General features: G+C 33.0%; 1 long non-coding RNA gene across 1 annotated transcript; it reads right to left on the bottom strand.

The window, feature by feature from the left end:
• Positions 1-55,446: 55,446 nt before the first annotated feature.
• Positions 55,447-116,529, bottom strand: LOC143258275 (uncharacterized). The gene is made up of 3 exons (XR_013032249.1): positions 116,394-116,529; positions 73,787-73,901; positions 55,447-57,127 (listed from the first exon to the last, which is right to left on the bottom strand). It is a non-coding gene; the product is annotated as an uncharacterized LOC143258275 (long non-coding RNA).
• Between the last annotated feature and the right edge of the window lie 27,650 nt (positions 116,530-144,179).

Raw genomic sequence — 144,179 nt, 5'->3', positions numbered from 1 at the left:
TTACTCTATTTAATATTACCAAATGTACAAGAACAGCGTCCATGTTACTCTATTTAATATTACCAAATGTACAAGAACAGCGTCCATGTTATTCTATTTAATATTACCAAATGTACAAGAACAGCGTCTATGTTACTCTATTTAATATTACCAAATGTACAAGAACAGCGTCCATGTTACTCTATTTAATATTACCAAATGTACAAGAACAGCGTCCATGTTACTCTATTTAATATTACCAAATGTACAAGAACAGCGTCCATGTTATTCTATTTAATATTACCAAATGTACAAGAACAGCGTCCATGTTATTTTATTTAATATTACCAAATGTACAAGAACAGCGTCCATGTTACCCTATTTAATATTACCAAATGTACAAGAACAGCGTCTATGTTACTCTTATTTAATATTACCAAATGTACAAGAACAGCGTCCATGTTATCTTATTTAATATTACCAAATGTACAAGAACAGCGTCCATGTTATTCTATTTAATATTACCAAATGTACAAGAACAGCGTCCATGTTACTCTTATTTAATATTACCAAATGTACAAGAACAGCGTCTATGTTACTCTATTTAATATTACCAAATGTACAAGAACAGCGTCCATGTTACTCTTATTTAATATTACCAAATGTACAAGAACAGCGTCTATGTTACTCTATTTAATATTACCAAATGTACAAGAACAGCGTCCATGTTACTCTTATTTAATATTACCAAATGTACAAGAACAGCGTCCATGTTACTCTTATTTAATATTACCAAATGTACAAGAAAGCGTCCATGTTATTCTTATTCAACATTACCAAATGTACAAGAACAGCGTCTATGTTACCCTATTTAATATTACCAAATGTACAAGAACAGCGTCCATGTTACTCTATTAATTATTAACAAATGTACAAGAACAGCATCCATATTACCCTATTTAATATTACCAAATGTACAAGAACAGCGTCCATGTTACTCTATTTAATATTACCAAATGTACAAGAACAGCGTCCATGTTACTCTTATTTTATATTACCAAATGCACAAGAACAGCGTCTATGTTACTCTTATTTAATATTACCAAATGTACAAGAACAGCGTCCTTGTTACTCTATTTACTATTACCAAATGTACAAGAACAGCGTCTATGTTACTTTATTTAATATTACCAAATGTACAAGAACAGCGTCCATGTTACTCTATTTAATATTACCAAATGTACAAGAACAGCGTCCATGTTACTCTTATTTAATATTACCAAATGTACAAGAACAGCGTCTATGTTACTCTTATTTAATATTACCAAATGTACAAGAACAGCGTCTATGTTACCCTATTTAATATTACCAAATGTACAAGAACAGCGTCCATGTTAATCTATTTAATATTACCAAATGTACAAGAACAGCGTCCATGTTATTCTATTTAATATTACCAAATGTACAAGAACAGCGTCCATGTTACTCTATTTAATATTACCAAATGTACAAGAACAGCGTCCATGTTACTTTATTTAATATTACCAAATGTACAAGAACAGCGTCTATGTTACTCTTATTTAATATTACCAAATGTACAAGAACAGCGTCCATGTTACTCTTATTTAATATTACCAAATGTACAAGAACAGCGTCCATGTTACTCTATTTAATATTACCAAATGTACAAGAACAGCGTCCATGTTACTCTATTTAATATTACCAAATGTACAAGAACAGCGTCCATGTTACTCTTATTTAATATTACCAAATGTACAAGAACAGCGTCCATGTTATTCTATTTAATATTACCAAATGTACAAGAACAGCGTCCATGTTATTCTATTTAATATTACCAAATGTACAAGAACAGCGTCTATGTTACTCTTATTTAATATTACCAAATGTACAAGAACAGAGTCCATGTTACTCTTATTTAATATTACCAAATGTACAAGAACAGAGTCCATGTTATTCTATTTAATATTACCAAATGTACAAGAACAGCGTCCATGTTACTCTATTTAATATTACCAAATGTACAAGAACAGCGTCCATGTTACTCTATTTAATATTACCAAATGTACAAGAACAGCGTCTATGTTACTCTATTTAATATTACCAAATGTACAAGAAAGCGTCCATGTTATTCTTATTCAACATTACCAAATGTACAAGAACAGCGTCTATGTTACCCTATTTAATATTACCAAATGTAAAAGAACAGTGTCCATGTTACTCTATTTAATATTACCAAATGTACAAGAACAGCGTCCATGTTACTCTATTTAATATTACCAAATGTACAAGAACAGCGTCCATGTTATTCTATTTAATATTACCAAATGTACAAGAACAGCGTCCATGTTATTCTATTTAATATTACCAAATGTACAAGAACAGCGTCCATGTTACCCTATTTAATATTACCAAATGTACAAGAACAGCGTCCATGTTACTCTTATTTAATATTACCAAATGTACAAGAACAGCGTCCATGTTATCCTATTTAATATTACCAAATGTACAAGAACAGCGTCCATGTTATTCTATTTAATATTACCAAATGTACAAGAACAGCGTCCATGTTACTCTTATTTAATATTACCAAATGTACAAGAACAGCGTCCATGTTACCCTATTTAATATTACCAAATGTACAAGAACAGCGTCTATGTTACTTTTATTTAATATTACCAAATGTACAAGAACAGCGTCCATGTTACTCTATTTAATATTACCAAATGTACAAGAACAGCGTCCATGTTACTCTATTTAATATTACCAAATGTACAAGAACAGCGTCCATGTTACTCTATTTAATATTACCAAATGTACAAGAACAGCGTCCATGTTACTCTTATTTAATATTACCAAATGTACAAGAACAGCGTCCATGTTACTCTTATTTAATATTACCAAATGTACAAGAACAGCGTCCATGTTACTCTATTTAATATTACCAAATGTACAAGAACAGCGTCTATGTTACTCTTATTTAATATTACCAAATGTACAAGAACAGCGTCCATGTTACTCTATTTAATATTACCAAATGTACAAGAACAGCGTCCATGTTACTCTTATTTAATATTACCAAATGTACAAGAACAGCGTCTATGTTACTCTTATTTAATATTACCAAATGTACAAGAACAGCGTCCATGTTACTCTATTTAATATTACCAAATGTACAAGAACAGCGTCCATGTTACTCTATTTAATATTACCAAATGTACAAGAACAGCGTCCATGTTATTCTATTTAATATTACCAAATGTACAAGAACAGCGTCCATGTTACTCTATTTAATATTACCAAATGTACAAGAACAGCGTCCATGTTATTTTATTTAATATTACCAAATGTACAAGAACAGCGTCTATGTTACTCTTATTTAATATTACCAAATGTACAAGAACAGCGTCCATGTTACTCTATTTAATATTACCAAATGTACAAGAACAGCGTCCATGTTACTCTATTTAATATTACCAAATGTACAAGAACAGCGTCCATGTTACTCTATTTATTTAATATTACCAAATGTACAAGAACAGCGTCCATGTTACTCTATTTAATATTACCAAATGTACAAGAACAGCGTCCATGTTATTCTATTTAATATTACCAAATGTACAAGAACAGCGTCCATGTTACTCTATTTAATATTACCAAATGTACAAGAACAGCGTCCATGTTACTCTTATTTAATATTACCAAATGTACAAGAACAGCGTCCATGTTACTCTTATTTAATATTACCAAATGTACAAGAACAGCGTCCATGTTACTCTTATTTAATATTACCAAATGTACAAGAACAGCGTCCATGTTACTCTTATTTAATATTACCAAATGTACAAGAACAGCGTCCATGTTACTCTATTTAATATTACCAAATGTACAAGAACAGCGTCCATGTTACTCTATTTAATATTACCAAATGTACAAGAACAGCGTCCATGTTATTTTATTTAATATTACCAAATGTACAAGAACAGCGTCCATGTTACTCTATTTAATATTACCAAATGTACAAGAACAGCGTCCATGTTACTCTATTTAATATTACCAAATGTACAAGAACAGCGTCCATGTTATTCTATTTAATATTACCAAATGTACAAGAACAGCGTCCATGTTACTCTATTTAATATTACCAAATGTACAAGAACAGCGTCCATGTTACTTTATTTAATATTACCAAATGTACAAGAACAGCGTCCATGTTACTCTTATTTAATATTACCAAATGTACAAGAACAGCGTCCATGTTACCCTATTTAATATTACCAAATGTACAAGAACAGCGTCTATGTTACTCTATTTAATATTACCAAATGTACAAGAACAGCGTCCATGTTACTCTTATTTAATATTACCAAATGTACAAGAACAGCGTCCATGTTACTCTATTTAATATTACCAAATGTACAAGAACAGCGTCCATGTTATTCTTATTTAATATTACCAAATGTACAAGAACAGCGTCCATGTTATTCTATTTAATATTACCAAATGTACAAGAACAGCGTCCATGTTATTCTATTTAATATTACCAAATGTACAAGAACAGCGTCCATGTTACTCTTATTTAATATTACCAAATGTACAAGAACAGCGTCCATGTTACTCTTATTTAATATTACCAAATGTACAAGAACAGCGTCCATGTTACTCTATTTAATATTACCAAATGTACAAGAACAGCGTCCATGTTACTTTATTTAATATTACCAAATGTACAAGAACAGCGTCTATGTTACTCTTATTTAATATTACCAAATGTACAAGAACAGCGTCCATGTTACTCTTATTTAATATTACCAAATGTACAAGAACAGCGTCCATGTTACTTCTATTTAATATTACCAAATGTACAAGAACAGCGTCCATGTTACTCTATTTAATATTACCAAATGTACAAGAACAGCGTCCATGTTACTCTATTTAATATTACCAAATGTACAAGAACAGCGTCCATGTTACTCTTATTTAATATTACCAAATGTACAAGAACAGCGTCCATGTTACTCTTATTTAATATTACCAAATGTACAAGAACAGCGTCTATGTTACTCTATTTAATATTACCAAATGTACAAGAACAGCGTCTATGTTACTCTTATTTAATATTACCAAATGTACAAGAACAGCGTCCATGTTACTCTATTTAATATTACCAAATGTACAAGAACAGCGTCCATGTTACTCTTATTTAATATTACCAAATGTACAAGAACAGCGTCCATGTTACTCTTATTTAATATTACCAAATGTACAAGAACAGCGTCTATGTTACTCTTATTTAATATTACCAAATGTACAAGAACAGCGTCTATGTTACCTTATTTAATATTACCAAATGTACAAGAACAGCGTCCATGTTACCTATTTAATATTACCAAATGTACAAGAACAGCGTCCATGTTATTCTATTTAATATTACCAAATGTACAAGAACAGCGTCCATGTTATTCTATTTAATATTACCAAATGTACAAGAACAGCGTCCATGTTATTCTATTTAATATTACCAAATGTACAAGAACAGCGTCCATGTTACTCTTATTTAATATTACCAAATGTACAAGAACAGCGTCCATGTTACTCTTATTTAATATTACCAAATGTACAAGAACAGCGTCCATGTTATTCTATTTAATATTACCAAATGTACAAGAACAGCGTCCATGTTACTCTATTTAATATTACCAAATGTACAAGAACAGCGTCTATGTTACCCTATTTAATATTACCAAATGTACAAGAACAGCGTCCATGTTACTCTATTTAATATTACCAAATGTACAAGAACAGCGTCCATGTTACTCTTATTTAATATTACCAAATGTACAAGAACAGCGTCCATGTTACTCTATTTAATATTACCAAATGTACAAGAACAGCGTCCATGTTACTCTATTTAATATTACCAAATGTACAAGAACAGCGTCCATGTTACTCTTATTTAATATTACCAAATGTACAAGAACAGCGTCCATGTTATTCTATTTAATATTACCAAATGTACAAGAACAGCGTCCATGTTACCTATTTAATATTACCAAATGTACAAGAACAGCGTCCATGTTACTCTATTTAATATTACCAAATGTACAAGAACAGCGTCCATGTTACTCTATTTAATATTACCAAATGTACAAGAACAGCGTCCATGTTACTCTTATTTAATATTACCAAATGTACAAGAACAGCGTCCATGTTATTCTTATTTAATATTACCAAATGTACAAGAACAGCGTCCATGTTACTCTTATTTAATATTACCAAATGTACAAGAACAGCGTCTATGTTACTCTTATTTAATATTACCAAATGTACAAGAACAGCGTCTATGTTACTCTTATTTAATATTACCAAATGTACAAGAACAGCGTCCATGTTACTCTATTTAATATTACCAAATGTACAAGAACAGCGTCCATGTTATTCTATTTAATATTACCAAATGTACAAGAACAGCGTCCATGTTACTCTTATTTAATATTACCAAATGTACAAGAACAGCGTCCATGTTACTCTTATTTAATATTACCAAATGTACAAGAACAGCGTCCATGTTACTCTATTTAATATTACCAAATGTACAAGAACAGCGTCCATGTTACTCTATTTAATATTACCAAATGTACAAGAACAGCGTCCATGTTACTCTATTTAATATTACCAAATGTACAAGAACAGCGTCCATGTTACTCTATTTAATATTACCAAATGTACAAGAACAGCGTCCATGTTACTTTATTTAATATTACCAAATGTACAAGAACAGCGTCTATGTTACTCTATTTAATATTACCAAATGTACAAGAACAGCGTCCATGTTACTCTTATTTAATATTACCAAATGTACAAGAACAGCGTCCATGTTACTCTATTTAATATTACCAAATGTACAAGAACAGCGTCCATGTTACTCTATTTAATATTACCAAATGTACAAGAACAGCGTCCATGTTACTCTATTTAATATTACCAAATGTACAAGAACAGCGTCCATGTTACTCTATTTAATATTACCAAATGTACAAGAACAGCGTCTATGTTACTCTTATTTAATATTACCAAATGTACAAGAACAGCGTCCATGTTACTCTATTTAATATTACCAAATGTACAAGAACAGCGTCCATGTTATTCTTATTTAATATTACCAAATGTACAAGAACAGCGTCCATGTTATTCTATTTAATATTACCAAATGTACAAGAACAGCGTCCATGTTACTCTATTTAATATTACCAAATGTACAAGAACAGCGTCCATGTTACTTTATTTAATATTACCAAATGTACAAGAACAGCGTCCATGTTACTCTTATTTAATATTACCAAATGTACAAGAACAGCGTCCATGTTACCCTATTTAATATTACCAAATGTACAAGAACAGCGTCTATGTTATTCTATTTAATATTACCAAATGTACAAGAACAGCGTCCATGTTACTCTTATTTAATATTACCAAATGTACAAGAACAGCGTCCATGTTACTCTATTTAATATTACCAAATGTACAAGAACAGCGTCCATGTTATTCTTATTTAATATTACCAAATGTACAAGAACAGCGTCCATGTTATTCTATTTAATATTACCAAATGTACAAGAACAGCGTCCATGTTATTCTATTTAATATTACCAAATGTACAAGAACAGCGTCCATGTTACTCTTATTTAATATTACCAAATGTACAAGAACAGCGTCCATGTTATTCTATTTAATATTACCAAATGTACAAGAACAGCGTCCATGTTATTCTTATTTAATACAACCAATTGTACAAGAACAGAGTCCTTGTTACTCTATTTAATATTACCAAATGTACAAGAACAGCGTCTATGTTACCCTATTTAATATTACCAAATACAGAAGATTAGCGTCCTTTTTACTCTATTTAATATTACCAAATGTACAAGAACAGCGTCCATGTTACTCTTATTTAATATTACCAAATGTACAAGAACAGCGTCCATGTTACTCTATTTAATATTACCAAATGTACAAGAACAGCGTCCATGTTACTCTATTTAATATTACCAAATGTACAAGAACAGCGTCCATGTTACTCTTATTTAATATTACCAAATGTACAAGAACAGCGTCCATGTTATTCTATTTAATATTACCAAATGTACAAGAACAGCGTCCATGTTACTCTATTTAATATTACCAAATGTACAAGAACAGCGTCCATGTTATTCTATTTAATATTACCAAATGTACAAGAACAGCGTCCATGTTACCTATTTAATATTACCAAATGTACAAGAACAGCGTCCATGTTACTCTTATTTAATATTACCAAATGTACAAGAACAGCGTCTATGTTACTCTTATTTAATATTACCAAATGTACAAGAACAGCGTCCATGTTACTCTTATTTAATATTACCAAATGTACAAGAACAGCGTCCATGTTACTCTATTTAATATTACCAAATGTACAAGAACAGCGTCTATGTTACCCTATTTAATATTACCAAATGTACAAGAACAGCGTCTATGTTACTCTATTTTAATATTACCAAATGTACAAGAACAGCGTCCATGTTACTCTATTTAATATTACCAAATGTACAAGAACAGCGTCCATGTTACTCTTATTTAATATTACCAAATGTACAAGAACAGCGTCCATGTTATTCTATTTAATATTACCAAATGTACAAGAACAGCGTCCATGTTACTCTATTTAATATTACCAAATGTACAAGAACAGCGTCCATGTTACTCTTATTTAATATTACCAAATGTACAAGAACAGCGTCCATGTTATTCTATTTAATATTACCAAATGTACAAGAACAGCGTCCATGTTACTCTTATTTAATATTACCAAATGTACAAGAACAGCGTCCATGTTACTCTATTTAATATTACCAAATGTACAAGAACAGCGTCCATGTTACTCTATTTTAATATTACCAAATGTACAAGAACAGCGTCCATGTTATTTTATTTAATATTACCAAATGTACAAGAACAGCGTCTATGTTACCCTATTTAATATTACCAAATGTACAAGAACAGCATCCATGTTACCCTATTTAATATTACCAAATGTACAAGAACAGCGTCCATGTTACTCTATTTAATATTACCAAATGTACAAGAACAGCGTCCATGTTATTCTATTTAATATTACCAAATGTACAAGAACAGCGTCCATGTTATTTTATTTAATATTACCAAATGTACAAGAACAGCGTCCATGTTACCCTATTTAATATTACCAAATGTATAAGAACAGCGTCTATGTTACTCTTATTTCATATTACCAAATGTACAAGAACAGCGTGTATGTTATCCTATTTAATCTTACCAAATGTACAAGAATAGAGTCCATGTCATTCTATTTAATATTACCAAATGTACAAGAACAGCGTCCATGTTACTCTTATTTAATATTACCAAATGTACAAGAACAGCGTCTATGTTACTCTATTTAATATTAACAAATGTACAAAAACAGAGTCCATGTTACTGTTATTCAATATTACCAAATGTAGAAGAAAACGTCCATGTTACCCTATTTAATATTACCAAATGTAAAAGAACAGTGTCCATGTTACTCTATTTAATATTACCAAATGTACAAGAACAGCGTCCATGTTACTCTTATTTAATATTACCAAATGTACAAGAACAGCGTCCATGTTACTCTTATTTAATATTACCAAATGTACAAGAACAGCGTCTATGTTACCCTATTTAATATTACCAAATGTACAAGAACAGTACGTCCATGTTACTCTATTTAATATTACCAAATGTACAAGAACAGCGTCCATGTTACCCTATTTAATATTACCAAATGTACAAGAACAGCGTCCTGTTACTCTATTTAATATTACCAAATGTACAAGAACAGCGTCCATGTTACTCTTATTTAATATTACCAAATGTACAAGAACATCGTCTATTTAACTCTTATTTAATATTACCAAATGTACAAGAACAGCGTCCATGTTACCCTATTTAATATTACCAAATGTATAAGAACAGCGTCTATGTTACTTTATTTAATATTACCAAATGTACAAGAACAGCGTTCTTGCTACTCTATTTAATATTACCAAATGTACAAAAACAGCGTCCACGTTACTCTTATTTAATATTACCAAATGTACAAGAACAGCGTCCATGTTACTCTATTTAATATTACCAAATGTACAAGAACAGTGTCCATGTTATTCTATTTAATATTACCAAATGTACAAGAACAGAGTCCATGTTATTCTATTTAATATTACCAAATGTACAAGAACAGCGTCTATGCCACCCTATTTAATATTACCAAATGTACAAGAACAGTGTCTATGTTAATCTATTTAATATGACCAAATGTACAAGAACAGCGTCCATGTTACTCTTATTTAATATTACCAAATGTACAAGAACATCATCTAGTTAACTCTTATTTGATATTAGCAATTGTACAAGAACAGCGTCAATGTTACCTTATTTAATATTACCAAATGGACAAGAACAGCGTCCATGTTACTCTTATTTAATATTACCAAATGTACAAGAACAGCGTCCTTGTTACTCTATTTACTATTACGAAATGTACAAGAACAGCTTCTATGTTACCCTATTTAATATTACCAAATGTACAAGAACAGAGTCCATGTTACTCTATTTAATATTACCAAATGTACAAGAACAGCGTCCATGTTACTCTATTTAATATTACCAAATGTACAAGAACAGCGTCCATGTTATTCTATTTAATATTACCAAATGTACAAGAACAGCGTCCATGTTACTCTATTTAATATTACCAAATGTACAAGAACAGCGTCCATGTTATTTTATTTAATATTACCAAATGTACAAGAACAGCGTCCATGTTACTCTTATTTAATATTACCAAATGTACAAGAACAGCGTCCATGTTACCCTATTTAATATTACCAAATGTACAAGAACAGCGTCCATGTTATTCTATTTAATATTACCAAATGTACAAGAACAGCGTCCATGTTACTCTTATTTAATATTACCAAATGTACAAGAACAGCGTCCATGTTACTCTATTTAATATTACCAAATGTACAAGAACAGCGTCCATGTTATTCTTATTTAATATTACCAAATGTACAAGAACAGCGTCCATGTTATTCTATTTAATATTACCAAATGTACAAGAACAGCGTCCATGTTATTCTATTTAATATTACCAAATGTACAAGAACAGCGTCTATGTTACTCTTATTTAATATTACCAAATGTACAAGAACAGCGTCCATGTTACTCTTATTTAATATTACCAAATGTACAAGAACAGCGTCCATGTTATTCTATTTAATATTACCAAATGTACAAGAACAGCGTCCATGTTACTCTTATTTAATATTACCAAATGTACAAGAACAGCGTCTATGTTACTCTTATTTAATATTACCAAATGTACAAGAACAGCGTCCATGTTACTCTTATTTAATATTACCAAATGTACAAGAACAGCGTCCATGTTATTCTATTTAATATTACCAAATGTACAAGAACAGCGTCCATGTTACCCTATTTAATATTACCAAATGTACAAGAACAGCGTCCATGTTATTTTTATTTAATATTACCAAATGTACAAGAACAGCGTCTATGTTACTCTTATTTAATATTACCAAATGTACAAGAACAGCGTCCATGTTACCCTATTTAATATTACCAAATGTACAAGAACAGCGTCTATGTTACTCTATTTAATATTACCAAATGTACAAGAACAGCGTCTATGTTACTCTTATTTAATATTACCAAATGTACAAGAACAGCGTCCATGTTACTCTATTTAATATTACCAAATGTACAAGAACAGCGTCCATGTTATTCTTATTTAATATTACCAAATGTACAAGAACAGCGTCTATGTTACTCTTATTTAATATTACCAAATGTACAAGAACAGCGTCTATGTTACTCTTATTTAATATTACCAAATGTACAAGAACAGCGTCCATGTTACCTTATTTAATATTACCAAATGTACAAGAACAGCGTCCATGTTAACCTATTTAATATTACCAAATGTACAAGAACAGCGTCCATGTTATTCTATTTAATATTACCAAATGTACAAGAACAGCGTCCATGTTATTCTATTTAATATTACCAAATGTACAAGAACAGCGTCCATGTTATTCTATTTAATATTACCAAATGTACAAGAACAGCGTCCATGTTACTCTTATTTAATATTACCAAATGTACAAGAACAGCGTCCATGTTATTCTATTTAATATTACCAAATGTACAAGAACAGCGTCCATGTTATTCTATTTAATATTACCAAATGTACAAGATCAGCGTACATGTTATTCTATTTAATATTACCAAATGTACAAGAACAGCGTCTATGTTACCCTATTTAATATTACCAAATGTACAAGAATAGCGTCCTTGCTACTCTATTTAATATTACCAAATATACAAGAACAGCGTACAGGTTACTCTTCTTTAATATTACCAAATGTACAAGAACAGCGTCCATGTTACTCTATTTAATATTACCAAATGTACAAGAACAGCGTCCATGTTACTCTATTTAATATTACCAAATGTACAAGAACAGCGTCCATGTTACTCTTATTTAATATTACCAAATGTACAAGAACAGCGTCCATGTTATTCTATTTAATATTACCAAATGTACAAGAACAGCGTCCATGTTACCTTATTTAATATTACCAAATGTACAAGAACAGCGTCCATGTTATTCTATTTAATATTACCAAATGTACAAGAACAGCGTCCATGTTACCCTATTTAATATTACCAAATGTACAAGAACAGCGTCCATGTTACTCTTATTTAATATTACCAAATGTACAAGAACAGCGTCTATGTTACTCTTATTTAATATTACCAAATGTACAAGAACAGCGTCCATGTTATTCTTATTTAATATTACCAAATGTACAAGAACAGCGTCCATGTTACACTATTTAATATTACCAAATGTACAAGAACAGCGTCTATGTTACTCTATTTAATATTACCAAATGTACAAGAACAGCGTCCATGTTACTCTTATTTAATATTACCAAATGTACAAGAACAGCGTCCATGTTACTCTATTTAATATTACCAAATGTACAAGAACAGCGTCCATGTTACTCTATTTAATATTACCAAATGTACAAGAACAGCGTCCATGTTACTCTTATTTAATATTACCAAATGTACAAGAACAGCGTCCATGTTACTCTTATTTAATATTACCAAATGTACAAGAACAGCGTCCATGTTATTCTATTTAATATTACCAAATGTACAAGAACAGCGTCCATGTTACTCTTATTTAATATTACCAAATGTACAAGAACAGCGTCCTTGTTACTCTATTTAATATTACCAAATGTACAAGAACAGCGTCCATGTTACTCTATTTAATATTACCAAATGTACAAGAACAGCGTCCATGTTATTTTATTTAATATTACCAAATGTACAAGAACAGCGTCTATGTTACCTTATTTAATATTACCAAATGTACAAGAACAGCGTCCATGTTACTCTATTTAATATTACCAAATGTACAAGAACAGCGTCCATGTTACTCTATTTAATATTACCAAATGTACAAGAACAGCGTCCATGTTACTCTATTTAATATTACCAAATGTACAAGAACAGCGTCCATGTTATTCTATTTAATATTACCAAATGTACAAGAACAGCGTCCATGTTACCATATTTAATATTACCAAATGTACAAGAACAGCGTCCATGTTATTCTATTTAATATTACCAAATGTACAAGAACAGCATCCATGTTACCCTATTTAATATTACCAAATGTACAAGAACAGCGTCTATGTTACTCTTATTTAATATTACCAAATGTACAAGAACAGCGTCCTTGTTACTCTATTTAATATTACCAAATGTACAAGAACAGCGTCCATGTTATTCTTATTTAATATTACCAAATGTACAAGAACAGCGTCCATGTTATTCTATTTAATATTACCAAATGTACAAGAACAGCGTCCATGTTACTCTATTTAATATTACCAAATGTACAAGAACAGCGTCCATGTTACTTTATTTAATATTACCAAATGTACAAGAACAGCGTCCATGTTACTCTTATTTAATATTACCAAATGTACAAGAACAGCGTCCATGTTACCCTATTTAATATTACCAAATGTACAAGAACAGCGTCTATGTTATTCTATTTAATATTACCAAATGTACAAGAACAGCGTCCATGTTACTCTTATTTAATATTACCAAATGTACAAGAACAGCATCCATGTTACTCTATTTAATATTACCAAATGTACAAAAGCAGCGTCCATGTTATTCTTATTTAATATTACCAAATGTACAAGAACAGAGTCCATGTTATTCTATTAAATATTACCTATTTACAAGAACAGCATCCATTTTACTATATTTAATATTACCAAATGTACAAGAACAGCGTCCATGTTACTCTTATTTAATATTACCAAATGTACAAGAACAGAGTCCATGTTATTTAATATAACAAATGTACAAGAACAGAGTCCATGTTATTCTTTTTAATATTACCAAATGTACAAGAACAGCGTCCATGTTACTCTATTTAATATTACCAAATGTACAAGAACAGCGTCCATGTTACTCTATTTAATATTACCAAATGTACAAGAACAGCGTCTATGTTACCCTATTTAATATTACCAAATGTACAAGAACAGTGTCCCTGCTACTCTATTTAATATTACCAAATGTACAAGAACAGCGTCCAGGTTACTCTTATTTAATATTACCAAATGTACAAGAACAGCGTCCTTGTTACTCTATTTAATATTACCAAATGTACAAGAACAGCGTCCATGTTACTCTATTTAATATTACCAAATGTACAAGAACAGCGTCTATGTTACTCTTATTTAATATTACCAAATGTACAAGAACAGCGTCCATGTTATTCTATTTAATATTACCAAATGTACAAGAACAGCGTCCATGTTACTCTATTTAATATTACCAAATGTACAAGAACAGCGTCCATGTTATTCTATTTAATATTACCAAATGTACAAGAACAGCGTCCATGTTACCTATTTAATATTACCAAATGTACAAGAACAGCGTCCATGTTACTCTTATTTAATATTACCAAATGTACAAGAACAGCGTCTATGTTACTCTTATTTCATATTACCAAATGTACAAGAACAGCGTCCATGTTATTCTTATTTAATATTACCAAATGTACAAGAACAGCGTCTATGTTACCCTATTTAATATTACCAAATGTACAAGAACAGCGTCTATGTTACACTATTTAATATTACCAAATGTACAAGAACAGCGTCCATGTTACTCTATTTAATATTACCAAATGTACAAGAACAGCGTCCATGTTACTCTATTTAATATTACCAAATGTACAAGAACAGCGTCCATGTTATTCTTATTTAATATTACCAAATGTACAAGAACAGCGTCCATGTTAATCTATTTAATATTACCAAATATACAAGAACAGCGTCTAAGTTACTCTTATATAATATTACCAAATGTACAAGAACAGAGTCTATGTTACTCTTATTTAATATTACCAAATGTACAAGAACAGCGTCCATGTTATTCTATTTAATATTACCAAATGTACAAGAACAGCGTCCATGTTACTCTATTTAATATTACCAAATGTACAAGAACAGCGTCCTTGTTACTCTTATTTAATATTACCAAATGTACAAGAACAGCATCCATGTTAATCTATTTAATATTACCAAATGTACAAGAACAGAGTCCATGTTATTTTATTTAATATTACCAAATGTACAAGAACAGCGTCTATGTTACCCTATTTAATATTACCAAATGTACAAGAACAGCATCCATGTTACCCTATTTAATATTACCAAATGTACAAGAACAGCGTCCATGTTACTCTATTTAATATAACCAATTGTACAAGAACAGAGTCCATGTTATTCTATTTAATATTACCAAATGTACAAGAACAGAGTCCATGTTATTTTATTTAATATTACCATACAAGAACAGCGTCCATGTTACCCTATTTAATATTACCAAATGTACAAGAACAGCGTCTATGTTACTCTTATTTAATATTACCAAATGTACAAGAACAGCGTCCATGTTATCCTATTTAATATTACCAAATGTACAAGAACAGAGTCCATGTCATTCTATTTAATATTACCAAATGTACAAGAACAGCATCCAGGTAACTCTTATTTAATATTACCAATTGTACAAGAACAGCGTCTATGTTACCCTATTTAATATTACCAAATGTACAAGAACAGCGTCCATGTTACTCTTATTTAATATTACCAAATGTACAAGAACAGCGTCTATGTTACCCTATTTAATATTACCAAATGTACAAGAACAGCGTCCATGTTACTCTTATTTAATATTACCAAATGTACAAGAACAGAGTCCATGTTACTCTTATTTAATATTACCAAATGTACAAGAAAGCGTCCATGTTATTCTTATTCAACATTACCAAATGTACAAGAACAGCGTCTATGTTACCCTATTTAATATTACCAAATGTAAAAGAACAGTGTCCATGTTACTCTATTTAATATTACCAAATGTACAAGAACAGCGTCTATGTTACCCGATTTATTATTTCCAAATATAGAAGATTAGCGTCCTTGTTACTCTATTTAATATTACCAAATATACAAGAACAGCGTACAGGTTACTCTTCTTTAATATTACCAAATGTACAAGAACATCGTCTATTTACTCTTATTTAATATTACCAAATGTACAAGAACAGCGTCCATGTTACCCTATTTAATATTACCAAATGTATAAGAACAGCGTCTATGTTACTTTATTTAATATTACCAAATGTACAAGAACAGCGTACTTGCTACTCTATTTAATATTACCAAATGTACAAGAACAGCGTCCACGTTACTCTTATTTAATATTACCAAATGTACAAGAACAGCGTCTATTTAACTCTTATTTAATATTACCAAATGTACAAGAACAGCGTCTATGTTACCTATTTAATATTACCAAATGTACAAGAACAGCGTCCATGTTAATCTATTTAATATTACCAAATGTACAAGAACAGAGTCCATGTTATTCCATTTAATATTACCAAATGTACAAGAACAGCATCCATGTTACTCTATTTAATATTACCAAATGTACAAGAACAGTGTCCATGTTATTTTATTTAATATTACCAAATGTACAAGAACAGCGTCTATGTTACTCTTATTTAATATTACCAAATGTACAAGAACAGCGTCCATGTTACCTTATTTAATATTACCAAATGTACAAGAACAGCGTCCATGTTACTCTATTTAATATTACCAAATGTACAAGAACAGCGTCCATGTTACTTATTTAATATTACCAAATGTACAAGAACAGCGTCCATGTTACTCTATTTAATATTACCAAATGTACAAGAACAGCGTCCATGTTATTTTTTTTAATATTACCAAATGTACAAGAACAGCGTCCATGTTATTCTATTTAATATTACCAAATGTACAAGAACAGCGTCTATGTTACTCTTTTTAATATTACCAAATGTACAAGAACAGCGTCCATGTTACTCTTATTTAATATTACCAAATGTACAAGAACAGCGTCCATGTTATTCTATTTAATATTACCAAATGTACAAGAACAGCATCCATGTTACTCTTATTTAATATTACCAAATGTACAAGAACAGCGTCCTTGTTACTCTATTTAATATTACCAAATGTACAAGAACAGCATCCATGTTACTCTATTTAATATTACCAAATGTACAAGAACAGCGTCCATGTTATTTTATTTAATATTACCAAATGTACAAGAACAGCGTCTATGTTACCCTATTTAATATTACCAAATGTACAAGAACAGCGTCCATGTTACTCTATTTAATATTACCAAATGTACAAGAACAGCGTCCATGTTACTCTATTTAATATTACCAAATGTACAAGAACAGCGTCCATGTTATTCTATTTAATATTACCAAATGTACAAGAACAGCGTCCATGTTACTCTTATTTAATATTACCAAATGTACAAGAACAGCGTCCATGTTACTCTATTTAATATTACCAAATGTACAAGAACAGCGTCCATGTTATTCTATTTAATATTACCAAATGTACAAGAACAGCGTCCATGTTACTCTTTTTTAATATTACCAAATGTACAAGAACAGCGTCCATGTTACTCTTATTTAATATTACCAAATGTACAAGAACAGCGTCCATGTTATTCTATTTAATATTACCAAATGTACAAGAACAGCGTCCATGTTACTCTATTTAATATTACCAAATGTACAAGAACAGCGTCCTTGTTATGTTACTCTTTTTTAATATTACCAAATGTACAAGAACAGCATCCATGTTACTCTATTTAATATTACCAAATGTACAAGAACAGCGTCCATGTTATTTTATTTAATATTACCAAATGTACAAGAACAGCGTCTATGTTACCTTATTTAATATTACCAAATGTACAAGAACAGCGTCCATGTTACCCTATTTAATATTAACAAAGGTACAACAACAGCGTCCATGTTACTCTATTTAATATAACCAATTATACAAGAACAGCGTCTATGTTACCCTATTTAATATTAACAAATGTACAAGAGCAGCATCCATGTTATTCTATTTAATATTACCAAATGTACAAGAACAGCGTCCATGTTACCATATTTAATATTACCAAATGTACAAGAACAGCGTCCATGTTATTCTATTTAATATTACCATGTACAAGAACAGCATCCATGTTACCCTGTTACTCTATTTAATATTACCAAATGTACAACAACAGCGTCTATGTTACTCTTATTTAATATAACCAAATGTACAAGAACTGCGTCCTTGTTACTCTATTTAATATTACCAAATGTACAAAAGCAGCGTCCATGTTATTCTTATTTAATATTACCAAATTTACAAGAACAGAGTCCATGTTATTCTATTAAATATTACCTATTTACAAGAACAGCATCCATTTTACTATATTTAATATCACTAAATGTACAAGAACAGCGTCCATGTTAATTTATTTAATATTACCAAATGTACAAGAACAGCGTCCATGTTACTCTTATTTAATATACCAAATGTACAAGAACATTATCCATTTTACCCTATTTAATATTACCAAATGTACAAGAACAGCGTCCATGCTACTCTATTTAATATTACCAAATGTAAAAGAACAGCGTCAACGTTACTCTTCTTTAATATTACCAAATGGACAAAAACAGCATCCATGTTAATCTATTTAATATTACCAAATGTACAAGAACAGCGTCCATGTTATTCTTATTTAATATTACCAATTGTACAAGAACAGAGTCCATGTTATTCTATTTAATATTACTAAATGTACAAGAACAGAGTCCATGTTATTGTATTTAATATTACCAAATGTACAAGAACAGCGTCCATGTTACTCTTATTTAATATAACAAATGTACAAGAACAGAGTCCATGTTATTCAATATAACAAATGTACAAGAACAGAGTCCATGTTATTCTTTTTTAATATTAACAAAGGTACAAGAACAATATCCATGTTAATCTATTTAATATTATCAAATGTACAAGAACAGCGTCTATGTTACCCGATTTAATATTTCCAAATGTAGAAGATTAGCGTCCATGCTACACTATTTAATATTACCAAATATACAAAAACAGCGTACAGGTTACTCTTCTTTAATCTTACCAAATGTACAAGAACAGCGTCCTTACTACTCTATTTAATATTACCAAATGTACAAGAACAGTGTCCATGTTAATCTATTTAATATGACCAAATGTACAAGAACATCGTCTATTTAACTCTTATTTAATATAACCAATTGTACAAGAACAGAGTCCATGTTATTCTATTTAATATTACCAAATGTACAAGAACAGCATCCATGTTACCATATTTAATATTACCAAATGTACAAGAACAGAGTCCATGTTATTCTATTTAATATTACCAAATGTACAAGAACAGCATCCATGTTACCCTATTTAATATTACCAAATGTACAAGAACAGCGTCCATGTTACTCTTACTTAATATTACCAAATGTATAAGAACAGCGTCTATGTTACTCTTATTTCATATTACCAAATGTACAAAAGCAGCGTCCATGTTATTCTTATTTAATATTACCAAACCTACAAGAACAGCGTCTATGTTACCCTATTTAATTTTGCCAAATGTACAAGAACAGCGTCTATGTTACTCTATTTAATATTACCAAATGTACAAGAACAGCGTCTATGTTACTCATATTTAATATAACCAAATGTACAAAAACTGCGTCCTTGTTACTCTATTTAATATTACCAAATGTACAAAAGCAGCGTCCATGTTATTTTTTTTAATATTACCAAATTTACAAGAACAGAGTCCATGTTATTCTATTTAATATTACCATACAAGAACAGCATCTATGTTACTCTTTTATAATATTACCAAATGTACAAGAACAGCGTCCATTGTTACTCTTATTTAATATTACCAAATGTACAAGAACAGAGTCCATGTTATTCTATTTAATATTACCAAATGTACAAGAACAGCGTCCATGTTACTCTATTTAATATTACCAAATGTACAAGAACAGCGTCCTTGTTACTCTATTTAATATTTCCAAATGGACAAAAACAGCATCAATGTTAATCTATTTAATATTACCAAATGTACAAGAACAGAGTCCATGTTATTTTATATATTATTACTAAATGTACAAGAACAGCGTCTATGTTACCCTATTTAATATTACCAAATGTACAAGAACAGCATCCATGTTACCCTATTTAATATTACCAAATGTACAAGAACAGCGTCCATGTTACTCTATTTAATATTACCAATTGTACAAGAACAGAGTCCATGTTATTCTATTTAATATTACCAAATGTACAAGAACAGAGTCCATGTTATTTTATTTAATATTACCATACAAGAACATTATCCATGTTACCCTATTTAATATTACCAAATGTATAAGAACAGCGTCTATGTTACTCTTATTTCATATTACCAAATGTACAAGAACAGCGTGTATGTTATCCTATTTAATCTTACCAAATGTACAAGAACAGAGTCCATGTCATTCTATTTAATATTACCAAATGTACAAGAACAGCATCCAGGTAACTCTTATTTAATATTACCAATTGTTCAAGAACAGCGTCTATGTTACCCTATTTAATATTACCAAATGGACAAGAACAACATCCATGTTACTCTTATTTTATATTACCAAATGTACAAGAACAGCTTCTATGTTACCCTATTTAATATTACCAAATGTACAAGAACAGAGTCCATTTTACTGTTATTCAATATTACCAAATGTACAAGAACAGAGTCCATGTTACTGTTATTCAATATTACCAAATGTACAAGAAAGCGTCCATGTTATTCTTATTCAACATTACCAAATGTACAAGAACAGCGTCTATGTTACCCTATTTAATATTACCAAATGTAAAAGAACAGTGTCCATGTTACTCTATTTAATATTACCAAATGTACAAGAACAGCGTCTGTTACCCGATTTATTATTTCCAAATATAGAAGATTAGCGTCCTTTTTACTCTATTTAATATTACCAAATATACAAGAACAGCGTACAGGTTACTCTTCTTTAATATTACCAAATGTACAAGAACATCGTCTATTCAACTCTTATTTAATATTACCAAATGTACAAGAACAGCGTCCATGTTACCCTATTTAATATTACCAAATGTATAAGAACAGCGTCTATGTTACTTTATTTAATATTACCAAATGTACAAGAACAGCGTCCTTGCTACTCTATTTAATATTACCAAATGTACAAGAACAGCGTCCAGGTTACTCTTATTTAATATTACCAAATGTACAAGAACATCGTCTATTTAACTCTTATTTAATATTACCAAATGTACAAGAACAGCGTCTATGTTACTCTATTTAATATTACCAAATGTACAAGAACAGTGTCCATGTTAATCTATTTAATATTACCAAATATACAAGAACAGAGTCCATGTTATTCCATTTAATATTACCAAATGTACAAGAACAGCATCCATGTTACTCTATTTAATATTACCAAATGTACAAGAACAGCGTCCATGTTATTTTATTTAATATTACCAAATGTACAAGAACAGCGTCTATTTAACTCTTATTTAATATTACCAATTGTACAAGAACAGCGTCAATGTTACCTTATTTAATATTACCAAATGGACAAGAACAGCGTCCATGTTACTCTATTTAATATTACCAAATATACAAGAACAGCATCCATGTTTCTTAATTTAATATCACTAAATGGACAAAAACAGCGTCCATGTTACTCTATTTAATATTACCAAATGTACAAAAGCAGCGTCCATGTTATTTTTTTTAATATTACCAAATTTACAAGAACAGAGTCCATGTTATTCTATTTAATATTACCATACAAGAACAGCATCTATGTTACTCTTTTATAATATTACCAAATGTACAAGAACAGCGTCCTTGTTACTCTTATTTAATATAACCAAATGTACAAGAACAGAGTCCAGGTTATTCTATTTAATATTACCAAATGTACAAAAACAGCATCCATGTTACTCTTATTTAATATTACCAATTGTACAAAAACAGCGTCCTTGTTACACTATTTAATATTTCCAAATGGACAAAAACAGCATCAATGTTAATCTATTTAATATTACCAAATGTACAAGAACAGAGTCCATGTTATTTTATTTATTATTACTAAATGTACAAGAACAGCGTCTATGTTACCCTATTTAATATTAACAAATGTACAAGAACAGCATCCATGTTACCCTATTTAATATTAACAAATGTACAACAACAGCGTCCATGTTAATCTATTTAATATAACCAATTATACAAGAACAGAGTCCATGTTATTCTATTTAATATTACCAAATGTACAAGAACAGAGTCCATGTTATTTTATTTAATATTACCATACAAGAACATTATCCATGTTACCCTATTTAATATTACCAAATGTATAAGAACAGCGTCTATGTTACTCTTATTTCATATTACCAAATGTACAAGAACAGCGTGTATGTTATCCTATTTAATCTTACCAAATGTACAAGAACAGAGTCCATGTTATTCTATTTAATATTACCAAATGTACAAGAACAGCATCCAGGTAACTCTTATTTAATATTACCAAATGTACAAGAACAGCGTCTATGTTACCCTATTTAATATTACCAAATGTACAAGAACAGCGTCCATGTTATTCTTATTCAACATTACCAAATGTACAAGAACAGCGTCTATGTTACCCTATTTAATATTACCAAATGTACAAGAACAGCGTCCATGTTACTCTATTTAATATTACCAAATGTACAAGAACAGCGTCTGTTACCCGATTTATTATTTCCAAATATAGAAGATTAGCGTCCTTTTTACTCTATTTAATATTACCAAATATACAAGAACAGCGTACAGGTTACTCTTCTTTAATATTACCAAATGTACAAGAACATTGTCTATTCATCTCTTATTTAATATTACCAAATGTACAAGAACAGCGTCCATGTTACCCTATTTAATATTACCAAATGTATAAGAACAGCGTCTATGTTACTTTATTTAATATTACCAAATGTACAAGAACAGCGTCCTTGCTACTCTATTTAATATTACCAAATGTACAAGAACAGCGTCCACGTTACTCTTATTTAATATTACCAAATGTACAAGAACATCGTCTATTTAACTCTTATTTAATATTACCAAATGTACAAGAACAGCGTCTATGCCACCCTATTTTAATATTACCAAATGTACAAGAACAGTGTCCATGTTAATCTATTTAATATTACCAAATATACAAGAACAGAGTCCATGTTATTCCATTTAATATTACCAAATGTACAAGAACAGCATCCATGTTACTCTCTTTAATATCACTTTATGGACAAGAACAGCGTCCATGTGATTTTATTTAATATCACCAAATGTACAAGAACAGCGTCTATTTAACTCTTATTTGATATTAGCAATTGTACAAGAACAGCGTCAATGTTACCTTATTTAATATTACCAAATGGACAAGAACAGCGTCCATGTTACTCTATTTAATATTACCAAATATACAAGAACAGCATCCATGTTTCTTAATTTAATATCACTAAATGGACAAAAACAGCGTCCATGTTACTCTTATTTAATATTACCAAATGTACAAGAACAGAGTCCATGTTATTCTATTTAATATTCCCAAATGTACAAGAACAGCATCCATGTTACCCTATTTAATATTACCAAATGTACAAGAACATCGTCTATTTAACTCTTATTTAATATTACCAAATGTACAAGAACAGCGTCTATGTTACCCTATTTAATATTACCAAATGTACAAGAACAGCGTCCATGTTAATCTATTTAATATTACCAAATGTACAAGAACAGAGTCCATGTTATTCTATTTAATATTACCAAATGTACAAGAACAGAGTCCATGTTATTCTATTTAATATTACCAAATGTACAAGAACAGCATCCAGGTAACTCTTATTTAATATTACCAAATGTACAAGAACAGCGTCCATGTTATTTTATTTAATATTACCAAATGTGTACAAGAACAGCGTCTATGTTACTCTTATTTCATATTACCAAATGTGCAAGAACAGCATGTATGTTATCCTATTTAATTTTACCAAATGTACAAGAACAGCGTCCTTACTACTCATTTAATATTACCAAATGTACAAGAACAGTGTCTATGTTAATCTATTTAATATGACCAAATGTACAAGAACATCATCTATTTAACTCTTATTTGATATTAGCAATTGTACAAGAACAGCGTCAATGTTACCTTATTTCATATTACCAAATGTACAAGAACAGCGTCTATGTAACTCTTATTTAATATTACCAAATGTACAAGAACAGCGTCTATGTTACCCTATTTAATATTACCAAATGTACAAGAACAGTGTCCATGTTAATCTATTTAATATTACCAAATATACAAGAACAGCGTCCATGTTACTCTTATATAATATAACAAATTGTTCAAGAACAGAGTCCACGTTATTCTATTTAATATTACCAAATGTACAAGAACAGCGTCCATGTTACTCTTATTTAATATAACCAATTGTACAAGAACATAGTCCATGTTATAATATTTAATATTACCAAATGTACAAGATCAGCGTCATTGCTACTCTATTTAATATTACCAAACGTACAAGAACAGCGTCCACGTTACTCTTATTTAATATTACCAAATGTACAAGAACATCGTCTATTTTACTCTTATTTAATATTACCAAATGTACAAGAACAGCGTCTATGTTACCCTATTTAATATTACCAAATGTACAAGAACAGCGTCCTTGCTACTCTATTTATTATTACCAAATGTACAAGAACAGTGTCCATGTTAATCTATTTAATATTACCACATATACAAGAACAGACTCCATGTTAATCCATTAAATATTACCAAATGTACAAGTACAAAGTCCATATTATTCTATTTAATATTACCAAATTTAAAAGAACAGCATCCATGTTACTCTATTTAATATTACCAAATGTACAAGAACAGCGTCCATGTTATTTTATTTAATATTACCAAATGTACAAGAACAGCGTCTATGTTACTCTTATTTAATATTACCAAATGTACAAGAACAGCGTCCTTGTTACTCTATTTAATATTACCAAATGTACAAGAACAGCGTCCATGTTATTCTATTTAATATTACCAAATGTACAAGAACATCGTCTGTTTAACTCTTATTTAATATTACCAAATGAACAAAAACAGCGTCCATGTTACTCTTATTTAATATAACAAAATGTAGAAGAAAAGAGTCCATGTTATTCTATTTAATATTACCAAATGTACAACAACAGCATCCATGTTACCCTATTTAATATTACCAGATGTACAAGAACAGTGTCCATGTTATTCTATTTAATATTACCATACAAAAACAGCATCCATGTTACTTTATTTGATATTACCAAGTGTACAAGAACAGCGTCCATGTTACTTTTATTTAATATTACCAAATGTACAAGAACAGCGTCTATGTTACCCTTATTTAATATTACCAAATGTACAAGAACAGCGTCTATGTTACCCTATTTAATATTACCAAATGTACAAAAACAGCGTCTATGTTACTCTTATTTAATATAACCAAATGTACAAGAACTGCGTCCTTGTTACTCTATTTAATATTACCAAATGTACAAGAGCAGCGTCCATGTTATTCTTATTTAATATTACCAAATGTACAAGAACAGCGTCTATGTTACTCTTATTTAATATTACCAAATGTACAAGAACAGCGTCTATGTTACTCTTATTTAATATTACCAAATGTACAAGAACAGCGTCTATGTTACCTTATTTAATATTACCAAATGTACAAGAAAAGCGTCCTTGTTACCCTATATAATATTACCAAATGTACAAGAACAGCGTCTATGTTACCCTATTTAATATTACCAAATGTACAAGAACAGCGTCTATGTTACCCTATTTAATATTACCAAATGGACAAGAACAGCGTTCATGTTACTCTGTTTAATATTACCAAATATACAAGAACAGCATCCATGTTACTCAACTTAATATCACAAAATGGACAAAAACAATATCCATGTTACTCTTATTTAATATAATCAAATGTACAAGAACAGCATCCATGTTACCCTATTTAATATTACCAAATGTAAAGGAACAGAGTCTATGTTATTGTTTGAATATTACCAAATGTACAAGAACAGCTCCGATGTTACTTTTTATTTAATATAAACAATTGTACAAGAACAGAGTCCATGTTATTTTATTTAATATTATCAAATGTACACGAACAGCGTCCACGTTACTCTTATTTAATATTACCAAATGTGCAAGAATATCGTCTATTTAACTCTTATTTAATGATACCAAATGTACAAGAACAGCGTCTATGTTACTCTTATTTAATATAACCAATTGTACAAGAACAAATTTCATGTTATTTTATTTAATATTACCATACAAGAACATTATCCATGTTATTCTCTTTAATATTACCAAATGTACAAGAACAGAGTCCATGTCATTCTATTTAATATTACCAAATGTACAAGAACAGCGTTTATGTTACCCTATTTAATATTACCAATTGTACAAGAACAGAGTCCATGTTATTCTATTTAATATTACCAAATGTACAAGAACAGCGTCCATGTTACTCTTATTTAATATAACCAATTGTACAAGAACAGAGTCCATGTTATTCTATTTAATATTACCAAATGTACAAGAACAGCATCCATGTTACTCTTATTTAATATTACCAAATGTACAAGAACAGCGTCAATGTTACCGTATTTAATATTACCAAATGCACAAGAACAGCGTCTATGTTACTTTATTTAATATTACCAAATGTACAAGAACAGTGTCCTTGCTACTCTATTTAATATTACCAAACGTACAAGAACATCGTCTATTTAACTCTTATTTAATATTACCAAATGTACAAGAACAGCTTCTATGCTACCCTATTTAATATTACCAAATGTACAAGAACAACGTCCTTGCTACTCTATTTATTATTACCAAATGTACAAGAACAGTGTCCATGTTAATCTATTTAATATTACCAAATATACAAGAACAGAGTCCATGTTATTATATTTAATATTACCAAATGTACAAAAACAGCATCCATGTTAATCTATTTAATATTACCAAATGTACAAGAACAGCGTCCATGTTATTTTATTTAATATTACCAAATGTACAAGAACAGCGTCTATGTTACTCTTATTTAATATTACCAAATGTACAAGAACAGCGTCCTTGCTACTCTATTTAATATTACCAAATGTACAAGAACAGAGTCCATGTTATTCTATTTAATATTACCAAATGTACAAGAACATCGTCTATTTAACTCTTATTTAATATCACTAAATGAAGAAAAACGGCGTCCTTATTACTCTTATTTAATATAACCAATTGTACAAGAACAGAGTCCATGTTATTCTATTTAATATTACCAAATGTACAAGAACAGCGTCCATGTTACTCTTATTTAATATTACCAAATGTACAAGAACATCGTCTATTTAACTCTTATTTAATATTACCAAATGTACAAAAACAGCATCCATGTTACTCTTATTTAATATAACCAAATGTACAAGAACAGAGTCCATGTTATTCTATTTAATATTACCAAATGTACAAGAACAGCATCCATGTTACCCTATTTAATATTACCAAATGTACAAGAACAGAGTCCATGTTATTCTATTTAATATTACCATACAAAAACAGCATCCATGTTACATTTTTTGCTATTACCAAATGTACAAGAACAGCGTCCATGTTACTTTTATTTAATATTACCAAATGTACAAGAACATCATATATGTTACCTTATTTAATATTACCAAATGTACAAGAAAAGCGTCCTTGTTAACCTATTTAATATTACCAAATGTACAAGAACAGAGTCCATGTTATTATATTTAATATTACCAAATGTACAAGAACAGAGTCCATGTTATTCTATTTAATATTACCAAATGTACAAGAACAGCATCCATGTTACTCTTATTTAATATTACCAAATGTACAAAAACAGCGTCTATGTTACCCTATTTAATATTACCAAATGGACAAGAACAGCGTCCATGTTACTCTATTTAATATAACCAAATGTACAAGAACAGCATCCATGTTACTCAATTTAATATCACTAAATGGACAAAAACAAAGTCCATGTTACTCTTATTTAATATAATCAATTGTACAAGAACAGCATCCATGTTACCCTATTTAATATTACCAAATGTACAAGAACAGCGTCCATGTTATTCTATTTAATATTACCAAATGTACAAGAACAGCGTCCACGTTACTCTTATTTAATATTACCAAATGTACAAAAACATCGTCTATTTAACTCTTATTTAATATCACTAAATGAACAAAAACAGCGTCCATGTTACTCTTATTTAATATAACCAATTGTACAAGAACAGAGTCGACGTTATTCTATTTTATATTACCAAATGTACAAGAACAGCGTATATGTTACTCTTATTTCATATTACCAGATCTAAAAGAACAGCGTCTATGTTACCCTATTTAACATTACCAAATGTACAAGAACAACGTCCACGTTACTCTTATTTAATATTACCAAATGTACAAGAACAGCGTCTATGCTACCCTATTTAATATTACCAAATGTACAAGAACAGCGTTTTTGCTGCTCTATTTAATATTACCAAATGTACAAGAACAGAGTCCATGTTATTCTTTTTAATATTACCAAATTTACAAGAACACCATCTATGTTACTCTATTTAATATCACTTTAAGGACAAGAACAGCGTCTATGTGATTTTATTTAATATTACCTAAATGTGTACAAGAACAGCGTCCATGTTACTCTTATTTAATATAACCAATTGTACAAGAACAAAGTCCATGTTATTTTATTTAATATTACCATGCAAGAACATTATCCATTTTACCCTATTTAATATTACCAAATGTACAAGAACAGAGTCTATGTTACTCCTATTTCATATTACCAAATGTACAAGAACAGCGTCTATGTTACTCTTATTTCATATTACCAAATGTACAAGAACAGCGTGTATGTTATCCCATTTAATCTTACCAAATGTACAAGAACAGCGTCCTTGCTACTCTATTTAATATTACCAAATGTACAAGAACAATGTCCGTGTTAATCTATTTAATATGACCAAATATACAAAAACAAAGTCCATATTATTCTATTTAATATTACCAAATTTAAAAGAACAGCATCCATATTAATCTATTTAATATCACTTTATGGACAAGAACAGCGTCCATGTGATTTTATTTAATATTACCAAATGTGTACAAGAACAGCGTCTATGTTACTCTTATTTCATATTACCAAATGTGCAAGAGCAGCGTCCTTACTACTCTATTTAATATTACCAAATATACAAGAACAGAGTCCATGTTATTCTATTTAATATTACCAAATGTACAAGAACATCGTCTATTTAACTCTTATTTAATGTCACTAAATGAAGAAAAACGGCGTCCTTATTACTCTTATTTAATATACCCAATTGTACAAGAACAGAGCCCATATTATTCTATTTAATATTACCAAACGAAGAAAAACTGCGTCCACGTTACTCTTATTTAATATTTTCAAATGTGCAAGAATATCGTCTATTTAACTCTTATTTAGTATTACCAAATGTACAAAAACAGCATCCATGTTACTCTTATTTAATATAACAAAATGTAGAAGAAAGAGTCCATGTTATTCTATTTAATATTACCATACAAAAACAGCATCCATGTTACATTTTTTGATATTACCAAATGTACAAGAACAGCGTCCATGTTACTTTTATTTAATATTACCAAATGTATAAGAACAGCGTCTATGTTACCCTTATTTCATATTACCAAATCTGCAAGAACAGCGTTTATGTTACCCTATTTAATTTTACCAAATGTACAAGAATAGCGTCTATGTTACCCTATTTAATATTACCAAATGTACAAAAACAGCGTCTATGTTACTCTTATTTAATATAACCAAATGTACAAGAACTGCGTCCTTGTACCTCTATTTAATATTACCAAATGTACAAGAGCAGCGTCCATGTTATTCTTATTTAATATTACCTAATATAAAAGAACAGCGTCTATGTTACTCTTATCTAATATTATGAAATGTACAAGAACAGCATCTATGTTACTCTTATATAATATTAACAAATGTACAAGAACATCATATATGTTACCTTATTTAATATTACCAAATGTACAAGAAAAGCGTCCTTGTTACCCTATTTAATATTACCAAATGTACAAGAACAGCGTCTATGTTACCCTATTTAATATTACCAAATGTACAAGAACAGCGTCCTTGTTACTCTTATTTAATATAACCAAATGTACAAGAACAGAGTCCATGTTATTCTATTCAATATTAACAAATGTACAAGAACAGCATCCATGTTACTCTTATTTAATATTATCAATTCTACAAAAACAGCGTCTATGTTACCCTATTTAATATTACCAAATGGACAAGAACAGCGTTCATGTTACTCTGTTTAATATTATCAAATATACAAGAACAGCATCCATGTTACTCAACTTAATATCACTAAATGGACAAAAACAAAGTCCATGTTACTCTTATTTAATATAATCAATTGTACAAGAACAGCATCCATGTTACCCTATTTAATATTACCAAATGTACAAGAACAGCGTCCACGTTACTCTTATTTAATATTACCAAATGTACAAGAACAGCGTCTATGCTACCCTATTTAATATTACCAAATGTACAAGAACAGCGTCCTTGCTACTCTATTTAATATTACCAAATGTACAAGAACAGAGTCCATGTTATTCTTTTTAATATTACCAAATTTACAAGAACACCATCCATGTTACTCTATTTAATATCACTTTATGGACAAGAACAGCGTCTATGTGATTTTATTTAATATTACCTAAATGTGTACAAGAACAGCGTCCATGTTACTCTTATTTAATATAACCAATTGTACAAGAACAAAGTCCATGTTATTTTATTTAATATTACCATGCAAGAACATTATCCATTTTACCCTATTTAATATTACCAAATATACAAGAACAGAGTCCATGTTATTCCATTTATCATTACCAAATGTGTACAAGAACGGCGTCTATGTTACTCTTATTTCATATTACCAAATGTACAAGAACAGCGTGTATGTTATCCCATTTAATCTTACCAAATGTACAAAAACAGCATCCATGTTACCCTATTTAATATTACCAAGTGTACTAGAACAGTGTCCATGTTATTCTATTTAATATTACCAAATGTACAAGAACAGCGTCCATGTTACTGTTATTTAAAATAACCAATTGTACAAGAACAGTGTCCATGTTAATCTATTTAATATTACCAAATATACAAGAACATTATCCATGTTACTGTTATTCAATATTACCAAATGTACAAGAACAGCGTCTATGTTATCCTATTTAATATTACCAAATGTACAAGAACAGCGTCAATGTTACCCTGCTTAATATTACCAAATGTACAAGAACAGCGTCTATGTTACTTTATTTAATATTACCAAATCTAAAAGAACAGCGTCCTTGCTACTCTATTTAATATTACCAAATGTACAAGAACAGCGTCCACGTTACTCTTATTTAATATTACCAAATGTACAAGAACAGCGTCTATGCTACCCTATTTAATATTACCAAATGTACAAGAACAGTGTCCATGTCATTCTATTTAATATTACCAAATTTACAAGAACAGCATCCATGTTACTCTATTTAATATCACTTTATGGACAAGAACAGCATCCATGTGATTTTATTTAATATCACTTTATGGACAAGAACAGCATCCATGTGATTTTATTTAATATCACTTTATGGACAAGAACAGCACCCATGTGATTTTATTTAATATTACCAAATGTGTACAAGGACAGCGTCAATGTTACCCTATTTAATATTACCAAATGTACAAGAACAGTGTCCATGTTAATCTATTTAATATTACCAAATATACAAGAACAGAGTCCATGTTATTCCATTTAATATTATCAAATGTACAAAAACAGCATCCATGTTACCCTATTTAATATTACCAAATGTACAAGAACAGCGTCCATGTTAATCTATTTAATATTACCAAATATACAAGAACAGAGTCCATGTTATTCCATTTAATATTACCAAATGTACAAGAACATTATCCATGTTACCCTATTTAATATTACCAAATATACAAGAACAGAGTCCATGTTATTCCATTTATCATTACCAAATGTACAAGAACAGCGTCCTTGCTACTCTATTTAATATTACTAAATGTACAAGAACATTGTCCATGTTACTCTTATTTAATATCACCAAATGGACAAGAACAGCATCCATGTTACTTTTAGTTAATATCACCCATTGTGCAAAAACAGCGTCCCTGTTACTCTCTTTAATATTACCGAATGTACAAGAACAGTGTCCATGTTACTATTATTTAATATCACGAAATGGACAAGAACAGCGTCCATGTGATTTTATTTAATATTATCAAATACACGATAATAGTGTACGCATTATTCCATTTGGCATTATCAAATACACAATGACACTGTGCATGTTATTCTATTCGACATTATCAAATACACAATAACAGTGTACAAGTTTTTCTGTTCAATATTGTTAATTATAGAGTAATACTGAACATATTACTCTATTCGCGTCTCGGCATGGCCTAGCGCGTTAAGACGTGCGCTTCGTAATCTGAGGGTCGCGGGTTCGCGCCCGAGTCGCGCCAAACATGCTCGCCCTCCCAGCGGTGGGGGCGTTATAAAGTGAAGGTCAATCCCACTATTCTTTGGTAAAAGGGTAGCCCAAGAGTTGGCGGTGGGTGGTGATGACTAACTGCCTTCCCTCTAGTCTTACACTACTATATTAGGGACGGCTAGCACAGATTGCTCTCGAGTAGCTTTGTGCGGAATTTAAAAAATCAAACAAACAACAAACAAAGTCTATTCAACCTTACAAAGTACACAATAACGGTTTACATATTATTATATTCGGTATTATCAAACAGTAAATGGTGTACTACTGAAGCTATGTGTATTTTTCATCTTAAGATATAAACTTACCACCAATTGGTAGCAAAGATCGCCAAGGTTTTATCTTTCAAAAGAAACGAAAGAAAGCAGAATAATTGGCAATCTACCTCAAGCGACAAACGTGACTTTACTTAAACCAATAACAAAAGATCAGGCAATGTTTCACATTTTTACCACACGGTGAAACATTCAGCGGTCAAAGAACAAACAAATGATTGGGTGATGTCGAACACTTTCAAATAACAAAAATAACAGAGCTAATGAATAATATTTATTGAAATTATTCAAGTGTCATCGCTGTAAGTGAAACAAACCATAGTAATAAAAGATATAGAAGTCGCTCCGTTCAGGAAACAACTGCAAAAAGGGACACATTTTCAATACTCAAACATTTCAAGTAACATTGAAACAGAGAAGAGCAATGTTCAATTTACCATAAACTACAAACTTTGTACCACTTACAGAAAAACAACACAAAAAATTGCACTATTTTATTGCGATCAACAGTATAGAAAAGATGCACCAATCAGGTATTGAAAAAATATTGTAAATGTTTATAACAAGCTTCGCACAGTTTACGCAACAACAACATGAAGTTAAAGTTTTACATAGAGATAGGAAAACTGTGCAAGTACCAAATATTATATAATTAAATCAACATGGGAAAAAATCCATACATTTTCCTCACAAACCATCACTGTTTCGCCACGTAGCAGAATAAGCAATGGTAAGACATTCACACTTTCTCAGCTTTATGTTTTTCTTTTACTTAATTGATGTAACGTTCAAGAAATATGTTACACTCGATACTGCTTTCTGTTTGTATTTTCGTTCAACAAAGCCACATCGGGCTATCTGCTGAGCCCACGGAGGGGAACCAAACCCATGATTTTAACGTTGTATATCTGTAGACTTACCGCTGTACTAGTGGGGGGATTACACTGTTCTATTCCATCTTATTACTCTCATGTGTATTTAACCAAACGCTTTCAATATTGTGCCTGAAAACTAAGTAAATTTTTCGCAAGCAAAAAATGATGCAACAATAAGTCTACTAGAAAAAAAGAATGAAAAGAAAGCTTTATTGTGTGCTTTCCAAAAAGATTTAGATGTAGCTTTTGTTTCTGAATTTCGCCCAGAGCTAAACGGAAACTATCTGTGCTAGCTGTCCCTAATTTAGCAATGTAAGACCAGAGGAAAGGCAGCTAATCATCACCACCCACCACCAACCCTTGGGCTACTCTTTTACCAACGAATAATTGAATTGACCGTAACATTAGAACGTCTCCACGGCTAAAAGGGCGAGCATGTTTGGTGTTGAAAGGATTCGAAACCGCGACCCACAAATTTGGAGACGAGTATCCTAACCACCTGGTCATGTTGGGCCTAATTTAGGCGTAGCAACGTTTACGTACATCATAAAACGCTATGTAGTTTAACACTATTGAACTGTACAAGTTGAAAGAAAAATAGCTAAATATACATTGTATTTCAGTTCCCCAGTGGCACAGCGGTATGTCTGCCGACTCACACAACAAAAAATCGGGTTTCGATACCCGTGGTAAGTACAGCACAGACAGCCTTTTGTGTAGCTTTGTGTATACTTCCAAACAAGCAATCATTTTATTTCATATTACATACATTTTTACGATGGTGTCCTATGCAGTACTACAGTGTATATTATTACTGCATGTTACAAACAAGGCATTGCTCACACAACAGTGAAGGATGAGAAATAAATGTATATTTTTACCATAACACACATACATCTCATTTCTTCAGCAACAGGAAAATAATTTATAAAACGATATTTATATTTTCTGAAAGTTGTAAAAATTTGCACTTTTCAAGCACAAACAAGGATGTCGGTGCGTCGCACATGCAACACAAAAACAAAGAAAAGTGTGATTTTTAACACTAAGCTACCAACTTCCTTCAATTCGAATAACACATTTAACAATTCGCAATGATGTAGAACATTATCCAAATGTTGCAGAATTCAAACTATAATAACACTGCATCATCACCGTCATTTGAACTACAGCAAAAGAAACTAGAAAACATTTATCATCAGCTTTTGGGCGCTAAACAACTAATGTAGGACGCACAGAAAACATTCATCATCAGCTCTTGGGCGCTAAACAACTAATGTAGGAAACACAGAAAACATTTATCATCAGCTCTTGGGCGCTAAACAACTAATGTAGGAAACACAGAAAACACTTATCATCAGCTCTTGGGCGCTAAACAACTAATATAGGAAGCACAGAAAGCATTTATCATCAGCTCTTGGGCGCTAAAAAATTAATGTAAGCAGCACAGAAAACATTTATCATCAGCTCTTGGACGCTAAACAACTAATATAGGAAGCACAGAAAGCATTTACAGAGATGCCAACTATTTCAAATGACTGCGCGTAATGATTGCAGACAGAGCCCTTTATCATTTGCGGCTACTAGGCCTGACCAATGTCTCTAAGCTGTTTATTATTATATTATTATTATAACTATTATTATTTATTACTGCTATAAATTGCTCATTTATGACTGTGTTTTGTGTATTTAATAAATAAATTTTAAAAAATTCTTATGAAATTATGTCTTTTATTTAGTTCAGAGTAACAAACATACTGGTAAAACAACATTGAACATGCACAAACAGTAAGCAGAAAAAGCCTTTGTGTAAGGACTAGTTTATATCATGTTTATGTCACTTATTGTAATAGTTTTGCAGCTGTTGCAGCCTTTGCTTTCATGAGAATATCTCTGGATGGTTGGGAGTTATAACAAGATTGTCCTTTTGACTGCATACACATCTTGTGTGTTATAATACTGCTCAAAACTGAGATGACCAAGTTTGGTCTGAACTTGCTTTTGGTCACTAAACTAAATATCCTTTCACTGTCAGCATTAGAATGGAAGATTGTAAGAATTCCAAACATAACCATACACAAAATGTCATACTTCTGGTTGCCATTTCCATCCTTAATGTAGACAGCTAAACCCAAAACTTGTCAACATTCAACTGAAGGACAGTTTCTGAGAAAATATCAATTTGATAGTTCAAATATTGCCCTTCCAACTTGTCAATAGTGTCGTACTCATGTGTATTGACAAGGATAGGATACCTGTCTGTGAAGAAGCGTAGAGAAGAGAAATATTTGCTGACTTTCAATTTCGGATCAGCAACCTTTGCGTGAATCAGAAGTTCATCATTTAGAGGAAAATGTTTAATCATCTAATTTGTAGCTGCAATATAGTATTTCTTGACATTGGTGTAGAAGCTGATCAGGTCCAGGTCCTTTTCATATTTAACAATGTATTCCTTGGCAGCATTTCCAATAGAAACTGCCTCATTAGATTAGTAGAAGGATTTATTGTTGTAGTCAAGTTCAGTGATGTTGCCTTCAAGATATTCTGGCTTGATGTATCTGACAAGTATATTTTTAACTTGTGTGATCAGAGTTCTATGCATAATGTGTATGCAAGGTTATTCTCTTTGCAATATCAAATTGGCTTGCTCAAATAGAAAAACTGCAGACTGAAGAAAAAACAAAATAAAAGTTCATTTTGTTGTCCAAGAAAACTGTTAACTTATCTAACTTGCTCTGCGCATAACTTTTCTTGGTTATTTCCTTGCTAGCTTTCGTTTTCTTCTCTTTTTTCATTGAATGTCTCTTCTTTGTTCAAGGTCAGACTGCCTAAACATATATTGAGTTGTATCAAATGTTTCTTTGTCTGATTTTGGAGACTGTTGTCTTGTGTCCCTGTGTGGCTGAGAGAATGTCTGACTGTGTCCCTGTGTGGCTGAGAGGATATCCTGATTGTTAAAGTCTTGCTGCCTGACTGAGCTGCACGTTTAGATTCTTTTGAATCTAGTTTTTCCTTTTCACAGTGAAAATACTTCTTCAATGGCTTCTACATGTCCAATATTCTGTTGAGGCACAACCCAAGTGATAGCCATCTTGTGTTAACAAATTGTAGAATTTTTCTTGTTTCTTTGTCATACAATCCTTGAAACTCTTTGAAATGTTGTTTTCTTCTAGCACTTTTGTTCAGAAAATAGTAAATATCTATCACTATATCAGAAACTGGGCACGGCAGTTCTCTGGAAGCTTTCTGGGCAGCAATATTCATGAGGTGACAGGCACAGCCCATGAAGTAAATGCTAGGCTGTCGTCTTGAGATGTGTCCCATCACATCTTTACCTATCCCAGACATAACAGATGCATTGTCTGAAGAAAAACTGAGACAGTTTTCCCATGGAATTTTCCTCTTTGTTAATTCATAGTCCAAAAGTTTAAAAATATTCTCTCCCGTTGAAGCTTCTTTCCATTCCACCATTGTCAAAAGAGAACAAACAATTTTTCCAAACAAAGGATCAAGATATCGTACAACCACTGGATACAGTTTTGAGTCGTTCATGTCTGTGGATCCATCTGTGGCTAAACTGTAAACACTGTTAGTAAGTATGCTTGAAATCATTTTGTCATCTTCTAAATCCAACATTTGCAAAATGGCTGTAGTTTTGGTTCTAGCACAGCCATATTTTTCGCTATATCAGAGTCTGGGAACATTTTTCTGAATAGATGTCCTGCATAATCGGCTACAGCTAGGGGTAAATTATGAGCAATGACAAATTGCGTGAACATCACTTCTGCATTTATGGTTTCATATTCTGAATTCTTACTCATAAATGTCGGTATCTGCATCGTTTTTGTCTTCGCCTCAACCTTTTGTTGGTGAAATGCTGATTTTGTATGTCTGGAACAATCGTTTATCCCGCCATGCGCCACAGAAAAACAAATGTGACAAACTGTACAAAACGCATGACTGTCACTGACTTTTGATGCAATGACCAGATATTTTGCACTATACTCTTTCCTAAATTTTTGATTCACAGTTTTAGTCCTTTTAGATTTGCCAGAAACAAGACAATCTGGTGAACGAGGCCTCTTTTTTTCCATCTTGTGAACGATCGCATTGGTGTTTCTATGTCGCTTAGAAAACGAGAAATACCCATCTACGCGAGTGCTGATTGGCTGAAAAGCACTGACGACGTAACTGTGGATTCCCCCACGTACCCAGTATGGAGAAGCACCTCACTCAAACTATTGATAGACGTCGGAGATACAAATATTTTTTTATTATTTCAAGTACAAACATGATTATCGCAAGTATCCATTTGGACTGTCTTTTATTTATTATGAAAATTTAGTCGGTCTCATAGAAATTTTCTTTTCACCCCTTTCAAGCCCTGGGGGAACAATTTATTACTTTACTGTATAGGCCTATATAATATATAATAATTTGGGAGTTGCAACAAGTCGTAATATTTGTCTCTATGAGCGTATAGTCGTAATGTATACACCAAAATCGTAATGATTACGCTCAAATCTTAATGGTTGGCATCTCTGCATTTATCATCAGCCTTTGGGCGCTAAACAACTAATGTAGGAAACACAGAAAACATTTATCATCAGCTCTTGGGCGCTAAACAACTAATGTAGGAAGCAGAGAAAACAAAATGGTATACTTCATTTTTCTTTAAAAAAAGTTTAAACTTTGCATAATTCAACCAACAACAAAAAATGGAGGAGGGTATACGTGTAACGGTATTGTATACTTTTACCATAATCTGTAAACGCCACTCGGAAAAAGGAAGTGAAAGCTGCAAAATATAGGAAACTAGCAAGGAAATCGGAAGTTGTATATCCTTGTCATTAAATAGCAACGGTATGCATTACACCAGCAGTAGCAAAATAAAAGAAAGCAAAGTACGATTTACTGTGAGTTATAAATTTTTGCCTTACTTAACCAACAACAAAGGAACAGTATGTTATAGAAAAAAACATAATTATTTAACCTTTTTTTATAAAATAAACACCTGTATGCTCACAGAAAAACCTGTAACACTTGTATCTTTCAACCTGAGTAATTTAAACAAATTATTGTTTACTTTTATAAATAACGCAACTCACTATCAAAGACGTCTACAACATATGCACATAATTCTTTAAGGTTATTATCTAGTAGCTGGAGTAGAAAAAAAATCTAGTTCAAGGACCTTTAAACACCCTTCTTATCCTCTGACTAGGATTTTAGAAAGAAACATAAACTACGATATTAATAAAGAACAAGTAATAAGATGACGTTAATATGGGTGTTGTTCTCTCAAACCATCGTCGATACTAACGAACTACACAAAATATTTAAATAATAATGGGAATCTGTGATGAAAAGCTTTCTTACAAGATGTTCGAGTAAAGCTACACAAAAACTATTTAATATTTATTGGGGTTTTTTTTGACGTCCTCGCGAAGCTACACGAGGACTATCTGCGCTAGCCATCCCTAATTTAGAAGTGTGAGACTAGAGGGAAAGTAACTAGTCATCACCACCCACCGCCAAATCTTGAGCCACTCTTTCACTAATAAATAGTGGGATTGACAATCACATTATGACGCACCCATGACTGAAAGGGCAAACATGTTTGGTGTGATGGGGATTCGAACCCGCGACCTTCAATCTGTGAGTCGAGCGTCCTCACCACCTGGCCACTATTTAATTATAACCATCCCTTATTATGAACCGATAGATTACAGAAAAGGCAGATAATCAATAGAATACTCACCCTCTCACAGACCCCTCTCGTCTGATTGAATTGTAGAATTTTGCTGCCGTTCATATAGCTATTCCACGACCTCAAATAGGTTCTGTTGTTGTTGTTTTTTTCCACAAAGGAACGCGAAAAATAAGCGCTAGGATTTATAATGCAGACGTTATGACAAGGTTAAGACACTGTTATAAAATAATGTTATTTTCCCGTCAATTCAGATACAAACATTTATACGATGATCAGCCAAATGATCTGAAATGTAAATGACAGGTCATTAGGCTTACTCTAGACATCTGGGATGAGAAATTCTTGTTTCAGTTATCATTTTCAAATGAATCATGGACTTTGAATAACTGCACCTTTTCCTCAAACCATTATTGGATATTATATTATAACGTACGAAGAAGATCGACTTCAAACAAGAACTTCGTGTCAATGGATAAATGGAAGCCAGTCAGTCAAAGCAGTCTGTTGGAAAATGTCCCAAAGTATCATTAGTTGGTTGTGAAATTATTTACAGCTGTTAGGATACTTAAATGAAGCCAAATACCATGCGCAACACGAAAAACGAACGATACTTGTCGATTCTGGCTCCATGCAATTTTATATTTCATGCTCTAAGACTTTTCGAATCAGATTTTTATAGGTGCACGGACTTGACAGATCCCGTGAATCAGATACTCCACAGCAAGGATCAAAATAGATCGCCTACGACTGTGTAAAGGATAATTTCAATGGAATAATTTTCGTTTTATAAATGAGGCAAATTTTCCTGCTGCTACTTAATAGAACTTTACGTTCCTGTGTAGAATGTGATACATAGAAACGTGATGAATGTTACTGTACGGGAAGAATGGTCACAATAGACATTAGAAATGTTCAATCGGAAAAAAAAAAGAGACAAGTTTTGCTATAGAAACCTGTTAAATGTTAATTCTGTCTCTGTTTTTATTTTTTATGCACAATGTTTTCTGGAAATGTTTTTCACACCATAATGATAAATTAATTTTCATATCTTGCTAGAAATTGATTAAATGCAGTGAATAATCGGTAAAGGCATTTCAATTTTTAATATCACTAAAACTAAAAAAATAGAAATAATTTAGAAATAAAGAATGAAAGACAAATACAAATTACTGTTTCACATAATGGAAAGGAACCGTGTGCTCGACTGATTATCCTAAAATCAGGGGTTCGATTCCCCTCGGTGGGCTGAGCAGATAGCCCGATGTGGTTTTGCTATAAGAAAAACAAACAAACAAACAATCGACTGATTATCATGAAAAAACACTAGATAGCTTTACTTCAACATTGAAAAACTGAAAGTCATACTAGCTTAAGCAGGCGGAGAGATGGGCGACTTGTTGCTTCATATACAGTCTCCTGCACCAGGCTAGACCAGTCTCAGCGTAGGAAATTCCGCGCCACTAAGGTAAGGAAATACGTTCTTTATTCTCTCTTGTTTTGTTTATAACGGTAGTACGAAATATCCTCCGTACCTGCTATACTTCAACAGCTTGGGCAGGTTAAATAAATGTATATATATATATACACTGTACGTTTTGCAAGCGTGTTGTATCAAATCGTAACAAAGAATGCCAAAGGTCTTGAAGAACGTAAATTAAATCCTTAAAATAAAGACAGTGAAATAACATGATAAAACTGTCCTCTTTGAATTTCAGTTTTACCTTGATTTGTAAACGTAGTTTGATCAATGTAGTTATACTTGCAAACTTGTTTACACATATTTTAGTTTTAATACTTCGTATATAATCCAATTTTCTACTTTCAATAAATTATTATTAACACAATTATAAATTAATAAAACAAAAACAAAAGCTACTTGTAAAGCATAATTTAATACCAATGTATAAAAAATGAATAAATATTTAAAAATTGGTGAAAAACAAAATTAGGCTAACCTAAAAACTGAACAAAGTAAGTTAACCTGACAAACAGTAAACCAACAGACTGTAAGAAAACAGAAGTAAAAATTAATATCATTTCGTCCAGAATATAAAATAACCACAAATAAAATACAAAAATATTTCCAATATTTTCCGAAGAGTTCACCCTTATTTTATTTAATTTCATATCATATGTTGACCCAAAAGGCTTGGGTGCTCATTTAGTCTCAGATGATAGTAACATATATTATATGAAACTAGGCTCTTATTGGAGCAACTACCGTGCTATGAACCATTCATGTTGGCCATCCAAAATTATTCATGTACATTTGTATCACCAGTGAGCATATGAATGGTACCACAAACATATCAACTTAAGAATTGTTAAGGATTGAAGACTCCAGCCTGACTTGCCTTACAACACTTTATATATATTGGTAGGAAAGTTTAACGACAGATATCTCACGTAGGATATGATATAGATGGACAAAATAATAGCAAAGGTTAACATTCTGCATTCAAACGTGCATCCAACAGTCTTATATTACTAGATTAGTATCAATAGCAATAACAAAAATACAAAAAAAAAACACTTGGTATCGAGAATGCAGAGACCCTTATGTAAATTTTGCTTTTTGCAAAACCCACCACAAGTATCTTTCTGCATAGTAGAGAGAAGATTATGTCAACAACGATCACCTTGGGTTTGGAGTTCACATAAATACTGGAAGATAGTGATTCAAAATTATCTAGAAGCCCATATGGAGATGCTATCCTTTCTGGTAGTGCTCTTACCCACAAGCATCTTTTCAACATCAAGTGAAGCCAAAATAACGGCTTCTGGAAAACAATCGTTTTATACTGGTGAAGCAATGACACTGATAAAATCTGAATAAAAACAATCGATTTCACGTGGATAAGGAATGACGCACCGTGTACCAAGTATGCAATGATTTCATATTACACAGTAAGAGATTTTCTGCTTTATACAAAAGACCAGCTTCCAAAGCAAGACACATGAGCAGTGAAGCAAGGCCAATACCGTAGGTATTTCACTTTAGCATTCCAACAAAGCCAGTAATTTATGATAAAATAGTACCTTCATAAGGATGAAGATCAAGGAAATTCCTTGATGCAAATATGTATTAATTAACTCATCTGCCATGTGCAAGATTCCCTATCCAAGCTACAGCTATGTGTGGACATGGAAACTATTTTTATCTGACAAAATACACAGGGCTACGCATACTTCTGAAGATGGAGCTCAAGGTCGGATGGTTTAAGAATGTCACAAACGTTAATCTTTTGAAGATAGTGTCAGGATATTAATACAGTTGAAAATGGGACACCATTATTGAAATATAGATTGATGTCTTTATTAAATTCTTACTAAAACCCATGAAGTATCACTGTTGTTTCAAAGGCTATCGAATCAACATCCCACAGAACAGCACTGACCAGACCCTAGAGAAGGCTATAGCTGGAAGACTTGCCTATCAGATTGAAATATTGTTAGCTATTATAATGATTAAAGGACTTTTGGAGTATAAAATCTGGAGCTTTAAATCTGTAAGACACTTAACTACAAACCAGCTGCAAATTGTTGGTAACAAAATGCTTAGAATAGACATTAGCGTAATACATATAAAACGGATCACAGTTGTACTAAGTAGCAGAAGATGCAACAGGAAACATGTAAGTTGAAAATTAGGCAGGATAACCATTAATATTTGTTAGTCTCAAAGATGAGCACTCAGCTCGTCATCTTTTACATCTTCACTACGAAACTAACCTAATTTGTTATGTCTGTAACAGAGACTCTCTACTAAAACTAAAATACAAAGAAAGATACCATCATTTGTTAACAGTGGGAAGAAATGATGCATTGAAAGAGGAATGGTCATCAATCTTTCTGAAACAAAAGCCTTGTTCTGCATATTCCAGAACTAATATGTTCATAAATAAAAATCATCATCATGTTTTGGGCGACATTGTTATCCTTATCAAAAAATAGGCGTTCCCGGAGATGACATTTGACAGACAATTCAATTGTACTAGTCACGTGAACTTGCTGGTAATCAGAGGTAAAAAAAGGTATCCATGGAATTAAAGTTACATCAGGAAACAGCTGAAGAACATCGTGAACTTATGCTCTACGAGATTATTAACTCTTCCATACTTGACTGTCAATACCAATCACTCGTTTGAATGTTAAACAGTTAGACCAGATTGAAAATATATGAAACAGCTTTCTACATCATGGATGCATTTCAGCTTCTCTCATTTGTGCCTTATTACCCTTCAGAAGCTTCAGAAGTATCAAAAAGCAAAAAAGCACTTACAAACAAAATTCCTTTTGTAGAGTCTTGAAGTATAAAAACTGTGGTTTTCATCATTAACCAGTCATTTTCAAATGAAAATTCCAGATCCATAAGGATACCAACTAAGCAGAGAATTGCCTAATAGGATCTCCAGGAGAATGTCACAGATAGGTAGATGCCAAAGAGCCTGCATTGAGATAAATGTTCACCACCATTTCTCAGGTGGCCACCATGTGGAATAAACATTTGTGGGTGCTGTGTAGAGGTTGAATAGAAGGTTAAGCAGAGAAAGCCTGTCAGCACATATTTAAATATCATGATGGGTTGCTACCTGTCACCACTCTCATTGATGTTTCTTAAATAACACATCAAAATAGCTGATTGGCCATTGGTCTTGTGAAGCAACGTTCTGTATAAAGATGAAAACAGAAGTAAAAAAGCGATGAATTATGTTAGTAATATAATATTTGCGAATGACTCGTGGGTAGTACCAGATAAAATCCATAGTAGTTTGTCCTCTAATGGATAGAAGAAAGTAAAGTAATTATACGGTAAGACTATCACCTGATTGTATTCATCAGACCGTGCAGGGTGAAGTTAAATGAGGAAGATGACAAATTCGCGAAAGAAACGTCTATATTAAATGTGATATAACACTACTCACTGAAATCACGTCTGCATTAGCAAAGCGAAAGCAGCAAGAGGGTAATGCCTGCCTTCATCGACATTAAGAAAGAACGAGACTACTATAAAGCAAAGAGCAATACGATATACTTAGGAAAAGAAAAATATGAGGAATCAGTAAGACAGTATGCAGCCAGAATGCCAATGGTACCATTAGTAAATGAATTCCAATATGAATAACTGATGTGATTATTATCTTGACTCAAATCAATTAAACTCTAATTATTTAGTCTAACGTTCGAGCACTATATTAAAACGTTTATTGTCAGGAATGTATACATAAGTATTTATGAAACCCAAATCGCTCTCACAGAATAACAGGAAAAGAAACTACAATTATTTCCAAATCTGTGACGAATAAACAATTTATAATAAACCAAGGATATGGTATTTTGAGGATGCAAATACTCCATCTGCTCCTACTGAAACAAACACTGCAATGTCTAAATAAACTAGTTCACGAGTGAATTAATTCATCGATGGAAAACCTTGGAACATGTTGACTAACACCTGTCTTACAGTTAGTAATGTTTAACCTGATCTAGTAACGAAAACAGTGGTACTGTCTCCAGAGATGAAACAAGAATGTGAAGCAATACAAATAACAAATTTTCATATAATTCCAGCAAAATGAAAGGTTACCCTGGCAGTGAAATTTACGCACACAACATATTGTTTAGGTAACTGATATTAAAGAACGGCGTGTTTTGCGAACACATTTCACGTGGAGACTCACTTCAAACAGTTTCAAACTTAACGGAATTGAAAAAAATAAAATCCCTGTATACTGCAAGACAATTACAACTTCTAGAAATAAAAAAGGAAGGCAATTAATTACACTGCAAAGAACATAAATAATTATACCTTAGCCTCCTGGGAACAGCTTTAGGTCTCGTGACAAATGTGTGGTAGAAGTAAGTACAACATCCTGAAAGATTATTGATTGGAAGAACTCTCGCAATTTGAAGAATACGGATATCGTTATTAAAGCCATGAACACTACATCACAAATGTGAGTTGTATAAGTAGTACTTTCACACCAAATAACATTAACAGTAGCCATCTTACACAAAAAAGTCAGAAGTCTGATATTAAAACTTCATACGAAGAATTTGTTTGTTTGTTTGAAGTTAAGAACAAAGCTGCACAATGGCCTATTTGTGCTCTGCCCATCATGGATATCGAAACCAGGTTTCTTGGGTTGTAAGTATACAGACATATTGTTGTGCCACTAGAAAGCTCATACAAAGAGAGCTTACTATCATACACGAGTTTTATAAACGAACGCTCCATGCCACAGAATTAATGACTTATTCATTGAGTATACTACATCTTTTCCAGTTGGTATCGCGAATTAGACTAGATAAATAAAATTTTTCACAAGAACACTACTGAAAATGCAAACCCAATGCAACAAATTACCAGACAACTATCAGCTTCAAGTCTGTCTGAGGGGTTTCAGAGAAATAGAAGCTACGAGAGAGCAAGAATAATAGAATCAAATACTTATTCATAACCATCCTCTCTTGTTTATGACGAAAAGGATGCATCTCAAGATTTTTTTTCTATTTTATGGGACAGGAAAATGAATGCAGTCGCAAGGAATGCCTATCAATGCCTGATGATACTTTCAATGCTTTATCTAGATCAAAACAGTTTTCAACATTGTATTTGAAGAGTAAATATTGGCAGGTACAAATAGTGAAAAGACAGCCTTTACCCATGAAGATAAATTAAGTGCTATTTTCATTGAATTATATAACCGCTTCTGTTATATTTGAATGATGAATCGAGTGTGATCTCAATAATCATTTTATGATATATTCATCTACATTTATGACATAGTCACATATAGGAATACCTTCACCGTTGTCTGTAATGGTTTAAAAAAATTACTGATCAGTTATTCAAATGAACATTATTAAGATGAATCCCAAAAAGTGTGAATTGTTTGGTTGACAAATGAATTCCATAGACATAAGTAGTTAGTAAAGAAGAAGTGTCTGAGATCCAAAACCATTAAATCTGTCTGGAATTGAACCAAGATTAAATAACTTCTGTAAGGTAAGATGAGTTCTTGAACTGTACTCTCACTGTTGTCATTTTGTAAAGACACTTTATGACATGGCTTATCGTTTACATAAAATATTAGAAAAATAAACAAGGAAATATTGCGCAACATGGAAAGAACTAAAAATGTAATGGCTGGAACTCCTAAGATTTTCATTACTAACTTACTTTATTAAGAAAGGCTTATATCTCAATAAAGATGAAAGAGATGGTTCATACAGAACACAGTGTGGTTCTTCATAGCTACATAAAAGACTTGTCAGATTTCAAATGAGATTATACAACTGGAGAGAAATTTTAGTTTTTAGTTTGTACTTCCACAAAAGGATTTACTGCATCACCACTGAAGTATTACGTTGGAACACTGCCTGAGAAACATGCTGTCATCATGCTGCCATCATGTTTGGTCGCTTATTAGAAAGTCATAACGAGAATCTTGGTGGGTAATGTCACAGATGTCAAAAACTTTTTTCTAGCCAAGAAGCAGAAACATTAACAAGAGACCTTGAAAATGTTTATAATATATATATTAAGTAACTATGAATGTGACTAAAATCAGAAATGAACTAGTAACTAGCAATACATAACCCACAGGTAATACAGCAGCATCTCTGATACTTGGAATGTGGACTTTTTCTACTGTAGAACGTTACAAAGTAAAATGCATACATATTATATAGTAAGACTGAGAAACACTACTGATATTATACATAATTTTGCTTGAGAAAAACTTATATCAGCTAAAGAAAAGTTGAAAATTCGCTTGGATGTAAATAATGATAATACTGGATTTCATTACAGTGACATGGTATGGTTGTACAATCCACACTACAAGAGAAGGCTTTTACAAGGTTCGGTAAATGTTGGAAAGGATACTACACCGTGGACAAACAAAAAATAAAATACTTTATAGGATCCAAAAAGGCAGGCATTTACAGCCAAGAATCATCCACTCAGATCATATTTGGAACTGAATTAGTGAAATAATGGTTAGCTTTGGGGAATATATCTCAAAGATAAATCAATCTTCTCAAAGACCTGAGGTTCTTGTCAGCATCATTTCAAATATATTACGAATGATATAACCATCAATGAACTCCCTTAATAACCTACCTGATGACAACTTCTTCAGTGATAAGATAGCGTTACATAAAAACTTACAAGTGAAAGTAAAGAATGAAGTAATAATATGTCAGTCATATCATGTCTACTACATCCAGTGCCAGTGAGGCCTTTTCGTCAATAATAGGGCCAGCTACGGTACAGGTTCAATCATGGTAGAAAAGCTAATTATATAATCAATTCCCTAAATTAAAACTTTTTCAGTATGAGCTAGATTAACTATAGTAATGTAGGACCAACGACAATTTCATCTTCATATCATAAACTACAGAAACGAAAACCACAAAATGATTCTGTAAAAGACCAGTTTAAGTGACGCACAACTTATGCTGTTTTTAACCGTAGTTTTAGCATACCGATTTAAAGCAATAATTTATTTTGTTTTATAGTATTTATAGATTAAGATTTATCAAAAATAATCCCTACAAATTTATCACTGGCAATTAACATTCTTTTTAAGAGGCTTTCTATTTTTCTTAAAGTAAGAACAGTTGTGATTTTTAGATATATAGTGGTTTCCCACGAAATACACTAAACTGAGTATCTCTAGAGTCATATGGTTTTGCGCGCGGCTGTAAGTGAGGGCACTTGAGTTAGACTTCCTTTGATTAGGTGAGAAGTTTTGATGCATATTCAGCGTGTTTGATTTTCTTTCTGGACAACAATTGCTTCAGTATATCCAGTGATGGTTGTATGTTCCGCAATCCTGTATGTGTTGTTTTTCGAACATCAGATAATCAGTTGGGTATATTTTTGACACTATTATGTTTTTTAAAGAGATGCGCCACACTATCACTTCCTCTTCCTAAACATACACGTACTCTGAATATATGCGTTAATATTTTAACTGTTGACTTTGCTATAATGATGCTAGTAGCGTATACAACTCCTAAATCTCTCTTAGTGTTTAGATACAATTTTTGATGTACCTTTTATGTTTATGAGTGAAGGAGAAAGTTACATTGTATGAGAGAATTATGTGTTGGCCACTAAAATATTTTATGGTCAACAGTTGTTAAGGCAGTCCTGTTGTTGTGGGACTTAGACTATGCAGAAAGAATTGAAATTTATATCAATGACATTGGCTGTTTCGTTGTAATACTTTCTAAGGTGGCCTGACCTGGCCTGGTGGTTAGAGCGCTCGACTCGCAATCTATGAGTCGCTGTTCAACTATCCGGGGACCCGGCGTGGCCGGGTTGTTAGGGCGCTTGACTCGTAATCTGAGGGTTGCGGGTTCGAATCCCCGTCACAACAAACATGCTCGCCCTTTTAGCCGTAGGGGTGTTATAATGTGACGTTCAATCCCACTATTCGTTGGCAAAAGAGTAGTCCAAGAGTTGGCGGTGGGTGATGATGACTAGTTGTCTTCCTTCTAGTCTTATACTGCTAAATTAGGAACGACGAGTGCAAATAGTCCTCGTCTAGCTTTGCACGAAATTAAATAAATCAAATTTCCGTTTCCGAACACATTTCTCCTTTCAACTGTAGGCGTGTTTATTTATAATTTGACAGTCAATCTCACTATTCGTTATTAAAAGAACAGTCCAAAAGTTGGTGGTAGTTGACGTTGACCAAGTGTCTTCCCCCTTGTCTATAGCTACTGAATAGAGACGAATAGAGCAGATATAGCCCTTGTGTATGTTTACGCTAAATTCACAACTTTAAAATATGTTGTTTGTTTGTACAAAATATATGCTAAGTGCACAAACTTTGCCAAAGAAACTACAATTTAAGAAATGGTATCAGTAAACTGTTTGTCACGAGAAAATTGAAATTTGGTTAGAAGTTCGCAAGTGCAAATATGTGCAATTCTGTTGAAAGACGCTAATATAACTGTATTCAAGTCTGTGAAACTTATGCCAATACAAATATGTGCAATTTAGTTAAAAGTTACGCCAATAAACTGTGTGCAAGTCGGTTAAACGTACGCTAATGCATGCACAGTTTTGTTTAAATGCATACCAACGAAGCAAATCATGTTTCTATAGATAGTAGCTTCGACATTTCACAAGTTCTCTTCATCCCAACACAAATAATATGTGCAATTCCCTTAAAAGTACGCTAATGAAAGTATGTACAATTCCATAGTTATCAACAAAGTAAAATGTTGGCTTATTGAGATTAAGGACCGTTTAGGTACATTGTGTAAGTATATTTGCGTATAAACTTGAACGATAACTATGTAAGTCGTTATTAAGTTTGGTTTGGTTTTGAACTTCGCGCAAAGCAACTTGAGGGCTATCTGCGCGAGCCGTTCCTAGTTTAGCAGTATAAGACTAGATGAAAGGCAGCTAGTTATCACCACCCACTGCCAACTCTTGGGCTACTCTTTTACCAACGAATAGTAGGATTGATCGTTACATTATAATGCCCCACTGCCGAAAGGGCGAGCGTGTTTGGTGTGACGGGGATTCGAACCCGCGAGCTTCAGATTACGACTCGAGTGCCTTAACCACCTGGTCATGCCGGACCCGTTATAAAATTACTGGAAGACTATATATTACATTTACAGTCATGTAAAAAAATTCGGACACCCTATTAAAGCCTGTGTATTTTTGTAACATTTTTGGATATATAGATGTTTAATCTCAATTTTAACAATACTGAGAGATTACAGGAATATAACTAAACAATTAAAACTGATCTTTTGTAAATTAAAAAGATATTCTGTAAATGTAATTCTACAAAAATGCATATTCTAACTGAGGAAAAAGTTAAGGCACCCTATCCCCTAATAGCTAGTGTTACCCCCTTTGGCTGAAATAACTGCAGTGAGACGCTTCTTGTAGCCATCTACCAGTCTCTGACATCGGTCTGAAGAAAGTTTGTCCCATTCCTCAATGGAGAATTCTTTCAGCTGTGAGATGTTTGAGGGGTTTCTTGCATGTACAGCCCGTTTCAAGTCACCCCACAGCATCTCAATGGTATTAAATCTGGGTTTTGACTCGGCCATTCCAGGATTCCCCATTTCTTAGTTTTCAGCCAGTCCTTAGTCGATTTACTGGTATGTTTTGGGTCATTGTCATGTTGCAGGGTCCAGTTCCGCTTCACCTTTAATTTTCATATAGATGGTCTCACATGATCCTCAAGCACCCTCTGATACACAGTAGAATTCATGATGGATTCTATGATTGTGAGCTTTCCAAGTCCTGCTGCAGCAAAGCAGCCCCAAACTATGATACTTCCACCTCCATGCTTCACAGTTGGTATGAGGTTCTTTTCCTGAAATGCTGTATTTGATTTACGCTAAACATGTCCTCTGTTCTGGTGTCCAAATAATGCAATTTTGGACTCACCTGTTCAAAGAACATTATTCCAGAAGTCCTGGTCTTTGTCTATATTCTCTCTGGCAGAGAAACAATGTTCTAATTATGTGCACCTGGTGTGATACACCTGTGTGTGAGTTGAGCCATTTTAAGTAGGAATAAGTGTGGGGCTGTCCTAACTTTTTCCTCAGTTAGAATACGCATTTTTGTAGAATTACATTTTAGAGAAGATCTTGAAAAGTCTTTTCTTCAGTTTTAATTGTTAAGTTATATTACTTTAATTTTTCAGTATTGTTAAAATTGAGATTAAATATCTATATATCCAAAAATGTTACAAAAATACACAGGCTTTCATAGGATGTCCTAATTTTTTCACGTGACTGTATGTGTTAACATTAGCAATATATATATATATAGAGAGAGAGAGAGAGAGTATACAACATTTCATCAGTTTACATAATCTTGAATGAGGGAAATAATTTAAGGCAGAAATTCTGAATAGTTTATGTTTTTTATTCTAAGTTAATTGGAGTTGAATAGTTATTGGTAATGTTTGTTAAATATAGGAAAGACGAGTTAATCATAAGCCAAATAAGAGTGCAAGGTAACGTACAGTTGAATAAGCTGGTGTGATTAATTATGTTACACAAATGTTGGATATGTTACAGACACAACATTTGTTTCGTTTATACACTGTATAAAATACCAAGGTGCGAATAAAAATCTAGTCTGGGCATCAAAAATCACAAGAACTGTTTATGAATTATATCGATGACATCGGCTATTCGTTGCAATACTTTGTAAGATTTTTAATTGTAGATTTACATATCACCTAACCTGGTGGTTAGAGTTCTTGACTCGCAATCTGAGCCGTAATCACCAAAAATAGAGGTGTTTATAACGTGATGATCAGGCTCACTATTCGTTGGTAAAAAAATAGCCTAAGAGTTGGCGGTGGGTAGTGTCTAGTTGCCATCCCTCTTGTTTATCGCTGCTAAATTTACAACAACAGCAAGATAAACTTCCACCGTAACAAAAAATTATAAAAACTTCTTACTTAATATTCCTTTAAATGTCCGGTGTGTCCTGCGGCCAGAAGAACCTACCAATTAACAGGAGTGACACTTTTGCAATTTTTTTCTTTCTGTAGCTCGGACTGTATTGTCCAAACTATCACATATCTTTAGTGAATTTGTTCTACTAGACCCTTACTTCACATACCAGACTTCAAGGCAATCCACTTAGAAACACAAGATATATAAGCTCCAATTTTGACTGAATTGTTTGTCCTATTTTCCTTTCTTCGCGCCAAAACTACGGAAATTTTATTTAATAGAAAAACCCATCTCACTTACGTGAATTTTTTTTCAAATTTGGTGCAATGATAAATCTTTATCACCTTAAACTAAGATGTCCAGTTTATTCTAAATGTAAGCCACATGTGCCAAGTCTTTAATAAAAATCACTTAATTTTTACCAAGCTTTTTGCGCAAACAGTCACGTGAGCTATCGGTCTGAAACTTTTACTGCAGCTTTACCTAAGAGTAATGACTGATCTTTTTTTTTTCAAATTAAAAACGGATGATTTAGAGCAGCAAAACTATATGGTTAAATCACGTACAGATTGTAAGTATTGGTTGGAACAAACAAATCAGATTAGCAGTTTCTAGCTCATGTTTTACGTACTAAATCATAATGCCATGTAATTTTTAAAATTTGGTTCGTTCTACAAAGTATAAGTTCGTTCTGAATAACAGTTGAGATCTTAAAGTTAATGTTGTTTATCATCTAGCGTCACTTTTTTACTTGCTGTGATTTGTTGCTACGTCGTGATATCTAATAAAAAACACTTCAGGTGCGAAATAAAGGTGAGCACAAAAGTACAAAGCGTGCGACTTAAAGAAATAAAAACAAACCTAACGACAAAACTTGTAACTACACTTATAAGAACTTAACAGCAAATATTCACTAATTAGTTATCTAGGTCTCATATTTTGTGTTATCCACCATCTTTCCTCAAGTTTTCTCATTAGACGGAGTTGTCCAACCATACTGCGTTAAAGGAATTTTGATATTTGGAAAGGTTGTTGTTGTTGTTTTGAATTAAGCACAAAGCTACACAATGGGCTATCTGGGCTCTGCCCACAACGGGTATCGAAACCCGGTTTTTAACGTTGTAAGTCCACAGACATACCGCTGAGCCACTGGGGGGCTATTTGGAAAGAAGCACAAATAACAAACAAATGCAAAGCTAATTACTAAGGTAGATGAGAAACTCAGTTATATAACACCATTCTTTTATCTGGATGCTCTTGTGTTTTTAAATACGGTTTGTTTTTAGTAAGTGCGAGTAACGCTTCAATTTAAAACAATTTTCCTCAACACTTTGACTCTAGAAACTTTCAATTTCAGAACTGAGATTCTAAAGCTAAAGACTGGCATAAGTTTAAAATAAAACTAGAAAGCTTAAAGCTTAACATATGTTTATTAATGCCTAGAAATTTTATTTTTTGAGCTTTTCTATAAACCTTGCGACTTGTAGAATCTCCTTGTTTTATGATGTGGCTATATAGTGCTGTTAAAGTGTCAGTTTAACACAGAATAATGATGCAGCTACTGTATTTCTCAGAGTCGGAGAAAAGTCTCTGGTGGGACTGAAATGAGGAATAAATGTCAAAAAGACAAAGAGTATGTTGTTCTATAAGACCACCTTCTGTTGTGTATATATGTACCAGTACTTATCTCTGTACATTTCTGAAATACGTTAAAACATTCAACATGCCAAGATTTACAGCTCAAAACAAACGCAACATGTACACGTTCATGTCAACTGGTTATACTCTGTGGTGGGTATACGTGTACATCAAGTATTTATATCAGTGCTGAAACTGATTTACTTCATCATCTGGAACACTTTCTCTTATTTGTTTCTTAAGAATACATATCATAGAGTTGGTAGACTCCATATGTAAAAATGACCAATACACTCATTAGACACAACATAAACATGTACATTAAAAATCAACAATGGCAGACAAGCGTACTTTAAAAAATTACTGTCACTCCCTTTCATTTGTTTCTCTACCCAACAAGCCCCAAAATAAGGATAAGATAGCAAACCAAAAAGTGACCAACCCACCACACTGTGCATCTTTTTTTCTTGTTTCATCGAGATAACTCTACAACTATGATGAATTTCAACCGAATGGATAGCAACTGCCTGTTGTAGAAACAAAAATGTAGACGACGACGTTTCTGAAGCCTTCCGCCTTTCCTCTGAAGAAAACTCTACAACTAGTTTATCACTAATGTCAGTTTAAACCTAAATCCACTTTTTGTGTTTCTGAGCAGTGCGCAATGTTATTGCTTGATTGTGATAACTAAAAATAATTTATAGAAAAAAAAATTCTAGTTTAAACGACACTATCAGCACTTCTTCTGGTGTTCTTTTACAAAGCTTAAGTACAGGGTGAAAAACGAATTACCAACCAATAACAGATAAACATTAGATGACTTTAGCGTGTAGAGTACTCAGTGTTTTGTATACTATACAATCAGTGCCATTAGGGAGCCAACTCCAATATTTTGTATGAAATGAAGGAGTGGAAAAAAATCAATACACATAATATTACATTTTATTACACAGATTCATAGAATACACTAACTTTCAGTCAGAGGTAAACGCTACAAAACAAGTAACAAAAATGTAATATATATATATATAATGATGTAGGGATGGCAGTGTCAAAAACGAATGCACACAACAATATATGGCTGATATAGCTCCACATAGATCACTCCTACATGACTTTCAACATTAACATTTAAAAATAATAGAATTTTAACTGCAAAATGCTTACTTGACTTTAATATCACCATAGTTGAAAGTTATATGTTCCTGACAGTTGGTATGCAGGTTGTTTATAATAATATCACAGCCATGTCAGGGTAGACATCGGTGTAGTGTAACTAACATCCTAGACGTTACATACAATGGAAAGTGAAATTGATTCAAAATATACCTTAACTATTCAGACTAACACTACGGATTTACCGACCTCGTAACCAGATTGTACTCACGAATTTTAGAATTTAGCATCACGTTCTAATGTAGAGATGATCTGTATAGCTGTATCGTCCGTATATTTTTCTTCGCATTCTTTTGACACTGCCATCTCTAGATCATTTTACATTTTACATTTATATGTGTACTTTTATACGTGTCTTTTTTGTGCCCAACGTTATCGTTATTTCAAAACAAAAAATGTCATAAGATCATGAGCAAATTATATGTCAAATAAAAGAAATGTCTAATAAATGAACTGGAGAGATTCACGACAGAGATAAGAATGGCATACCAAGTAATAAATGGATGAATCTAGGGCAAAGAAAGACGGATTATAGAAAATTAGAGATGAAATAAAAGAAAAATGCAGTTACAAATAAAGGTATAAGAAGAAAGAGAATTGAATATGTGGATAATAAATAAAAAGGATAAAGGAAAAAAACTGAATGTAAAATAGAACAAAAATGGTTACAATAACGAAAATGATGGCTTAGATGTTATTTACATGGATCTTTTCATGTTAACAACCAATTAAAAATAATATATAACATTATAAAATAATATAAACATCTTACTAGTATTTTGACTGACAGCCTATGTTAGAGATAACCCAATAATCCCAGTAGAACATTTACTGTTACGTTTCCCTGCGAATAGGATTTGAATTATGGTTGAATCCGTTTAAATATTCCCGTAGGCTGCAAGTAGCCACACCGAAAAAAAGGCAATGTTGAATGAGGAATCTTAAATGTGTGATGTTGTTCTTAGTGGAATGAAAAAAAAAAAAACAGCTACGTAGCTTATCTAATAGTACTCTTCTAGCCTTTAAACCGCATCACTTCTCATCCATCTCTGTTATCACTCCCAAAGCTGTCAGCGACAGTGCTAAGACTAACGACTATGACACTTGGAACACGAACGGATATTGCATGACTTTCCCGAAACTTTATTTTTGGGTCGGGATGAAATACGAATAGGAAACAGAATGACATTTTTTCCTCCGGTAGTAGACTGGAGAGTTAGAGCCATATGGAACACGTTTCGAAACTGCAAAGATCTATGACTTTGTAGTTTTATTTTCAGGGTGTTCTCCCGGTGGGACAGCAATATGTTTCTGGGCTTCTAAAGCTAAAATCCGGAGTTCGATTCCTGGTGGTGGACACAGCAAGATAGCCCAAATTGGCTTTGCTCTACAGGAAAAACAAACGCGCTTTTCTAGGGTTTAGAATAACACCGTTATTTGTGAACATGATATTAGAAACGAAATAAAAGTGTATGATTTCACCAAGAATTCAGTCTCTAGTCATAAGCAGTTGTTATTGAAGAGGAAAATTCGCCATAATAAACGACTGTAAAAAAACAAAAGACCAGTTAATTAATATACTTCACAATACCAATAAGCCTAAAACCATGGAAGACAGAGAAAGAAGATATGACTGTTGTAATTACACTTAATTCTCATTCAAAATCTACATGGAAATAATCAGCAGGTATATTGAGATAAATGGCTCAGCTGCATTTTAGTGGTTCTCGTGTTGTTGTTGTTTGCTAAAAGAAAAGTCTGTTTATTAACATTCTTTCAAAATCGTTAAGCAAACAAACATAAAAAAAATCCGACATTATCGAATAACAGAGAGAATACTGGACGCGTGTAATAGGATGGAGAAACGTGCTTCCATTCTCATGAAAAACATAATTACAAAAGTTTTGGGTTACTTTTATAAGCGTTTACAGATTAGAACGAGTTTCTACAGTATAATAAACTTTTTTTTTTTCCAGTACCTCGCAAAACAAACTCTTCAGAGATTTAAAAGACACCAAAAATTAATTATTTTAAATTAACGCTAAATTTTGTGTTTACTTTGTTATTGGGGAAGGGGTTAAAAGAAAATAATTATAGTGAAACAGCCATGATTTCAACAATATTTAGTAAATCTCATCAGGAAGAAAACCCATGTCGGTTTTTTTTTTTTTTCTTAAACCACGGAGAGTTTTATTTAACTTCTAACTCAAAGGTAACTTGCTCACTCTTTGCTGTTTGGTACCTGTTTCTTATTTGGGTAAATTACAGCCATAAAGTACTGATAAAGTTAATTAGTTTTGTAGTAGAAGCTATAAAATATTTTCACATTTGTGATAGTGATTTACGATGTAAGCTGACCAAGAGATATTAAACTTAATATTAATTCCTTAAACAAAATATATTGTTAAAACGTTTACGGGTGAACTGGTTCAAATAAGGCACTACCGTAGTACGTTTACTTGAAGATTCTTCTTCAAGAGGACTTGGCCTTAGTAACGATCTTTGAATAATTTGAGTGTACAACTGTTGCATTTAACTGTGAACAACGTAGTTACATTTAAGACAAGTTGACTGTATTTACCTAAATATAAACAAGTCTCTTATTTCTATGGTTACATTTAAGACAATTTAACTTATTTACCTAAATATAAACAAGTCTCTTATTTCTATGGTTACATTTAACACAATTTAACTTATTTACCTAAATATAAAGAAGTCTCTTATTTCTATGGTTACATTTAAGACAATTTAACTGTCTATACCTAAATACAAACAAATCTCTTATTTCTATGGTTACATTTAAGACAATTTAACTGCATTTACCTAGATATAAACAAGTCTCTCATTTCTATGGTTACATTTAAGACAATTTAACTGTATTTACCTAAATATAAACAAGTCTCTTATTTCTATGGTTACATTTAAGACAATTTAACTTATTTACCTAAATATAAACAAGTCTCTTATTTCTATGGTTACATTTAACACAATTTAACTTATTTACCTAAATATAAAGAAGTCTCTTATTTCTATGGTTACATTTAAGACAATTTAACTGTCTATACCTAAATACAAACAAATCTCTTATTTCTATGGTTACATTTAAGACAATTTAACTGCATTTACCTAGATATAAACAAGTCTCTCATTTCTATGGTTACATTTAAGACAATTTAACTGTATTTACCTAAATATAAACAAGTCTCTTATTTCTATGGTTACATTTAAGATAACCTGTCTTGATGCAAATATCTAAATTCTCTTTTTTCAATGATAATGATAAGACACTAACAGATGATATTGAAATGTAAAAATTTTATAATTATGGTTGGTAGAGTCTATGAAATTTAACAGGCTTTATACAAATGTGTGTGTTTATAGCAAAACCAAACTGAGGTATCTGCTTTGTCTGCGGAAGGGAATCTAACCCTTACTTTAGCTTCGTAAATTCGTAGGCTTTCCGCTATCCCACTGGGAAGGGTGTGTGTGCATTTGTGTACAAATATTAATTAATAAGTCTCCAAATGTTGTTGGGAAGAAAAAATTGAGTATTTTTATATAAATATTACCTCTTTCTTCATCTGATAGAACTAAAACACATCTTTAATTGCCTTTGTACAAATATAAACACGTGCCTTACTTTGGTACGTGAATATTAAACAAAAATAAACTTCGTTTTACATGTATAAAAAAGGTCTCTTATTCCGGGTGTTAAAATTAATATTACGTAACCACCTTTTTTCAAATACAAACACCAATAACCAAGTCTTAATTTTATGTTCTTTGAATTTAAGTTTAGTTTATAAATAGAAAACTTTCTTTATGTTATTGTTTGCTTCTGTCTACAGGAAGGATTTTAAACCGTCCTCTATATTTATGTTCATTGCGTTATTTACATTCAGTGTATATTTCTTAACACTGAAGATGACGTAGTGGTGGAATCAATACAACCTAAAACATTTTCTATATCAGACATTTATGATGATAGATATAATGTTTTTAAATTCACAAAATATTGTAATCTACATACAGACTTAAATATGCTTTTAAACTCCACTGATTTTTTAATAGAATGGCTTTTTTTTACAGTGCATGCGACGAGAAAAGTAGTTTTGTATGTTCGTTCATTTTTTAAAAAGACAATGGCACATAAGTGTCAAAAGTAAAAAAATAACCCTATAAAAATCTTCTTGTGAAAAGTTTATATTTAAATTTACTATTGTATTGAGAATAATGATGGCTAAGAATGAAAGTTATTAGTTACGTTGATGTTCAACAGCGAATTTAATATATGAAAAACTTTTAATACGTTAGTTACTCTAAAGATAAAGAAGGTGCCCTCTTTAAATGTTCTTCAGTATAAAGATTAGACTGTGAACGATTTTCATCTAACCAGTTTTTATTCAAGGCATACGAACAAAGTAGTGAATGATGGAATTAATCGAGATCCCAAAGTGAAACTTTTAAGATATTCAAAGCATATTAGTATTAAATATACGAAAATGTTTCTGTTTTAAGAGAGTCTTGATTTAAACAGTTTATGCAGCATGAATATAAAACTTTGTTATTTTTAGAAATAATAGTTTATCGCAAGCTTGTTTAATCTTTTAAGAATCATACGTTGTGTAGTTTAATAGAAATAAATGGTGACTGCTATGTTATTTTATTAGAATCTTCTGTTATTAGAATCTTCTGTGTTTTTCTCTTTGTTTTAATTGAGTATTACTGCATCATTATATCTAGTCATGTGTGGAACGCTCTAGGTCTCTATTAAGCGTCGAAAGTGTAGTTTTATAAATAGATCTAGTTATTATAAGTTTTACCATAAAGATCGCATAGCGATGATTTTAATGACATTATCACAGATTATATGGCAATAACAGAGCAGAGAAAAATAATTTGTCTTGTCAATTGTGTTTCTAAAGTAATTAAACCAGTCTATGTTAACTTTGACGAAAAAGAGTCAATTATTTAAAGCTCTGGATACAACTGTCCAACGAACACTTGTATATATGTCTGACCTGTTGAATACATTGTTGCAAAAAAGTGGACTGTAAACTGTTTGTGTATTTTTCAAATTTATCGCCAACAAGTCACCTACTGCAAAGAATTCGGCCCAAACCTGACAATGAGAATCTTGGAGAGAAAATATCAAAAGTATACAAAACATTTGTTTAGTAAGAATCATTCAATTATTGTTATTGGTACATAAAAGTTTAGTGCATAAATTTTTGGTTTCTTCTTGTGATATTTTGGTATAAAGGTGTGTATGTGTGTGTATTTTCTTAGAACAAAGCCACATCGGTCTATTTGCTGTGTCCACCAAGGGGAGTCAAACTCCTAATTTTATGGTTGTAAATCCGAAGACTTGACACTGTCACAGTGGGGGACTGTTATACGAGTTAAGTCGTACAGTGACTTTTTATCAAAACTAACACAATGAATTCTTTTCTTAAAACTCAATTTTTAATTTCTCGAAAAGCATCAAAACTGTTTCATATGGCACGTTCATTAGTAATTAAATATTCTAACAGTTTAACCAGAAACCTATCTAGATCGTGCTAATACGAAATAGTACAAGTCTAAAAGATATCTCCACGGATTATAGGAACTCCAAACATCATACGTGAATGATAATCAATTGGATTTATTTTATAGTATTCATTGTCTATCGAAAGATTATTCTTTTTTTTAATTCTAATAAGTGTCTTTATAACTGACTTTTCCTGGTTTTATAAATGTAGTACTATCATTAAAGATTTATTCAAGTTTCCTAACATAATCAAATTTATTTACAATAATCGCACTATTTCCTTTATCAGGTTTTACAATGAATAAACTTTTATTAGTACTTTTTTTAATGATAATTGCTCATTGTTTATATTCGTATATCTTCTTTCAAAGTCGCACTCAATAAAGAATGTTAAAGCAATAGCATTTATTTCAATTCTTAATGTATTAAAATACTAATCACTTTTCTGCCATTGTGTTTATTTAGATAATGGCTGCAGCAACTGCTCAAAATTCAATCCATGAATCGAATATTTAAAACTGTTTAGTGAAATGGCAATAACTCACTTTTATGCCACTTAAACCATAACTGAAGAAGTTAAAAATTAATTGATCAAGAAATTCTAGTCATCATTTCAAATCTCTGTTAAATTTTCTTATCTAGTTACATTTTCAAAAATTTTATTATCATATGTATTTGTCCAGTTAATCAAATTATCATAATTTAATTCACTAGATTTTTTACCCAACGATAATAGACTTACTTTTAATTACCCTACCAGTTTTTATTGTTTTCAAATTTTCTTTAAATTGGAAATTATTTCTGTAAAAAATAAAATTGTGATTATGGGTTACGGAAAATATAAACTCAACTATTTCTTTTTATAATACTTAAAGCGTAACTTTTCCGTTTTCCAGAACACAAATAGTGAGGAACGATTATACCTACTAATGATCAAAATAATATTCGCCTTATGTTATGATTGTTTTTTTTTTTTTAATTTTGTTCAAAGCTGCACAAGGGCTATCTGCGCTAGCCGTTCCCAATTTATCAGTGTAAGACTAGATGGAAAGTAGCTAGTCATCACCACCCACCGCCAATTCTTGGGCTTTTCTTTTACCAACGAATAGTGGGGTTGACCGTAACATTATAACGCCTCTACGGCTAAAAGGGGCGAGCGTGTTTGGGGATTCGAACCTTCAGATTACGAGTCAAACGCTTTAACCCACCTGGCCACGCCGGGCCGTTTATGTTATGGAAGTCTGATAATTCGTATTAACGCCATGCTTTAAACCTTTAACCATGGGACTAATAACCTACAAAAATAAAATGCATTTTAACTACTAACTGTATTTTAACGGACCCACTTTGGTGAGAAATTTAAAAGCAATAGTTTAATGTTGAAGTGAGGAACACCGAATGCTCCAATTCTAGTCTGTGATAAAGAACAAAGTGCTTAATAAGAATGTACAAAACAAAGGACAAACTAAACCATGAACCAACTCATGTACTTAGATCAGCTGAAATAACCTCAGCTATTTGAAGCTGGTTTACCCAGCCTATTTTTTTTTTAAGTTAAGGACCAGAAACGCAAACGAGAAAATTATGTAAATCACCAAAACACGATAGATATACTTCATTACTACAACTTATAAAAACAAACCTTTCATTTTATAGCATCACCTAAACAAAGTGCACAGCCACTTACTAATTAATACATCATAAGTTTAATACTTTCATTGATTTCAACTTAACTTAAACATATAAAACAAATCCCTAAAGTCGTTGGGAAATTATGGAAAATTTAAGGGTCTCTATGCTAATGTAAAAAAGTCGTTTGGTAGAATTAAGACATTTGAATCATCTTTATACAAATATAAACACGTCTTTTACTACAACCGGTAGAGTTAAGCCAATTTATCGTTATGGACTAAATATATTAAAAGTCCGTTACTTCTGTTTATAGATTATGTTTATAGAAAAATCGGTAAAACTTATGCCAACATAAACAAATGTCTGATATTAGGATAGAAACAGTTGTCTTTGTACAAACATATTTTTCTTACTTGGTTTGGTAGATTTAAGAATTTCTAATAATCTTTGTTTAAGTATAAACATGTTTCATACTTCGTTAGGAAGGTTATAGAAACTTTTTTACTCAGATATAAACAAGTCTTTTAATTTGGTTGATAAAATCAAGACAGTTTAACCATATCTATTCAAATGTTTACAAGTCTTCGTTTAGAAAATCCCTTCAGTGGCACAGCGGTATGTCTGCAGATTTACAGCGCTAAAAAAAAAACGTGTTTCAATACCCGTGGTGGGCAGAGCAAAGACAGCCAATTGTGTGGCTTTGTGCACACAGCAATAATCGTTTAGTAAACTTCAGATAATGTATACTTTGTTTGGTAGTAGAAGACAACTTATCGAACTTTATGTAAACGACATCCAAGTCTCTCCCTCATTCATGTTTTTCCTCTTCTATTGTCTTAGCTGTATTGCCTTTTCACATTTATTCGTTAAGTCTCGTTATTCATATTTTAATTTCTACCAACTCCAAGTCTCGTGTAACTAAGCCTAGGCTTTTTTTTTTTCATTTACATTCTGTTCTCTTGCATCTTCTCTATTCTCTGTCCTTCGTTTTTAATAGTTGTAATCCTAATTTACTGCTCTTCTGACTCTTAAGTTACCTTTCTTTTCATTTTTTCTCTCACATTATTCTTTTTTTCAGGTACTTCCTTTTAACTCTTCATAACATCTCTCATTTCCTTCCTGGTTTCTCTTCATTAAATTCGACTTTCATTTTTTTATTCTGCCCTTATTTTACTCACTCTCAATTCTTTTTCTCCTTGGACCTGTTTTAGCTACTTTTATCTTAGTTTCATGCTGTATTTTGTTTTCGTTTTAAGATTTTTGCCTGTTTTAACCTTTCTAACCTGTATTTCTTCCTTACTTCCTTGCCCGTTTTTTTTACTTTGCTTCCTACTAGTTTCTTCCTTTAGTTGATCATTTCTATATTTCCTATACGTGTTCTGATCTTTCTTTTCGGTTCACTCTTAATGATTTTATTTTGGCCACTTTTATATCTTTCTTTATTTTAGTTATTTCTTGCATTATGATCATTTAAATTTCCTTCTTTCAATCTCCTACCTTTCCCCCAGTTGTTTACAGTTTTCTTAGATATATATATATACATATGTACCTTTATTGTCAGGGGTTCGCTGTTATCTGAAAATTCCATACCTACATGTTTCTTTTTTTCTACTGTAGTTTATTGTTTGTACATTTTTCCTCCAGATTACTTTACGCTTGTCGCCTACGCTTATCTTTACGGTCCTTTTCTGTCCTTTCTTTTCACCATCTAAACCTGTCATTCACACGTCTAGACTTATGTTACCTCCTCTTTTCACCTTCTATAATTATCAGCTATAAGTTATACACTTCACTTTTATCAATTTATTTAAAGTACATCTTATTTTCATTAATTTCTATCTTATTAGTTTTAACTGCAAACCATTTCCTTTACTTACTGTTTCGTTTTATCAGTTCCATTCAAACTGATTTGTCTCCCATCTTACTATTTTCACTAATTTGCTTAAGCAAATTATTTGAATTATTCCCTGTACTTCTGTTATTTAATGTTTTTGCTATTTCTAAAACATGATGCAGATGCAAATATTTATCCATTAGTAGCCACATTTCAACAGAACCTGTTAGTTTTCGAAACCCATACACCTATATAAAAATCCCAAAGATAAACTAGAAGTTGAGGTTTATATTGATTACATAATCAACTTATTATCCTTCAGTTCCACTTGCACAAGTTATTAAGGTCATTCGATATTTAAATTTATGCTTTTAAGGGTAATATTGTATTTCGATGCCAATTTATCTGTTACTAAAAACCACTTTTCTCTTTCAATTTTCACGAAGACTTTCATGCTTTCGAGCTCTAAAAAAAAAAAAAAAAAAAAAGAAGAAGCCCGGCATGGCCAGGTGGATTAAAGCATTCGACTCATAATCTGAGGGTTACGGGTTCGAATCCCGGTCGCACCAAACATGCTCGCCCTTTCAGGCATGGGAGCGTTATAATGTGACGATCAATCCTACTATTCGGTGGTGAAAGAGTAGCCCAAGAGATGGCGATGGGTGGTGATGACTAGGTGCCTTCCCTCTAGTCTTACACTGCTAATTTAGGGACGGCTAGCGCAGATAGCCCTCGAATAGTTTTGCGCGAAATTCAAAAACAAACAAAAGCTCTAAAAATGCTACTTATGCCAACTTTCCTACGCTCAAAATTAAATTTATTGATGTAAATATACTAGATTTCCACAATTTTGAAATTACATAGCTTTAATCATGTATAATAAATGGCAACATTTTGTTGTAGTCCATGGTCTTTAAACTTGGTATTTCTAGAAACACTGTTTATTGTAAAGGCAGTTTAATATAACGTGATGTGCATGACTTTAATGTCTAGTACTTTCTCGAAGTTTAGGAAACAAACTGAGCCATATATACACCCACACACACGACACGTTAAGCTAAAGTTAGTTATCGTAGAGTAAATGAAACAGAGCTATTGATTTTGTTTGTATGATAGTTAATGAGTTATTGGTGCATAATTTAAACAATAAGTCTGTAATTGTCAGTCAGCTACTTATCCCAAAGCTGTAAGTATCGTGCTTGCTTTAATGTAGAAACCAAAATAAGAAGTACACAAGCAAATGAAATTTCTACTTAGACGTAGCTGATCTGTAAATTTAAGGTCGACCATCGTTCACCGTTCGTTAAGTGGAAATAGAAGAAATAATACATTCCTGTTACGTTACTTACGTGTTAAAAGTTTAAAATGCAGAAAGTTTATATGAAACTGCCACTTAATGTTTCACTTTGTGTATTGACACTTTTGTAATTACTCGTATTACTTGCTTCAATTTTTTTTTTTTTCCATTTTGCTGTATTTCATTTTTATGTTCAATTTACTTACTTGGGAACCATACAGTGTATTTACTTAATAGCGAACTGCCTTTTAGTATACTTTACTGACCTGTGTTGTGTGCCCTTTCCAATTGTATGTCTTCTTAGCTTGAGACTTACATTTAGCAAGCATTTTTTAATCATTTCTATATGCCAACAGCACTACCATTTAAACCCCTTTACAACAGGTACTTACAATATATGACCAAAGCCGTACCAAATATCTGTGAAGATTGTATCTCAGAACGGCTGGTATGGGTATTCTAGAACGTTGTTCTCTGTTTTATTAGTAAAAGTGTTGATACCTATACCAGCGTTCTGAGATATATTTTTATTTCAAGTGAGCTTCTCGTCATCGAGGTTTGTGAAGATCGTAAGTTTATAATTAGTGTGTAATTGTTATTATATTTTGTAGAAATTTATCACTTTTGGAAACATTTCTCAAAGCTACATGTGAGGTATAGCTCAAGTTAAAATATTAGTGGAAATTAGATATATTGTAAATACTGTCTTAATTATTAACTTATTGTTCTCAAATAGGATATAAACTTGTTTTGGAAACCTAATACGTGTTGGTTACAAAATTTTCATTGATCATTTTTCCTGATTACATTGACTGACTTCATTGTAACTTAGAAATCAAGGTTTAATAAAGTTAATTAACCTAAAGCAGCAACAATTCTATTTTGTATAATATTTAGGTGAAAAGATAAAGTCGATGAGTGTTATTTTTATCTGGATCTTTGTGTGGATTGAGCTTTCCCAAAATATCTAGGTTAACAATAAAACCTATAACAAACACATTTTTAGAACAGCATAAACACGTTTAGGAACGAAACGAATACTTTCAAAATATTTTAGGATATCAGTATATATTAATTTGTAAAATAAATTTATGCTGTAAAAACACTTAATTCGGAAAATTATTTTTACCACATTTCTACGATCTTATAAGATTTTGGCCCATAATGGCCAGGTGGTTTAGGCACCCGACTCGTAATCTGAGGGCTGCAGGCTCGAATTCCCGTCACGGCAAACAAACTCGCCCTTTCAGTCGTGGGGGCGTTATAAAGTCACTATCAATTCTACTATTCGTTGGTAAAAGAGTATCCCAAGAGTTGGCGGTGGGTGGTGATAACTAGCTGCTTTCCCTCTGGTCTTAAACTACTAAATTAGGGACGGCTAACGCAGATAGGCCTCTTGTAGCTTTGCGCAAAATTCTAAACAAACCAAATCTTTTCTTGTTCCTCAATATACAGTATCAGCAGGAAAATCATACGAGATTATCCATACAAATTCTATAATGATGAAACTACTTCTCTTTTGCTTGTATGTAACTCACTAACATATTGCAATAAAAGCTATTTAATTTCAAGAAACAAATCAGTTTCATGTTAAATATACAGACAATTTAGACATATATGATAATCACTTTCAAATATTTTAAAATTAAAAACGTTGTATTATAAGCTGAAATTGGCTCACCATAAACACAAGGACCATCAGAATTATATTACAAAGTTCTGACGACTCTTTTTAACCATACCACGACAAGGAAGATTTTAAAGTAGCACTTACAACAACTTTGTACAAGATAGCTCTGAAATAAACGAGTTATTCAACGTTTGACTGGAATTAGCTATCACAGTGCAATGTTAGAATCCCCCAGTGGCACAGCGGTATATCTGCGGACTTACATTGTTTTAAACCGGATTTCGAAATCCGTGGTGGGCAGAGCACAGACAGATGATTGTGTAGCTTTGTGTTTAACTTCAAACAAACAAATAAAGCCATGTTTAAAAATCCTTATTGCCGAAAGTAAGTTTCCAAAATATTCTAAAATGTAATTTATTTAAGTTAGATAACTTATGAATGTCGCAGAACAAATAGCAAAAATAAATGATTGAGTCGAAAATTCAGATATGATTGTGTTATAGAAAACAAAATCAGATAATGAACAGTAGAAACACGGCAAAATTGTCAAATTTCTAATGAACACTTTGAAATTACACATATTACATTTTCCGCAAAACTATTAAAACAATAACTATTAATATATGAGTGCAACGAATAATATTAGGAAATTAGAGTTAAAGTACTAATGGAGTTTCAGAACGCATATGATGATAAACTTAGCATTTAGCGTTACCAATTTGAGCCACTGGAAAGGGTTTATATTCAAAATTCAGAAAGTGAGATGCAAATATCCTTCAGAAGATAATAATGCGAAAAACGAAGAGTTATAGAGAAACGACTTTGTAACACTGACGTAAGTACGCTACATATCTTATCATAATTCTGCTACAGCAGTCCATTTGACACTGGCCACCTCTTATAGAGCTGAGCGTTTTGAGTTGTTGTTTTGAAACAGAAGGAATACAGTTTTAAAACTCTGAACAGTCAGCCCTCATAGAAAAACGTAATTCTTCAATGTAAGAAGAACTGTATCTATTGACTCAAAAGAAATAACATATGTTTACTGAATACTTTGAGTGGAAGTTAAAAGCATATGTCCTGGATGAAAATTTCAAACCTAATACCTGATATTAAGTTTCTACCGAGTAGAAGTAACCTAATATTTGATAACGGGCTTCCATTAAATAGAAACAGAAAGCCAATGACAAACAATGTGTCATTAAGTATCGGATTTGGTGGGTCAGAGTTTTGATTTAATTCGAACCTTATTATTGTAATTATTTCGTTGACTAAAGCTTTTATCCATGATGAAACATACCTGACGATAGTAGCTATCAGGTTGTAAGAACACTCAATAAATTAATATTTATTTAAAAAAAACATCGGATTGAAAAAAAAAACAACAACTAAAGTGGTCTTTCATTCACCAAAATATCTTTAAGTTACTATTTATCAAATATAAAGCATGGGCCTACTTCATAGTAGTGTTTTCTGTTTGGTTGTCTTTCTACGAAATCCGACGTCTGGTTCTTTTCCTAACATTTAAATGGTTTAGTTTCCATTTTTACATTAATATATATCGTTATCATATTGTTGTGTAGTATCAGGGTTTCATATGTTCAAAACGTACCCTAATGTACATTTTTTCTTAAAGGATACGTTGGATATTGAAAGAAACTAATCCTAAATCCTATTTGATAATATTCTCACAAGAAGCGATACACCATCCTGCTACTGAATTCTAAAAACCATTACTACGTCTCCTAATACTTATGTCAATGGTTATTGTGACAGTTGGCTTGTGCGCTTAGCTTCCGTGACGTTATCCGCCGAAGCTGAATGTTTCCATACAAAAAAAGTGTGTGTGTGTGTGTATGTATGTATATATACTAGCAGCAGAAGAAAGGTCCACCTCTCGAAAACGCTCATGTTATAGGTTATATTTTTACTTTATTATATTTATATACATACAGTACTGTGTGAAAGTCAAAAATAATATTTCAGGCTATATTCATAGAACAATGGAAGGCAAATCACACGTGAAACATTAAAAGCTTATTAATCTTCAACTCAAGCACTTCCACTGAGTTCAGCATACATTGAATATTTTACTGTAATACAGTCTTTCGGACACTGTTGTAAAATATTTAATCAAACTGACTCTTCGGATTTTACTTCAAATGTCTCTAACACACTCTCATAAAGTTTATTTGGGAGTAGTTTTGATTTGTCAAGTTTCTGGTCTATTAAATGGGCCTGGCATGGCCAAGCGCGTAAGACGTGCGACTCGTAATCCGAGGGTCGCGGGTTCGCGCCCGCGTCGCGCTAAACATGCTCGCCCTCCCAGCCGTGGGGGTGTATAATGTGACGGTCAATCCCACTATTCGTTGGTAAAGAGTAGCCCAAGAGTTGGCGGTGGGTGGTGATGACTAGCTGCCTTCCCTCTAGTCTTACACTGCTAAATTAGGGACGGCTAGCACAGATAGCCCTCGAGTAGCTTTGTGCGAAATTCCAAAAACAAACAAACAAACTGGTCTATTAAATCATAGATATGCTTAGTTGAGGTGAGATCGGCGCTCTGTGGGAGACATTACATCTTTGAATTTCTCCAACAGCTTCTTTCTTAACTAAGTAATTTCTGCATGGGTTTAATGAGTGTTTGGGTAGTCCTTTCGGTACTTCTTAGTTGTAGAAATAGGTGCCACTATTTTCATTACTTATGGCAGAACTTTTGTTGGGTCACACAACCTTATAGTTCATCAACTATGTAACAATATTAAACGTTAAAACAGACGTCAATAATGCCAATACTCAAGACAGAGCTCTTATTGAATAACACAACATTATGGTTTATTAGATGCTGGCGAAAGTACCCTGTTTCACTCGGGTTATTAGAATGGTGTATCCTTGTTGGCTATGCCAGTGTGTGTTCTTAACCAATTTTAGCATAAACGCACAACCTACATGGAAGCACAAGAGCCATATCTTATAGAAGAAAACTCTTCTTTTCCATGTGTTTTTTTTTCGCTAATTTGGCTCATTAAAAAGATTCGCACGCGTATGCGCGCACGGACCCACTTGGTTATCTGTATGGCTATAATTTCTATTTGTTATAGAAGGGACATTTTCTTTATGTGATGTTCACTACCTTGCCTCATTAGATTCATACGCACTGGCGTCGATATGTAACACCCAGGTCACACCCACAGAATCCATTTAGTATGGGTGCAAAATTTCAGGTTTCTGTGTTCTTTCCTCTTGGAGTCATGGTGGTCACACACATACACAAGTGCGTGTGTGTCTGACTGTCTGTCTCTGATTTATATTCGTAACATAAAGAATCACTTCTTTTCTATGTGCTTTTTGCTACTTTGACTTATTAAAAAGTGTTCACACGCATACATGCATGCATATGAATAAGATAAGTAATAATACCTAGGCGCACACCCTCGTGGTCCACTTAGTATGTGCGCAAAACTTCAGGTTTCTAGATTGTTTCCTCTCGGAGTTATGGCGGTCACACACAAACATACCATTTTATTATTATAAATTTGAAGAGTAGGAAAATATTAACGTTTTTTACTATTTTTGGTTACATTTGTGAAATAAATAATCCGACAACATGCTACCATGGCATGGCCAGGTGGTTAGGGCGCTTGACTCACAATCTGAAGATCGCGAGTTAGATTACCCCTCACATCAAACATGCTTGCCCTTTCAGCAGTAGATGTGTTATAATGTTACGATCAATCCCACTATTCGTTGATAAAAGTGTAGCCTAAGCGTTGGCGGTGGGTGCTGATGACTAGATGCCTTTCCTTTAGTCTTACATTTCTAAATTAGGGATGGTTAGCGCTGATAGCTCTCGCGAAGCTTTGCGCAAAATTTAAAAACAAAGACAACATGCTACAATAAACCTTAAATATTCCATTTCTCTGAAAACAATTAAACTTATAAATTATTTAAACAAAGGATGGTAACAAAATATCATATTTGTCGTGATACTAAGCTAGTGTGTTCTAATGCTGGTGTTGATGTGCTGACTTTAGAAACTCCGTGAAGGTTACATTTCTGTAAGACCACTGTATCAAATACTGTTACATACAGTGAAAAGTAAACAGGCAATTATATTCTCATTTCTCAAGTAAGGTACATTGAATGAGTTTACATTTCCTAATTCAAGATTTCAGGTTTAATAATAATGATTACCTAATCAGATGTGATGTTGAATAATGTGCATCAACATTATTTTCGAAAAAAAAAAAAAAAAAACATAGATTCAGAAATGAAAACAGCTCATTTGGCAAAATAATATCATAAATAGAGAATACATACATATATGATTTGAGAAGTAATGCAACTTCTGTGAAATAATCACACTTTATTTTAATAAATTTATGTACTTACGATCAGATACGTTGGGTTAGTAAGGGTTACCTAGTGATAACATTAGCTAAAATTCTCTTATACCGGCATTAAAATCTAGGTATATGCTCACGACAAATCAGACCACTCTTGTGATAGACGTTATACGGAACTTTTCTCAACGGGATATCAAGCTTTATTATTGTGCACGAATGTGATTATAAGCTGGCTTTGTTTGGTTATTCTAGTTCATGGAAGTCAAGGTATCTTTTGTTCGGGTTTGTACACAATACCAGAAAGTGTATTGTTGTGGATCAAGTGTTTTGTGGAGGTAATTATAATGTTTCTCGTACTTCATAGTATATCACGTATAACTAATGATGTGATAGAGAACAAATGCTCACTCCATGTACTTGAGTTGTGTTTAATGCAGAATTTAATATATTAAACACAACTTATGAGATGGTGTATGATACATGTTCTCTATATTTAATTGTGAGTGGCTCGAAATTACAATAATAATAAAGGCGTGTGTGACTGTCATAACTGAAAGAGGAAAACCCCAGAACTTAAACCCTGAAATCTTGCTTCCGTACTAAGTGTACCTTGAGGGTGTGCACCTGATTATTATTACTTGCGCGTGCGCATGTTTTTGATGAACCAAGATAGTGAAAAAACGTAAAGAAAAGAAATGATTCCTTATATTACAAATACAAGAAATACTTAAAAGAAGTATGAATATCATATCTCCGAGTGGAAAGATTCAAGACAGCTGAAATTTTACACTAATACTGAGGGTGTGCACCTGGGTATTATTTACCTTATCTACGTACGTGAGCATATTTTTAATGAGGAAAGCTAGCGAAAAAACACATAGAAAAGAAGTGGTTCTCTGTATTGTAAATAATAACCACATACAAATATTCACATGCGCGCACTTGCGTATATTTGCGTTTCAGTGTGTATGCGACTACCAAACCTTCAAGGAAAAAGAACTTAGAAATCTGAAATATTACACCTATATTAAGTGGGCCCTGAGGGTGTGTAACTGGGTATTATTACTAATACACGTGTGTGTGCGTGTGCGCGTGCGCGTACTTTTATGAAACAAGTTAGCGAAAGGCCATATAGAAAAGAAATATGGCCACTAAAGGTTTAGTGGCTCAGAAGCTAATTAAGTTCAAAACATCTCCCACAGATTACAACAGCCCTCTAGGTACTAAAAATCTCGAAAGAGCTTCCAGAGATTACAATAGCTTACTAGACATTAAAGAATTCAAACATCTCCCAAATACGAGAATAGCTCGCTAGATATTAGAGTTGAAACATATTCCATAGATTACCATAGCTCTGTAGGTATTAAAAGAGTTGATAAGACCTCCCAAAGACTACCACTGCACACTCGGTATGTAAAGCAAATCAGGTGATGTACTACAAAGCATATATATCTCTCTACATAATTGGTAGGTGTGTATCGATATTGTGGTACGTTCAGTAATGATGTATTTCTAAGCTCAAACTTTCTCATCAGAAAATGTGAAGTTTAACAAACTAGTTAGACCTTATTTTACGTTAGGGAGCAAGTTGTTTCGCGTATCTAATTCTTAGGTTTCTAGTGTTAGTTTTAATATATTAACTAAAGATAATGAAGAACTGGATAAGAAATGGTTTGCTAATTCCTAAACTGAGATCAGCTTTAAACCAACAAAAATTATCTTATCTTTAACATTAATCTCTAAGGTGCTTATACAAGTATTTTTACTTGTAACTTTAATCATTTCTTAAAGTATCAATTTTTCTTTTAATTTCTCAGTTGACTAATGAAACAAAAAATAGTAACAAGTCCACGCCCTTTCTGAATGTCTGTGAATCACAGATATGTTGATACACTGTTTAACTAATATAATAAACAAAAATATAAAATTAACTTACTTTTAAAATTCAGCTAATTTTGCATTTCTGGGGCACTTTAACACATTTTATCAATAATGAACACGTACTAAGCACTTCCATTCTGCAGGACTTGAGAAAATTCCAACTGACACACCTACAGACCAGAGAACAATTAATAAAACGACTAGTGTTTAAAACTTGACACTTATATCCAATTGCCTTGAATCATTTTTTCTCTCATACTTGTAAAACTTTCTTTTTAACATATACTAAATTACTTCTTTTCTCACATTTTAATGTATATATTTTTATAACAAAAACACATCGGACTATCTGCTGTGTCCACCGACGGGAATCGGACCTCAGATTTCAGCGTTGTGAATTCCTTGATTTACCGCTATCCCACCGGGTGGTAGGGTGAACTCCAACGTGTTCATAAAATTATCTGAAGACAGAAAATAAATGATACGGTATTATGTTGAAATTGCAGGAGTTTCATATTCTCGTGACATTTATCAATTACATTAATACTATGAACATTGAAATGTACCATTTGTTTGTTTGTTTGTTTGTTTGGAATTTCGCACAAAGCTACTCAAGGGTTATCTGTGCTAGCCGTCCCTAATTTAGCAGTGTAAGACTAGAGGGAAGACAGCTAGTCATCACCTCCCACTGCCAACTCTTTGGCTACTCTTTTACCAACGAAAAGTGGGATTGACCGTCACATTATAACGCCCCCACGGCTGGGAGGGCGAGCATGTTTAGCGCGACGCGGGCGCGAACCCGCGACCCTCAGATTACGAAGCGCGCGCCTTGAAATGTACCAGATTTTAAACTTTGCAGAGCACACTGAAGGACCGAAACCATATCTATAAAATGACGACTATTCATTCTCGACATTTTTCGTCTACACCTGGGAAAAAAAGCTCTCCTTTACGTTATAACAAACAAACACAAAGTATCACTATGAATAACAACATTACTGTGGCTCTCGCTGTAATTTTTATAGACGCCTTCAAAGCTCTGAGAGTTTGTAGAAGGCGGTTGAAACGAGACAAAAAACTTGATCTTTTTTTCAGTATTTGAAATCATTACATTAGCCCTTCGTTTTGTAGTGTGTGAAAAAACTGCTTAGATTCGCAAAGTTTTGCGGTTGGCCATTCAAAATGTTGGGTGTAAAATGCTTACACCAAATGATGTCAACCGCAGTATAATAGTTAAATCTCTATTAGAGTTTATTCATTTATTTCATAACTTACAACATAATATTAAATTTACTGTTCATCACACCAGGGGTCATTCAGGCCCTTGCTATTCCTTGATACCCTGTTTTCTGTTGAAAACAAAAAACGTTACTAAAATCAACAAACAACCATGTATTAGTCCGTTGATTTCACATTTCACCTCATACCATCCACCTAATACAAAATGTAATATAACTATTAAACAACTTAAAAGAAAGTATCTGCACCATAAACGACTGTAAAACAACCTCCAGGTGGAACTTATGAAAACTTCTTCGTTGATAACTACTGTATTTCTAAAACTTTTAAAAGGTTTTTTCAAATATAGTTGGACAAAAGCAGTTCAATAAACCTTCACAGTCCATAAATGTCAACTAGATTCTATCCTTTGTTGATGAACCCCTCGCTAAGCATTTACGAAAAGCTATAAAAAAGTCTCGTTTCAATTTCCTTTTTGTACAAAATCCGTCGAATACACTAAAAAATATTGATTTTTCTTTCGGCTTTCATTAGAAAATATGATTGTTAAAAAAGTTGTCTTACTACAAACAATGAACTGGATGACTCTTGTACGATTAGAAATGTAATACATGAAATGACATGTACCCAGTTATGTAATGAGTACGTTGGTGAAACAAGAAGTCTAGTACATAAATGTTTTAAGAAACACGGCCATGTGATTGCGTATCTTGATTCTAAAGAGGTCACTGCTGAACATCTTTAATCTTTTAACGGATTGGTTTAGTTTGTTTTAAATTTCGCGCAAAGCTACACGAGGGCTATCTGCGCTAGCCGTCCCTAATTTAGCAGTGTAAGACTAGAGGGAAGGCAGCTATTCGTCACCACCCACCGCCAACTCTTGGGCTACTCTTTTACCAACGAATTGACCGTAACATTATAACACCCCCACAAACGAAAGGGCGAGCATGTTTGGTGTGAAGGTGATTCGAACCCACGACCCTCAGATTACGAGTCAAGTGCCTTAACCATCTGGCCATGTCGGGGCCCTTTTAACGGAACATGATTCTCTAGATAAAACAACGTTTAACTTTAAACTCTTTATAAGATGTAAGTTTCCTCGACCTAAATTCAGTCTCTCCTGACCCAATCTTATAATTCTAAAATAAAATAAAACAAATAACTCTTCATATCTGTAATTTTTATTATAACTTGTTTTTTGTCCAACTGTTTTTGATTTTTTGTCGCTTAGACATTCTAATTCTTTTTTAAGATGACGCGATAGACCGTGAAATTACCATTGCTAAATCAGTTCTTAATTACTGTATATGTTCTCTTCCGTTATTAAATTTAAGAATACTAATATTAGGCCTAACATCTCCGTAGATTAGTGATATGCTTTATCCTTCCTGAAAACCCGCAAGAACATCGTCATCAAACCAGCCGACAAAGGTGGCACCATTATCGTTTGGCATAAAGATCTCCATGTTCAAGAGGCTAACAAGCAACTAAGTGACTCCGCCTTCTACAAACCTCTCTTTGACAATCCTCTTCCCAATTTTCAGAAACTCATCAAGAACAGTACAGAAGAACTTATTAAATATAATCACATTACCCTTCTGTCTAAAAACATTATTCTTCAACATCCCACAACTGCTTTTTTCTACATGTTACCCAAAATTCACAAACGCGGTTATTCAGGATGTCCCACAGTCTCTGCCTATAACTACCACACTGAAATAATCCTTACTTACCCTGACAGTATTTTAACTCCTAGTAGACACCCTTCCTACATTAAAGATAGTTATTGTGTCCTTAATCTCTCAAATAAGTTTGTCTCTGCCATCTCTGCTGATTACATTTTCACCATGGCCATTATATCACAAAACGACAAAATGATTACACTTAAACATTTTCCAATCAAGTAAGTAAATTATATCCCCCCCCCCACGGAACCATACTTCGGCTAACTGACTTGGTACTTACTTTGAATGGTTTTAATTTCAACGGAAATACATATCAACAGTTACAAGGTGCCACGAGAACCAAAATGGGTCCATCCTATACAAATATTTTTGTTGATTATATATAGGAATAACTTTTCAGTACCTTCATCCACAAACGTCCTACCTTTTTTTTTTATTAGGTACCTCTACAATATTCTGAGTCTTTTTACTGTACACAAAGACGAACTCGACCTTTTCATTCACTATGCTGAACTTATCACCCATCTCTTACATTTACTTCCCAAATTTTTAGCCATAAAACTAACTTGACATTGTCACACCTACATTTACTTCCAGCGTACAATACAAATCCAATGACATTCATTCCTATTTACACTTTAATTATTTCCATCTCTCTGAGCACAAACACGCCATTTGTAATGGATAATTCCTACGTTTGAGACATCTATGCTACTACGACACTGACTTCAGATGTAAAACAAACGACAAGACTGGTTATTTTAAACACCAGAACTGTTCCGAAAATATCGTTGAGAAAGTTAAATTTTTCTGTCAGTTTGTGGACAAAACACATGGTGATAATCTCTTTAGTCTTTAATACCATCTTTTAATTAACTAGACAGAGAACCAGTATTGTCCAATACAAACAAGAGACAACACATCTAATAACACTTTCACCATTCCACCCTTAATTTTTTTCAAACATGACAGGAATTTGAAAGAGTGTCTAGTACATTACCTAACACATAGTGAATTGTCTTTACTTGTACAAACTAACAGAACTTTTCGGTATGTACAAATTATTTGTCTTATACGTGATTATATCACCAACTTATTTACTCTCTCCAGTTGTATCTTTACCTTTCACGTAAAAGGCCATTCACTTGTACATTGAAGTGCATTATTTACTGTATTCACTGTACTACATGTAAACAACTCTATATTAGGGAAATTACACGCAGATTAAATGACAGATTCCATGAACACCTCCGAGTTGTAAGTAATGGCACCCTCAAACATCCACTCCCAAAAACACCTGACAATATGAATGTTTTTCTGTTATTATATGCCTCTCACAACAAGTATGATCAAGTAAGCTTAGATTATAACCTTATATTTAAATTACGTTCTCTTGCACCACAATGAACTAATGAACATTTATTTTAAGTGATTACAGGGTTGGTTAATATCTGCCACCTTGCTAGTACAGCGGTAAGTCTTCGGATTTACAACGCTAAAATCAGAGGTTTGATTCTCCTCGGTGGACTCAATAGATAACCCGATATGGCTTTGCTATAAGAAAACACACACACACATACCCGTTAATACCTCTTTGCGACTCATACTTTCCTGAATATTATTATTAAAAATAAATTACTATTCTATCATTTCTCGAACTTACGTTTATTACTTTTCTGAGTTCTTTCAAGTTCTGAAATCCAATTTCTATCACTTTAATACCCGTTTTCCACTTTAAAACTGTTTATAGAACCGCTTCAACAATGTTTTTTTCTAATAAAATTTTTGTTACGTTCTCTATGCAAAAGTAACGTAATTTAAAATCTCTTTATACCCTATACCTTCAACGATTCTGTGTAAGCCTTTTTTCTATGTAACACGGTTTAAACTACTTGAACAAGGGTTTCTGCCTGAAGCGTTGCAAATAATAACAAAACTTTTGTCATAGGCGTGTGTTTTAGCGATTTTGAACATATTTTAATTATTTTTTCGCATCTTGTAGTCTCTTCTACTGTGTGTCTTTACTATTAATGATTTGAACTTGTATTTGCTACTGAAACATAGTGTATTATTAAACAGCCAGTACCCAATGAAATTTATTTCATTTCTCAACATTTCAACCTTACGGCTATACCAAGAGGTAGGACACAAGCCCACTCATAACAGAACAAAACGACTGGTTTAATTTAAAATAACAACAAAGTGTCTTCGTATATCGTCTGATATGCAATCAACTTATCGACAATGGAAAAGTAAGAAGATATTACACAGAAAGGTATTACAAGAATGTGATTCTTTTAATACTAGAATTACACAACTTTAAAATTTATTGTTTTTTCATTCATTCACTTTACACTTTCTTCGACAACGTTCCACTGAAACAAGCTGTAAAGCGAAACATTGAGACTTCAATTAAATTCAACAATTTAGTGATACAAGGTCGTTTATATCTAGAATAAAATATATTCTGTATACCAATATACACTACAAAAGTTAATATTCTGTATACCAATGTATACACTACAAAAGTTAATATTCTGTATATCAATATACACTACAAAAGTTAAATAACGAATATAATCATAATTAAGAAAATATTTACTGCTACACATTATGATTTCAAATGGACTAAAATTGAGTTAAATTGTAATTTCAATTTTGTAGTTCATTAAATACACTGCACAACAAAGTTTTGCTTCTTGAACACTGTTGGGTGTTCCTTGTAGATTTTTGGCTGCTGATCACGAAAATCACACCCAAATTTGCCCATCGCGTACCGTTTCATCGAAATCTTCAGTTTCACCAGGACGTTGCTACAATGGAAAACCGATATCAAGGCAACTGGAATCCGTCAATGCTTGCTGACTACTGTTGGACACTGCATCGTGATGCATCGAACATTGAATACAAACGAAAATCAGGAGCAAAACACTTTTAATTATGTTGAACTTAATAGCGTATTAGAAATATAAATGCAATTAAATATGTTATTGCCGGTAAACAGTTAACTGTCTATTTCTCAGAGTTCCTACGTGATGAAGCAAAACTAAAACTATATTTGTGCTTACCCACCAGGCACCTGTCACAATCAGCAAAAACTTTTCAGGAAGAAAAATTTTCAAAAAAATTGTTGTGGAGTGATATTAATGTCTATCAAATTGATAATATTTGCCAACAAGATTGATACATAGTTTTCCTTTCTTAATACAGATATATTTTGATACACAAACGATAATACAATTTATAATAACGGTTATGACAAATAATGGTTTATATACAAAAGTTTTACAAACTAACTTACAATATTGAGTCTTCTATCTGATTCGAAACTTTCAGGCCCGACATAGCCATGTGGTTAAGGCACTCGACTGATAATCCAAGGTTCGCGGGTTCGAATCCCTATCACACCAAATCATGTTCGTCCTTTCAGCCATGGGGGCATCATAATGTTACGGTCAATCCCACTATTCGTTGGTAGTGGGTGGCGATCACTAGCTGCCTTCCCTCTAGTCTTACACTATTAAATTAGGGACGGCTTAAACAGACAGCCCTCGTACAGTTTTGCGCGAAATCCAAAACAAACAAACAATCGGAACTTCATTGATATCTTGTCAAAGGCTTACGATGAATGAATTAATTTCAACCTGATATAGATACAATTCACGTAAAAAGGAGTTAACTAGCTCCCTACTATTTTTCACAGCTAAATATATACATTACCTTCATGAAAATACTAACGTCCATGTTATCCCCGCTGAAGATAAACGGTTTGTAATATTCGAAATCTATAAAAGTTCCTGGTAAATTATCTAAAGTTTCTGTTTAATAAGCGTTATTCACAGTTCTAGCTTACAAGGTTTATGGTATAACAAGCCAATACTACATACTGCCTCTTGGCGCGTCACTTTGTATTATAAGCGTGAAGCGCGTTTCTAGAAATTTCAGCCTGTACAACAATACTGACGATCGGAAGTACTCGTGTACATGGTACATTGTTGATTCTTACATTCGAGAATCGTCTACAATTTTAGCAAAAAAAGTAGGTGGGAAATTCGCAATAGACTCTTTACAGTACAAGTTACAAGCATTTCTAAATATATATTTAACTAAGACAAACATTGATATTAAAATATACATATAACAGTAAATCCGTCACAACATCTAAAACAAAAAATGTAAAAATTCAAATCTAACAAATACGTATATGTAAACAATGAATATAGTTAAAACCACACAAGTACATTATTACCAAATAAATAACACAATGAATTAACACGTTCACATATACGTATACATAGATCCACCATTTAAAGTGAGAACCATCTATCTGGACAGCTAGTATCTGTTCAGGAAACCGTGACATTTTCTTTATATTGCACTAATAAAACGGTGATCTGATTTAGACACTTCGTGCTCATTAAAAAAATGTGTTGCTACCTCACTTTTATCAACATCACCCATCTTTGTAGCATGGAGATGTTCCGTGAAACGTTCTCTTATACATCTCTCACTTTCTCAAATATATTTTAAATTACAACTTTCACAACACATTCTGTAAATTGCACCTTTCTCCATAATATTTTTCACGCGTATTTTCCCCAACTTACCTGTACCACAGTTGTTGTTCTGCAAATGATAGTGTGGTTTAAACTTTGATCATTCATCCACATTGATTTTGCGTCACCTTTAGTGTTTAATTACAACATTTGATTATTTTTGTTTTTTGTTTCTTGTACTTTTCCAAATCAAAATCATAAATAACTCTTGTGAACATCCATATCTCCTTATGGTACCAAACGTTAAACTTTTAAAACTAATTCCACAAGTCAACCGTGTAATATTCTGAGAGTCATAGATTACCTTTGCAGTAATCATATAGCAGTTGCAGGAATTTTCCACAAAAAACAAGTTCGAAGCAAATAAAGGTATTGGACCGAATTTAAACAAAGTGAAGCAATCTTTTAACAAATCAAGTATACGTGAACCAATCACGTTAATCTTGATTCCCAATCGTCACCTTGATCCAAGTGTTATATTTTAACATGTTGAAATCTAAAATATTTTTCCAGTGTAGAAAAAAACATGACATTAATGATATAATATCCTCGATAACAATCACAGACACAAGAGATACGTCAAACATATCACAAGCCAACACATCGACAACCGATGGTATCATCATTGAAGTTACCAGGCGGTGGGTGGTGATGACTAGCTGCCTTCCCTCTAGTACCTTTGCGCGAAATTAAAAAAAAAAAAAAAAACACAAGTTACCAACTACATTTCACGAACAGCAGCGAGTCCATTAAGCACAAACTAGAACCAACCAACAAGAACAAACTACACAAATTATAGTAATACCGAGTGACGTGGGACATTTTTATCAAAGAACTTAAATATTTTCGTATTAAACGTAATGCTGAAATACTTACCATGGCAAGTTCAAGAATAAGTTTTCCTCAGGTTAGTCAAAAAACGTATTTCACTAGTTCGTCTAAAATTCTAAATCATGAAGTGAACGATAAAATCCCGAAAGTTAAAATGCGCAGTCATTCTTTGGGTGAAAATTTACAATATGACCTTTAAAGATAATTCGAGTATGCTGAACCCGAATAACCATGTTGCCAAGCGCAATTCTGATGATAAGTTAGTCAACAATGCAAAACGAAATGGCCGCTAGAATCACAATTTTTCGCATAGGCAATTTAACTTAAGTTAGCTTGGCTTGATTCAAGAACAACTACAAAGTGCTTTCTGGATATTTTTCACACACAACTTAGGATGTCCGAAGAATGATGATGTATGCTTTACCACCACGCTGCTATCCTGCATTATAGATTTTTATGAATAAGAGCAACGTTGGAAAGAAAATTCTTCAGATTGTCCGAAACGTCAGGTTATGACACCTTATTGTTTGGGTGTAGTTTTTACGGCCATGACGTTTTCTTTGGTGTTTGGTTCAAGAAATCTCAAATTGACCCATGTATCAGAGAGACCAGTTTCACTTGTATGTTGGCTTTTAGTTTATAGAAATATGAAGACTGCCGAGGCGTGATATAAACTTACTACTTTACTCAAGAATGGCTCATTTAACTCCAGGAATTTATAATACAGTTCTTGGTCCACTATCAAGTAAGGTTAACCAAAGTGAGATGAAGTGCACCGTTGTACAATCGTATTCAAGGTGTCAATTTGATGAGCAGGTGCAATTATGTAAAATCGGCCTATAACCAAATGTTGTTTCAGGTTTTTTATGTGATATATTAATAGTTTAGTTGGTCTAATGCACAGATTATCATTGTTCTGTCACTGGACAAGGAGGAATGGTTTGTCTTTTGCACGAGTTTTTTGAACAGCGTGGAAGTCCTCATCAGATTCCATGTAGCAATCAAAGATGGGTTGTCTGCCTTCGACAATAATGGCAAGTACTATTTGATCTATCATATCAGGAAGTGCGAGAGCATTTACTTTGACAATTCGATGTATTTGAAGGGAATATCGACTGGGGATCGTCTCTGCTATGCTGGAACTTCTGTTCCATGAAAGGTGCTTTAACATCAAGGGTTGAGTTATTGATGTCAAAGTTATCAACTGTAGTGTGTGTTAATGTGTGAAGCGACAAAGTTTGTGGATCTACGGCACCAGTTTCCATATCCAACAAAGACAAGTCATGTTTCGCTAAAGATGTGTAAAGTTTGAGAATTTGATTGCAACTGGGTACATGGCAACCGTTATTCATCGCAATATATTAATCTCACAGAAATATTTTTAAGAGCAAGAAACCACACCTGATCCACCTTTACATAAACTATTTCGTTTAACTTAACTGGTTTTAGATTCTTACTTCACATGCTTTCATTTTTAGCTTGGATGTTTCTTATCAAGTACTATGATATACAAAGGGCAATCTGTGCTCTACCCATTACTGGTATCGAAGCTCAGTATCAAGTGGTTTAAGTCTGCAGACATACCGCTGTGCCACTGCAGGGGCTTCACTTTTAGCAGTTTGCGATTGTTTTGGAAACAAAAATTGTTCTAATTTTCGAAAATGTCTTAGTAATTATAAGGAGATTCTGCTGAATCATATCGTAAGTTTCAACAGATGTTATGCAAACATATCAGTAATAGGATGGGAGCAGCAATTTTGTCTATGAGAGAGTTACACCTTCGTCGACCACATGTGTCATTATATCACTCTACGATACAACACCAATATGAGAAAACTCAATGTCCTTTTTTAAATATCAGCATTACCATATAAGGTGATCATTTAATTATCAGGATTCGTGAAAAAGGCACAGATTCACACAGTTGTACGGTTCCGGAAAACATGTTATTTTTATATCATTTTCAAGGGTATCGAAATCTGTACTAGTTGCGATTATCCAATACACCATGTTTCTGATGCTCCTATCAAATAAAGCTAGTGTTACAACGAAGGCGAAACTCTGGATTCAGTAATGGAGAAACACACATTTAATATTTATACCCTATTTTCCTACAGACAGGAAAGAAAGTTAAGAAACTTAGCTGTACATAATAACCTTAAAACATACTCTAAGAACCACACAGGAGTGCGTAATGAACAGTTGTGCCACCATTTGAATCACAAACAATATTAGTTGCATACGCAAACGAAACAGTTTCAGTGTTAAACATACAGTTACGAGTGTTTGTTTTCGAATTTCGCGCAAAGCTACTCAAGGGCTATCTGCGCTAGCAATCCCTAATTTAGCAGTGTAAGACTAGAGGGAAGGCAGTTAGTCATCACCACCCACCGTCAAATCTTGGGCTACTTTACGGATTTACCGTCACATTATAATGGACCCATGGCTAAAATGGCAAACATGTTTGGTGTGACGGGAATTCGAACCCGCGAACCTTGGATTACGAATCGAGTGCCTTAACCACCTGACCATGCCGGGCCTAGTTACGTGTGTGTGCGGCATTATCTAAGGTACGGTTTAGGGTGCAGAAATTTGTTAAAGTTTACTTCCGACAGACAAAAAAAAGATTCGGAGACAAATAAGGAAAAAATATATAAAACATTAGTCAAAACTTTAACGATACATTTTACCAGCAGTGTACACACACACGTGAAAAGGTTATAACAATAAAGCTACAATATTGATTTATTATATTTTTCTGAAGCCTTTCGTTTTTTTAAGATTTACTTCTTTTTCACATGCTTATAAAAACAGCTTTCTTTATTTGTTGGGATTCGCGCAAAGTTACACCAGGGCTATCAACACTAGCCGTCCCTAATTATATGATAAGTTTGTATCTGTGGTTTGCTTTGAATTTCGCTCAAAGCTACAGGAGGGCTATCTGCGCCAGCCGATCCAAATTCAACAGTGTAAGACTAGAGGCAAAACATCTAGTTACCATCATCCACTGCCAACTTTTGGGCTACTCTTTTACCAGTGAATAGTGGGATTGACCGTCACATTATAACAACCCTATGACTGAAAGAACGAGCATGTTTAGTGTGACGGGGATTCGAACTCGCGACCCTCGGATTACGAGTCGAGTGCCTTAACCACCTGGCCATACCGGGCCAATTATAAGTTATAGAGTAGAATGAAGACATATAGTTAACACCACCCACCGCCAATGTTTGGATTAATATTATCTTACTATATAATGACATTTTATCGTCACTCTTATAACGCACATTTAGCCCCAAAGTGCGATTTTATATTCATTTTAAGGTAATAAAGACACGCGAACCACAAACTTCACTTCAACAGTTCGGTACGTTAAACAATGGATCACGCTAACCCATAAAAGAACTTTAAAAGATCGACAGTAATGGTTTATACAGTAAAGTATTGATATTTTAGAAGTCTTACATTCTCATGAAATTTATAAATTATATTAATACCTGCGTATAATAGTTTTTATTTAATAAAAGTAATACACAATTTAAACCATGATTATTTACTATTGTAAAACAGACATTTTGTCACATGAATCGATCATATTTATTCAGTTCATCATGAGACAGAACGAAAACAGATGAGGCAATAACCTATTATCGTATATCTAGAAAACTCATTCCTGTAACATATCAATTTAAAGTATGTGTGTCTATTCAAATGAAAGAACATTAATCAATACATGTATATATATATGCGTGTCTAAGTATAAATATATATATATATATATGAAATTTCACAGAAAAATATATATACATATCTACGAACTATACATAACGTAAAATATTTAACATAATTTTAAAACAATAAACAAAACACATTTTAAATAGGCCCGCCAGTGGCTCAGCGGTACGTCTGCGGACTTATAACTCTAAAATCCGGGTTTCTATACCCGTGGTGAGCAGAGCACAGACAGCCCATTTAGTAGCTTTGTGCTTAATTCGAAAAACAACATTTTAAACAAATATACACACATTTATAAACTGTTAATCCAAAGCATAACTGGAGGACTAAATTTCCTCATTTTCTTCTGTATTTACAAGAGAATCTTTGTATTAATATCCCACGATTCTCTTATACTTTAGATTAATTACTCAGAAAATACATTAATTAGGACTCACACCAAGAGATACAATGGTTATAGTTAATAGCATGTTCTGTTACACATAATCAACTGCAATTTTGCTTTTTACTGCAAGTTTGTATTCATTCACACATTTCAACAGTACTTCAAATATTACTTGCCTGATTTTTGTTAGTTATTTTTTTAATTATTGTAAATACATATTTTGTCTTTATATACCTATCAGATTCATTAATGTTTTTCCTTGTGTGATAATGGTTAGTATTTTTATTATCACTGAATAATTTGTAGGAGTAGCTGAAACAAATATTTCTTCCTTTTCTTAAAGTCTGTAAATTTATAATGCTAAACACCGGGTTTCTGTTGGATATACAAGACTATTCAGTTTAAGAGATATTAGTTGGTTTATTTCGTGATTTAATATTTATTGATTATTTAATTTTTATAATAATAGTGTTAAAAGCTAATTATTTAAAAAAGTAGTGGTTATGACAAGTTTTGCTATGTAATTTTACGAGTAATACGTTGTGTATGTAATGTAGTTTAATTGTTGTACTATGGTTTTGTTGACGTCATCTTACTCGAGCCTTCTAAGATTATCTCGTTATTTTTAATATTTAAATGGATAGATTTTCTGGACTTTTTGTCACGTGTTATAAAATACATGCAGATACAGTAAGGTAAGTTAGTGAAAATAAAATGAAGTGAATTTTTCTCATTATTTCTCGCCTACTGGCCAAAGTATGAATGCAATAAACCACTTTAGCCTTGTGGCATAAATTAGAATCATCCCAGGATGTGCATTGGTCAGCTCTACCAAAGTGATCCCGAACTGCGGGCATTTACGTTGGTTTTCACAAACTGCAGTGATTCCACGCCCTAATCTGATATGCTTTCCCATATCACATGACCCTGCGGATGCTTCAGAGTTGTATACTAAAAGTGGTGGATAAAATTTTCTCCACATCAGACTTGTGAAGGTTCACCTTTGATTCGTTTGAGAATATCACTTTGTTCTACGTTGCTTCAGTCCAATCAGCATGCTCTTTGGTCCAATTCACTTTCACCTTGTTGGTGATGAGGAGGAGGTCTATCTTCTTGACGGGAGACCAGTTGAATACAAACCAGACTGAACGATGCACACAGTGACAGTGACCCCTGAAGTTCCCTTCCATGATAATTTGAGACCTGTGAAAAACAGTCGGCGATTCAGTTCTAAATAAAATAATCCACTGCTGTGAAAGCTTTCTTACTACTTTTCTTCCGTCGTTCCATACATTCAGTCTTTTGTATATCTCTGCTCCTAGCGACTCACAGTAGCTTGGTTAAATCTGGTTATTCTAGCAGTCTACCTTGTCGAAAGTCCCTCCTTGTTCAAAGAAACATTGACTGTTTTTCTATGAAGTTAACCTGGCCACGTGCATGCTATATATTATAGCTTTCTACACTCACTCTTAGTTAGAAGTTTTAGCTATAGCCAAAAGACGATTGATGTAATATACAGACAGTCTATAAAATTGCTGATTGTGATAATTAAAGTGCTGCATTATCTATGAAACACATTTGCACCTACATACATTAGGGCTTCAAAACAGACGATAATTTCTAAGATGTGTGAAAAATTGAGGTGATGCAGTATATTTTTCCACCACTATAATCAAACCGTATATAAATTGTATAACCATTGTAATGTGTTTAGTACATTTTAATATGCTTCTGCTTATTGTTAGTATAAATCTGATAGATGTAGATGTGAGTGCTTTGAGGTTTTTGAATGAAATTGACGATTATTGAAATAATTTTACCTTGTATGATAATGTTTCGAATTTGCCTGATTACTGTCACTTTAGGTTTAACTATTGTAATTATTTGTTTGTTAATTTTTATAAATACTTCGGTAATTTGTGAATATATTTTGTCTCGTCTGATACTGATTAGTATTTGCATCTTTATGGTTAACATTGTACTCATGACTGTACTTTAACTAACTTTGTAACAGTTTTGTATTTTGTAATAATAATTGGTATTTGTATGAATATTATTAGTAGCAGAAAATATGTTTATTTTTATGTACTTGTATAATTTATTGATTTTGGAATAATGTTTTAATGTTTATTTATACCTTTATTGCTAGATTTTAGTATAATTTAATAATTGATAATGTGTGTCATTTATAGTTTTAGGAATAGTTTTGGTTTGTCTCATATAAAGTTTGATAATTCCCTGGGTGTTGTTAGGATATGTTTTATTGTTTTCTAATTGTGTGTTCTGTAGTTTTGGGTTACATGAGTAGATGATCTGCAAAGAGTTTTCTCTTGACTGATAGTTGATTGTTTGGTGTAAATTACTGACTGTACATATGTGGTTGGCAGTTTTTGGTTTATGAGCTGCTTATTTTGTATGTATATACGCTAACTTGGCGTTATGCTCTTACGTTGCCAAATATTCAACTCTGTTACATTGTATTCCTTTAACCCAAACGTTTTGTCAATTCATTTAAGTATTTCCTGTTCCGAGAAGATGGTTTTCTTCTGCAATGTTGTTTTTTAAAGCAGCGTTCAAGATTAGCAATTTTAACTAACTATCAAGTACAGAATAAAAAAATCAAAGCACAACAATGTCTATTAAAATTTTTATGTACAATATAATAAAGGATTTAATATTATATGTTTATTTTAATATCGATGTTTTTTTTAAATATATATTTAGTAATGCATATAACTTATACTACTAAATGTGTATTGCGAAATCTCGCCTATTCACTAAATTTCTAAAAAACTCTCAAGCGTAAAAATCAACAATGTACATATGTAAGTAAATATCAGTGATTGTCAGTATTGTTGCCAACTGAAATTTCGAGAATCTCGCTTAATGATTATAAAAGGTAACCATCACAACACGCGAGGGGACAGTTGATGGAGACCACCAGATGTGCCAGCTTCAGAAGACTGGAGAACAGTTCATCAAATCATTGTCTCGAAAAAATATCATTCGAAATATTGAAAATTGCCCAAGAACTCCCCATGTGAGGTCATGTTGATGTTAGCAAGACATGTGACAAAATTATGACTTTTGTGACCCAAAATTAGACAAGACGTTTCTCAGTTTTGTAAAACTTGTCACATTTGTCAGTTGGTCAGAAAACCTCACCAGAAAATTCCTGTTACTCCTTTGAGACTTATTCCAGCTTGCGAACAACCTTTCAGTCACATGACTGTGGATTGTGTTGGACCTTTACCAAAACTCAATTAGGTAACCAGTATTGACTATCATGGGTGCATCAATTCGGTTCTTTGAAGCTATCCCTCTGAGAAAAATTTCAGCCAAAAAATTTTTAAGACTTTCATTAATTTATTTACTTTTATCGGCTTGCCGAAAAAAAATTCAGTCTGAGCAAGGATAATGTTTCACGTCAGGATTGTTTCAACAGACTGTTTAACAGCACTAGTATATTGTTGTGCAGGCTGAATTTTTCAGAATCTCTCCTTACGCCTATAAATGTAACAAAAGCGACTCGCCAAGAGACAGTATAGTATTTATGTATGTAATTGGCTTGCTACAATTAGTACTGAATAATATAAACCTCGGAAGCAATAACTGTGTTTAACTATTACTAACTTGGAACTTCAGATATTCAACTGGGAACGTTTATAAATTTCGAACATTATGAAACGTTTAACTTCAGTAGTATTTTTGTAAAAACATTATATAAATTCAGCGGTGAAAAACTCGGCGTGTGACCAGCGAAGAAAGAAGAATACAGAGCTAGCTAGCCCTTGGTTAAGTGAATTGTATCTACATCAACTCAAAATTAATTCACTCATTGCGAGTCCCCAATAAGATTTCAAGGAAGTTACAGACCAGATAGAAGACTCAATGTTGTTTGTAAGTTTTTAAAACTTTTCTATATAGATTATTATTTTGTAATAACCGTTATTGTAAATTCTATTATTGTTTGTATATTAAAATATATTTGTATTAAAAAACTTTGCGTATCAATCCTTTAATTTTTAACTACTACATCTAAATTACAATTTAAATCAGTTAGAGATTCTTTCAAACTGTACTACGTAACAACCTGAAAAAAATGTTGTAATCAGTAAGCAAAAGTTCTTATCACTCCAAGAGGGAAAAAATATAATGTTATCGTCAGTAAAAAACAGTTCTCATACTCCTGAAAATGAAAATATAACGTTGAGAACAGAAAGAAAAAGTTATTGTTCTCCTAAAGTTTATCTCTCAGAATATTCCTTTCCAAACTTCCGAATAAAAGGCTAAGGAAGTAAATGTTTGTTACCTAAATAGTAGTAACAAAAGTTTGCATAACATGTATGCATTGGACTATAGTTAATTAAGCAAGTCAGAGGAAATCTAGTAAAAATATCGTTTAATATTAACTTAATCCCTTCTCACAGACGCTTTAAATGTTAACGTTTACAACATAGGTCTATAGACCCACTAATAACTTTAACCTTTTTTTTCTATTTTACTAGTTCTCAAATAATAAATACATAGTTACAGAAAGGCAAGATAACTAAACAAAAAGAGAACTACACGAGCCATAAATGGAAGTGATTCTCTTCACATGTTCACTTGCCAGAACATAACGTACATACGAGGGCTGTTCAACAAATACGCGGACTGACGTCATAAAACAAAATGTACTTTATTTAGAAGTTACAGGTCTGGGACCCCTTCAAAGTACTCTCCTCCCCAACGCACACACTTATCCCAACGGTGTTTCCACTTGTTGAAACAGTCCTGATACGCTTCTTTTGTAATGTCCTCCAGCTCCTTCGTCGTATTTGCCTTAATCTCGGGAATCGTCTCAAATCTTCTTCCTTTCAAGAGTCTTTTGAGTTTGGGGAACAAGAAAAAATCGCAAGGAGCAAGGTCAGGTGAGTAGGGGGAACAGTGACCAAATGTTTGGCCAAGAACTCACGAGTTCTGAGGCACAAATTTCGCAGCAACGCGGTGCATCTTCAATTTCTCGGTCAAAATCTCGTAACAAGACCCAACTGATATCCCACACTCTTCAGCAAGCTCCCTGACAGTCAGACGTCGATTTGCCCGCACCAGGGCGTTGTTCGACGTGTGGGTCGTCAGTTGACGTGGAAAGACGTCCAGAACGCTTATCATCTTCAATGGACTGTCGACCATCCTTAAAACGTTCATGCCACTTGAAACATGTCGTACGCTTCATAGCAACATCACCGTAAGCAGTGTTAAGCATAGCAAAAGTTTCAGTCGTAGATTTTCCACGTTTAACACAAAATTACACAGCAAGTCGTTGCTCCTTCAGGTCATTCATTCTGAAATCCGCCAAACGAAAAAATCGCACTTCACTTAAAACCGCGTAGTAATACACAAATGAAGATATCTGCAATCGGGAAATGGCGTCGTAATCAGCTGATCTGTGCAAACCTAGCGACACCAAGCGGATTCCCCTGGAACCAACTGGAGCCGCTAAATTCAAGCAGTCCGCGTATTTTTTGAACAGACCTCGTACAGACACTGGTGACTGACAGGATTATAAATCACCGTTTTATTTTCCTGTTAATTTCAGTGGAGAAAAAGTCGCTAACTAATGTCATATCAAATGCACATTTGGAAGTCGAAGAAGTTTAATGAACGCTATATCTTAGAAGTTTCTTCGAGGTGAAATTATTTTTGCTAATGGTATCTGCGCACCATCACCGGAACAAGCGAATTCCTTCTAACCAGAATATTGTAACATCAGCAAACGTTCCGATGTCAATAGTTTCTGCTAAGACCATCACGGCTCCTAAAATGGCGTATAACAGTTTTATGCCGTGCAGAACGTGCGCTATCCATTGTGCAGTAAAGCAACTGAAATCCAATTACTAAAGAAACACTTTTCTAGAGAAGATTATGAAATTCAAGCGTACATTATGGCAAAAAAGGATTACTTTCGAAATTATTCTGTGGTTTCAGTTAGCAAATAGTGTAAAAAATAAAAACTGAATATTGAAAATAGATAAATCACTGGTGACTGAACACGCTCAAGTATTAACGTTTATTATTATATCTCAACACATAACGAAGCGTCCGTTATCAACGATATTAAGCAAACGTTCTCAAATTAATGCGTTTTTATTGGCCTCAATACATTGTAGGAATAACTGTGTACAAATTTCCTTATGGACGTTCAACGAACGTTAAATCTACAACAGTTCTTGAGAGTCAGATATACTAACCTATTTCCTTGATGTTACTTTCATTAACGGTTTGTTTAACACGCTTATTTTTTAATTATCATGCTTTTATTATAAAGATTATTTTGCATGATGGCCGATCCATGAGATGTTATTGGGTTCAGGGCTAGTAGTATCATTAACAACTCACGAACAATTCATTCTAATCTTTATAAGCAAGAATAACTACAATATTTTTAATTAGCTATGATATTATCAGATTGATGCGATTTTTATGTTTTGTTTTAAAGTGGATAGCTTGATCTGATTAGGTGTAACATTTAATAAAGATGTTTGGACTGTCACCACATTGTTTGTTTTCTTGCTTTGTATTTTAAAACACAAGCAGTCGGCTCAATTACTTGAACATTATACAGGCGCAAGATGTTTAGTAAACGTAAATAAAACAATTACTAGTTGCCAATTGACAATATCAAACAAGAAAGCGCCCTCTGTATCTTTGACATAGAATAATAACATTATAAAAACACAGTAATACCAAAAAACATCTTTAATACGGACGACTCGGAAATTTCTCAGATTCTACCATGAGTTTATTATCTCAAAAATGAAGTTCGTTTATAATATTCGAACTATACAAGTAATATTAGCTTAGAATAAGTTTTTATATTCAACTGAAAGGTCAGAAAGAAGAGATTTAAATGGTAACAATATAATGGAATTCACAATAAAAAGTGCAGCATACACGTTTATTAAATAACATTGTTAAGAAAAACTATAGAAAAAGGCTTAAATACAAGTATAACCACTGTACCTTTAAAATAATAATAAATATGAAATAAAAACAAGTCGACATTTTTAAAGATTTCTAGAAGTGTGAGGCGGTTATTATTTTCACTGTGCAATCGGACACACGACTCGGATGGACGAATTAGTTTACATTCGCTTCTAGCTGAAATTCCTATGTAATCATGTCTACGTATTTGAAGTTGGCGTGTCGTTTTATCAATATAGGTAGTTTTAAAGCTACAAGTGTATTTATGTACGATCCACGAGCACATAGGAACAGCTAGAGTGTTTTTGATATTAAACATATTTTTATTTCTAAATGTTGTCGTAAATATGAATAGTATCTTAATTTTAGAGTAATATGTTGTGATTATATTTATAATTTGATATTGGAGTTTAAAGTCTTGCCAATGAAAGGAGTGATAAGAACTAGTGGATATTTTGAAACAGTGTTTAGGTTTTTGTAGGTTCTACTTTATTTGTTAAAAATTTTCGTATGACAGAGTGTAAGAAACCAAGAAATTTGAGAGAAACGATAAGCAGGAGAGACTTGAAGATTTCGGTTAGTCGTCTATGACTTCGAACCCCTTAAAAATCCTTCTTCTATTGCACAAGTTAAAGTTTCCGCCTTTAAAAACTTGCAAGTAACCGAAACGTTGTTGTTATTACGCCAGGAAAAGGCACGTGTCGTCATTTTAAACAGATCTGAATGTATCTAACATGAAAGATATTTCAAATGACAGAACAAAATTTAATCCCTCGATAACGATTGGTTTAAGCTTAGGCTCAAAATATGTTTTAAAAACTGTAAACTAATCTCGGACACCACTTTTACAGTATTTCATCCTCTAAGTATAATAATAAATATTAAAAAGACGGAATATCAAAAAGAACAATTTTAATACGGATGTCTCAGAATTTCCTTAGATTCTATCATCAGTTTAATATGCTTTCTATTCCTCAAACTTATTTTATCTAATTTTAGTCCTCACGCCTATAAGCTTGCTAAATATCTTGTACCTGCATTAAGCGCACTGACTAACAACGAAATTACTGTTAAAGATTCTTTTTCCTTCGTTCAAGAGATATCTATATTTTCTAATGCAGACCAATTCATTACGACCAGCTTTATATTCAGCCCTTATTTGCTAACTTCTTACTTGAGGAAACATTTAAACTAATCAGTAAACAGTTAGTCCCTACCAAAAATGCTCTTCATTTTAGGCTTAATCAACAAAAATTCGAACAGCTTCTTAAACTGGTCCTCAAGGGCTATCACTTAGATTTACTGGTCATCTTTATGACCAGATAAACGAAGTGGTCCTACCCTTATAATAATTTTCTACGTTATTACAACCGTCAACGGCTGGACAACTGCCCCCATTATTACAAACCAATGTTATATAACAAAGTAAACTCGTGTTACTATCCTACTCTTTTACAATACTGATAACGTCAAGAAGTTTTTAGAATATCTAAACTCATAATGTGAGATGGAAGAAAACAGTAACTTATCTTGTTTAGACGTTCAAATAAACAACATAATTAATTTTTTCTTTACATTTATTTATCGTAAGATAACATTTATTGGTTTATACACTTGTTTCACAGTTTCATACCAGTCTCCTTCAAATATAGCCTTATTCTAAATCTTCAAAATAGATCATACAATATCTGTTCTGACTACTTCTGTCTTCACACGGAAATGTAAAAAATTCATAACATATTACAAACTAATGGTTACCACCTTAATTTCTTATACGCTCTACCATAAAACAAAAATTTAACAAATAAAGTAGAACCTACCAAAAAGCTACAAACTATCTCAAAATATTCACTATATTTTATAATTCCATACACTGGCAAAGTTTTAAACTCAAATTAGAAAAACGATCAAAACATATTACCCACAAATTAAGCTTCGTTTAATATTTACGTTAACACTTCGAAATAAAATTATCTTTAAAACCAAAGACACTATACCCTTTCCTATGCGCTCGTGGATCATATATAAATACACTTGTCATAAAACTATACTACCCGCCACCTACAAATACGTGCACACGAGTTCATGGGAATTATAGCTAGAAGCAGATGTAAGTCACGTAAATCAGTCGAGTCTCTTATCCGATTACCCAGTGAGAATAACAGCCATTCGATACTTCCAGAAAACTTAAAATTGTCTATTCCAGAACCACAGATTAAAAACCCTTTATTAAACAAAGCCTCTCCAGTTTTAATGATCCCAACACTAAATAATAACACAAACACATCCCTATTGTCTTAAATGCAATCAATTCCGTATTATCGGTGTTTTTGTTTGATATCTATTATCAATTAAGGCGTACAGTGTTTATTTTTATATTTGACCTTTCTCTATAATAGTTTTTCTTTAAAATGTTATTTATTAAACATTTGTATGTCGCACGTTTTTTGTTACATTTCGTCACATTGTTACCATTTAAATCCGTTCTTTTTAAGCTTCCGAGTGAATACGAAAACTCACTTTAAGCTAATATTGTTTTTTGTACCACGAATATTATAATTTAAGTTATTTACGCTGATGATGGAATTTCAGAAAATTCCAAAACGTCCGTATTAATAAAAGATGTTTTTGGTATCACCGTGTTATATTATTTTGTTATAAAATAATAATAAATTATAACATTGCAAGTTATATTCTTATTGCAGAATAACAAAATGTTAGTAGAAAAACAATCTATATAAATACAATAGTACTATCTGTTGTATGTCCATGAAACTAGTTTTCATGGTTTGAGCCCCCTAGTGGCTCAGCGGTATGTCTGCGAACTTACAACGCTAAAATCCGGGTTGCGATACCCGTGGTGGGCAGAGCACAGATAGCCCATTGTGTAGCTTTGTGCTTAATTCGAAACAATAACAACTTGGTTTGAATAGATCTTCATCAAAATTGTATAGAAGTTCAGTAAGTCCATGCATGGGTACATATCAATTTTCAGTTTTTCGTTTTTTTATCGGCGTTTTTGTGATTTTTCCCACTACTTCGTCTCCTGTAAATAAATCTTCACCAAATTTGGTTCGGAGGTTCATTAGGAGATACATACAAACGTTAATTTTGCAATTTTATGGGCATTTTTGCGTGTGTGTTTTTTCAAATAACTTCACCAATTACACAGCTATGGATGGATCTTAAACAAATGGTATGCAGATTTCTTGGTCCCAAAGAAAGTCAATTTAATTCTTTTGATAGGATCTTGAAGTATTCTTAGCATGTTTGTGACTTAGCGGTTTTTAAATTATGTTTCGTGTTTTTCGAACTGTATACAGTAAAATTGCAAAATATCAAGACATTTTCATAACTTTGGCTCAGGGCCTTTGGCCTGGCATGGTCAAGTGGTTAGGGCGCTCGACTTGTAATCTGAGAGTCACGGATTCGAATCCCCGTCACACCAAACATGCTCGCACCTTCACCCGTAGGAGCATTATAATGTTACAATCGATCCCATTATTCGTTAGTAGAAGAATAGCTCCAGATACGACGGTGGGTGGTGATGACTAGCTTCCTTCCCTCTAGTCTTACATTGCTAAATTAGGGACATCTAGCATAGATATACGTCGTGTCCCTCGTGTAGCTTTGCACGGAATTCCAAACAAAACAAACCTTAAGAATGTACAAACAACTGCCAAGTACTTTGATACAAATATATATATATAGTAACCCATGAACGAATGAAAGGGTGTACATGTTTGATGTGACGGGGATTCGAGCCTACGGCCCTCAGTTTGCGAGTCAAGCGCCCTAACGACGTGGCCATGGTGGAATCATTCTTAGGGTCAACGTTGTGGTCTGTGAGGAGTAATGTTGTGATTTGCACACCCACAAAAAAAAAGTATAATGTCTCTCTCTGGTTTTATTTCATTTTAATGTTAACAGAACATTTGATCACTCCGATGTATGTTTTTTACCTTCGCATAATACATTGTTGACAACGTTTTATTGCACGGAAGTCGTCAGTTTCGGCTTAGCCTTGGTTAAAATATCTAATTTAGTCGGTATCTTGAACAGTTTCAATGTTAAAGGTAGTCATTCCTCTTTTTATATTTTCTCTAAGTCCGAGAAAGTAGGGTTTAACTATGCTGTATTTATTTTCCTACTTACCACTAGAGTAACCTTCTGCTACCGAGATTTATTTCAAAGTCAAAAAAGTCGCCAAACAAGCGTTTAGTAAAATCTGTTTTGAAGACATTTTTGCTATATTTCAACGTTTTTATTGCTGACTTAAGATGAAAACCAATTCCGATAAATACGAACGTAAAGCTCTTCAAGAACAAGATACAATATTGCGATTGTTTTTTCGAGACAAAGGAAACTGTACTTTCCTTATTAACAGAGACGATTACAATTATCTCACCTTATACTTTTAGAATGCGGTCCTACTATAAAAACTACGAAGGAACTAATAAAATTTATTTCAACTTATGACAGCCAGAGAGATTACGAAATACACGCCTCAATGGTTATTTGCTGATCTTTCTTCTTTTTCCCTAGTGTATGATCTTGCAGAAGTACATAAACCTGGCACACCTCTATCACCTATTGTATGCAGTATTAGTTACCCTGCAAATAACCGTAAGGTTTTTGTCTGATTCTGAAACCTTTAACTGGAACTCCTGAATTACCCTTAAAGAGCTTAGAACAGTTTGTTGGGATTATTAGGGGCATAGGAGTTAATAATGTAGTTAATTTTCTTTTCACGAGAGTTTCTGTCTGTGATGTGTTAGTACTCTAGAAAATTTACCAAATAAGGATGTTTCACTTCCTGACAGGCACTGGTATAGCCAGGTGGTTAAGACGTTCGACTCGTAATCTGAGGGTTGCAGGATCGAATACCTGTCACACCAAACATGCCCGTCCTTTCATCTGTGGGGACGTTGTAAGGTTACGGTCAATCCCACTATTAGTTTGTGAAAGAGTAGCCTAAGAGTTGGCGTTGAGTGGTGATTATTAGATGCCTTCCTCTAGTCTTACACTGCAAAATTAGAAACGGCCAGAACAGATAGCCTTCGTGTAGCTTTGCGTAAAATTTACAACAAACCAACAAATACTTCCTAACAGGGCTCTAACCTCAGTTAAGACTGTTATCAAATTTCTAGAATTATACTTAGAATCGAACTGTTTCCTTTTAAAGTGATAGTACCACAAAGTGGAGGATGGTACTCCAGTGAACTCTAATCTTTATCCTCTGTTTATTGAAATTTATATGCAACACTTTGAAGGTAAGAACATCTTCGCAACAATATTCTGGATTTTGGCTTCGATACTGTAATGAAATGTTCACGTTATGACACACGAAACTCGAATGAGCTTTTATTACATCTACATAATTAAAACCCTCCTATATTATTTACCTTATAAGAAGACAAAAACAAGTCGTTACCTTTTCTGTATATACTAATTCTAAAGAATCGTGATGACATGAAACTCAAAACTACTGTTTATCAAAATGGAACTCTTTACTATCTTAATTCCAAACAACGTTATGAACATCATGTCACACAAAACTGGTATAAAACGCAAAACATGCACTTCTACAACTTCAACAAACCTTTGTGAACAATAACTATCTCTAACAACTAAACAAAAAAGTGGAAAAATTCCTACAATGCAAATAAGGTAAATAACCACTAAATCATCATACTTCATTGTGCATATTTCCATAAAAATAAGAAAAAATTAAACAATGAATATCTTGTGTTTAGAAGCCCGACTAAATTAAATATCTTGTGTTTAGGAGCCCGAATAAATAAAATATCTTGTGTTCAGGAGCCCGACCAAATTAAATATCTTGTGTTCAGGAGCCTGACCAAATTAAATATTTTGTGTTCAGTAGTCCAACTAAATTAAATATCGTGTGTTCAGTAGTCCGACTAAGTTAAATATTGTGTGTTCAGGAGCCCGAATAAATTAAATATCTTGTGTTTAGGAGCCCGAATAAATAAAATATCTTGTGTTCAGGAGCCCGAATAAATAAAATATCTTGTGTTCAGGAGCCCGAATAAATAAAATATCTTGTGTTCAGGAGCCCGAATAAATAAAATATCTTGTGTTCAAGAGCCCGACCAAATTAAATATCTTGTGTACAGGAGCCCGACCAAATTAAATATCTTGTGTTCAGGAGCCCGACCAAATTAAATATCTTGTGTTCAGGAGCCCGACCAAATTAAATATCTTGTGTTCAGGAGCCCGACCAAATTAAATATCTTGTGTTCAGGAGTCCGACCAAATTAAATATCTTGTATTTAGGAGTCTAAATAAATTAAATATCTTAACAAAAGGTCGTCTGTAATTTAAAGGGAAAAACATACATCTAAGATACCATACGTTCTGCTAACATCAAAATGAAAGAACACCAAAAAGACTTCATAGACGCCTCTATAGATACTTCATTTGTTGCATTACAAGGCAGAGAGTGCAACCACAACATTCACATCAAAAATGTAAAAATAACTGCCACTTACTTTCACACGAAAAAGAGAAACATTAAAGAAGACATTGTGATAGTAACCCACAAATGTGGTCCTCCTATGGGGATTAAACAAAATCATGGATTTCCTCCCCATAATTACTAATTACCTTCCGTTAAAGAAATCGAACCATGCATTGACTCTGATGTTGGTATAAAACTAATCACTTTCTTTGTCCTTCGCTTATCTAATTTATTTATGTTTATTGCTGATCATGCCTTCCTAACATTATATCACAAGTTTGTTTGTTTTGGAATTTCGCACAAAGCTACTCGAGAGCAAATCTGTGCTAGCCGTCCCTAATTTAGCAGTGTAAGACTAGAGGGAAGGCACCTAGTCATCACCACCCACCGCCAACTCTTAGGCTACTCTTTTACCAACGAATAGTAGGATTGACCGTAACATTATAACGCCCCCACGGCTGGGAGGGCGAGCATGTTTGGCGCGACGCGGATGCGAACCCGCGATCCTCAGATTACGGGTCGCACGCCTTAACACACTTGATCATGCCGGGCCCATATATCACAAGTAACAAAAATGTTGAGTTAAAATGTTTTAACTTGTATTGTTATTCCATGTTATTAGGCTGCATTGTTACCTTAAATATACAGAGGACTTTGTCTTAGGAATTAACTAAACGCTCTTGTATATCCAACAATAAACCCCTCTTCTATAAAGATATTAACAATATTTTGAACACTACATACAAAAACTATTTTCATCGCATGCACGAAGTCTACTCATATAGTCTACATAAACATTTAAAATTCCCTTGGCCCCGCATTGGCACAGCACCATGTCAGCGGGATTAAAACACTAGAAATCGGATTTCGATAACTGTCGTGCTTTGTGCTTAACTTTGAACAACAATTCCCTTTTTAGTCACTCTTCACAAAGGGCATCTAGTAGGGCTTCACCTTGACAGGATCCCTTGTGTTTGTCTTGATTTTGTTATACTAGAGGGTGAATGTGCCTGGTCTGTCTGTCAAGACAATGTACTCGGACAGTCACTCCTGTATGTTGTTGTTTTTTTAATTTCACGCAAAGCTACACGACGGCTATCTGCGCTAGCCGTCCTTAATGTAGCAGTGTAAGACTAGAGAAAGGGCAGTTAGTTATTACAACCCACCGCCAACTCTTTTACCAACGAATAGTAAGATTGGTCGACACATTGTAACCCAAATGACAAGCACGTTTGGTGATACGGGGATTCGAACCCGAGACCCTAATATTAAGAGTCGAGCGCCATAAGTAACTGGCTATGCCGGACCAACATAGTAATGGTAACTAGTGGAAGAACATAACGGAAATTCCAACCAAAGTGTTAAAAGAAAGGGAAAAATATAAAACATTATAGGCCCGGCATGGCCAAGCGCGTAAGGCGTGCGACTCTTAATCCGAGGGTCGCGGGTTCGCGCCCGCGTTGCGCTAAACATGCTCGCCCTCCCAGCCGTGGGGGCGTATAATGTTACGGTCAATCCCACTATTCGTTGGTAAAAGAGTAACCCAAGAGTTGGCGGTGAGTGGTGATGACTAGCTGCCTTCCCTCTAGTATTACACTGCTAAATTAGGGACGGCTAGCACAGATAGCCCTCGAGTAGCTTTGTGCGAAATTCCAAAACAAACAATAAAACATTATGCATAATACAAGTGAATGTAATAAGTAGCGATAAAAATTTGTGTGAAAATGCAGTTAGGTATTTAAAGGAAATACCATGTTAGGTGAAACTTAAAAGTTCTTTAATATCGGATACACAGAGCACAATATCTGTGGTTACAACGTTTTACCAAATAAAATAACTATGAGGAGTGAACTCCTGATGTACTTAATACGAAACGCCAGCGAATATATACACTGGTAATGTGTGTGTTCTCCTGTTTTGTTAATTAAATAACTCTTATGTATTCGATAACAAACAAGTTTTAATTTAAAACGCAATAAAGTATAAAGCTTCTAACCACTTCTAAACATTAAGGAACGACAATTTGACAAATGATTAATGTTACTGTGATTTCCTAAAGGTATTCCTTGTAGAGTAAAAGTGATTTAATTAACAGAACGTAATGTCTAGAGTCACCCTCTTGAAGAACAAACTGACCACTGTATCGAATTCATGTGTCGGTTTAAAAAAAAAAGCATTTCCATTTATTTGTAAACTCAACGAAAAGGCATTCTTACAATTACCTTACGTATTTGTGTATTATAAAAAGAAAAACACCAAATTTTACCGACAAACGAAGTTTATCTGCATCTTTCAAACAAAAAAGACGACACTGATATTTAGTGATAAATGTTATCTAATTGTCACCAGGCGTATCTATGTAGTATTTTCACATCAAAGTAGTTTTTCAGTGAATAACTGCAGGTTCGATCTAGTGATTTAAGTAAACCTTCCAACTGAAAATATTGATTGTGTTTCTGCAGTTAGTTTGAACACTTTAAATAAAATGAAAAGAATCTTTATACGTTGAAGAACAAAACACTAAAAACCGAACATGCGCTCACGTACGACGATAAACAGTCCTCACCTCAAGTTATACGACCATTAGTCTTCGAAGTCATATTTCTCACAAGATGGATTATCTGAGAACTAAATGTTAAACAAGCTTCGTAATGATTCCCTGGCTTTCAAAACTAGGAGGGAACTAACATAAAGAAAACACCTGGATTTCACACACCAACTTGCTTTCTTTGTCCACTGGATAGGCACCACGTAATCTGTGGTATCTGAAAGTTTTGATCAGCTATCAGATATAAAATCTGCTAGCAAAGGATATTGTAGTTGTAAGTTGATTTAACCCGGTTCAAAATGCACTGAAATGTCCTTGAAGACAGATGACGTCATCTATTTAAAGAATGAAGAGCTGGATTCGCCAGAAAAAGATAATATTAGACACTTTGTACGTCATGTTGCCGCCATGACAGTATGGAAACTAAATAATCAATAAACTAATATACATATTTATATATCACTACATATATATGTCTACATACCACATTCATATATAACAAAAGGGAAAACGAGATCCTGTTTTACCGATAAAGGTGTACTCACAGGCACCAAATGTATTTGTATATTATCAATGACTGAAGGGAATTTTGTATTTATTCATATGCGCATTAATCTTGAAGCTAGTTTGGTGATTACAGTAATTTGTATTGTAGATAATTATTCATTAGTAATTATTACTGTGTTACTTTAATTAGATACTTTACTGTTTTACGTCGCAGATTATGAAACTTGGTAGTGTAATTCTTGCGGGTTTGTCGTCTGTTGAGAAATGTTTTGGTAAAATTGTCAAAAGTACCATTTAATACTTGAGCATTACCACGACATGTACAAAAATCGTTTCTGAGCGAAGACACAAAAGTAAAACAACTGTTGCTTAAGAAGACGTGATTCAATTTAAGTTTGTATTTATGGTAAGATTTTCGTTAAAGTAAAATTATCATTATTTAAAGTGAGATGCTAAACATTTAACATGTTCTTTCTTTAAGCAGTTTGCAATATTATCTATTTGAAATATATGTTTTAAGAGATATGTTATTATGGTTTCAGAAGCCAAACATGTGTAAGATTCTTGTTACATCTGAAAGTCAACAGTTTTTGTTGTTGTTTTTTATACAGTAAAAAGTGTAAAATATAATATAATTGCAGCAATCTCATTTAAACACGCACGTTAAGTAGTTTCAGTTTGGGTTAACCTGGTAGCAGATGTCAATCTACGGTACTGTATTTGTGGAAAGTTAATAAAGCTTCCACTGAGGAAATTTTGTTGTTAGCCTAAGCACATTCGACGATGGAGTAAATGGTTTCAAGGGAAATTCAAGACATAGATCCTTGTTCTTATAAAATGTTATTAACCTTCAGTGTCTTATAACACCTATTCTGGCATCAACTCCCTAAACTATTGGAGAACGTGATCAGGTGCATAGCTTTATGTAACAGTTTTGATTATTGAACAATTCGATAATTCTCACTTTCTGAATGTGTATTGTATTAGACAAAGTTAAATCCTATAATAAGTTTCGGGTTGTTTTTTTTTCAATGTGCGATGAAACATAGTTGCGTATATTTAACAAGCAGTAAATAAGCTATGAAAATCGTGGCTATATTTCCAAGATGATTCTTTTAATAACAATTTACTTATTCAGAAGTAATGTGCACTAAAACTAGAGCTAAACTGAAGCTGCTTTTAAACAGGTTTATTTTATATTTTCAAAATTATCGCTAAATTTGATGTTGTAAACAGATAATACTGAATTCACACAGGATACTCGAGAGAATTTTGGTGGTAATAAAATAATAAAACTAGTACTTTATTAAGTTTAAAAGTTGAGTTTGGCACAAAATACACATGAATAAAAGTCGTATTCCACTACAGGAAGATTGTATGGTACGTTCAATCAGAATAGTACATAAATAAAGAACAAAGATGGTTTGGAGCTAATGAACAAATCGAGAATTGCCTGTTAAGCCAAATGACGTTAATAATGGATTACTCGCTCTCTATTGGCAGACCATAAACACGAGAATTAGGCTATAAAGGTAGGTGGTGTTTGCTGCGTTCACCACTGATGTCAAACTAACAACCCTTTCCCGAATCCTCTGTAGTTACTGACAGTCAGAATTTAATACTTTTAAGATTCGATTTGAACAACGCACCTAAATTCCTCTGAAATTACAAAATTTTCACCACAGGTAATTTTACACCAGTAATCTATACAAATAACAATAAGAACAGAGCGTTACAGAAACGTATAAGTACAATAACAGCATAGATTTACACTACCACTCTACAAGTATAGTAAAAACTTGTATTTTAGTAACACCATAAAAAGTACATTCTTTTCTAGCGACACTACAAGAACTGCAGTAACACTGACTTCCACAACCCTGTGTATCTATAAAACGCGCCTGCAACAATTACAATTAAAGCACCGATTTTTAAAAACACTAAACAGTGTACACATATACACACGTTTACCAACCATTCACTGTACGCATTCACACACGCTCAATAATCGTTTGTGTTGTGTGTGCATCTAACGGCACTTAACTATCGTTACATGTACGCATTCACACACACACATCCGATAATTTTTACCCCTATACGCTACTTACATGCACTCAATCTTTACCAGCACGCACTCAAATACAATCTACACGCATCGAGTAATGAGTTTGACGCTCGTGTTTATTACATTAGATCCGGAACATATGACCAATCAATAAAATGTTCACACTTTATGAAGCAAGGTTAATTTGCCGAGAGCGTGAATAAATAAACAGTGACAACAATGTTGCGTTACAGTAAGGAACTCGTGCAGTTTAACGTTATTAAGTTAAAAAGTAGTAATATCTCACTGCAGCTAAACCTATTTCTCTATCATTTATTCCAGACTGAAATAACAATGGCCTGGCGGAATAGTTTGATATTACTTTAAAATAGTGTTTTGTGATTTTGCGTTATCATAGTTATGTTAATAAAATCTAAACGTACTACATAACGTTTTACTCTCTCTCTATATATATATATATATACATACAAGTTTGTTTGTTTTTGTAATACATTTTATCCTATGTTCAGCATACAGATATTGTTTTACTCCCTAATTTATTGTCAGAAAATAAAGCGGTAGAAAATTTCACCAGGAAATTGCTATTTCCTTTAAACAAAACTGACTTCAACACCTACTGGGACTCGACATACTGACGAAAATAATTCAACATTTAAACAAATGCTATCGCTCATGCAAGAACTTCTGTTTCTTAATGTTTTCTTACAAAATATATGCAGTTTTGAAAGACATTTCACAAACACAATTTATAACTAAATAGCCATATTTCACATAAGCAGGGTTAAACAATACACAATAGCACAAGTAACAACTGATTTAAGCTGGTTTCACACAGTGTTAAACGATATACAATGCTACAAATAACTTATTTTAGCTTGTTACATACAGAGTTAAACAATGCACAATGGTACAAATAACAACTGATTGACGGTGGTTACATGTATTGCAGTGCATGATTTACTAATGGTTCTGAATACGTAGCATTTTGTAAGTTAAGTTGTGTTCACCAATTGTTTCACCGTGTTATTAACAGTGTGAGTTACGACACATGACGTATTAGTGTACAAATACGAGGGCTGTTCAAAAAATACGCGGACTGTTTGAATTGCGCGGTTCCAGTTGGTTCCAGGGGAATCCGCTTGGTGTCGCTAGGTTCGCACAGATCAGCTGATTACGACGCTATTTCCCGATTGCAGATATCTTCATTTGTGTATTACTACGCGGTTTTAAGTGATGTGCGATTTTTTCGTTTGGCAGATTTCAGAATGAATAACCTGAAGAAGCACCGACTTGCTGTGAAATTTTGCGTTAAACTTGGAAAATCTGCGACTGAAACTTTTGCTATGCTTAACACGGCTTACAGTGATGTTGCTATGAATCGTTCGGCATGTTTCAAGTGGATCTTGTTACGAGATTTTGACCGAAAAATTGAAGATGCACCGCGTTGCTGCGAAATTCAGCCCTCAGAACTCGTGAGTTTTTGGCCAAACACTCGATCACTGTTCTTCCCCACCCCCCCTACTCACCTGACCTTGCTTCTTGCGATTTTTTCTTGTTCCCCAAACTCAAAAGACCCTTGAAAAGAAGAAGATTTGAGACGATTTCCGAGATTAAGGCAAATGCGACGAAGGAGCTGGAGGACATTACAAAAGAAGCGTACCAGGACTGTTTCAACAAGTGAAAACACCGTTGGGATAAGTGTGTGCGTTGGGGAGGAGAGTACTTTGAAGGGGTCCCAGACCTGTAACTTCTAAATAAAGTACATTTTGTTTTATGACGTCAGTCCGCGTATTTTTTGAACAGACCTCGTATGATCTAGTTGTCAGTGATAACTTTACAAACTTCTTGTGTACAATAAAAATGAGTTGAATTAATCGGTCGCAGGAAAATTTGGTTTATCATCGCAGTTGCTTTATATAATAAACACATATTAGGTGTGAGAAGATTACGTCAAACGTTTTAAGCAAAAGCGTGATTATGCTTTTAATAATTCTATTTAGGATTTCACTGTATTTACCTTGGCTTAGTTGCACAAGTTCATAGGATTTCACTGTATTTATCTTGGCTTAGTTGTATAAATTCATAGGATTTCACTATATTAAACCTTGGCTTAGTTGTATAAATTCATAGGATTTCACTATATTAAACCTTGGCTTAGTTGTATAAGTTCATTTTTAAGACATTATTTGCAGTCATATGTAATTGAAACACTTCTGCCAAAATCTAATTCTTACAATAATAAGTTTTGTAAAGTCTGAGATACAGATTGTTTATACAGTCACGGAACACGGAAACCCATGTTTGGTATGATGGAAATTCGAGTCCGGGACCGTCAGATTACGTGTCCAGCGCCCTAACCACCTGACTATGTTAGGCCTTTTGGATGTAACTAAGATTTTTTTTTCTTGCTGTATGAACTATGCAATTTTGTTTTATTCAAAGCAAAACTTAAAGTTATAGAAGAGCAGAATGAGCCTCGTTCTTTAGTAATTATGTAGTCCCCCAGATGGGACAGGGGTAAGTTTACGGACTTAGAATGCTAACATCCGAGATTCCTCGATGTGGACACAGCAAAGAGTCCAAAAGATGCTTTGCTCAAATAGAAACGAACAAAGAAGTAATAATGTACATACAATAGACTGTTCTGTAGATTCAAGGAAGAGTGGAATTTATTTACGTTTTATAGCAATGGCTTACTCCATGCAGAACAAGTCCCTGTGGTCACACAACTTGGTCATCTGTCTGACATACTTTACACTGAGTGCTAAGTAAACCGAAATGTATTTGTCGGGAAACAGTGTGTGTGAAAAAAATCTAACTGTGACTTATTGTTTGGTTGATTCTTTCTCTTTAAAGTAATATACTAATAGTACAAAAGTGTTTATTTAATTAGTTAATAAATTATTTAATCAGATAAATACTACAAAGGTAAAAAAGGATGGCACTGTTTCTTTGTGGCAATATACAAAATTTTTCAAGCAGTTTGAAAGGTTTTTATGTTTTACACTGCAAAAACACGGAGATGGATTTTAGGTTTTATCAAATTTGTTTAACTTTGTATAAAGTGACTCGTTTTCTTTTTTAATTAACTGAAAACATTAAATACACAATGACTTTCATAAAAGGTGGTGTCACCACTGATTGAAGACCTCTACCCATTTCGTGGCTCCTGCAAAAAGACTTATGTAGGAAAAAATCTGTGCTGCGTTTCATTATAGTTAAATAAACATACATTTGTAAAATAGATGTACAATTATTTTTTCTTTGCAGTGTTAACCAAAAAATCTACAAATGGGGAAATTAACCCTTGTTTCTCATCGGCCACGGTGGCCACCTTCACACCTTGAAACAAGGCCCATTTTCAAGATTGTACAAATCCTTAATACCCAGCTAGAAACAAAACTTGTTTTAACGTTTGTATGATTACTTATTTACCCATCTAGAAACAGAGTTCACTGCAACGTTCGCACAAACCCTTAGTACACAGCTAGAAAAAAAGCTTGTTTTAACATTTGTATTCATTGTTAACTACCCAACTACAAGAAAGTTAATTTTGTACGAGATCTTATATTCAATATTTTAACCAAAAACAATCAAGCAAACAAAACGAATATTAAAATAAATCCCGACACATAGTCGTTATATAAATACTTGTATAAAGTTAACGCTAAAAATAATGGTTGATTTTGATTGGCTGTCGAGATACGTCAATGCATAACCGGGCTTGTCCGATTTCAGCATCAAACTGTGAGGTTTAATGTTGTATAAGTTAGTATGCGATAAAAATGATGACACGAAGTAAAATTAAACACATTAACTGTTATATGCAATATTTTGATACAATCTTAGTTTTCAATCATTCAAGGTATACTGGAAAAATTTAACTAATAATATAACAACATTTTTAATGGAATCAACTCGCAAAGTTAATTAAGCACGCGTCCCTTTAATCTATAATTTGATTTAATGTCACAACAGGGAAGAGAAACGCTGTTTTCTTTCACAGTTGATTACCCTTAATTATTTGTATATGCATTCTGTCAGACCGAAAGCTCTGTTCGGGGAACGACAGACAGTCAGGTACGCGGATATCAAGTGAAATTCCTAATTACCGACATGCGACATTAAGCTAGCCTATCAAACAGTTTGACTTCTTTTTCAGCCCAATCTATACAAGTTACTCTGAAACTAAGATAAAAACAAGTAAAAGGCTGTACTGCTACTGTATTTACTTTCACTTACACCGTAATTCATTTTCTCACATTATTCTAGTGTTACTTCCTTTAACAGTATTTTTTTGAAATTTCGTTTTAGCCAAATGCTGTTTCAGGTTTTATAGAATGTTTCGTTGGTTACACATAAATTATCTTTAAACAACACTTGTTACGTAATAATTATATACTGACTACCTTTTTGTCGATTGATGCTTTTAATTTTTGTTGCATGACTATAAATGCTCATTTTAAATTACAGTTTTCTTTACCTATTAATATTTATCATAAATAATGCAATAATTGTATCTACCCATTTAGTATTCATGTATTTGTTTTCTCAGTTGAATTCCAATAATGTAACATTTAATAACAAGGGGGTTGTTGGCTCATAGAAAATGCCTTATTTACTTAAAATAAAACAAACTAGAATCCAACTGTGACCGTTTAAATACGCACAGAGCCAATCGTTAACCCTTCAAACGGCCACCACTGCTACAAAAAGAAAACTGTTTTAGTTGCAGGCGACTCCTAATTTACTAAAATGTGTGGTTGTATCCGCTTGTTTCTACCATTTTCATCATTAAATATAGTAAATGATTTGATACTTCGGTCTCGTTAATAAACTTGGACGCCTCAATTAAATTCCCCATAATTATATACTCTATAATTCTACTCTTTTTTCTTTTTTTTTTTTCAAAAGAAAACAGTTTGAGAGATCTTAACCTACCTTCGTATGAAATCCTTTTCGTCCCAAATACTATTCTTCAAACCCTCCTCTGAACTCTTTAAAAAAAAAATCAATGTTTCTATTTCGGAAGGACTGAACACAATACCTTAAATAAAGCTCGTAGTAAATCCTCTTCGATACTTGTCTTGGGCAGAGAACAGATAGCCCATTGTGTAACTCTGTTCTTAACTACAAGTAAACATTTTTGTTTTTGTTGAAATTTTCTCAGAATTGCACGTGGGTAACATGCACTTGTCTCATTTTTGAGTGATAAAACTGGAAGGAAAGTAGAAAGTCAAAATCATCACCGCTATCCCATAAGTTACTTTGGTTAGAATAGTGGGTTGTGACCACTACTTGTCTAAAGCACTCACGCCCCAAAGTGTGGAGAGAGAATTTTTTTTTTCTTTAGTGGTAACGAGATGCAAGCCAAGAACCTTAAGCAGAGTGTTCAGGGATATTGTTATCCCCCTTCGCACCGCTTATTTGTTGCCTTCGTGGGATATTTAAATTTTATCTGGAGAAGTTTGTTCTACGTTGTCCAGTAAGTTTGAAGAATTGTTGTATTATGAAGAAATGAGAGAAACAGAAGCATGTCCGGAGGTTTCATGGTGGAATCAAGGTTGACGATGTGACGTCGATCAGAAAAAAACATTCTAAAAATTACACGGAAATAAACTTCCCATGATCAGACTCGTGGGATGGCTGGAAATGGATCATCCAATACCACAAATGGGATCAACAAATCCAGGTGCCTTAGAATTTGATGCGAGAGGAAAGAGAATACCCCGAGAAAACCCACTTTCACAAAGCACACGTATTGTGTTGGGGTGAGTCGTGTGTCAGGGGTAATACCTAGAAGACATCTACGATGTATGAAATTAACACTGATATATACTCTGTAATATCGATCGAAAGACACACTAACACGTGTGTGAACGTGGATATACACCAGAAAAACTTTAAAATAATTTTATTTTAATTCAACATATTCAAAGGTAAACTCGTCATATGGTGAATTTAATACACTAGACAACGTAATGAACAGAAAAGTTGAATGTCTCATTTATAAAATGATATAAATATCACTAGCAAGAAATACAACCTGTTGTATTACAACATCTAATATCTTTCTGAAACATTGTTTGTTTCACTGTCGTACAAGGTACACATTTATTAATTATTATTTCATGGTACTTGTATATGATGTGGCCGGTTTACTGCTCCATATTTATTTTAATATCGACCTTTGTTTCAGTAAAATACACATTTATAAATAAATGTATCTCATACTGTTAAATGTGTATTGCGAGATTCTCGTCTATTCACTAAAGTTGCAAAAGATTCACGAGTATAAGAATCAATAATATACTATGTCTGTGTGTAAATACTAGGGACTGTCCTTAGCTAAAATTTCTAGAAACTCACCTCTCAAGCTTATAAAAGGTAACCAACGCAACGCGAAGAGAGAGCATATATTGTTGGTTCACTACAATTGGTGTACTATAAGTGTGATTAATGATTATTAATCGGAAACTATAAATATTTTACAAGGAACATTTATAGATTTCGAACATTACAAACCATTTCACTTCAGTGGATTAATATCGCATGTTAGTATTTTAACGAAGACTTTATATAACTTCAGTGGTGAAAACCTGGCGTGTAATCAGCGAAGAGTTAGCTAGTTCCCCGTTAAGTAAATTGTACCAATGTCAACACAGTATTAATTCGCTCGTTCTGAACCCTCGATAAGATAAAAGAATTTCTGGATAGGATAGAAAACTCGATACTGTTTAAGTTTGTAAAACTTTTGTTTCTAAATCATTATTTGTAATAATCATGCGTAATAACTGTTATCATATATTGTATTATTGTTTGTATGTTAAAATATATTTGTATTAATAAAGAAAATTGTGTGTATCAATTTTGTTCGCAAATAACATAAATTTGATACATCTATACTTTTAGACCTAGGATGGCCATTGGTTAGGAGGCTCGGCTCGTAAGCTGAGGGTCGCGGATTCAAATCTCCGTCACATCAAACACGCTCGCCCTTTCGGCCATGGAAATTTTATAATGTGACGATCAATCCCACTATTCACTGCTAACAGAAAAGCCTAAGAGTTGGCGGTGGGTGGTAATATCTAGCTGCCTTTTCTCTACTCTTACACTGATACATTAAGGGCGGCTAGAGCAAATAGCCCTCGTGCAGCTTTGCGCGAAATTCAAAAACAAACAAATCAAATTTAAATTACGATTTAACTCACTTTTAAGCTATTTGAAATTGTAGTACGTAACATGATAATTTGAAGCTCATCCGAGGTGGATTATAGTATGTAAAAATAATTTTAAAATAACAAATAATGCATAGTTTTAAAACGGAATCGTAATTAAATGCATTCTCAAGTTATGCCAATCTATGGCCTACAAAAACTTTACATGTTTCAACGTTTCATCGTCGTCGTCAGTAACGAATATGCGGAACATAAAGTGACATTTATACCGTTTTAACTGGGTCGTGTGACCAATATGTAGGTTTACTATTTCTACATAATTCTTAGAAGGGATCTCGACACATTCTTATACAGATATCTGCTGGATTTTCCTCTCTATTTAATAATTCATGTTGTTTTTTTTATGAGGCAGGTGACTCCTCATATGAAATAGCCAAAAAGTATTATTGTTTGAGAAAGAGAAACAAATACACAGTTAAAATGTTTTATGACGTAAAGAAAAAAATCAAAAATAAAGCTTTGAACAAGAATATTTTGTTTGTATTAAACACAAAGCTATGTTCTGCCAACTACAGATATCTAAAGCCGATTTCTAGAGTTGCAAATCCACGAGGAACCGGAAAATTTCTTACTATTGTTATTTAAAAAACTGCAGACAAGTTGCAATTAAGAATTTTGAAAATACATTACTACAAAATAAAATTTCAGCAGTTGAAACTACAGATAATTAATTTAACGATGATATGTAAAAGTAATCCATTTTTTAGGTTAACCATATTTTCTGTAAAGAAAATAAAGGGTTAACGATGGATTCTCCTATTTTGTTCTGTGACTTTTATATGGACTATTTAAAACAAAATCCATAATCGATGTAAAATATAAACCTGATATTTGGTTAAGGTACGTAAATAGCAAATTTCTGATATGAAAGTGTAGAAATAAGGCATTAACATAGTTTACATGCTATTTAAACAGCATAGAACCTTCAAAATAATTTTACCCATGAAACTTACGAAAATAACAGCTTACCCTTTCTAGACGTATCGGTAAAAAGGTACGAACAAAGTGGAAAATAACAGATTACCCTTTCTAGACGTATCGGTAAAAAGGTATGAACAAGGTAACTTAGACACGTCTATCTATCAGAAACCTTTTTCGTTCTTATGCCACCAGACGAGGTGTTAGGTGATAATGAAACACGAAAATTGTCTGTTTTACCCTTAGGTTCACAGATTTTTTAAGATATGTACGAAACATGAAGACATTAAACTGAATTGTTACTAATAAAATAAACAGCAAGTAAAAGAGGATTTTATCCAAGCATTATAGATACAGCAGTTAAGAAATTCGCTAATATTGTAACAATGGATCAAAGTGTTACCTTAATACAGAATTATGATAAAATCAAAAAGGAATCTTTAGTGTTGCCATATATTTCAGGTTTAATTACTAGTTTATTTAAAGTGTTTAAAAACAAATATTTTTCCTTATTTCTAAAACGATTATTATGATAAAGCATATATCAGGTAATACTAAATATATTATACAATAAAAAGAAAAATTGGAACTTATAAATTTATACTGGACAATCAAAACATGATGTAAAACGTTGTTTAACAGAAAGTGTGAGACGTAAAGCTGGACGTAGCAAGTCACGTCCAAAACAAACAATATTTTACTTGAGAAACAACATTATTAGCTCAACCAAAAGGTGTTAGAGCTAATAAGTAGTTTGGTTTGTTTTGAATTTCGCGCAAAGCTACTCGAGGGCTATCTGCGCTAGCCATCCCTAATTTAGCAGTGTAAGCAGAGGCAACTAGTCATCACTACCCACTGCCAACTGTTGGGCTACTCTTTTACCAACAAATAGTGGGATTGACCGTAACGTTATAACGCCCCCACGGCTGAGAGCCAATAATATCCAGGAATGTTTTTGAAATATTAACATATAAAAACGTCATGATCTATTAAACACAAACAACATTTGGTGATGACGAGAAAACCCAATTGCAGAGAAAAATATATGTAAAAACGGCTGGTATGGGTTGAGAAAATTCTATGTAGAGGAAGCGAACAACGTTTCGACCTTCTTCGATGACCCATACAAGCTGTTTTTACATATATAAGAGATAACATTTACTAATTATCTCCAATAATTTCACTATCGCCATCATAATATAACACCTATTAATTCTCTCAGTGTTATTATTATAGTACATTTTGCAATTCTCTCCAATTTCACTGTCATACTATGGCGTTTAGTAATTACCTTCAATAATGTTAGTTTCACTGACTCATATATATGTGGTGAACAAAGGAACACATTGTGGTTTTTACACTTAGAAACCAACAACAATCTTATGAAGTAGCTCTAACATTTAAACTTCTATTTTTTCGTTGCTTAAATATTTAAGTTTCTCATCTCAAATTCTTGTTTATTTGCTTCCACTAACGTTTGTAATCTGATTATCTCTAACTTTATGTAACTATTTCGTGGTGGTACGCTTGCCTGTTCAACATCAATACATACATAGATGTCACCTGTTTTCTCTACGTTACATTCTCGGCTACTAATTTTTCTTTATGACAAGTTTCTTTGTTAACCTCACTACATATCTAGCCTGTGTTTGCGCTTTTATTATTCAGCTTTGCTTCTTATAAAAAAAACAACAACTGAAGTTTGATTTTCATAACCCTAACACAATAATTACTCATAACCAAGTTGATTATAATTATCACCAATTCTGCGTATTCTCGAGGTTATGAAGTTTTTCTTGGATCTCAACCCTGCCATTAAGACGTAACAACAGATAAACTGAAAAAACAAAACAAAACATACGTAACTGAAGGAACAGAAACATGATTCGACCACAAATAAAAAACTTCATCACATGCTTACATTCTTGATATTTCTTACATTTTCCACATCACACTTCCAGCACTTCTGTCCCATTTGTTGTTGTTTGTACTCTAACCTGGAATAACAGTTGATTTGTGACCTATTCGTTTGACACAGAGAACCGGAGGTCGTACAGTTCAACAGTTTATTCTCATACGCATGTTACTACATAGTTAATGACAGTTAACCCTCAAGATAATGTTCACAATATAATATAATTAATTCGTGAGTCGTCATATGTGACAACACTGGATAATAATAATTTGAAACCATGTTTACGGTCATGATTATACATATCAGGTAGAAATTCGTGACAATTACTACGACGTTCAAGTATAAGCCTCACTGTCGTACTACGACCTATCTGTCTATGATACTACGACGTAAAGCTATCTTCTCAAATGTCTATCTTACAACGACCAGTCTGTTTGTGATACAATCACATTCAGTTTGTCCTTTCAAATGTTTCACTCTTTCCTTCTGTGATATTACGATGCCTACGTTTCTACTCAAATATGTCTCACTGTTCTACTATGCCCTGTCTTTCTGTAATACTACAAGATCTACTCTCTTTTCCTATATCTGTCTCACTGTCATATTAGGTCTTCTTTCTCTGTGAAACTATGACAGTCTCATTATCACACTAAAATATTTAATATCAGTCTCACTGTCAACTAGAAGATTTAATATCAGCCTCACTGTTGCACTACATCATTGTGCTATTTCATACAGTATCATTATACCCCTACCACTTCACTGTACTGTTTCATACAGTATCATTATACCCCTACCACTTCACTGTACTGTTTCATACAGTATCATTATACCCATACCACTTCGCTGTGTTGTTTCATACAGTACCATTATACCCCTACCACTTCACTGTACTGTTTCATACAGTATCATTATACCCCTACCACTTCACTGTACTGTTTCATACAGTATCATTATATCCATACCACTTCACTGTACTGTTTCATACAGTATCATTATACCCATACCACTTCGCTGTGTTGTTTCATACAGTATCATTATACCCCTACCACTTCACTGTACTGTTTCATACAGTATCATTATACCCCTACCACTTCACTGTACTGTTTCATACAGTATCATTATACCCATACCACTTCGCTGTGTTGTTTCATACAGTATCATTATACCCTACCACTTCACTGTACTGTTTCATACAGTATCATTATACCCATACCACTTCGCTGTGTTGTTTCATACAGTATCATTATATCCACACCACTTCGCTGTGTTGTTTCAACCTCGATATTATAAAATTGGAGTAAATGACTTACCCAAAAGGAATAATGTTCTTAATCTCTTCTGCCAAACATGTCAATGTTGAAGTTTGCTAATGACATTTACATTAAATAGAAATGTGTTATTATTCCAGACTCTTTGATAAATTATTCAGTTAGTTAGAACTTACAATAGTCTGTGTTCACTTTTCGTTCACGCTGGAACTTTCTTAAAAGTCTTTACCTACTAAACACACTTGGTGTACCTTTGTCATCTGCTGACCAGCTCGTTGTTACATAAAAAGGAATATTGTAAGTAGATACTTTTACTTACCAGACCACTTATCAAACGTAGAAACTGTGCTTAATAACATACTTGTAGACATGAACATCGTTTGAATTGCAACAGACTACATTTTAACATAGTCACACTTGACCATCGCGCGTGCTTTTGAATGTGTGCTGCACCGACAAAGCGCGTAAGACTGACAAGTTGACGAGGGCGGGTACAGTATGTATGGGCGAGTTCATTCGTTAAAATAGGTTTCACGGTAGTTATGTGACTTCACATTAAAAAGAAATAATTTACACATCCATGGTTTTTATTCCAACCGATGTTATATAATTATCAAGTGACCCAGTGTCAGCACAAGTACGTACTGAGGTTTTATTAAATATCACCTGACTGTTTCACGGATATTCAGGTTTCCATATTATTTAGTCTTAAACTACGAGATACATATCACAACGTCAGTTATCCTCAGTTCACTTCCTTTGTTATAAGCCCGGCATGGCCAAGTGTGTTGAGGCGTTCGACTCATAATCCCGATCGCACCAAACATGCTCGCCCTTTCAGCCGTGGGGGCGTTATACTGTCACGATCAATCCCACTATTCGTTGGTAAAAGAGTAGCCCAAGAGTTGGCGGTGGGTGGTGATGACTAGCTGCCTTCCCTCTGGTCTTGCACTACTAAATTAGGGACGGCTAGCGCAGATAGCCCTCGAGTAGCTTTGCGCGAAATTCAAAAAACAAACACGCAAACAATTCTTTGTTATATATAAATGTGCATGCGTACGTGTTACCGCATGCTTATTAGTTCCACATACAAAAATAGCTTCATATTATTTGAATTTCAAGCTCTTAACAGTATTAAAGTTTATTCTAAGTTAGATAATAAGAAAAAGCTTAGTTATTTGTAATACTCGTTTCTTAAAAAATCGCAAAAAGTACCAGTTTTAAATTACGACTCACAATTTGCCATAGTACCAGTGGTATCAAGTTACCGGTACCAATACTCAAGCAGTTTTAATCATGAGTCTTGCGCAGTTAGTAATTCAACAATTCTCGGTACGTTCTCGTGGGAAATTTTTTCTTTCAGATCAAATTAAATTGTAAATTATATCTAAAGCCCACGTCTTATTGGATATAAATTTAATAGAAATTGTAAATTAAAGTATGTTGGTGGTAGACTAGAAAGTGGTTTTTGAATTTTTATTTACTGCTCTTTATAAGATTGAATAATATAAAAATTCAGCTTTCGAGCACCAATACCGAAACTGTAGGGAATATTTTATGTTACATTTTGTAGTTTTCTAGTGGGAGGACAAAACAAAATACAGAAGAGAAGATGGCTAAAGAAGAAATATCTTACTTCTCACATCAGAGTAATTTGAGGTTGTTTTAAAATATTTCCTTATACAATTAATAACTTAAAGTTTATATACTATTAACATTTGATTTATTATCTATGGTTTCATGTGTTCATATACCATGATAATTAAGTAGTTTAATTAAGTTTTGAATGTAACTCGCTAAAAAGTCGTGGCATGCGAAGGTTGACCTACTGTATGCTGAGGGTTAATTAAGAACGTACCTACTGAACGAATAGTCAGTCACGTAGGCACATTAACGTTTGTTGTTGTTTTTTCCAAAGCGTAGGATTCACCAGTTTCTCACATTTCTTGTTATTGCCGTTTTTCACATTGAGATTATCTTATCAACTGAAATATGAACTCAAGACTACGACATTAATCATTTATAATTCCGTGAAAAGCAAAGCTGAAACACCAGAGAAGGAATTTGGTCAAAACGTTGAAGATGTAACATGATAACAGATATTATTCTCAACATATGATATACAATAAACTAGTACTGGTACTGACGACACGGTACTGATATGGATACTCGACGCCTAGTGCTGCCAGCTCTGGTACCAATTGCAAGCCCTAGTGCCACTTGCTCATTTCAAACTACTATTTATTCATTTTAATTTGGTTAGATAATATGTTGGTCTCTCTTGTATGGTATAGGGGTGGGCAAAAATGTACCTCCCTTGAAAATGTTCAATTGTTATATCTTTTATTAGATATCATAGAAAATGTAAAACGACGAGATCTATTCAACTATGATCTTCAATAATAATTTTTCGTAAATTTCTGAACTTTTAATGATTTTAGTAAAATATTCTCACAAAAGGTGTTGTGCACCTGCTGTAGTTTTTTTAGATCATCTTATTCCTATAAGCCTACAAAATGGTCAAACGAGTTTCTCTTAAATAATAAAATGTAAAAATGAAACTCAAAACGAACCAGTTTAACAAGTTCATATTTAATCAGCATTCCCTTGGATCTCAGTAATGCTTCATACTGACGTAGCATGCTTTAAATGAGTTTGTATAGATATTCCTGAATGATTGACTACCATCCTTCTTTGAGCACTTCAAAAAGTTCATATTTTGTGATTGGCTTTCGACCTTTTGTTAATATGTGTAACTTAGACCATAAATTTAAAAGAGATTGATATCAGGTGACTGATCTGGCCACTCCATAACATCAATTCCCTTATTTCAAAATATTTCTTAGCGACTCCACAATCACAGAGAAACTTATTTGATTATTTTGTAGGCTAACTGGAATAAGAAAATAAGCAGGTGCACAACCTTTTTATGAGAAAATTAAACTAAAATCATGAAAAGTTCAGGTATTTACTAAAGCCAGTGTAAAATTAAAATTTGAAATCATATTTGAACAGATCTCGTTGAGTACGTTCTAAAAATATATAGTTTTAGATATTTTTCTGTTATCTAATAAAAGATATAACAAAGTAACATTTTCAGGGAAAGGACATTTTTTGTTCACCCTCTGTAGTTTTCATAATCTTCAATTGAACACTTTGGTTTTCTTTCTTTATTCCAGATTTTAATTTGTATTAAATCTATGTGTTTTGTGTGTGCGTTTCTTTTTCTTTTAGCAAAGCCACATTGAGCTACCTGCTGTGTCCACCGAGGGTAATCGAACCCCTGATTTTAGCATTGTAAATCCGTAGACTTACCGCTGTACCAGCGGGAGACTAGTAAATGTATAGATTCGTTTCTGTCGTTAGGTGTATAAATTTGAAGTTACAGTTGTAATACGTTACTTTTAACTGTGGTTTAAACGGACATATAAACATGGTGAGAATAACCACCCTTTTTTCGTACGTTTTGAATGTTTTGAATTTCGCGCAAAGCTGCACGAGGGCTATCTACGCTAGCCGTCTCTAATTTAGCAGTGTAAGACTAGAGGGAAAGCAGCTAGTCATCACCACCCACCGCAAACTCTTGGGCTACTCTTTCACCAACGAATAGTGGGATTGACCGTCACATTATAACACCCCTACGGCTGAAATGGCGGGCATGTTTGGTGTGACCGGGATTCGGACCCGCGACCCTCGGATTATGAGTCGAACGCCTTAACACGCTTGGCCATGCCGGGCCTACTCTAAACGTTTTATCGTGATATTCAGTTTTAGGTAGTTTTTTAACGCGTACTTTATGTTAATAGTTATGTAGCAACAGACGTTGGTAAAGCGCAATCAGGCCTAGAAAATTCTCTATATAACAAAATTGTATTTAGAAAAAGTTGAATCAGTTTCAAATTGTTAAAGAAGTGTGACCACTTTGCTATATAATTATGTAAGAAAAACGAGAAAAACATAAGTTCGTCAACGATGTGCTTCAAATATCTATCAGCGGATAATACATATGCGTGTAATGCATTTTAAAACCACTTAGCATATCTCCATCATTGGCATGGTGTAACATGGTATAATGGAAATTGTTTAATAAACCGATCTTTAAAAGACTCAAACAAGTGCGAATATTTTTGCAACTAATTAGTAGACATGTTTCAAACAATTTACACGTAAAAGTCCAAGATCGCAAAATTTGATTGATAGCCAGTTTATTAAAATTAATAAAAATATTACAAGTTTCAAAAATCATACGTTGTTTTTAAATACATCAGTGAACAATATTTATGAATTTATAGTTTAATCAAACAGCAATTAATCAAATTAAACAGCGATTTAGAATTCTTGTTAGATATTGTATTGTTAATAGTTAAGCACAAAGCTACACTATAGACGACCACTGCTACGCTCACAACAGGTATTGAAATCCGACTTTTAGCGTTAGAAACTGGCAAACATACCGTTGTAGCACAGGATGAATGGGGGACATAATTCTTGCAATTTTATGGAATCATCACGAAAACTGGATGGAATGTATTGAAAATCAACTGTCCATGAGACGTTTTATGACGCACTACGTAAGCAAATAAATAAACATTCTAAGTTCGTCTTTGTGAGTTTAGAAACATATATTTACTTGAATAGTTTCAAACTACTGGTTGCTTATATCTAAAGGTATATTACACTACTGGTTGTCCATTTCTAAGCCTTGTATTCTACAAGATTTCTCTCATGCAGTTTATTAATTTTCGTGTATTTGTTTTAAAAACCGGTTATTTACTAGTCTACACTTTCTACATTAATATGTTAAAGGAGTTCTTACATGATGGTTCGAAATTGTCAGGCCTAAAGTATATTTGAAACAATTCTATGACAAAGTTTAAACCTAAAAATTAATTTCAGGTAGCATAATAAATTAAGACTAAAGCCAATACGTTTAGAAGAAAAAATGAAAAAAAAATGTTTTATCAAAAAAAATTAATAATAAGACTAAAATCTTTACGAAAATCTGATAAGAACATAAGAATTGTGATCTCTAACCATAAGAATTATGGTCTCCAACCACAAACATAGATTTTTTTAAATGTTGAATTTAATTTAGCTCTCGTGGACGTTCTGAGCACTATATACATACATAAAACACCAATATTATGTCATAGGTTTATTGATAAACGACACAGACGAACCAAATATTTCCAAAGGGCTGACGTATATATATATATATGTGTGTGTGTGTGTGTCTATCCCGTGTTTCCTAAATGTTTGAATTAAAATGTTGATATTTAATCTCTAAGTAAGTGTCTTTAAACATGTTTAAATAGTAGTTGTTGGCATTTAGAAGTTTATTAATATTCTAGCTGTTAATTTCTAAGTAACGTTCTTGAAATATGGTCATATTTGGATTATTTATTTCGAATACTGATGTTTAAAACTATCTTAATATCAAATGCTGGTTGGATTGTTGATATATAAATAAAGATGAATAAGTGAGTCAAATGTTTGTAGTTGTCCCATGGTAGGAAGCTGTAAGCCTACAAATTTATAACGTTAAAATTCAGAGTTTGATTCCCCATAGTGGACATATAAAATAGATAAATGTGGCTTTGATCTAGAATAGCCATATTTCTTCGGGGTCGGTTTTTAATATCTATATGTGACAAGGTTTCCATCTTTTATCATTTATTTAGTAGTCTTGACGTAAGTTACCTCACTCTTTGTTAATGTAATATGCTGCTTGTTAATTTGAATGTGTTGATGCTAAAATAGTTTCCATTCCGAAATTAAGTTGAATGGATGGCAACCGTCTGTTGTAAAAACACAATTGTGGAGGAGACTACGTCTCTAAAGTATCCAGCCCTTATCCTAACTGTCTTTAAACTTGTAACAATACATATATTTATATATATACTTACATTTTATTATTTTACTGCCCCTTCAATATTGTCTAACTACAATTCGTTCGCTGGATAGCGGTAAGTCATCGGATTTATAATGCTAAAATCTCGGGTTCGATTATCCTAGGTGGTCACAGTATTATAAGTTGTAAATCACTTGAAACAGGAAGGCCTTCTACTGATATATCTTTCTAGTGGTGCATCCTCTTTTCATCTACTAATAACTTAACTGGATCTTTTCCCTTAATGTGTTTTAACATTAAAACAGGTTAACAGTGGTTATCTACAGACTGACAATGCTAAGAGGTTCCTTTGGTCGGGTTAAACACCGCAGGTGAACAAAGGTGGCTTTGCTGTAAAGCAAGCACACAAACTTGATGTTATGAATGCTGCAGTTTTGAACTCTTATAGAACAACATACGTTAAACTTTGTTCCCTTTTGCACTCGTATAAACATAAATGTACCACTGTAGTATAAACCAATAAGAATATTGGGCTTCCAGGTGAGCGAGAACGCACACAAGGACGGACGTAGTGACTGACACAGGCGTTTCTGTGAATTACATATATCATTAAGCGCGAAAGTGTATAAAAGGTTGTCTGCAATCCACTCACCGCAAGGCGAACCCGTATTTTATTAATATAAATTCTCAAGCTGACCACTGAGGCACAGTAATGGTTGGTTTTTAAGTATTGTATTGTACTGAGATTTTTAATGATAGTTTCCGAGTGTACATACTCCCTGGTAGTCAGCTTCTGAACAGAGCTATACATAACGTTATGACCCGGGTGGGACAGCGGTACACTTACGGGCTTACAACGTTAAAGTTCTAATAGATAGCCCATTATAGCTTTTTTCTAAAACAAACAAATTAAAATGTTCTTCACATTTTTAACGTTAATATTTAAATGTTTTTGTTTATCTAAGGTCATTTGTGTTTGTTTTCTCACAGGAAAGCCACATTGGGTTATCTGCTGAGTCCACCGAGGGGAATCGAACCTCTGATTTTAGCATTGTAAGTCCGAAGACTTACCGCTTTACCAGCGGGGGTCTCCAAGGTCATACGCAAACACAATTGCTTTTTATCAATAATTGTTTATTCTGTGATTTACTAATATTTTATCAGTTCTTTGTTACTGGTTTTAGCTATTTTTACACAATTTATTGATATTTGTGTTTTGTTAAACATACGTACCGATATGAATTTTATTTTTTGATGATATTAGCATGTTGTTTATTGTGTTCGAAAAGTTATTTGTAAATATGTTCACTTTCTGATTGTCGACTTTTACATTTCAGTATTTGAATTCAGTCATGTTGCGGCTTGTAACTTCTGTATATCGATATCTAAATGTTTTCATACATTTATTATTATGTTTTTCTCCACTTAAGAAAACTGTTTCCTCAAATACTTAAATGTTTTTTTACAATATTGTTTAATAATGGTGTTAATTTCTAATTATAAATTTACGATGTTATACGCCAACTTGCCTTTATCTTTATCACTACTGACATTCTCACATACTGTTTGTTTTTAATATGATGTGGTGGTTCTTAATTTCTAAATGTCAATTTTTACATTTTACTTGTTTCAAATTTCCAAATAGTACTTTTGAAGTTTGTTCATATTTTGGTTGTTAAATCACTGATATAAATTTCTATTTTTCCTTTATTTCTAAACTTTAGACTTAAATCAAATTTAAAAGCTGTTTATTAATTTTTTTCTCTATTTATGTCCACATTCAAAATCTTCATGTTCATTTATTGATTCTTAAATATTTCAGCATACTGGTTGTTAATTTGTTAATATTGGTATTTATGTGAAACCATTTTCTAATTACTAATTTCTATATTATTATGGCTATGTTTTAACATCCTATTGACAATTTATAAGTCTTTTAACAAGGTTCTTTTGTGATGGTTCTTGATTCATATTACAGGGTTTACAGGTGTTACTTGTTAACTTCTCGTGAAGTATGTTAACCAAGACTTTTCTTAGCACCACATGATGGTTTTTACATAGCAAACATTGATATGTAATACTCTCACTGGTTGTTATTTTTTAAATATTATATATAAAGTGAAACTAAATAATTATATCTAAATGAAGTTAAAAAAATAAATAAAATCATGAGAAAGGACTGCGTTAAAAATAGCAAATCCCAACCTGTGATTAATTAAGTATATTATAACCATAAAATGTTCAAGGCATAAATCAAAACACATTAACATTATTTTTTTTTTAATACGGTGCACATTTAAAAAAAAAAAAAAAAGATCCTACAGTACAAACTACAAGGTAGGATTATAAAATGTATCCTAGATGTTGAAGGTGACTGCGTAATAGGACCCACATTGCAGTGGGGATACACCATCAATCAGTCTTAACCTCCAAGTTGCTAGTCTCACATAAGAAAATTATAAATTAGTAGAGGGAGATGGGGTACTCAAGCCCACAACGTCCCACATCTATATCACCCTTCACTGCCTGCAGACAGTTGTGAGAAGGTGACTGCTCTCCCAATTTAAAATAAGAATAAGAAAAAGAAAAAGATAAACATAAAAAGGTGAAAAACTTAAAATAATTATGTCTAAATGAAGTGCCTTGTTTATAGATATTCATCATTACAAAATTGTTCATGTGCTTATTAATGTTGATTTGTGTTTTGATGTGCTCCTTATTATTTTATAAATAAAAACCTTTATTTATTTATTTTCTATCATTTTCGACCAAAATTACACAAGCAGTCACTAATTTTGAACGGATACACTGAAATAAGGAAGTCCAATTAACAAAAGTTACTTCCACCTCTTGGCCAATCTTGTTGAATAACTAAATATAAAATTTGAACATCACTTTTATAGCGTACTTTTGTCCCCAAAATGTGAGCATATTTTTTTTAGAAATAAAATGAAAGGTTCGATCCTTCGAATTTACAGCCAGGTTATTAACTATTAGCTACGCACAGCCAACTGATGTTCAAACAAGTTGATATAGAAACTTCTAATTCCTAAATATTAGTGTCTAATTGTTTTACATAATGGTTGCTAATTTATAGATATTGGTTTACGTACTTATATTTTGCTTATTTTTTACATTAAGTTTTGTTTTGTTGGTGCCTAAAGTGATTTACTGTCGAAATTTGCTGACTTAGTTATGGAACTAGAATGAACTGAACAAATAAAATACTCAGTATAAGATGTTTTTAACTACATGATTGAACACAACAAAATAACCATTACTGAAGGTACATCGTAGTGTAGAACTGTCTGGAAAAACTCCTACTAATTTAAAAACTTGTTTGCGATGAGCGCACAAGAAAGAGATTTTACAATATGAGATCAAGAAGGTACAAAGAGAAATAAAAACGTTGGAAAGCAAGAATTATGCTTAAACGTTGGAACCGAGTACTTTACCATCAGTATAGAAACGGGAGATAGCCTAGTCATGGACTCAATGAAACACAAAAAACGAGCAATGGCACTTACAAATATACAAATAAACCTAAGAAACTGGTCGACGATAATGGATTCTGTGAGATTTGTATGGTACTTGAGCCAGTGGTTAAAGTACCCGGTGAGTAATGGTTATTGCACAGAATGTGAAGCTAAATCAAGGAGCAATTTTCTATACTACGTAGCCAACTTCTGAAGTTACGAAGTCTAGATGAGAAACAATGGAATTAATATTAATCAGTGATACAGATTTACTTCTGTCGTTTCACTTACTAATAAATAAGCCCCTTAAACAGTGACCCTCTATCAACAATAAAGAAATTCTGTCAAGCTTTGACCATCAAGCTCATTAACTTATGTTTGCCTATTGAACTTTAATACCATTTTCCCTCAGCGTTTCGTTTAAGGTTCTAGTAAAACATCTTGGTTTTCTACATCCTTTTTGTCTTTGTGCCACTTTGTATTGTCTACAAAGTTAAACTGATACAACGGTTTTAGTTACTACAATGAAGACAACCTCTAATAGGTTATCTTCAAAACAAAGCTGGTACTTTGTTTTATGTAGCTATATGTAGCTCTTAACATAATGGTAAATATTTTCACACTTGAAGACTGCATAAGAAAATCTGTAAAAATATGTTAATACTTCTAGATGATGCACAAGATCATCTGAATAAAGAGATGAGAGAATGGCTTCACCATCTTGAGTAGGATATGTCATCAATCAGTTGACAATTTTGACTGAAGATGAACGAATTGATGTTCTGAAAGTGTGGATTATCTGTCTGTTCTAGTCGACGTTCATATCAACACCACCATTGATGAACCAAAAAAGTGCCAAGTAATCCCTTGTATCTTAGGACACTCTTTAAGAAGTATACTGCAAAGCATTCTACATCTTCAGCAACGCTTTCTCTCTTTCCTCTTTAATTCACTCTTAAACCTGGCTTTCCACTGTCCCATATCATGATTTTAGCACAATGAATAAAGCAAATATTAATGGTTTTGACTTTTCTGACCTATAATGTTAGATAAAAACAAAGGTTAATACAGTGTCCCTTATCCATCCACCTCAACACTTGCTATGTAAAGCATTTACCAACTTTACGGAATGTGAAGCGATGTTGTAGCTTGTAGCTCCAGAGGTATCCTTTCATAGAGAAACATAGTTATATTAATAAAGTAATTATACTTTATTTGATGTTGTTGTTTTGTATTTTCAAGCCAGGTAACTGAACCCTGCAACTGATTTATTTTGTCAACTGTTGGAGCAGAAATAAGTTTGGAAAACGCACTTTGAGTTATCAAATTTATATGTATTTTATGTCTAGCAAACAGTTAGCATCATCCAAAAATAATTTACTACCGTGGCTCCTACAACAACAAGTTGTTGAAGTTATTTTTGTTGTCTGTTTTCTTTTAATTTCGCACAAAACTACTCGAGGGCTATCTGCGCTAGCCGTCCTCCCTAAGTTAGCAGTGTAAGACTAGAGGGAAGGCAGCTAGCCATCACCACCCACTACCAACTCTTAGGCTATTCTACTACCAATGAATAGTGGGATTGACAGTCACATTATAACGCCCCCATGGCTTAAAGGGCGAGCATGTTTGGTACGACGGGGATTGGAACCCGTGATCCTCAGATTACGAGTCAAGCGACTTAACCACCTGGTCATGCTGGAGCCTTGTTGAAATGAACTTCATTCTTATGGTCTTTATCCTATTTATGCTAATTTCTTGTAAAATTGTTGTCAGTTTTCTTTAAGTTATTGGTTAGGAAAATGTTCTCCAATTTTCTTGTCCTACTTCTCCGTTTTCGAGATGTTTCTGTTTTTCACTCTAAATTTGTTAGCATGTATTGACCTATTCAATGTTGTTACTGACCGCTCCTTAGCTGTTTTTAGTCGGGTTTTTTTAACGATTTTCATAAAAAAAGTTTGTTAATTCTTGCAATCTTTTTTTCAGGAATATCCCAAATATGTATCTTTTGTTTCCTAAATTCGGTAAAAATCTCAGAGTTATAAGTTATTAATTTATGCTAATACAAAATGCTGAGTTGGGATTAGTTTAAAATTATCAGATGATTCACAGAATTGTTAAGAAAATTTCAAAAGGTAATATAGAAGAAGAAATAAAGGCCTGGCATGGCCAGATGGTTAAAGCACTTGACTCGTAATCCAAGGGTCGAGGCTTCGAATCCCCGTCAAACCAAACATCCTCGTTAACCCATTCAGCCGTGGGGGCGTTTAAATGTGACGGTCAATCCCACTATTCGTTGATAAAAAAAAAGTAGCTCAACAGTTGGAAGTGGGTGGTGATGACTAGCTGCCTTCCCTCTACTCTTACAGTGCTAAATTAGGTTCGGCTAGCGCAGATAGCTCTTATGTAGCTTTGCGCGAAATTCAAAACAAACAAACGACCACACCCAGAAAAAAAATTATAGCACTCGCTCAAGCATGGGTCATAAATTCAGTATATCGATTTTTAATGGATTTTACTTCACTGGTAACGGAAGCAGACATTGAGTTTGATCAGACACAAACCAATATAAATTGTGGAATGCAAACAATTCTACAGTCATCATGTCTAATGTACATAAACTATGAAAATGTAACGTTGTTGTTGTTTTTAATTAACCACAAAGCTACACAATGAGCTATCTGTGCCCTACTCATCACACGTATCGAAACCTAGTTTCTAGCGTTATAAGTCTGAGGACATACCGTTGTGTCACTAGGGAGCGGAAATGTAAAGAGAAGATTCACTGGTTTTCCCAAATAGTTCTGCACGTTAACCAATTGCGAAGTTTCTTCTACACTGAATATTATAGTGCTTTACATATTTCTTAACCTCCAAGGAAACATTTTCCAAGCAGATCTCACAGAACGTTTAATAATGGTACATCGTCCTGCAAGGTTAGAAATTATCTGAAAAAAACACATTTGGCATAGATTGGATTGTCTACAATATATCTCGAAAGTTCTGATTGAAATAAAGTTCCAAAAATTTCTAGAGAATTGTCCCATAACGATAACACTTTTCACAGGCGTTTCAAGTGACGAAAACACTTTACAGAGATATAAGTTTGAATGATGAGCACTTGGATGTAATTTAAAGATTATTAATTAATTAAATTTAGTATTTTATATTTAAACAGTTTTAAAAACTTTATACAAGCCGTAAACAGCTTCTACTTCGGAAGCACGCTCCACATAAATATTTAGAAGTATTTTATAGAAGTTATTATAGAGGTTCTATAGAGGTTATTAGGGCGTTAGCCGTCTCTAATTTAGCAGTGTAAGACTAGAGGAAAGGCAAGTAGTCATCACTACCCACCGCCAACTCTTGAGCTACTCTACTACCAATGAATACTGGGATTGACCGTCACATTATAACGCCTCTACTGCTGAAATGGCGAGCATGTTTGGTGCGATGAGGATTCGAACCCGCGACCCTCAGATTACGAGTCGAGAGTCTTAACAACCTGGCCATGCCGGGTCTTTCTGCCGATTTTCTGACATCTAAAACTGCAATATTTCGAAGTTGAAGATTACGCAAGAAATAATAAAACTAAAAACCCTGCACTAGTAAAACATGTAAAAACAACACATACAATTTTATGGGGAAAACCACAATTTTATCTCCCAGCTTTTTATTTTGTCTGTACTATACTCCTACATTCACATACTATTTTTAAATCCAGTTTTATTTTTTATTTTGTCTGTACTATACTCCTACATTCACATACTATTTTTAAATCCAGTTTTATTTTTTATTTTGTCTTTACTATACTCCTACATTCACATACTATTTTTAAATCCCAGTTTTATTTTTTATTTTGTCTTTACTAAACTCCTACATTCACATACTATTTTTAAATCCCAGTTTTATTTTTTATATTGTCTTTACTATACTCCTACATTCACATACTATTTTGTAAATCCATGTTTTATTTTTATTCTATTTTGTCTCTAGTATTATCTAAAATTTTCCTAATCTTATTGAGTGTTTAAAGATTGGATAATAGTTTTATTGATTCTTAAAATCTTTAAATAATTGACCCATTAATCATAGAAGATAAGGTGAGCTAAAAGTTTCTCTTTTGGTATTTTTATAAATGGTTTTTAACGTAGTTTTTTAACTAATGTTGAGCCTTTACTAAATTTCTGAAATGCTCTATCTACTGTATTTGTTCAAATCCCTTCTCAATATGTCATACAAAACCGCTAAAAATATCTCCATTTTATATTATATATGTATTTATACTAGCCAAAATCTTAAGACCAATGAACATAAAGAAAAATATGCATTTTGCGTTGTTAGACTCAACCACTTATTTGAGTACAGATTCGAAAGATGAAAATAACAAAAGGGAAAATAAAATAAAAAAATTTCAGCATTTAATAGGGAAAATGTAAACACCATGAAATTAGCTTAAATACTAGCTGGTCAAAGGTTTAAGACCATACCAAAAATAAGTCCTAAACAGGGTAGAAATGCCCAACAAGAGGTCTCTTTGGCATGGTCGATATAAGCGTTTGCAGAAAGCTGGCTGGAATGTTATTCCAAGTGGTGAAGATGGTTTCACGAAGATCATGCACTGTTTGGAATTGACGTCCATTTCTATAGACTTCCCTTGCCATCCACCCCCAAACGTTATCAATGGGGTTCAGTTCGGGCGAACACGCTGGATGGTCCAAAAGAATCACGTTATTCGCCATGAAAAAGTCCTTTGTCCTACGGGCATTGGGGATTACAGCGTTGTCCTGCTGAAAGATTCAGTCATTTCCACACAAGCGAGGGCCTTCAGTCAATAAGGATGGTCTCTCCAACATACCAATGTAGCCAGCTGCTGTTAGATGGCTCTGTATAACCTCAAGCTCCATTGTTCCATGGAAGGAGAAAGCACCCCAGATCATAATGGAACCTCCTCCACTGTGTCGTGTAGAAAATGTCTTCGGTGAGATATCCTTATTGTACCAGTAACATTGGAAGCCATCTGGACCATCCCGGTTAATTTTTTTTCTCATCAGATAACAAAACCTTCGCCCACTTTTCTACGTCCCATGTTTGGTGCTTCTCAGCAAAGTTTAACCGAGTTGTTTCGTGCTGTGAAAGGAGGTGTAGCCTTTGAAGACGTTTACGGTTTTTATAGCCTCTCTCTCGTAGATGCCATCTTATTGATTTTGAGCTGCATTCTGCGTCCGTAAGGGCCTTAATCTGGTTCGACGATCGACTGGTGTCTTACCGGACAACCCGTCGAATCCTCCTGCTCAACGCCGGCGAAATTTTCTTGGGCCGACCACTTGAAATTCTCGTTCCGTATCCCTCAGGGTCTTTTAAGAAATTTGCAACAGCATTTTTACTACGCCCAGTCTCACCAGTGATGGCACGTTGAAAGAGACCTTTAGTGGCGACGCCAGGATATTTTCGTTGGGGGGCTGAGGTAATCTGTGGAGGGGCTTCCCAAAATGTCATCAATATGAAGTATAGATGGTAAATTATAATAATATAAATACCAAGGTACATTTCAGAAAGGTGTGCTATTTTGAACTGCATTTTCAATGCAGTTTTCATTGGAAACTCATACTCTAATTAATAATTCATTATTACAAATTAGAAATAATCTGTTTATGAAAATATGCGTATGTGTAAAAGAGGAAGCTCACCTAAATTCCACCCAAGGTAATACATAGTAATAAAGAACATCAAGATTAGCTTAAATTGAACATTTAATATACCATTAAGAGTAAAGCTACAAATAAAAAGAAATATATTTTTTGTTTGTTTTGGAATTTCGTTCAAAGCTACTCGAGGGCTATCTGTGCTAGCCGTCCCTAATTTAGCAGTGTAAGACTAGAGGAAAGGCAACTAGTCATCAACACCCACCGCAAACTCTTGGGCTACTCTTTTACCAACGAATAGTGGGATTGACCGTCACATTATACGCCCCCACGGCTGTGAGGGTGAGCATGTTTAGCGCGACGCGGGCGCGAACCCGCGATTCTCGGATTACGAGTCGCACGCCTTACGCGCTTGGTAAAAGAAATTTAACATAAAGACATAGTTTACATAGCAGAAACGAATTATTCCATGTGAAGTTAATACAATCTGAGAAAAAGTAAAGTCACTATCAGGCGAACTATCTTTCATCATACAGCGCATGAGTTTCAGTGCGTTGCTGTGGGACGCATGACACATACTTCTGTCTTAATGATGACGTTGAGTTCTACAGATCTCTGTCTCTTTGATGTTAATTGTTAAGCAACAACGACGATTGTGTTTTCCATATTTTATGAATATACGTAGGTAACAATATTGGGGGGCTGAGGGGACTTGGCTCATTTGGGGGGTTTGAGTCTCCCAAGCCCCCCTTGGCGACGCCACTGGAGACCTTGCTTTCGCCTCTCGACAATTCTGCCACGTTCAAACTCTGTCAACTTTTTAGACTTTGCCATGTTTTTACCCAATGTAACACAGGAGATGTCAGTGGGAGATGTTGACAACACTAAAGCTTGAACGCAAATGACTAAATTCCGTTACTTGTTTACCGATTACTCTAGTCTTACACTGCTAAATTAGGGACGGCTAGCACAGATAGCCCTCGAGTAGCTTTGTGCGAAATTCAAACAAACAAACAAACAAACAAACAAACCCTTTGCCAGGATTTGAGAATGACATTAATACACGGTATATCATAAATATAAATATTATTTCAAATAATGGAATAAAGAAAACGACCCGGCTAGAAAAAGAAAACAACCTAATCAAAGAAGAAACAACCTACAGTGTACACAATATTTCACAAATAATTTTCAATATTAGTAACGATATTGAGTAATAAACAGCAATAGGTTATTATCTGTCTCGTGAATCTCTCTCTTTTAATGAAGCTTCTAGTAGGATATTTATTCACTAAGTAGGTCACAACAAAACACCTTATGTAATCATAAATTTACATATACTTCTGCTACATTATTAGTATATCTACGTTACCGCTAGATAAGCTAATTTCAGTTTCGTTATAATACATGTTTGCATAAAATACAAATGATTAGCTAAAAGATGAAATAGCGTTTTAATGCAACTAAAAATTTATATATAAACTAAATGATAGAAAGAAATAATAAATGAACAATAAACCATAATAATAAGAAATAAAATTTGCTATCTCACAAATACAGGTATGTAGAATTTTAACTTTCAGTATTCTGAAAAACTAAATTGCGACATTCAAGTTTTTAATGGGGTTTTAATTATCAATTACGTGATTTAAGTATCACAAAATTCTTTAATTCTATGTACCATACACACAACACAATTAATGAGTAAATGGAACTTGCACTTTCATAGTAAGGACAGAGATCTAATTTTGCCTTTAAGACCACCAAAACAAATTATGATCAGTACAGTATTCGGTCTCTCAAGAGTGAGCCAAGAATTTGTGTTAGGTGGTGTTGACCATCTGCCTTCTGATTAGTTTTATCACTTCACAATTACAGAGAGCTAGTGCATATAACTTCCACGTATATACAGATCTTCGTGAAATACAATAAAACAGATAAACAGTTATGCAAATAAAAAACGACATCTGATGATTCATCAAGTGATCTGGGATGTAAATTATTGATAATTCATCCTTTTATATATATAATGAGCTTACGTAGTATTTTCTCAATATATCACATTGAAATTAATTTGATAGATTAAAGTACTAGACTGTTGAAAAACTATAAACCATAAAATAAGGCACTTGAATATTTAACCCGTAGGGAAAGCCATCGGATGAACGGAAGCATACCAACCAAAGCAAGTTGTTGTTCTGGTTCCAAGTCGGTGTCTTAACTTATCGTTAGCAGAATGTGGAAGCGCTTATAGACAAGTGTTACGGGTCATCTTAAACAACATTAGCAAATTGTTTGTTCTGGCTAGCTGGAATTAAATATTTGCTTCGTAACTGAATCAGATATTTGCAGCCACGACTGACTGTTTTTGAATTTCGCTCGAAGCTACATGAGGGCGATCTGCCCCGTCTCTAACTAACGAATAGGGGGGATCGACCATAGCTTATAACGCCTCTACGACTGAAACGGTGAGTATGTTTGGTGGAAAGAGGATCCGAACCCGTGACCCTCAGATTACGAGACGAGTGCCCTAACTACTTAACCATTCCAGGCCACCACGACTGAACGCCATATCAATGTAAGAAGCGATAACAAAAAAAAACAAAAAAAACATTATTCTTGAAAACGACCTCTCTATATAAATATAAATATATATATATATATAAGTGAAAAACACATTTCTTTTAATGTTCTTTTTTACATGTGATTAGCGTTTTATCCTGAAGCCAGATAACAGGCAAATACTCGTTTGGGAATAACTGGGAACCGGAAATCCAGAACCAATCACCATTTTCACACAGAAATGTAACACACATATGTAGCAGTAAGCAATAAGCTTTGATGAACGTACCTTCCTCCACATTCCGTCTTTCACCAGTAATGTTAAACAATATGCAACTCTTTATAGTGCTATACGTTGATCAAATTGGTCTTACTTTCAACCTAGTAGCAATGATGTCTGTTCGCATCATAATAATTCTTTGAAGAAACGGAGATTAACCAAATCGTGATCCCATAGAACACATATATATATATATATATAAAAAGATACATAGGAACCTGTAAGGTCATTCAAGCTGCTTAAAATGCCCTGAAAATAGCCGTATCAAAAAAAGTGGTCAGAGGTCACTCGGAAAGTTTTGGTTTTGCTGTTTATGTGACTATACTGAAGTGACACGTTTTGTTTTTGTTTGTTTTTGGAATTTCGCCCAGAGCTACACGAGGTTTATATGTGCTAGCCGTCCCTAATCTAGCACTGCTGTCTTACCAACGAATAGTGAGTTTGACCGTCAGATTTCGCACTAACGGGCTGAAAGGGCGAGCATGTTTGGAGCGGCGGGGATTCAAACCCGCGACCCTCAGATTACGAGTCAAGTGTCGGATGAAGAGGTCAAAGAGAACCTGACCCTCTAGGGTACGAACATACAATATCCAAACACCGAGAGAGAGAGAGTCAAGTGCCTTAAACATCTGGCCATGCCGGGCCTACTAATGAAGATAAAACAGAAACATTGTTGATAACAATGACAATGCAACAGTTAAGGGGAATAAATATATTTTGCAAATTTTGTCCACGAAAACCTGTTCCAGGTTATCAGGATAATATAGAGAACCGAATTACCCATGAAATTTGTCTGGTTTTACACGTTTGCTTTTTTTTTTACTTTAAGCATTTGATGTATCGTTAAGATTTAAGGTATGATTTGAAACTTTGCAGTATGTTGCCTCTGATACAGAAAATAATCGTAACGTCACTGACTAGAGATGTAACAACTATTGCAACATGCGAAATATTAACGTATTTCCAAAACAAACAAACAAACAAACATTAAATCCACAAAAGCAGAATGACCCAAGACTTGCTATACCAAACTTAATAAGGCCTGATGTGATGAGGTGGTTAACGAAAACATCTCGAAAACGGAGAAGTGGGACAATAAAATTGGAGAACATTATCCTGACCAATAACTTAAAGAAAACTGACATCAATTTTACAAAAAATTAGCATAAGTATGAAAAAAGCCATAAGCGTCAAGTTCATTTCAACAAGGCCCGACATGGCCAGGTAGTTAAGGAACTCGACTTGTAACCTGATGGTCGCGGGTTCGAATCCCCGTCACACCAAACATGCTTGCCCTTTCAGCAGTAGGGGCGTTATAATGTGACTATCAATCCCACTATTCATTGGTAGTAGATAGCCTAAGAGTTGGCAGTGGATGGTGATGACTAGTTGCCTTCCCTCTAGTCTTACACTGCTAAATTAGGGACGGCTAGCGCAGATAGCGCTCGTGTAGCTTTAGGCGAAATTCATAACAAAACCGACCATAATACAAAACTATTTATTTTTAACTTGAAAAAAAATGTAATGAACTATATAAAAATTTTGCATGAGTAGCTTAAACTCACAGTTTAAAATGTACCCAGAAAATGCTTGTGGAAAAACTAGTAATAAAAGGCTGCTTCATATTTAAATACATATGTTTATACATGTATTTATATTGACAAATATTTATTCACAGATCTTGCATATTAAATCATCTTTGAAAACAGTAATCCTTCTGCAAGAGGCAAGTTAAAAACCTTATTAAGCAAAGAAAATAATTAAATATTCGTTTAAAATGTTGGTTTTTTTAATGTTATTCTTATTACTGTTTTTTAAGGAGGAAAAAACACCCGCTGAATAATGCTTCAACTAAGACCCGGATGTCTTTATTTCGTTTTTATATTCAACGTTAATCATATGTGTGAAAGTGCTAATAAAACGTGGCATTTAAGTGTATCCCTTTTTCAGTTCTTAAAATCATTAAGATTTACGAGACGTTGGAAAGTTGAATATATATATTGTTATCAAATGGTTTTAAACTATGATTTATAACTTTACACACAACCAACTCAACAAAACATCATCGAAAACACTTTTAAGCAACATGAAAAAATAGTTCGCGCACTATTGACAAATCGATCTATAACGGTATATAGGTTTAGTCTGTTGTATCAGAACCTTCTCCAGTGTTCTTGCGCTATCCTTACGACTCAACATAGATGGAGATTTACATGAAAATTAAGTGTTTTGATGTCAGGTAGTATTAACTATTGAAATATAATGATTTTCTTACTGTCCGCTACTTTTTATTATTTGTTATTAAGCACAAAACTACATAAAAGACTAAAAATGTATTTTCATGTATTTGTCTTAAGAATACATTTATATTTCAAGTGGGTTTCTCGTGATCATGAACAACACAAAGTGCTCTGTCCAGCACGTATCGAAAAACCAGGTTTCTAACAGTATAAATGTGCAGACTTAATGTGGTACTTTGTGGTACTTAAATATCTTTTGATTAGGACCATGCTATTTGGAAATTTCATTTTCCACATTCAAATATACCATTAATGAACTTTCTTTGTATGCATGGTAACCTAGTGAACATAAGTGTCTTTTCAAATCAGAACAATATCGGTTAATAGACATATTAAGAGTAAATACTAAACGTTTTTGAGCAGATAATACGGAAGATAGATAAAACCTACGAAGCGTGTTTTTAATTATAAATAAAGTTTCAAGCTCGTATAACAACCCAACTCTTTGAATGTATCGAGGCTTTGTTTCCTTACAACATATTTACCACAAATGTAACACAATATATTTAGATCATATTAAAAAGAATAAAAGTCAACTTGAACGCGCAAACAAATACTATCCAGAAATGACATATTATGTGACTTATTAACCGTTTATATACTAGCCTCGTGTTTCTCGTAGGCTCTAAAACGATCGTTAAAACTCTTACGTCGCGATTTGCCTAGAGAAACCTATAGCCAGTGGTTGTCAACATTTTAAGCATAACAAAATTACACACGATTTTAATGAAAATGATTCACTTATGTAAAAGTGAATATGACGTTTTGTGAAACTTCCGTAAATTATGGATAAAATAAACATCATTTTGGCATACAGGAATTACCGTAGAACATGTACAAATTTCAAGACAATAAAACCAATACAGGCCTGTTTTGACTTTTACAAGATCTGATCTCTACGCCAACAATATATTTATATTGCGAGATAAACTTGTTAAAATAACAACTGTGTTTTGCATTTTACTATGGACGCACCCCAACGATAAAATACCTTCCATAATAGAACTTTAATAAAAATTATATTTATCCCTGTTGAACATTAACATGTCAGTAGTAATTTACACTACACTCACCAGGGGAAGCAACAGTCACAATAGAAACAAGTTGTATACCTTAACAGATGAGTATACAAGATATAAATAATTTATGTGATTAGAAAACCTATGACTTAAACTTAGAAAGTAGGTTTTCAAAAAGTGGCAGCACAGTTTTCATGATTTTCAAAGATTCCCTGATACATACTTCATTTTTATGATTAATCTGACTTAACATTATGGCACTTGAGGGAACGAGCCAAATATTCAGTCTCATGGGCAACTTTATGCTTATATATATATAGCATTAGCATTTTTATGTTTCTTAACTCTACATTTTACTTTGCTCTAAGTATTACCAATCTAAGTTAAGCTTACCTATATGTAATTTTATAAATTTCATATTTATCTTTTTGTTTGGCGCTTTCTTTATGACTAATATTTACATTTCTTATCTGATGAGGAATATAATATGTAACACCACAGTTAATTTGTGTGTTTCAAATATATTACCTATTTTTGTGAAAATACCCTGTATATATGAGAAGCATAACTGAATTAGAATTTATGAATTTATTATTTATAAATAAACGAAAAACCGATATGGCAATGTTTCTCAAATATTAAATTTGTTTCTAATTAAGCACAAAGCTGCGCAATGATATAACTGGGCTCTGCCAACCACGGATATCGAAACCCGGTTTCTATCGTTGTAAATCCATAGAGATACCGCAGTGCCACTAGGAGGCAGATTTTAAATTACTAATAATTAATAATGAAAAGCAAATGCAAGTTCTTAAAAACTTAATTATATGCTGAATTCTAAGCAGGCAGTTGTAATTAAGTTCTAAGAACAAGCAGATACGTTGATGTCTATCAGCTGAAAGCTACGCACTCATCACAAAAAATTTAAATTAATTTGATATGCAAGCCTTGCAGATTTAAGTGCCCATAGGGATTACAACCAAACAGTCATAAATGATGTATATGTAGCAATAACACGTACAAGTAAATACTTTATCACTTGAAGTTGTATTCTTTCGAACGCGCTTTGTTACCAGTCGGCTATTTAAGTCAACTTGTCTGCTTAAGGTAGTATACGGTTGATACACTGGAATTATTCTTTCTCGCAAAATACCTCGTATTTCTTAGTATTAGCATACATAAATATCATATAAGGGCTGGTTTCACAGAGATTACAGTTTTTTTTTTATCTTTGTTGAATATTTATCTACAAAAGAGATCCAGCTTATAACAATAATTTATTAAACTTAAAAATGTCCATTTAAGTTACTTTAAAGATATTTCCACATTAAAATGGTAAAAATGTCACATCAAAATATAAACTTCTTTATCTTCAAATTCTTCTCACAAGTTTAAGATTACGTTAGTTGCAGTTGATTTCATTTAACTGTCGGCCAGTGTCCTTTTATCATTAAAGTAATTACAATAAGTTTGTTTGTTTTTTCTTGTTCTGTGTCTGTAAAGTCTGTACATTTTCGATTTCCTACATACAATCAGATTTTTTGGTAGAGTAAGGAGTCCAATTTCACTTATTATTCTAAAGGATTTTTTTTCACTATCCTTAATTTACCTAACAATCAGAAAAAATACCAAAACTGGCACCATATGACAGCACCACATTATACTGCAGTTTACCATTCATCTCTGAAATCAGTTCAAAAATAATTCACACTCAAAGAAAAGTTGCTATTAAACATAAAATTCCCTCAAAAATTAGGCTCTAAAATAAAGGCATTAGTGGATAAAAATTACATGGAATCACACAGTACTAACGTCATGTTTATATATGATAACATCCAATAACTGTAAAAAAAATTACATCGTAAAACCGGAAGAAAGTTGGAAACCAGATTCATCGAACAGCATAAAAATATCGTGTACCACCACACTGCAACTCAGGAAACCATGGTGTATCTATATAAAACTGTATTTTAAACAAAAAATCAAGCACTAACAAACGCAAAATAAAGGAAGCTATCTTAATTGAACAAAATGGTCCTACTCTAAACCAACACTCCAGGGTACCAAGATATCTTTACTACTGTTAAAAAGCAATCTCCGATCATGTGACCTCTTTCCTTCACACTGTATACATATATTCCTGTAGTTATGTAAATTACTTGTACTTGTTGGTGACAAAAGTTTGTCGAAGTGTTGTACTTTTGTAATAACGTTTCTTTCACTACCTATTCAAGCTGACTTCAGATGTTATTTTCTAAAAACTGAGCTCTCGTCATCAAATCGCAATTTTGCCTTAAGATTCTGCTCACATATAAAGATATATTTTAAGAACTGTGATTATTCAAAGAAACTCAGAACAAAATTAAGTGACATTTCTTTCATTCATAATGATTTTAATTCTGGAAAAAGAAAGACCTATGAAACTGAGTGAAAACAATATTCATATTTAAGGCATATCACTAGAAGTGACAAGTATGTAATAATTCTAAGAACAGGTTTAGAAAGTAACGTATCTATCTTATACAAATTAAACTGTGTAAACAAACATGAAACTAACTTAAACAACACAATTAACTACGAAAAACTAAACTGGATTAAAGTCGGAAATTACAGTTACAAAGATATTTGTTGGCTTAAAAATGATTATACTAACACAATAACAGTATTTCGATCTGAGACCTATAGGCAGCCATTCAGACATATTTGAAAGTAGAGTTGTTCCGTCAGACAATTAATTTAAAACATATCAACGTATTATCACATACTTTTAGTTCATTTTGTTACTAAAATTACTTAAAAAATAAATGTTTTAGTTTCTATAAACCGTAAAGGTTTTAATAGTAAGCTTATTGTGATCTTTTGTTTGTTGTTTTTTACATTGTTCCCTTTGACAACTTTTCAAGTCTTTTACATCAAATATTAGAAGAAATATAATTTCTTTAAGTTTTTTCTAACCTTTTCAATTTCTGCCATCAAGAAATCACATTTCTAGTTGAATATTCTGTATGACTACTGAAGTGATTAAACAGACCAATGTTAGATCCTCCACTATGTATTGAGCTTCAATTCCCTTCTTTGTGTTAGTATTTACTCATTTCTCAAGCTTGACACGCCACCACCTTTCACGATAACAAGAAACCCACTTGAAGTAAAACTCTATTATAGAGAGACAGATGACTGGTAGGGGTATCAACATATTTAATTAAAACAAACAGCAATGTTTCGATCTTTTTTTAAGTTATATTCAGTTACTTCAATTAAAATATAGTAAAAGAGCAGAATTTTGATATTTTAGGTCGTCTTCGGGTTAAAATTTCAAACTGACGTTACTAGGCACATATCTTGGGAACAACAGTGTGAAATGGTACGAAATTCTAGGGGTCTTTGAAATTAGATCTCAGGTTATGAAATGTAGCTATAAAGGTTTTCCTTTATGTTGGTTCAATTTTGACTTGAGTTCTTGTATAAGTAGGGCTTGTTTGATTTTGCATTTGTTTGCATGTTTCCCTACTTAATATGTTGGTGTTTTCTATAATTATGTTGTGCTTATTTGATTTGCAGTGTTCAAAAATAGGCGACGGTATTGTTTTGTTTTTTCTATTTTAATCTGGTTCTCATTTTTCTGCTTGTTTCTCCGATATAGAAGTCTTGGCAGTTGTTAGATAGTATTTTATAAATTATGCTGGTGTTATGTTTATCACTGTAGTTTGTTTGTTTGTTTTCGAATTTCGCACATAGCTAGCTACACGAGAGCTATCTGCACTAGCCGTCCCTAATTTAGCAGTGTAAGACTAGAGAGCAGGCAGCTAGTCATCACCACCCACGATCAACTCTTGGACTACTCTTTTAAATAAAAAATAGTGGGTCTGACCGGACGTTATAACGTCCCCATGGCTGAAAGGACGAGCATGTTTGGTGTGACGAGGATTCGAACCCACGGCTTACGAGTCGAGCGCCTTAACCACCTGGCCATGCCGAGCCTAATCAGCGTAGTTTTTACACAGTATGGGTTTTACTTTTGTTCCTGGATTTTCAATTAATTTAGTGTTTACTAGAATGTTATGATTTGTTATAAATGTTTTTTCCAAAGGTTGGTTATTTAGTCGCTAATATAGGGAACATACGATATGCTATGCAACAGAACGGGATTTTATAATAACTTGTTAAATTGAATTTATTATTATTTGACTGCTATTCGTTAAGAAGTTGGCCTAGATGTGAATGCATAATTTCTTCGGCGGTTTAAAGGGAATTTTTGATATTGACGAAGTTCACTTTTAATAGTAGATTTCATTGATAATTTTATACCTTCACAACCCAGTGAGCTATTATAATCTATAGGTAATGTTTCTTTAATACCTGTAGAACTATTGTTATCTTTAGTATACATTTTAACTATTTAATACCTAGAGAGCTATTGTAATCTGTAGGATATGTTTGATTTCTTTAATACCTAGAGAACTATTGTTATATTTAGTATACATTTTACCAATCTAATACCTAGTGAGCTAATGCAATCTTTAGGTAATATTTGATTTCTTTAACATCTAGTGAACTGGCCCGGCATGGCCAAGCGCGTTAAGGCGTGCGACTCATAATCCGCGGGTCGCGGGTTCGCATCCGCATCGGGCCAAACATGCTCATTCTCCCAGCCGTGGGGGCTTTATAATGTAACGGTCAATCCCACTATTCGTTGGTGAAAGAGTAGCCCAAGAGTTGGCGGTGGGTGGTGATGAATAGCTGCCTTCTCTCTAGTCTTACACTGCTAAATTAGGGACGGTTAGCACAGATAGCCCTCGTGTAGTTTTGTGCGAAATTCCAAACCAAACAAACACCTAGTAAGCTCTTCTAACCTATAGCAAATGTCTGATTTCTTAAATACCTAGTGGGTTATTGTAATCTAAAGATAATGTTTGGTTTCTTCAATACCTAGAAAGCTATTGTAATTTTCAGGTAATGTCTGATTTCTTAAATACCTAGTGGGTTATTGTAATCTAAAGATAATGTTTGGTTTCTTCAATACCTAGAAAGCTATTGTAATTTTCAGGTAATGTCTGATTTCTTAAATACCTAGTGGGTTATTGTAATCTAAAGATAATGTTTGGTTTCTTCAATACCTAGAAAGCTATTGTAATTTTCAGGTAATGTCTGATTTCTTTAATACCTATAGAGCTATTATAATCTTTCTTTAACTTTGATTCTTTTAATACCTAATGAGCTTTTGTAATATCTAGGTAATGTATGATTGATTTCTTTAATCCCTAGTGAAGTATTGTAATCAATAGGTAACGTTTGATTTTTTGAATACCTAGTGAGCTATCATAATCTATAGATAATGTTTAATTTCTCTAATACCCAGAGAGATATTGTAATCTTTATGTAATTTTTGATTTCCTTAATACCTAGTGAGCTAATTTAATCTACAGGTAATGTTTGATTTATTTAATATCTTGAGAACTATAATAATCTTTAGGTAATGTTTAGTTTCTATAACACCTAGTGAGCGATTGTAATATAAAGGTGATGTTTGATTTCCTTTATACCCAATAAACCATTGTAATCTATAGGTAATGCTAGTTTCTTCAATATTTAGTGAGCTATTGTAATCTTTAGGAATGTATGGTTTCATTAATACCTAGAGAGCTATTATAATCTATAGGTAATATCTGATTTCTTTAATACTCAGAGAGTTATTGTAATCTTTAGAAAGTATTTAATTTCTTTAATACCTAGAGAACTATTGTAATTTTTGGTATATATTTCAACTCTCTAATACCTGGTGAGTTATTGCAATCTTTAGGAGATGTTTCATATCTTTAATACAAAGTCAGCAATTGTTGACTATAGGAGACATTTCAATTATTTAATACCTGGTGAACTGTTTTACGTATTGGGAAGTATCTTGATGTCTTTAACACGTAGTGATATATTATAGTCTTTAGGAAGTTTCTAAACTCTATTGCCCAGTGAGCTATTGTAATACCTTAAAAATTATTTGAACTAATTAATACTTAGTGAGGTATTGTAATCTCTGGTATATATTTCATCTCTCTAATACCTAGTAAGCTATTGTAATTTTTGGGAGATGTTTGGTTTCTTTAATACGAAGAGTGCTGTTGTAATCTTTGAATGAAGTTTGATTTTCTTAGTACCTATAAAGCTATAATAATCTTTGGATGATGTTTGATTTCTTTTGTACCTATAAAAATATTGCAATCTTTCCGTGATATCTGTCGTACCTACTTAATCATTGTATTCTTTGGATGATGTTTTAGACTCTTCGATACCTAGTCACTACTGTAATAATTTGTAGAATTTCTGAATTCCTTAATACCTAATATTTGAAAGATATTTTGAACCCTTTAATACCTGGGGAACTACTGTAATCTTTGGGAGATGTTTCATTTTTTTAATACTAAGTCACCTATTGACCATTGGAGAAATTACATGTCTTTAATTCCTGGTGAACTGTTTTACGTTTTGTGAAATGTCTTAAGGTCTTCAATACCTAGCGATATATTGTAGTCTTCAGGAGGTTTTTTAACTCTTTATTACACAGTGAGCTATTGTAATATTTATAAAAAACTTTAGCCCTGTAATATCATAGAAATTATTTGAACTCCTTAATACCTAATGAGCTAGTCTAATCCTTTGGAGATCGGTTGAACTCTCTAATAACCAGTGACCTACTCTATTCTCTGAAAGATTTTTTCTTCTCTAATACCTGCTGAGTTATTGTATTCTTATGTTTGAAATTTTAAATACCTAGTAGCCTACTGCAAACGTTCGAAAATGCTTCAACTCTTTAATACCAAATGAGATATTCTAATATTTGAGGAATGCTTCAATTCTTTCATGTCCATAGAGTTATTGTAATCTGTGGAAGGTGTTTGAACTCTTTTAACACTTAGTAAACTAATGTATTCTTTGTAAGGTGCTTCACTCTTTAACACCATTGTAATCCTTATAAGATGT

Source organism: Tachypleus tridentatus, chromosome 7, assembly GCF_004210375.1.
Source record: "Tachypleus tridentatus isolate NWPU-2018 chromosome 7, ASM421037v1, whole genome shotgun sequence".
NCBI lineage: Eukaryota > Metazoa > Arthropoda > Merostomata > Xiphosura > Limulidae > Tachypleus > Tachypleus tridentatus.
Note: the sequence above shows the minus strand (reverse complement) of the source record. Positions and strands in the feature narration are given on the sequence as shown.